Source organism: Hyperolius riggenbachi, chromosome 4, assembly GCF_040937935.1.
Source record: "Hyperolius riggenbachi isolate aHypRig1 chromosome 4, aHypRig1.pri, whole genome shotgun sequence".
NCBI classification, from domain to species: Eukaryota; Metazoa; Chordata; class Amphibia; order Anura; family Hyperoliidae; genus Hyperolius; species Hyperolius riggenbachi.
Window position 1 is genome coordinate 424188878 of NC_090649.1, and position 121925 is coordinate 424310802.

At 43.5% G+C, this 121925-nt stretch overlaps 1 protein-coding gene across 1 annotated transcript; it reads left to right on the forward strand.

Annotated features, from left to right (window-relative positions):
- The first annotated feature begins 15438 nt into the window (after window positions 1–15438).
- On the forward strand, window positions 15439–111954 carry LOC137504840 (kinesin-like protein KIF16B). Its single transcript, XM_068233431.1, has 14 exons — window positions 15439–15951; window positions 45158–45227; window positions 57038–57151; window positions 64740–64856; window positions 69900–69997; window positions 71162–71271; window positions 77572–77714; window positions 80385–80553; window positions 80790–80921; window positions 84592–84767; window positions 98529–98594; window positions 103007–103066; window positions 110657–110764; window positions 111799–111954. The coding sequence occupies exons 1-14, from the start codon at window positions 15905–15907 to the stop codon at window positions 111952–111954; spliced, it is 1566 nt and encodes a 521-aa protein (XP_068089532.1). The 5' UTR covers window positions 15439–15904.
- The last annotated feature ends 9971 nt before the right edge of the window (window positions 111955–121925 follow it).

The window sequence follows — 121925 nt, forward strand, 5'->3', positions numbered from 1 at the left end:
GGTATTGTATAAATCTTCATTCCAAGATATACTGTAAATGATTTATAATAATAATAATAATAATAATAACCTGATGAATTTCAGCCAGGGCACATGGGAAAGCAGAACTGCCTTATTTCTGGTTATACAGTTTAATGACCAAGCTAATAGAGTTAATTTGATCTTCTGCGCAAACAGCTCTTAATTCGCTTTTCATTATGTATAAACAAGGCGAGTATGATAGATGTAACATATTTGCAGAGGAACTGGTTAGTTAAATCTCCTTTTGTATAGATAGGACCCTATGGGCTCATTTACACCCAAGCAGGAATCGTGCAATTCCAGCTAATCGCTAAAGCGCTAGCATTATTTAAAAACGCTAGTGCTATTTAAGTCTATGGCAGTGTTCACACTCGAGTGATTCTCGCTAATTGCGGGCGTTCCGTGATTATCGCTAATCGCAAATGCGTTACATGCAGCATTTTTCCAGCGATTTTGGAACGATCGCCATTAGCATATATAGAAATGCTAATCACGATCGCTCCAAAAACGCAAATTTGTACAGTGATTTTTCCGCGTTAAGTCGTGGAAAAAAAATCATCCACGGAAAACGCTAAAGCAAATCTCTAGTGGTTAGCGATTTTAGGTGTGAGCGAGGCCTAAGGGTGCTGCACTGCTGACACAAACAATGCAGGCTGGGTGTGGGACGTGCTGACACGGATTTACATAAAAGTGGCATCATAAAAAGTAAGGGCTGGAGCACACCTAAAAGCGCTAGCGTAGTCACAAACACTCAGCGTTTTTAGAAGTGATTTTTCGAAGCGATTCTAGGCATGTGCTTAGCGATTTTTGGAGCGTTTTGGTGTAGCATTTTTTTATTTTTTTACGGTACAGCTGCAAGCGTACAGCTTTTGTAAAAAAAAAAAAAATGCTTTAACCACTTTACCCCCGCGCGTACGTATTTCTCCGCCCCTTTTTCCATCCTTTAAAAACCAGGGACGGAGAAACACGTACTTTCCGCGTTCCCGACGCTGTCCGCGCTCCCGCTCGTAAACACGCCGCCCGCCGCTAGTAAAACCGCCGCCGCCCGCTCGCCCGGAGATCAATGAACGGGAAAATCCATTCCCGTTCGTTGATCTAAGCCCCACAATGACCCGCTGCTCTCCTATGGGCAGCGCGATCATTGTGAGAAGAAACTCACGTGTCCAGCCTCCTTATTCTTCCTCCAAGCTTCCGGAAGGAGGCTTGGAGGTCGCAATAAAGCAAAAAGTTACTGTGGCCATCTTGTGGCCAAATAGTAAACTACACCCTACACATTTTTCACATACAAATAAATGACTTTTACACAAAAAATTAACTCATTACCTCCCACACTCCCCATTTTTTTTTTTTTTGTAATTAAAAAAAAATTCAAAAATTTACAATTAAAAAAAATACATAATTAGTTACCTTAGGGACTGAACTTTTTAAATATTTAAGTCAAGAGGGTATAACACTGTTACTTTATAAACTATGGGCTTGTAATTAGGGATGGACGCAAAACTGAAAAAAATGCACCTTTATTTCCAAATGAAATATTGGCGCCAAACATTGTGATAGGGACATAATTTAAACGGTTTTATAACCAGGACAAAAGGGCACATAAATTTCATGGGTTTTAATTACAGTAGCATGCATTATTTAAAAACTATAATGGCCGAAAACTGAAAAATAATTTTTTTTCCCCCACATTTTTCCTATTTTCCCATTAAAACACATTTAGAAAAAAATAATTCTTGGCATAATGTCCCACCTAAAGAAAGCCTAATTGGTGGCGGAAAAAACAAGATATAGTTCATTTCATTGCGATAAGTAATGATAAAGTTATAGACGAATGAATGTAAGGAGCGCTGAAAGGTGAAAATTGCTCTGGTGGTCAGGGGGTAAAACCCCTCAGTGGTGAAGTGGTTAAAGATCGCTCTGTTCTAGCGCTTTTTAGAGCGATTTTCCACTTTCTTATACTTAACATTGTGGTGGAATCACCTCAGGAATGCTGCAGGACCTGCATTTGCATTTGGGAAAAAAATCACATCACTCTGGTGTGATCCTTCCCATTCAGATACATTAGCCAATCACTTTTTTTTTTTAAAGTGCTAGCGTTTTGAAAAGCGCTCAGAAGCGGTCTAGTTGTGCACCAGCCCTAACTGACACTTTTGTTTCCTTCTAGAGCTGATTTCTTGTAGTCTCTCAATCGTCACTCAATAGTATGTGCGAAATAAAGCTAGAAGTGGCGTGCATAAGTAAGGTGCTTGTGCATGACTTTTTTCCTCTTAGTGCTTTGTAGGGATGGTCGGAAATGCCGTTTTCCAAATCCGCAGAAATTCCTATTTTAAAGAGGTCTTTTTTTGTCATTTTTTGTATTTTCTGATTGACTAAATACTTCCAAGTTGATGAACCAATCAGAGAATGCAGAATTATCCCTCAAGTATCAAACTGTTTTTTTTTTTACCTCACTTCAGGTGTACTTAAATAGTACCTAGGCTAAAACTGATGCTTGGTGTGATTTGGGGTGTGATTTGCCTTCTTAAATAAGAAGGAAACTTGCAATAATTCAGCTTTAAAGGGGCACTACAGCGAAAAACTGTAAAATTTAAAATATGTGCAAACATATACAAATAAGAAGTACATTTTTTTCCAGAGTAAAATGAGCCATAATTTACTTTTCTCCTATAATGCTGTCACTTACAGTAGGTAGTAGAAATCTGACAGAAGCGACAGGTTTTGGACTAGTCCATCTCTTTATAGGGGATTCTCAGGGATATATTTATTTTCAAAAGCACTTAGTGAATGGCAGTTGCTCTGTCCAACTGCCAAAAACTGTGTAGCAAGCAGAGAAGCTGGCCAGCATCATTGTTTAAATCCTTTTTAGGGAATATCTTTATAAAGAATAAAAGCCTTGCTGAGAATCCCCTATGAAGAGATGGACTAGCCCAAAACCTGTCACTTCTGACAGATTCCTACTGCCTACTGTAAGTGACAGCATTATAGGAGAAAAGTAATTTATGGCTCATTTTACTCTGGAAAAAATGTACTTCTTATTTATATGTTTGCACATATTTTAAATTTAACAGTTTTTTGCTGTAGTGCCCATTTAAGTGAACATTTGTGTTTATACACAATGCACTACTACTGAATATGCAAATTATCTCTTTATGCCCCTGTAGCCAGGCTAACATCCAGAACTGCTGGTGTATAATAAGCCAATAGCATTACATTTTACACAGCCACATCAACCCCACATGTAGACAGCCTGTTTTGGACTTTTGGTCCTCCTCAGTACATAGCAGGGTGTGATATGGCTCTGCGGGATAGGGCTTGTACCAGTACAACAAACTAACCAAGCAGCTCTGGGTGACCCAAACCACTAGGAATGTATAGGGGGCCAAAAGAGACCGAAAAGCCCTCCTACTAAAAATGGGAATGCTTGGTGTGATTTGCCTTCTTAAAACAGAAGGAAACTTAATAACTTAATAATTCAGCTTTGTCATGACAGGCTCCGTCTTAATGATGGAGTATGAAAGGGCAGGGAGGGGGCCACGGTGACACAGGCGGAGGCTTCTGAAGTGCTTTGTCAGTCTTTCGGAAACATGACTGCAACTGTACAGCCAAGGAGGAGGGTGGAGGGCCACCTGTGACCCGGATACAGTTGAGTATTTAACCCCCAGATCCCCCCCCCCATCTTCCTCATTAACTACTTCAGCCTACAGGCTATTTTACCTTAACGCCAAAAGCCATTTTTACCGGTCAGCACTCCCCCCATTCATTTGGCCATAACTTTATCACTGTGTGAGAGAACGCGGAAAAGCCGCCGCGTGTGCTGATAGCAAGGCGGCTGATTCCGCGTCCTATGCGGTGGTTTGCACGAGGAAGCGTGCGTCTGGTAACATGGCAGAACGCGGAAAAGCCACCGCATGTATTGACAGCAAGGCGGCTGGTTCCGCGTCCAGCGCGGCGGTTTGCACACAGCAGCGTGTGTCTGGTGTGGCTGAGTCTGTTAGTTCACACAGGCTTAGGAATACGCGCGCGTGCGCTGAGAGTGAGAGGCAGAACTTTTATGATGGGCAAGGGGGGATCAGCTGACCCCAGAGCTGGTAACTATTGGTTGATCACTTAGGGGTGGCGCCAGAAAGCACTACTCCATATATAGTTACTGCTGCCCAGTCACACTACGAACACTACGTGAGAGCACTCAGACCTTAGTCAGATCCAACAGTGTGTTTGAACCAGGAGGACCTGGGAATTCACACTGAGCCAGTTAACTTGTATTATTGCTCTGTTATATGTTAGACTAGTTCCAGGGTGTAGAGACCACGGACCTCACACCCAGAATAGGGAACTTGTGTTATCATTCTGTTATTACATCAGACTAGTTCCAGGGTGTAGAGACCACGGACCTCACACCCAGACTAGGGAACTTGTGTTATCATTCTGTTATACATCAGACTAGTTCCAGGGTGTAGAGACCACGGACCTCACACCCAGACTAGGGAACTTGTGTTATCATTCTGTTATACATCAGACTAGTTCCAGGGTGTAGAGACCACGGACCTCACACCCAGACTAGGGAACTTGTGTTATCATTCTGTTATACTTCAGACTAGTTCCAGGGTGTAGAGACCACGGACCTCACACCCAGACTAGGGAACTTGTGTTATCATTCTGTTATACATCAGACTAGTTCCAGGGAGTAGAGACCATGGACCTCACACCCAGATTAGGGAACTTGTTATACATCAGACAAGTTCCGGGGTGTAGAGACCACGGACCTCACACCCAGATTAGGGAACTTGTTATACATCAGACTAGTTCCGGGGTGTAGAGACCACGGACCTCACACCCAGATTAGGGAACTTGTTATACATCAGACTAGTTCCAGGGTGTAGAGACCACAGACCTCACACCCAGATTAGGGAACTTGTTATACATCAGTCTAGTTCCGGGGTGTAGAGACAACAGACCTCACACCCAGACTAGGCATTGTTTGATATCTGTTATGACTTATTGCTTTCCTGACTACTCCTCTGATCTCTGATTCGGTACCTCGCATATCTGATATTCCGTTGCCAAACCCTGCTTGCCTTGGATACCGTATCAGCTTTCTTTTTTTGTACTTTGTCTGTCCGTGTGTTGCCGACCTGGCTTGCCCGACCTCGAGAGCTATCTCTCCCCTTAAGAGATAGTCTCCGGATCAGATAGTGACATCCACCTTCTGGTGTCACTCACCCTCTGGTCCTTCCTACCTCTAGCCTGACTCCACCCTTTGGAGAGTCTCAGGCTGCTGGAAGGTTCCTGTACTCTCTAAAGCAGTATTGCCTATACTGCCTAAGATCACCTGCTCATCAGGTGTGTTTCTCAAAGTATTACTTTTACACCAAACACTCTTATATACATAGGTGTTCAGAGGTTAGTAATATATCTGTATTATCGGTTATTCTGCAGATCATCAATAATCAGGTATATATCTGTATTCTTGGTGTTACTGCAGATCACCAATAATCAGATTCTCTCTGCGTGCTGACACCGATCGTTACACACTGCTTCTCACACTGCTTCTCTTGTTTTTTTTTTTTACACAAATTAAGCTTTTTGTAAGCGATACTGGTTTTCAGTAATTACTTTATTTTCTATGCATTTTATAGGCAAATGCAAGAAAAAAATAAAAAATTATACTATTTCTCCAATTCCATCCCCTATAGTTTTAACCATTTAAGGACAATGCTAATTGAAATCTATGCCCTATTTTGATGCTGCTGTGGCTGCCAGGGTGTAGATTTCAACTCACTGACACAACGCATTCTCGCCACTCTCGTCACTCCCGCCAATCTCGCTGCTGTCTCCCCGCAGCAGCTCACTCACTCTGCCGTCTCTATCAGGGCCGGATTTGGACTTCCCAGTGCCCTAGGCCCGGTACCACCAACCGCCCCCCCCCCCCCCCCCCACACACACACACACTCAGGGTGCATACACACATCAGACCATAGTCTTTGGAAAATGAAGGATCACAGACCAATTTTACCCCCTTCCATGTAGTATGAGGGCCATACCTACAAAGTCTATTCTATTGAGCTGAACTCCCCATCAGATAGAAATCTTTGCAAGATGCTGCACACAAAGATGCTGTGCACATGCAACAGATCAGTATCTGCAAAAGATCTGTTCCTGCAAAAGATCCGTTTCTGCAAAATGCATTCATAGTCTATGATATCTGCAGATCCTCATACACACCTTGTTTAACAAACATTCATCTGCAGATCAGATCCACCAGGATGGATCTTCAGATCTGCAGATGATTGTCTGATCTGCAGATAATTGTCTGTTAAACAAGGTGTGTATGAGGATCTGCAGATATCATAGACTTAGGGCTGGTGCACACCGAGCGGCTTTTTGGGCGTTTTCAGATCCGCTTGCGGCTGCGGATCTGCTTGGTCAATGTATCTCAATGGGGTGGTGCACACCAGAGCGGGGGGCGTTTTGCAGAAACGAAAAATGCCTGGGTGAGGCATTTTTTGGATTGCGGGTGCGTTTATGCCTCAATGTTAAGTATAGGAAAAACGCAAACCGCTCTGAAAAACGGCACTTCAGAGCGGTTTTGCAGGCGTTTTTGTTACAGAAGCTGTTCAGTAACAGCTTTACTGTAACAATATATGAAATCTACTATACTGAAAACCGCAGCAGCAATCCGCAAAACGCTAGCAAAACGCCTCATAAAAATAAAAAAAAGCGTTTAAAAATCTGCTAGCATTTTGCGGATCTGCTAGCGGGTTTTGGTGTGCACCAGCCCTATGAATGCATTTTGCAGGAACGGATCTTTTGCAGGAACAGATCTTTTGCAGATATTGATCTTTTGAACGTGTTCAGCATCTTGCAAAGATTTTTATCTGATGGGGAGTTCAGCTCCATAGAATAGACTGTGTAGGTATGGCTCTCATACTCCATGGAAGGGGGTAAAATTGGTCTGTGATCTTTCATTTTCCAAAAGCTGAGTACACACGTACGATAACAATCGTTCAAAAACGAACGATAACGACAATTGGACCGATAATCGTGCGCTCCAAATTTTCCAACGGTCGTTTTTTGGGACGATAACGACCGTTATCGTTCAATCCGACCGATCCAACCCGGCGGATTTTTTCGAAAGATAATCGTTCAATCGTTGCAGTGTGTACAAAGATCGTCCGATAACGCATGTTCTTATTGCCTGTCATAACGTCACTTCCGTTTCCGCACGCATTTTTTAATCGTTCGTCGTTCAGTACTTTATACTTATATCGTTCACGTGTGTACACAATCGTTCATTACGAACGATCTTTTCCGTCTAATTTGAATATCGTGTAAACGTCACGAATCGTTCGTAACGAACGATCTTTATCGTACGTCTATATGAACCCAAAGACTGTGGTCTGATGTGTGTATGAGCCTTTAGGAAAATGAAAGATCACAGACCAATTTTACCCCCTTCCATGTAGTATGAGAGCCATACCTACACAGTCTATTCTATGGAGCTGAACTCCCCATCAGACAGAAATCTTTGCAAGATGCTGCACACAAAGATGCTGTGCACATTCAAAAGATCAGTATCTGCAAAAGATCTGTTCCTGCAAAATGCATTCATAGTCTATGATATCTGCAGATCATCATACACACCTTGTTTAACAGACATTCATCTGCAGATCCGATCCACCAGGATGGATTTTCAGATCTGCAGATGATTGTCTGATCTGCAGATAAATGTCAGTTAAACAAGGTGTGTATGATGATCTACAGATCTCATAGACTATGAATGCAATTTGCAGGAACGGATCTGTGGCAGGAACAGATCTTTTGCAGATACTGATCTTTTGTGTCTGTACAGCATCTGTGTGTGCAGAATCTTGCAAAGATTTTTTCTGATGGGGAGTTCAGCTCCATAGAAAAGACTGTGAAGGTATGGCTCTCATACTACATGAAGGGTGGTAAGATTGGACTGTGATCTTTCTTTTTCCAAAGACTATAGTCTGATGTGTGTATGAGCCTTAACGATCACTTGTTTGCAGGATACCTATGAATGTTTTCTCTCTGAAAAATGATGAATGATTGTTTTTCCTGTTAGAGCAGTGAGTCCCTAATGCCTGGTACGCACCAGATAGATGGGTTGAATCGATTTTCCGATCACTTATACAAAGTCGATTAGAAAAATGATCAGAAATCAGATTACACCTGTCAGAAATAATTAATTTGAACCCATCTATCTGATGGCAAATTGCATGGTGTGTACCAGGCATGAAGTAGCAGAGCGGCATTCATCTCCCTCTCTGCTCTTCTGTAATCACAGATCTGTTGCATTTATTTTATAGTATTTATTGTACTGATTCTTTCACAGGTGTTTTTTTACTGTTTGCCAACACGGTACAAATATATATTTTTTTAATTTTTAGTGTATGTTATTACTTTTGGTATACAAAGCAGAATGTAACAATAGAAAAGTATACAACAGTACATTTGCAATTATAATTATAGAGAAGTTGTCTATCTCATACTAGACTACTGCTGCCTTTAAAATGAGCCAGCAAGGGGTTAAGATTTAGCTTAGAAGGGGCTGCCATAAATCTCTCTAAGGAAAAAAAACCCTTCTCTTTCTGTTTAAGATTTACAATCCAGGGGGAGAGAGGAGAAGGAATGGCTCAAGTCATTAACAGAGTCTGACCAGCAATACATTGTTTAGCCCAGCTTGAGTTGTAAAGTGGAAATAATTCTGTTAAAATGTTTACTTTTACTGGATCAGAAATTGTCTACATTGTGATCCATGTTTCTCTCACCCCTGGCAATAAACTGAAGCTTGTATGTTCAGTAGATAGCACTGTCTCATCGCACACCACGAAGTAAGGAAAATACATGGAGCTCTGGAATTCTGACTGTGTGCAGCAAAGCCAGGGCGCTTCGGAGCAGGAGAAATGATTTATTTTGACATGCAGCCTCTTATCTCTCTCAGGTCCTGCCGCCCTTTTATCCTTCTGATTTTTTTCCGCCCTAGACCGTGACCTTTGTGGCCTTTGCAGAAATCCGGCCCTGGTCTCTATATCTGCAGAGCCCTGTGAGCCGGTCAGAAGGCTATTTCATTGGCTCCTGACCCTGTCTATGAATGTAAGCAACTTCCATTGGCTTACATTGATCACACAGTCAGGAGCCAATGAAAGCGGCTCCTGACCGTCTCATAGGAACTCTGCCAGCATAGACACAGCAGAGTGGGTGGCCTGTGGTTCCCAAAGTGCGGCGTGGAGCGCGGTTGCAGTGGGTATGTGCGGCAATTGGTAGGTATTCCACCATTTCTGGTACCAGCGGTCTCTGGTCTTTAAGGAGGCAGGGGCTGCTGGTACTTAAGTGGTTAAATAAGCAATGTTACTATAAATAAAACCCACCCATTTTATTTGCACCTTAGTCCCGGCCATCACTACATTTCAATTATGTCCCTAGTACATTGTATGGCGGCAATATAACATTTGGAATTAAAGGTGTATTTTTTCTGTTTTGGGTTTTTTTTTTTGTATCCTGTCAATTGCAAGCCCTTATATACTAAAATAACAGTGATATACCCTCATGACACACATAGAAAAAAATAAAGAGTCCCTAAGGCAACTATTAATGGAATTTTTACTGTTTTTTTATTTATTTATTTTATGTGTTTGCTTGGTTACTCTGGTGAGAAGGGGGGGCTTTGGAAGTGATTCATTTTATTATTTCTTTTATTCAATGTATGGTGTGTCTGCAGTTTAACTTTTCACCACTAAATGATGCCAGAAACACAATCCTGATTTACCAGGAAGTGTTTAAATTTTTTTTCTTTACTTTGGTTTCTATGAATGGACATGGCCCCTGATTGGGGTAATGTCCATTCTTTACAAGCAATGCGATTGGTTCGGGAAGCCTCACTTACCTTTCCCAACCGCTGAAACGGAAATACCGTGCGCACCCCCTGCTCAAACACTGAATGCGTACATTCGTCCAGTTAGACTTAAGCGGTTCCTATCTGAATGACTATAGTCGTCCCGATAGGCTGAAGTGGTTAAGACAGAGCATTTTAAGTTTAGGTACTCTTAGGTATTAAATGGACCATCCAGCTGAAAAGCCACTCACACCAAAAAGATGAGCTAAATGTGAATTTGCCTTCTTAAAATCGATGAAGGACCAAGTGTGCTGTCCAGTGGGCTGTGCTGAAATTACACAGGTGGCTGTAACTTCAGCCTGATGTTCCCAGTACTGGATCTTTGATTTTTTGTTGTGAAGCTGCACTTTAATTCTATTACAACAAACACAGCATGAATTAAACTGACTTTGCGTGCAACTCATAAAGGTCAGGGGTAATAGGACAACACTGACATTTAGCAATTAAAACATCATACCTATCCCAGCCACCATAATCAGCGGAGAAGCCTTGTTAATCAAGGCTGCAACTTCAATCTTAAAATGACAGGTTAGTATAAATTACATCAGTGCCTGGAATGTGTGGCTAGGCACCCAGCATTATTACTCTAAGCAATAGGAACAATCCCTAGATGATGTATAGGAGTACATAATAGCAGTCCTCAATAATTACGAAATGTCCCCTTATGCTTTCTGGCCTAAATCCCTGCCATTCATTATTTTGAACACAGTTCACACAGTTCAATTCACAGTTTTATTGAAGTATTGTAAACTGAAACCTGAAACCCAGAAGAGATGGAATAAGAAGGAAAAGGAAGGAAATAAGTAGACAGAAGACTGATTCCACCCCACCCAGGCCCCCTCCAAGTACCCCAACCCAAGAGCATCATAAATGGAGTGATCCTCTGTATTATCATTGGACAATTTTACTTGGTTTTAATCCTCAATATCATCAATCCGTTCCTTCCATACTATCAAATTTTTGGACAGTTTGTGTTCTTACACCTTGGCTGCAGTACCTTCTTACTATGGCGCTCCTTTGGTTTCACCAAACATGTTGAAGTGAGAATAATACTTAACTCTATGAGGTCCTGCAAGTTTTCTTTTTTCTTTTGTGGGGAGGAGGGAAGAAACGTTATAGGGGATAATATTTAGGAGTTATGCTTTGTTTGATGGGGAAATATTGTTTAGCACTGTGGAGTTTACTACTGTTCATGTCCGGGAATAGGGTTAAGGAAGAGTATGTAATATAGGTTTTACCGTAGATGTGTCTAGGCATCAGGGTGATTATGCTGGGTTTTGGTAGGTGGGAATACTTATTGACACCAGGGAGAACTTAGCTAGGGTAGGGTCTCATGAAACAGTAATTGTTAGCAAAATCTGATAATTCAGCTGCAGGTAAACACAATGACAGCTTGTGCCAAAAAGACGCAGAACACTCCCAGTGATGGGAGCACGACTGGGGAGCGCGCTCAGAAAGACTGCACCTGCGCCGACTGGCCCCCGACTGAAGGACTTTCAGGGTAAAATTGCAGACAATCCAGGAGGTGGAGGAGAATGGAGGGATCGATTTGCGTGGAGAGAGCCGGAGGAAGCCCCAGGTATGTGTATATATATTTTTATTTTTTTATATCTCAGGTACAATTTAAGAACACTTGTGAAGGAGTTATTATTGAGAAAGTGATTTTAGGTCAGTGGAAGGGGCAGTTAGGGTGTACTGAAGTATAAGGTCAGAAATAAGTAAGCAGGTCAGAAGCAGTAGATTTAAAGTGAACCTCCAGACTAAAAATGGACTCAGCAGCACTGAAAAGGCTTGGTGTTTCTTTAACAGTTTCACAGCATCAGAACTTTGTTTCTCTTATACAAGCCTCATTTTTAGCTGCACAGAAGAAAACTGCACGGGCTTTTTTCCCCTGATGCTGTGCAAAGCATGATGGGATTTCTGATGTTGTTGTTCTCGTTCCGCTGTTTGGGTGCAATTTTTTTTTTTTTTTTACATTTTGAATTTGACATTTGAAGCCTAGGGTGTGCAGCTGGGAGGGGTGATCAGGACACAGGACGGTTGGAACTGTGTCTCCTGCTCCCTGTCACCTCCTTTCAACCAAAAAGATGGCTACCCCCATGACAAAGATGGCAGCCCCCATGAATCACAAACATTTGCCTGTTCTTTTAAAACAGGGTGGGTAAGAGATTATATTACCTATCTATTTTAATTAACATAACTAATGTAACTTGTTGACAGTATGTTTGTTTAGGCTGAAGTTTAAGCTGGGTACACACTTCAGTTTACCGTCATGCGGTGATCAGGACAAGATCCCTCAGGCTTTTGGCTAGCGACGTGTTCTGTCACTATGGAGGGGGACGAATGATTTACGATAAACAATGGAGATGGCAAAGCGAGGGAAAGAACAATAGCATCAGTCTGTACAAGATGATCTTGCGTGTCGGATCTCTCACCAACATATTGGGACGTACACACACTACATTCTCACCCAAGGGAGTCTTTAGTGGCCATTACTTAAAGTGAACGGATAGATGAAAACCAAAAAGACATATACTTACCTAGGTAGAGGGAAGCCTCTGGATGGTCCAGAGGCTTCCTGTGTCCTCCTAGTCTCCACCACTGCCACGCTTGGAACCTCTGAGTCTGAACATATCCAACAAGAGCGTGTCAGATATGTTCTCGTGGCCACACTCCCGTTTGTGCTCGAGAATGGCCATACTGTGCCTGTGAGTTTATGGCCCTGCCTGCACAGTAAACCACAGTGGGCTTGATTCACTAACCGGCACTAAGTGTTAGCACCGGAGTGAAAAGCCTCTTAGTGCCCCTTAATTAGCTCTGCGTGCACTAACATCCGCACAGAGCTACTTCGTGCACAGCCCCGCTCAGTAGGTAATAGTGCGCGGTGCAACGGCCTGCTGCCCCTTAAATGTCGCACCAGGTGCGATGAAAACGGCGCATCGAGTGCCCCTGAAACGGCGCATTGATGCGTTGCTGCAGCGGGCACCCGATGCGCCTTTTTCGTTGCACCCGGGGCAGTGGGTGCGACGTTATTGTTGAACCGCGCACTAATGCCGGCCGCACTGAGTGGGACTGAGAGTGATGCGTGGGCGCAAACTACTTAGTGCCGTGGTTTGCGCCCAGTAAGTGATAGGGCTCACTAACCGGCTTAGCGCCGCTTAGTGAATCAAGCCCAGTAAGTTGTGCACGCGTGCAGTATGGTTGTACCTGTGCACAAAGGGGATTGTGGCCACAAATTAAAAGAGGGTCCTGGGGAGCAGTGGTGGTCTTGAGGAGGATGTGGGAAGCCTCTAGAGGGTCCAGAGGCTTCCCTCTTCATAGGTAGGTATGTAATTTTTTGTTTTAATCCGCCTTAGGTTTGCTTTAAAGTACACCTGAGACAAAAGGGAGAAAAGTATTTTTACCTACTTGGGGCTTCCTCCCTGTAGTTCGTCAGCTCCCTCAGTGTCCTTCCAGTCCAATCCACTTTGCTCCTCCTGTGAAGTCTTCTGTCTGGCTGGGTTGCGGGCCACTGTGCATGCGTTGTTCCAGGCTGTGCACCTCCAGTGCTCCACTGGCCAGGAGCGTTCTGTGCAAGCACAGTTAAAGTCTAAGCAAAATGGACATGCACAGAACGCTCCCGACCCCAGGAGCACGATCGGGAGATGCGTGCGGCTGGAACTGTGCATGCACAGTGCCCCCTGACTGAGCTGACTCACAGGCTTTACGGGGCTGACAGAGGCACAATGGAGGGACTTGGAGGCACAATGGAGGGAGTCGACGGACTACGGAGGACTGGACGGGTAGTTGTGAGCAGGCATGCGCGGCAAGGAGCGCTCTGCGCATGTGCATGATGGCACGATGACGTCATTTTTAGTCGTGCGCATTCGCAGAGAGCTCCTGGCTGCGCGCCCACACACAACTGCCCGACTCCGGGGACCTGGACTCAGCCGAATGGAGAAATTTCCGTATGAATTAGAGGGATGGAGGAGAACGGGGGAGCAGTGAGCATCTGGACTGCACCTCGTACGTGCCTGCTCCCCCCGTTTTTAGTTTAATATTTGGCTCTGGTATCCTTTAACACGGGTACACACTTTCAATTATGATTGGCCAATCACTGACCAATTTGACCATATCTTTGAGAGCTTACCTACATACAGTGACCAGATTTTTCTGGGTTCAACCTGGGACGGCCGAAAAATGGGCGTGGGGGGATGTGTTTCGCGCGCCGCACCAAAAAATGGGCGTGGCCATGACATTGTATGGCTGGAGCGTAACCGTAACCCCAAAGCAGCAAATATAGCCAACTATGACAATTAAATAATAAATGCAGCAACAGTTACCCCAGACACCAGAAAATAAACGCAATGTGGGAAGAATTTCACCAGAAAGTAAGCGCAATGTGCGCAACATTTCACCAGAAAAAAATGCAATGTAGGCAACATTTCAGCAGAAAGTAAACCCAATTTGGCCAACATTTCACCTGCAAAAAAAGAATTTACTCACCTGACAGAAGTCTCCTCTCCTGGCCGGCCTCTGGCACGCAGCTCCCCCGGAGTTCTTGCTCCTGCAATCTCCCTCCCTGAATGGAATAGCAGGGCTACGGGAAGATGGCGCCTGAAGCCCTGTACTGGAGACACAAATAGTCTCCATTACAGGGCTTCGGACGCCATCTTCCCGTAGCCCTGCTCTGCCTGCCGGAAGACTATGCAGGCTGGAGCGGGGCTGCGGGCTATGAACTGTCATGGCGTCTATTAGATGCCGCGACCAGTTAATGCAGTCGGACAGTGGCCCGAGTCCCGAAGCCAGGATGTCCCGCGGCTAAAAGCGGGACGTTTCCCGGGTCATAGCGCAGCCTGGGACAGGGGACCCCGAATCCGGGACGTGTCCCGGCTAAAGCGGGACGTCTGGTCACCGTATACCTACACAATCTGTTCATAGTATCTGTTGAACCTCATACTACATGGAGGTGGTAAAATTGGTCAGGGATTGACTAATCAAACTTGAAAGTGTGTACCAGGCTTTACTTCTTGGCCATGTGGAAATGGCGTGTGTAAATACCTCCTGTTCTAACTAAGTAAAATTTGACTTTCTCAATTCAGTTGTCACCCAGAACTCCTGAGAAATGATCTTTCAATCCAGAATGACTGATCACACATTTTGCTTGTAGAAATCACTAATATCTGAGAAACAAGCGCTACTCTTAAAGCAATAATAAGACATTTTAATACGCTGACACAACTTCTACACTTATGTGTATCTTGCTGGAACATTGTAGCAAGCTCCTTATTTCCCATCTCTTCCTGAAGAGTGAAGACCTGCGCTCACAAACCCACATGACAATTACTATTCAACTGTCTGTTGTCAAATGGAGCGAGGTGATTGCTGGAACTTGTAGTCATTCTTTCTCGTTTCTCTGCCACAGATCGTCGAGCTAGTGACTTCAACTCCCAGCATGCCTTGCCCGGCTAGCTGGAGAAAGCTGTGTCACATGACGAAGCAGAGCTTGTGGATGGGGAGACGTCACACTAGGAGAGAGCAGGAGGTGGAGCAGCCGGTGTAATTAGTCTCTGCACTCTTCCTTTAGTGAATTACGTATCAGTTAGGTAGATCATGAGGTAGCAAGCCCCATCTGACAGCTGGGAAGCTTAAATTAGACTGTGACTCCAGAAAACTCCACCTGTTTCCTTGTTATTGCTTGCTTGTGTCTACAGCCTGGAATCCCACCAGGACTATCCTCCAGTACAGCATGCTGAACTTGTGACAGTGCCACATATCCTGTTGTCCCCCATGACTCTAGCCCTCTGTGCCCACACAGTGATGGGTACATTTATGGTTTATTAGTGTCACACTCAGAAGTACCCCCTCTGCTTCTTGTCTATTAGATCCCTGGTTACTAGTGTCAAGTAGCTCCCCTTTCCTGGTAATCTGACATTTTGCGAAGATTTAGGCGCTCGCTGTGAGCCCACCCGATCACAGGCATGAGACATGGCGTCTGTCAAGGTGGCAGTGCGAGTCCGACCGATGAACCGCAGGTAAGGCGCGATCTGCTGTGTTGTAGCATAAGCGGTGATCGTAAATTGCTTTTAAGATATGTCTTTTATTGTATACCTTTTTTAAACGCATTTAAATATTTAGAAATAGTAATGCATTGATTTGTTGCATGTTGGCATAGCAGTATATTGTTATTATTATGCATTTATAAAGCGCTGCCATATTTTTCGCAGTACTTTACAGAGTACAAACAAGTCATTTCGCTATCTGATCTTTGGAGGAGCTCACAAGCTAATCCCTGCGCTACTATAGTTGAAGTGAGCCAGCGAGAAAGTCCATAGGGAAAGTTTGGTAATGTGATTGGTTGGACAGCACTCTCTTGAACTGCTAGATTTCAGATAGGTTGTAATAATAATATTCCTACGCTATTAGGCCAATTCGAATGCTTTAAGTTGTAGATGTTGCTGCGATTTTTAATGCAAGTCAATGAGAGCGTGTTTTCTTTAAAAACAAATCAAAAAGTGCTCTGCAGTGTCTCTGCCTTTATTTGCTGCAATTAGAGATGCTAGCGAACAGCTTGCCAGCGAATCTCTATGGGCATTCTGGTTGTGTACTATTTCCGGTTCGCAATGTCCTGGAGTAGTACGCCTGCCCGTATCTGCTTGCATCCTTTAGTACGCATGCCCTGGCCCGGCGGTGAGCTTCCCTGATGGCAATGACGTGCACCGCCGGGCCAGGGCATGCGTACTAAAAGACGCATGCAGACACGGGCAGGCGTGCTACTCCGGGACATTGCAAACTGGAAGTAGTACAGGGGTTCGCGGCGAGCTGTTAGCCTACATCTCTAGCTGCAATGAGCCAGTTCAGATTATTGCACTGTGTCCGTGATGGATCGGTTTTATCATAATAATGGGAGCCAAGCTGAGTCCTACTGGATATCGCGCACGGTATGCCATCTTACCAATGACCAGCGACAAGGAACAGAGCTTTGCTTCCCACATGTTGCCACAAAACACCAATTTTGCACAATAGCTGTAAAGTTTTTAATATGAAGAATCAAAACAATGCTTTTATTGATTTGTTATGGTACAAAGAGTAGATGAAATCTGCAGTGATTGATCGAGTGAACTGGTGCTTCATGTGTTTTCTGAACGTAGAACACCAGCCAGCACTGTTTTTACATTTTAGCTTTAAAGTGCGGGACGTTTAAACCTTTGACAGGTTTTTATTGTGGTCTATATCTCCATAGGGAATATTTTCATTGCTTCCTGTTGCTGTGACAGTTGGCACCAGGAGGAAAAGTGACAAGAATTCCAACAGTCTACAGTTGTCATCACAATAGGGGATGGGGGTTAGTTCGATCATGGGGACACCTGTTCCGGTGACAGCTGATCTTTTCCTTGTGTCTGTGGCTGAGAACGCTTTGAAAAACTATTGCACTGGGCACTGAAACAGGAAGAATATTTGGCACTTTTCACTTCTTTTAAAAAGTTTAGTTGTTTAAATGTTATGAGCTGTAGTCTTATTACCTCTATAGTAAGCTGTTTGGGTCTGACCACATAATACAAGGAGGTGAGAGATTAGGATCAAGAAAATCTACATCTAATGATTGCGTTGCAGTGGGAATGCGATGCCCCTGCCCCACTGTAACGCAAAAAATCACTAACATATGACCCTGTAGCAGAGTGCGATGACAGGGTAATATGCATAGCACAATCCAGCACCCTTGCTGGACAGGAAGTACGTCACTAGAATTCCCCGGGATCCCCAATGTATTCCCGTTTTTCTGTACATGTGCGCCGCTAACCTTTTTAAAAGGTATGCATCGCCCATTGACTTGCATTACTTCTGCTGCGTTAATGCTGAAGCCCGCCGGTGACAAGCTGCTGACTTTGTGGCAGCTCGGAAACCTCACGGTGTTAGTTTGTGCACACATACACAATTGGCCCTCAATTTGTCTGCCTGCCAGATTCAAACACTATCCTGGGACCCCCAATACAGTACAGACATGTCGCTAGGCAACAGCTGAGCAACATGTTCTGCATCTGTGACGAACGGAGGATGAACGATGGTACCAGAAACGATACAGCGGCTTTTGCAGGCAGGAAAGGAGGAGAACAATGGATTTGGCTGCTGATTGCTGCTTAAAGAGACACTGAAGCAAAAAAAAAAAATATGATTTAGTGAATTGGTTGTGTACTATGAATAATTACTAGAAGATTAGCAGCAAAGAAAATATTCTCATATTTTTATTTTCAGGTATATAGTGTTTTTTCTAACATTGCATCATTCTATAATATGTGCAGATTAGACAACACTCAGCATTCAAAATGATTCTTTCAGAGCAGTCTGTGAACTAATGTTCTCTCCTCTGGCAGAGAAAAAGTAAATAGTCCAGGAACAGTTGAGATAATAAAAGTCAGATAACAGCCTTCTCCACAACTTTGAAAGTCGTAGAGCTTAATGGCTTTTTTGCATAGAGATAACAACTGGAGTTTCTTAACTCTTCCTGTACTGGAAACAATTAGACTGATGTATCTGATCTTAATGTTTTATTTCTTAGCTGTACTACACATACAAATCATAATATCATCATTTTTTTTTTCGCTTCAGTGTCTCTTTAAAGGCATACCAGGTCATTCGGTGCTCCGAAGTCCCCCGTCGCTGATCGTGGCTCCTCTCCAGTTGGGGCTACGCGCCTCCTGTGTTACAAGAGCGGTCGCATATGCGCAGTAGCACAGAGCTGATGGCACACGAGCGGCTCCTGCTTACTGCACATGCGTGGGTGGGCTTGCACGGCTACTGCTCGGCCACACTGCAGGAAGAGGAGCTGCGCGGCCCCCATATTATTGACAATGCCTTGTCGCTAATCTTCCGGGGGGCTGCGCTCAGCTACTGGGGACATCAGAGCACCGAGGGAAGCCTCAATAGGATCCCGAGGCTTCCCTCTTTTTAGGGAAGTATCTCATTTTGTACCCGAGCTTCGTCTTGGGTACACGTTGAATGCAGTGCACTGCTATTGACTGTTGATCTGCCACCTCTCCCCCTGTGCCTTGCAGCAATATTTTCAGGTTGGTAATTTTGATTTGATTTCTGGCAAAAATATATTAAAATTATGAACAATGAGGCCTGCTAAGCTATAGATTTCTTGCAAATTCTGTCAGACTGATCAAATGTGCTATGAATCGATGAGAAAAATCTCTGTATGGTACCTGCTGAACACTTTAAATGTTTCCTAACAAGGTACGATAAGAGCCAAAACGGTGGCAGAGTTTCTAAACCTTTCCCACACGATTTAAGCAGGATGCCACTGTGTCCGCACACAGGCCAGGTGAAGTAAATTGAGGCAATTATGCCATCCTAGCCCAAAAATGGATGACAGGCCTCTGTGGGAGGTTTAGGGATAGGGGAGGTTACATTCCAGAGGCCGGTTACATGTGCACAGGAATGTGACTTGGAATAATGTGTACCGGAGTGAAACACAAATAACAGCTGGGCTTGTAAACACACAGGAAACCCATAAGGAACAACAGACAGCGGGTGACATGAGCATAGCCCATACACACCACATGACTTCATTTCTGTAGTCTCCTATAAACTGTGCCACATGAGCCTTTTCAAGGTCGGCAGAGTTAATGATTGGACGATTATTATTAATTTAGAAAACAGTTACAGATTCTGTGGCATTGTTTACAGTAAGATACAAAACATGGGGTACATACGCGGAGTGCCCAAAAAATTAGAGACAACCTCTGATAACGAGTTGGTCCGCCTTTGGCTCTGATCACAGCCGGTGTTTTTCTTGGCATTAACTTAACAAGATGCAGATACTGTTGCTGCGGAATGTTGGCCCATGCTGAGATTATGGAAGCAATAAGTTGGGTGAGATTGGTGGTGGTGTTTCCCAGCTTTTAACTGATCTTCCGACTTCATCACACAAATACTCAATGAGATTGAGGTCAGGGGACTGAGCTGGCCATAGAAGCAGGTTGATGTTCCTCAAAACAATTTTAGACAGATCGAGCATGGTGGCAAGGACCCACAACAGGCATCTTTTCCTATTGTTCTGTGATACCAAAGGCACTCTTAATGGTCTCCTGCTACTAAAGTCCATCCTTTGCAACATCCGTTTTGTGTGTTGGGATTTGCTTTGTGATGGACATGCATTGAATTCAGCTATAATTTGTCGTGTTGTTGCTCTTCTGCGTCTGCAGACTGTGCTACTTGCCTTTCATCTCTCTCGTTCACCAGCCTTTTTTGACCAGAATAGTCCTGATCGCTTGAAGTTTTCTTTCTCATCTGACACTCTCTAAACACCCAAGATACTGTTGGGCGAGAAAATCCGAAGAGTCGTCGTTTCTGAGACGCTAGCACCAGCTCTTCTTGCACTGGCAATCATCCCTTGTTGAAAGTCACTTAAATCTTTTGTCTTACCCATTTTGACATTAACTTCCATGATAACTACGTCACCCATACAAGCAACTCTGCATTATGTCACTCTACGTCACTGTTGGACTGGTTTACTTTCAAATAAGGGGGGTCTATTTGTTTGACCACCCAGTGACATTATACAGATAATGGTACACACGCGCGCACACACAAAAATATTGCAAAGACACAAGATACAAAAGCATGAGAGAGCCTAGTTTTTAATTAAACATTAATTGTTTTTTTTAAGCCAAAATGAGTCTGCAAAATGATTGTTGTTTTTAATAGTTTTTTTTTAAAGCCAAAATGATTCTTCTATAGTTGTTGGGTGTCTGTATTGAAGCACTGGAGGAAGGCATCAGGGAAGTTTGGGCGCTTCCATAGGTGCTGAAGCGGTGATCTACTCTGTTATACAATTCAAACCACAGTGGTCCTTTCTATTCTTATTCATTTTCCTTTTATATGAAAAAAATAAGAAATACATACATTTAAGGGCCCGTTTCCACTAGAGCGAATCCGCATGCGTTGTCTGCATGCGGATTCGCATAACCAATACAAGTGGATGAGACTGTTTCCACTTGTCAGTTTTTTGGTGCGTTTTTCTGTGCAGGATTGTTCTGCACGGTAGGGCCTGCAGATTTCGCCTGCGTGTGGAATGCAGGCGATTCGCAGGCAATGTATTTAATAGGGGAAATCGCACATGCGTTTTTTGCCGCGATTTCGCACTAAAACTAATGTACATTGAGCCAGGCAGTGACATGGTTAAAATCGCTGATAGCCTGCCTATGCGAAATCGCATGCGAAATCGCAGCAAAAATCGCATGCGGAATCGCATCCGCATGCGATTTTGTCAGCGGTGGAATCCCAGCGATTCGCACCGCACTAGTGGAAACGGGCCCTAAAGGATAGAAATAAAGTTATATAGATTCTAATAAACACATTTTCAGTAGAAAAATCCATATATTTACATAGATCTATACATGAGTCCTGAAAGAGGGGCAAATGAGGAAGAAAGAGTGACAGAGAGATTGGGTGGTTCCCAAAGAGGGACTGTCCCTCTGAAAGGTGGACAAATGGAACGCTGGAGATGCGAAAGAGATTGATGGCTAGACTATGCGGGTGATAAGTATGAAGTGCGCGTGTTTTATTTTAACTTTATTTTTTCATTTCAGGTTTTCTTTAATGATTTCTGTCACTGTTGAATCTTTGGATTGTTAATAGCCATGGGCCACTCTAAGGGCTAGAACCCACAAGGGCGTTTTTGTGAGCATTTAGGGAGCGCTTGAAAACGCTAGCGTTTTCCCCAAACTCTCAGCTAATGTTAATGGATGGGGCAACTTCCACAGGAGCGTTTGCGATTTGAAACATCGCAAGTGCAGGACATGTAGCATTTTGTCAGCGTTTGCGCTTCAATGTAAAGTATATAATCGCTGGCGTAATCGCTCATCAAAACCTGCATGGAGCGATCTTGCTAGCGTTTTGAAGTTAATGCACACTGTAACAAACTTAAAATTAATTGAAAGGACCAATCAGACTTTAAAACGCTAATCGCTACACAACCGCTGGCAAGTTGATACACTTTTAAAAACGCTCCCTAAAACGCTCATGAAATCACTAACAAATTGCTCATATAAAACGCTAGTGCTTGCAATTAGCGATTGCATTTTGCAGTGGGTTCCAGGCCTAAGACCTTGTTCACATCATAAATCGCCAGTGCTTTTTCAAGCGCTGAGCAATTGTTTTCAATTTTTAAAATCGCCTTTCCCTGCGCTGTATAATGCGATTTTTTTTTTTTTTTATTTTTTTTTTATTTTTTTTTAAGCGCTTTTGCAGAGGAAGTGAACTCTTGTACCTGGGAATGAATAAATACAATGTATTTATTTGTGAAAGCGCTTGGGAAATCGCTATACGAAGCGCTTTGCAATTTCTCTATAACCTCCATTATAGGAAAATCGCCTAGAAAATGGTGCAGGCAGCGCTTCGGTGAGCGGATCAGAATCGAACCGCTCATGTGAACACTCTCATAGGGAATCATTGCACAAGTGCTTTTAGGGTGATTTCTGAAATCGCAAGCACTTTAAAAAAACACGAAAACTCCCTTGGTGTTAACAAGCCCTAAGTGAGCAAAGACTGATGCCTTCAAAGCAGGGGACGGCTATAGAAATATTGCTAAATTCTTTGGTTGAAATTTCTGCTGCTCAACACTGTCATGGCAGTTAAAGGGAATCCAAGATGAGAGGAAATCGATGTACCCACGTTGCCATTTTCCTGGCAAATTTTTGGAGCGCAAAGTGGTTGTTTCCGTGATATCGCAACGTGGGTACAGGTGCATGATGACGTCTCGTACCGTCGCACGGCAATCGTCACAATCCGGCCCAGATTTGCCTTGCAGGAGCCTATAAGCACAGATGTCCTGGCACCCTAGACTTCACCCTCCATGAACCTACAAACCCTCCCAAACTGCAACCACAAGTGTGGTGGCTGTCCCAGCTGTCACTTCTCCCTTAGTTCCCTTACCCATCATAGGTAGCTACAGGTGTCCCTTAGTATTAAATAGCCAGAAGTAACTTCAATATTAAATAGCTACAGGTGTCCTCAAGTATTAGGTAGCTAGAGGTACTCTCAGTATTAAGTAGCTAGTGATGCCCCTGACTGAAGGGAGATCTCGTCAGCAGTGATGCTCACCGGATGCTATCATGAGTGAATACTCATGATTCAAATAAGGTTTAATTGGTGCAGGTGTGCGGCGGGGATACAAGGGGTTATTTACCCATAATTCCGCCGTCCGCCCTGCGTTCTAAAGAGCTTGCACGCTTCCTATTGGTCGCGTCGCAAGTCTCACACTGACGCACTTCTTCCTTCCGTCTTGGAGGAAATGCGCCAGTGTGAGACTTGCGACGCGACCAATAGGAAGTGTGCAAGCTCTTTGGAACGCAACGAGGATGGCGGAATTATGAGTGAATAACCCCTTGAACCCTTATTAATTAAAAATTAATTAAACCTTATTTGAATCACGACTAATTACTCGTGATAGCATCCGGTGAGCATCACTGCTCGTCAGTGGAATGCCGAGAGCTGGGTGAGTAACCTCTCATTTACACTCCGCTCCAGACTCTGCATAGGGGAGGGGAGTGAGCCGCCTTTCCATCATCAGGTGCCTGCAGGCACATGCCTACAGTGTCTTATGGTAAATCCAGCACTGGTCACGATGACTCCCACACAAAGTACCGTGATTGCATGAAGTCTCGCCATGCCCGGTGTGTAACATCGCGTGACGTAGTGCATACCGGCAGAAAGAGGCGTCACTGAATGTCTGCCGTCGAGGGAACTTTGCTGAACCCGTCGGGTGGCGAGTATGAAGCTTTATACTTTTAGCCATAGATCCTGAACAAGCACGCAGTAGATAAGGTACTCTGACTCAGGTTTTGCTGGATTCGCCATATATTTATTCCAGGGTTTTTACTCAGACACTACTTATGCCAGAAGATCAACAGGGCATCCAGGCAACTGGCATTGTTTACAGGGAAACAAATATGGCAGTCTCCATATCCCTCTCACCTCTGGTTCCCTTTAAAGAAAGCCCGAGGTGGGCTCATGAAATTAAATAAAAAAACTAGGCTACTCAGCTAGGCTACCTGATCCAAGGGGCTGAGCGTATCAGGTAGCCTCCAAAACCGCTGCTCCTGTGGGCGTCAATGGCCCACTTTCACTTTTGTGACCTCTGGGTCATGACGCTGCAAAGAGAGACCGTGTGTGTGTCTCATTCACAACGTGCAGGGAGGTGGGGAGCGGCAGGGGGTCCCGCCAGGGAGAGAGAGAGCTGCCCAATGGCAGCTCTAAAAACCCTGCAGGAATGCCACGGACGGGCGTTTTGAACAGGGAATCCCCCACATGTTTACCAGATATTGTTGCTAATCTCGGGGGGGGGGGGGGGGCTATAGGGGGGAGGGGGGGGGGGTTGGCAGGGACACAGAGGCAAGTCATGAGGCAGAGAACATGCCTCTGTCTCTCATCTGCCCCCCCCCCCAAAAAAAAAAAACAACCACCTCAGGTTCTCTTTAAAGAGAAACTCTGACCCCCTTTTACATGAGAAATCTATTCCTTTTCACAAACAGACCATCAGGGGGCGCTGTATGACTGATATTGTGGTGAAACCCCTCCCACAAGAAAAGTACATACTCTTGGCAGTTTCCTGTCTGTGAACCCTGTTGCATTGTGGGAAATAGCTGTTTACAGCAGCCAAAAAAGCATGCAGCAGCTACATCACCTGCCAACAGTAAAAATGTCAGAATGTAAATCAGGGATTTAAAAGATATTACAATGGGCAAACACTGACTAAATCATTTACACATAATTATTGTAAAAATGAGGCACTTTTTCTATTACATTATTTTCACTGGAGTTCCTCTTTAAAGAAAGATCTGAAAGACCAAGAAACCATTTAGTTTGAACTGCTGGCCAGAAAGGCAAAAGTAAACCCTCATATAATTAGAGGACCTGCAGGAAACCCCTTGGCTGACATAGGACTGGTTGTATAGGATTGATGGAATAATTAACACTATTTCAGAATAACCTCAGTCATAAATGGGAAAGAATTTAGATAATTATGATGTGCTGGTATTTGCCAGCTGAAATAGGATATCTCAGCAGATTTGACTCAAACCTGGCTCCCATCAATAAAAAGCAGCTCTCCTACTCTTATTTTGAAAGTCGTAAACATTACATTCTCATAAAAGTGGAATAGTTTCTCACCATGACATACATACAAGTGTGTTGCTGCTGTTCTACCGCCTGTGGTAAATTTCATTAATACTGCTCAGTTTTCGGGTGAGCATGAAGCACATTGTTCGGTGCACTTTAGGACTTCCTTTTTCCAGCACTCAGGGAGGGTGCTGCTGCAGTGTGTTGTCTAGTGTTGCATTATGTTTTTGAACTTATTGAATGAGAAGAGGCAGATAACTGTTTTAAATGCATTGCAACACAAAACATTATTAAAATACAACCGAGGTGACATGACGAGATATACATGGGTATGTATAGTGCCGAGCATACAAATAATTACCGGTAGTCTGTGTTCCTTTTTTTCTTTCTCTGCCTGAAAGAGTTAAACATCAGGGGCTTGATTCAGTAAACGGTGCTAACCCAGTTAGCATGCCTAAAGACTTTGGGCGTGATAACTAGGGTGCTAACTGGGTCAGCACCGTTTACTAAATTTACATCGCGCGCAAAGTCCCACACTGAAAACTTTGCATGCCCACAGCGCGGTGTGCGCGAAATGTCGCATCGCGGTGCGACGAAAACGGTGCGTTGATGCGCCTATAAGGTCCCATTGCATGCGACTTTAACGTCACATGGTGCGACATTAAGGTCGCACCCAATGCGACCTTATAGGCACATCGGGTGCGCTGTTTTCGCGGTGCGCGCCCAAAGTTTTGCGTGCGGGACTGTGCGCGCGATGTGAATTTAGTAAAGGGTGCTAACCCAGTTAGCACCCTAGTTATCAAACCTAAAGTCTTTAGATGTGAATTTATCATGCCTAAACTAACTTTAGGCATGATATAGGGCTTTTCACAGGCGTGCTAACACTTAGCACGGTTTACTGAATCGAGCCCCAGGTATGCAAGTCAGTTTCTGTCCGGGTTGGACTGGGTCAGACTATAGCATAACCCTCATTGATAAGTAATTACAGCCATAAAACACTTTTCTGTCAGTAAATGGCTTCTGAGAGCAGGAAAGAGATAACAAGGATCAATAATTCACAGATTTGAGCTCTAGCATACTTTAATGAATGTGTCATTGAGCAGAGACAATGAAACCGTAAAAACTAGATTTAAATATGAAATAAAACTGTGGGATATCTAAAAATTTCATTTTTAGGAGAAGGAGGATAGATACAATTGTTTTTCTCATCGATTCATTTTCACTTCGGTTGTCCTTAAAGAGGTAACTTAAGGCTAAAAAAACGAGTTTTACTCACCTGGGGGTTCTACCAGCACCCTGCAGCCATCACAGCCCACGCAGTTTCGCTCGAATCCTCCTGTCCCCCGCCGGCAGCTACTTTCACTTTCGCCGACAGGCCTGGCAACGCGAGTGATTCTTAGCGTTCCTGGCCGCAATAGCGCCCTCTATATTGCTATTGCGGCCTGGAACGCGAAGAATCACTTGCGTTGCCTGGCCTGTTGCCAAAAACGGAAGTAGCTGCTAGCGGGGAACAGGAGGATCTGAGCAAAACTGTCTGGGCACGGGACAGCTGCAGGCTGGTAGAAGCCCCAGGTGAGTAAAACTTTTTTTATTTTTTAGTCATAAGTGTCCTTTTCACTCCCCAATAACTGTATCACTACTTATCACAATAAAATTATCTATATGCGATAGAGGATGTGATTCTGCCTAGTGTGTTCCTACCCTCGGTCCCTGCTGTCACAAGTGTGAACCAATCCTTCTACTTCTAGCCATAGACCCTGAACAAGCATGCAGATCAGGTGTTTCAGACTGAAGTCTGACTGGATTAGCTGCATGCTTGTTTCAGTCAACTGGTATAAATATGGCAGCCACAATGCGCGTCTCACTTCAGCTGTACTTGGAGAGGTACATTATAGAAATACAGCGTTATAAGTCCTTTATGCCTTCATTAGCACTGTAGAAACAAAAATCAGGTACAAAGTGAAAATATCTGTGTATGTGAAATGTAAAACTGTGAAACTTGGCTTGCCAGGACTTGGAACAAAGGAATAATCTTAACTGGTTCCCCGCCGCCGTACAGTATATCTACGCTCCTTTGGACTTCACTTCCCCGCCCGGAGCGTAGATATACGCACCCCCCGCCGCTACCGCCGCTACCGCCGATGTCCGCTCTCCCGCTCGCACTCCCGCGATCGTGCACGCCGCTGCCCGCTCGCCCGGAGATCAATGAACGGGAAAATACATTCCCGTTCGTTGATCTCTGCCCCCGCAATGATCTGCTGCTTTCGCTAAGCAGCTCGATCATTGTAAAAAAAAAAAAAAAATACCAGCCTCTTTGTACTTCCTCCAAGCTTCCGGAAGGAAGCTTGGAGGTCGCATTAAACTGTTGCCATCTTGTGGCCAAATAGTAAACTACACCCTAAACTATTTTTCACACACACATACATTACTTATACAAAAAAAATTAACTCATTACCTCCCACACTCCCCATTTTTTTTTTTTTGTAATTAAAAAAAAAATAAAAAATGTACAATTAAAAAAAATACATAAATAGTTACCTTAGGGACTGAACTTTTTAAATATTTATATCAGGAGGGTACAACACTGTTACTTTATAAACTATGGGCTTGTAATTAGGGATGGACGCAAAACTGAAAAAAATGCACCTTTATTTCCAAATAAAATATTGGCGCCAAACATTGTGATAGGGACATAATTTAAATGGTTTTATAACCGGGACAAAAGGGCAAATACATTTCATGGGTTTTAATTACAGTAGCATGCATTATTTAAAAACTATAATGGCCGAAAACTGAAAAATAATGTTTTTTTTCCCATATGTTTTCCTATTTTCCCATTAAAACAGATTTAGAATAAAATTATTCTTGGCATAATGTCCCACCTAAAGAAAGCCTAATTGGTGGCGAAAAAAACAAGATATAGTTAATTTCATTGCGATAAGTAATGATAAAGTTATAGGCGAATGAATGTAAGGAGCGCTGAAAGGAGAAAATTGCTCGGATGCTGAAGGGGTAAAACCCCTCAGTTGGGAAGTGGTTAAAAATGTGACGTGTTCTCAGCTGCAAGCGGCTGTGTTCATGTGATCTACAACAATAGCTCTTTGTTCCCATTTCATTGTACATTTCAGATATGCTTTTAAACGTAATTTCACAGGCTGTAAAGCTGCTGCTTGTGAGCCTGGAACTAGAAATACACCTGTTCTGTCACAGGAGAGCTGTCAGTTGTTTTTATGCATGTTAAAAAACACATTCAAGTGTGAACTAGCCCATTGATTAACACTGGTTCTTAGCTTTCCTATGCAGAAAATGCACAGAATACCAGACTAGTGTGAATCCAGCCTAAGGCCTTGTTCACCTTGTATGCGTTGCCGCGAGCATGTTGGCAATGCGTATAGTGGCTGGCACGCTAGAACATCAGTAGTGCATAGACTGCACTGTCTGATCACACTTCATGTGCTGCGCAGCAATGTGTTGTGCTATTGCACTGCTGCACATATTTTTTGGCAAAAGTAGGAGGGATCAGTGAATGGGATCAAAAGCGCAACGCACGGAAAGGCAGATGGCAGTGCGATCCGGCGCGTTGGGTTCCAGTCGCACAGCCATCTGCGTTTGGCAGTGTGAACGAGGCCTTAGGCCTGGGACCCACTAGCAGCCTTTTCTAAGGCCCAGTTCACATTAGCGTTCTGAGCCAAAAGGATCCGGTGGGCTGATCCGGTCTCCGCTTCACCAGATCCGGATGACTCAGTCCGTGGCCCTGTTCACATAGTGAAAACTGATCTGATCAATGATTGATCGGATCAGTTTTCACTCAGCAAATACATACCTAATTTTCAGTAGTAGCCGGCGGTAGAGGCTTCCTCTTCTTCCCCTGTGACTACACAGCGCTTCATGTGACTAGTCACATGACGCGTCATGTAGTCACATGACGTGGAAGAAGACGGAAGCCTCTACCGCCGGCTACTACTGAAAATTAGGTATGTATAAACCCTCCCTAGCCCACCCGCCCGGCTGCTGCACCCTCCCTCACCCTCCCGTCGGTAGATTTGCGTCGGCACATGCCCCCATCCCCACGTTCCGTTTCCCATTGCCCCAATACTGCAGTATTTTTTGTCTGGATCTGTTCCGCTGGGCAGAACGGTCCGGAAAATTAGGGTCTGCAGCATTTTTTAGGCCCGGGGACCAGAATGTACAGAATGTATCCATAACAACGGACGCATGTGAATGTATCCATAGGTTAACATTGGATCCATTCACATCCGTTCCGTTCGTACAATATACGTTCCGGTTCCAATCTGCAAAAAAAACGCTAATGTGAACCTGGCCTAAGAGCTTCTGATTTGTAAGGCTATCGGGAATTTAAAAAAAAAAAATCACATCCCTCAAGTGGAAGCACACCCATAGCATTACATTAGCAAGAGCTTTTTAAATCACAAGCGCTTACAAAAGGCTTAAAGTGGTATTGTCACCATAAAAATCTAATTTCAACAGCAACTGGTCTGAGTGTATTAAGTGATAAAGATGCTAATCCTGAATTCAAAACGTTTTCTGCTGTTATGGTTTGGAGTTATCACATACCTTAGGAGCACTCGCCCTTTCATTGCCATTGCCAAACAGTTTCATGCTGGGGGTCTTTTTATCTATAATATATTCCTCCTCTTCCCTTTATTTCCAACTCCTTCTAATTACATAAAACTGTACATTTCCTAGTATAGACCTCAGTGGGAGTGTCTGAAAACTCTGGGAGGAGGGCGGGTAACGAATGCACAATTAGCAAGTGGACAAAAAAGAGTGATGGAGGAAATGTCTGGATTAGCTTCATTCAAAGGTAACCAAGATGGAAACTGTCTAGAATAGGAATATCTGCTTTTCTTTTATAAAATTTCACAGGAATCATAACATGGACAGTGCAATACATCTGTTATGTAAGTAGAACTAGTATTTATCTACTTATACAGTATATGTGTTTTTTATTTCTAGGTTAGCATGGGTGTCACTTGTTCTTTAAGGGGCCCACACACCATACAATTAAATGCACACACCATACAATTAAATGATCCAATTTTACACCAATTTGATCAGTTGTCCTGAAAAATCAAAACATATTTTTATTGAGAAATCCAATCGAATTTCTTGTTTTGTTTTTATCTTTTAGATATGTTGGAAAATTCAGACTAATTGTATCAAGAATTGTATGGTGTGTGGGATGGATTGTGAAATTGTATTCAACCAGAATAAATTGTGTGTAACTATTCAGTAAATTTTTCTTTCGATTTTTCTAACAAACCAATTTTTTCACAGTTAGCGACCTTTTATCCCGAAATTGCGGCAATCTTGAAAATACATGTGGGGTACCTTGAACATTCTGATTGAAACTTCCCATCAATTGGAAAATTGGATCGGATACTTGAATCCAATCAAAATAAATTTAAAAAAAGAATTGTAAGGGGTATGGCCACCTTTAACAACAGTGCTGCACACAAACAACTTACTGAGTGGTGCTCATAGTTTGGCACTGCCGCTGCCATCAATGAAGTATGGATCAGCACAGCCCCATGTAGTATAAGTTAAAGCATACCTGACCCTAAGCAAAGCTCCCTAAGATAATGGGTATGATCATGCTTGATCCACATACCTTACTGCATTGGTCTCAATTCACTAAGATCATGCTGCAGATAAGGCAAGAGAAAACTTACCACCACACATCGATCTTGCCTTATTAAGGTGTAGAGACAAGTTTTCACAGTGAGAGAGTTATCTTATCACTTCAGTCCTTAAGTTACCTCCTCTGTAGTTATTTTCACATGCAGTTAATTAACAGTCTGTCTTTAACGTTAGAATTCTGTAGTTATTTTAAGGATTATAATGTGAACTTTAGGGATCTATCCTTAAATTAAAGCGGATCCGAGATGAAAAACTAACTATAACAAGTAACTTGTCCATATATCTTATGTACAGTTTAGATGGTTTAAACAGCAAATCTGTCTGCATACAGCTTTAATAGAATATGATTATTTCTTCCTGTGATACAATGACAGCAGCCATGTTGTTTGTAAATATCAGCACAAAACCTAATCCCCCCTCCTCCTCTGAAATCTCTGGTTAGTAATACCTCCCCCTCCTCCTGCCCAGACTGAACTCCCATGAGCCCTTGCTACTGCCAAGGCTCTCTGAAAACTGTGGGCGGGGCTTCTTTAGTTTATTGGGAATTAGAGTATTAAAACAAAAGTGTTTGGCTTGAGGAATGCCCTATAAACAAAAGGAAAGGGACACAATTTTGCAATGAGTAAAAGTTCATCTCGGATCCACTTTAAAGACAGAAGAGTTAAAGAGAAACGGTGATCAAGAATTGAACTTCATCTCAATCAGTAGCTGATACCCTCTTTCCCATGAGAAATCTATTCTTTTTCACAAACTGATCATCAGGGGGCTTTGTATGGCTGATATTGTGGTGAAACCCCTCCCACAAGAAACTCTAAGGACCATGGTCCTGGCAGTTTCCTGTGTGTGAACCTTGTTGCATTGTGGGAAATAGCTGTTTACAGCTGTTTCCAACTGCCAAAACAGCAAGCAGCAGCTACATCACCTGCCAGCAGTAAAAATGTCACCATGTGATAAATGTCAGAATGTAAATCAGGGATTTAAAATATTTTACAATGGGCTAACACTGACTAAATCATTTATACATAATTATTGTAAAAATGAAGCACTTTTTTATTACATTATTTTCGCTGGAGGTCCTCTTTAAGTTTAGTACATGCCTTATCACCATGGTGATAACTCTAGAAATGTTATTAAAGACAGGAGATAAGCTTAGTGAATTGAGGCCATTGTCCTTTCCTCTGCTCAATTCCCCCCCCACCCCCGGTTCCTGTAATCACGCCATGAAAATTGTGACTTTTGACTAAAGTCAAATTTTCAGACAGGAAGAGGGAGGTGTCGATGATACATTCTGTCACCCTCCCATTCCTGTTCTCAGACCAAGTGGAAATGTAACCTTTTCGTATGTTCAGAACACAAGGGGCTTGATTCACAAAGCGGTGCTAACTGTTAGCACGCCTGTGAAAACCCCCTTAGCACGTCTAAACAAGCTTTTCGCGCGCAAAACTTTATGCGCGTAAAACTTTACGCGCGTACTGCACAGAGCACAGGGCGCACCGCGCGAAGTGCCCATTAAAGCCTATGGGACTTAGCGCGCGTAAAATTTTGCGCGCGTAAAACTTTGCGCGCGCAAAGTTAGCGCGCGATCTGATTGAGAAATCCGATGCTAACCAACTTAGCACCCTGGTTAGCGCGTCTAAAGACTTTAGACGTGCTAAGTAGGTTAGCACCGCTTTGTGAATCAAGCCCTAGGTGCGATGTACTGCTGTGTCTTCCTACACTCAAATTAGCAAGGTGAACGTTGGCTCTGGTTTACGCTAAAACCTCAAAATGCTGTTATGTCTCCGCCACTGGGGAGTGTAGCTCCAATACATATGGGGAAGATCGTCAACTGCACACCAACAGCACTGGCCTGTGCAGGGAAGGCATGGTGGACTTGCATATACCTTCACCACAACCACTTTAAACAATGTTGGATGAATAACCTTATAGAAGCGGTAATGACAACCTCATAAAGCTATGCCCATTGCCCACTGAACCAGATTGACCTACTGACCAACTTGTTTTATACCACTGTTTTGAGGAAGTGTTTCACTGCTGATATATGTAACAGTAGAGCAAGCATTATGCAAGGTGCTGTCCTAGGGTTAGTTCACACTGGGCGATTCTTCAGCGATTTGCTGATCAATGGCAATCAGCAACATGCTGCTGCTAAAGCAAGTCAATGGTAGTGTTCACACCGTAGCGATGGCCAGTGATTAGCGATTTGCTAATAATGCATGCAGCGTTTTTGGAGTGATTGCATTTTAATGTTATAGAATCGCAAAACGCAATCACTCCTAAATCGCTTCCCTGTACAGTGAAAAAAAAAAAAAGTGTGAACTAGCCCTTAGTGTTGATACACTTGCAGTATATGAATGCCTGTAAACACAATATAAGGCCACAATATAAGGCCTAATCGCTCATTTTTGAGCAATTAGCGATTTTTGTAAGAATCCGAATTGTTTATTTCACCAAGCATGATTGGGTCCTGCCTGTAATTGGGGTTTGCCACAATACATACAATACATACATAGCTCAAGTGGAGGATTGAAACAGGAGATTTACACGTGCAATAAAAATTAAATAACATAGGTTTACGCATGCAATTAAAAAGTGCTAAAAACCCAGATACAAAAAAAATCACAGTATGCATAAAAGTACAAGCTGTGGCATGTAAGAGTCTGCTCAGTTAGTCGAGAGGGCACGTAGACTGGTTGGCGGAAGCTTCGGGTAGTAGCAGTATGTGAAGAGAGTTCAGGAGGTTGACAGGCGAGGGAAAAATTTTTTCCTGTGTCTAGTGGTTGGGGTGGGAATGACCCATAGCCTCTGGCCCAATGGAAACTGGCTGAAAAAGCATTTTCCTGGGTAAGAGGGGTCACTGGCAATCCTCAGTGCTCTAGAGTGCAGCTTGGAGCTGTGTGGGAGGGCGAGTGGGGGGGCTTCCAATGATCCTTTCCGCCGACCTGATGACCCTTTGCAGTTTGTGTCTGTCACCAGCAGTGGCACCAGCATACCAGACCAAGATGGAAGAGCAGAGGATCGATTCAATGGTGGCAGAGTAGAAACTTATCAGGATCTCTTGGGACATGCCAAACTTCCTCATTTGCCAGAGGACAAAAAGCCTCTGCTGGGCTTTCCGATGGTATTGAAGGCCGAGTTGAAATCCAGGAGTAGTATTCTGGCATACGTGTCCAGGTGGTCATACATGTGCTCCAGGCTGATATTAATGTCATCGTTAGTGGACCTATGTGCCCTGTAGGCTAATTGGAAGGAGTCTAGCAGGGTCAAGGTGGAGATATTAAGGATTGATAGGAACACCCACTCCAGGGTCTTCATGATGACCGATGTCAAGGCTACGGGTCTAAAGTTGTAAAGGTCGGAGACCCCCTGTTTTTTAGGGACAGGTATGATGGTAGACTTCTTGAAACCTGCCGGGACTTTTCCTTCCTCCAGAAACTTGGAGAAGATGGCAGAGAGGATGGGGGGGAAGTTGCCGTGCGCAAGTTTTAAGACAGGCTGGAGACATGCCATCACGGCCTGAGGCTTTCCTGGCATTAAACGTGAACAGGAGATGCCGTCATTGGCCTCGCTCACCTCCACAGAGGGTGTGCCAATGTTCTCGGGACTGAAGGAGGGTGGGTGGAGGCAGGTGTCATTCTGGTGCTGCCTGCCTCTCAAATCTGCAGTAGAATTTGCTGAGTTCTACGGTTAGTTCTGGACTTAGTGAAGCATGTTGGGGGGCTTGTAGTTGGTGGCAGCCTTAAGTCCTTTCCATACAGCCTGTGAGTCATTCGATCATAGGTTTTTCTTCATCCTCTTAGTGAACTCCCTTTTGGCAGCTCTCAGTTCCCGATTGAGGTAGTTTCTCGTCCTCCTTGTTGCCTGACTTTTGTGCCACTTCCTTGTGCTTCCGAAGTTGCCGTAGTTTGTTGGATAACCACGGTTTGTTGTTTGAGTAAATCTTAAAGGATTTGGTCGGCGCACAAGAGTCCTCACAGAAACTGATGTACGAGATTACATTCTCTGCCCACTTGTCCAGGTTTTGTGCTTCAAGGGAATTCCAGTCAGTGCAGTCAAAGCAGGCTTTAAGTTGGATCTTAGTTTCGCTTGACCACACTTTGGCAGACTTCAGTACTGGCTTTGCTGTTTCCAGGCGCCTCCTGTAGGTGGGGATGAGATGAATGAGACAGTGGTCGGAGGAGCCAAGTGCTGCCCATGGGACAGCATTGTATGCATTCTTCAGTGCTGTCTGTGTAGCAGTGGTCAAGGTGTTTGGGCCCCTGGTGGGGCAGGCCACATGCTGGTGATAGTATCAGGGCCGGGCCGAGGCATAGGCTGGAGAGGCTCCAGCCTCAGGGCGCAGTGTAGGAGGGGGCGCAGAATTCACTCAGCTGTCATTCCTAATTGTGTTTGAAGCAGAAAGAAATAAGAAAAGGGGATACATAGCAGTGACTGCAAGCCAGATAACTAGATATTAAGGTGTTGGAGAGGTTGTGGTCCCTGTGGCGCCTCTTAGTCTAATAGCAATCAGTGTGTGATGGCTGGGGTGGCAGGGATGGAGGGGCGCACTTTGGTGTCTCAGCCTTGGGTGCTGGAGGACCTTGTCCCGGCTCTGGATAGTATGACATCTCTTAGCGGAGGTTGGCCTTGTTGAAGTTGCCCATAACCATAAACAGTGAGTCAGGGAGGGATGTCTCACACTACGAGATGATATAGTTGAGATCAAGTTGTTATTGCCCTTTGCAGGACGCTATTGCAGACGGGAATGCGTAGAAGGTTGCGCGTGGGCAGCCCTGTCGGCAAAGTGAAAGTAGCTGGCGGTGGGGGACAGGAGGATCAGATCGTGACTGTGAGGGCACCGGACCGCTGCAGGGGGCTGGTAGAAGCCTCAGGTGAGTAAAACTGAGTTTTGTTTTTAGGCTTAAGTGTCTCTTTAAAGACTGGGTTCTACTTCTTCTCCTCCAAGGTTGATATACTTTCAATGACTGTATTTTAACATTTAATACAGAGTTCATGGTATCTGTTTTTAACATTGTGTCTCAAGCAACCAGAAAACCCCTATCCAGCCTCAGCCGATCCCGTCAGTGCTGGATAACTGAGACTATACAATACATGTTTGATTAAGAGGATTAGAACTTGGTTCTGGGATTTAAAGTGAACCTGAGGTGAGAGGGATTATGGAGGCTGCCATATTTATTATCCTTTTTAACAATACCAGCTGCCTAGCAGTCTTCTTCTGGCATCAGTAGTCTCTGAGCCACAATCCTGAAACATGCATGATGCTAATCCAGTCATACTTCAGTCAGAGCGCCTAATCTGCATGCTTCATCAGGGTCTATTGCTAAAAGAATGAAGCTATGAACTCACCTTGTGATGCAGGAAGATGGATCCAGCGATGTCTCCCTGACGACGAGCGTTCCCTGATCCATATACCCGCCAGCGGGTATGCACGACAGCATGTGGCGGCACACAACGGGCGTGATCGCGGTACTTTGCATCAGGGCTGTGGAGTTGGAGCAATTTTGAGTATCTGGAGTCGGAGTTGGTGGTTTCATAATCTGAGGAGTTGGAGTTGGATGATTTTTGTACCGACACCACAGCCCTGCATTGTGTGGGAGTCGTTAGGGATAGTTCCAAGCCACCGTGGCAGTCGTTTATCACTGTGCCACGCTAAACGATGTTCGCCTGATCATGTGGCTGTAGCCATGTTACAAGATTGTGGAAACGACCGCTCATCACTCAAAAAATGGTGAAAATCGTTGGAGAAATTGCGAGGCGAGTACAGTGACAGAGGATCAGGGGGACAGCCAGGCAACTTGCATTGTTTGAAAGTAAATACATATATCTCTCTCACTTCAGGTTCCCTTTAGGCTGGTTTCACAGTAGGATGTTGTGTTTTAGGGGACGTTATGGTCGCATAACGTGCCCCTCACGCAACGCCTGGTACTCTCTAGTGTGGACATCAGAGTGAGCCGCGTTGCGCAGCTCACTCTGGCGTCCGTGATGCATACTCTTGGACGCATGCGTCATCACGTGGTCCCGCCCGGCCAATCGCCGCACAGAGCAGCCGCTCCAGGAAGTAAACACTGCACGTCACTGAGTGCAGTGAATATTAATTAGCGCTGTGTTCCCGGCCGCTCTCCCCTCCTCCCCAACATGACTGAGCATGTGCAAGCAGTCTAACGCGGCTCTGCCGCTTATAAAGTACTGCATGCAGTACGTTGTTTAATGGCGCAGCGTTACTAAGTAACGCAACGTGGGCACTGTGAACAGCCCATTGATTTTTCATTGCTGTGCGGTGGGGTGCGTTACAGGCTGCTCTAACGTGCGCCTGTAACGTCCCACTGTGAAACCAGCCTTAATGTCAAGTGGATATTTACCCCACGCAATGTATAGAGTCTTGAAGTATGCTGTCAGAAACTGGGCTAAAAGTGCAGTGTTCTTCTAATTGCGAAAACAGAAATTGGCTAAGTTGTGCTGTGATTGTTTTATTACTGTATCCACTTGACACTAGGTACATCTTCCCTCCTGTGCTTTTGATATATATTTTTTTGCATATTAGCAGATTGGTGTGTGATTATCAGCAGTTTTTCAGAGGGATCAAGCAGTTAATACAAACACAGTGACAGCTGCTGTTCTGCACAGCGGCGCTTCGGAGCGTCAGATCCTCCCATCCTGACAACTCCTAGTAAACAAACAGCGCTGAGGGAAAACCGCGCTCACAGAAACATATGTTAACTATAAAGCACAAGTAGCTGGCTCTTTATTAGAAGCCGCATTAATACTGCATGACATGAGGGAACACAAGAAAGAGGAAAATGCACAGGATGCAAAATATTCTACCTCATAATTGAAAGGCACAGGTTGTTTTATGTTTCTGCTTAGTGACCGGATTTGTACTGCGACGTTCGCCTTCTCCCTCATGGCGGCTTCTTGGTTTAGCTGTTACCGTTATCAGTTTCTGGGTTTGTTACATTCTAAATGAAGCTGTGGTGATGTTTTGCATATTTTGCCGTTATTCAGTTCTTTCAAAGCAGTACTCCAGGATCTGAAGTACAGCTAGCCATACACTACACAATGTGGCCAAAAGATAGATCTTCCCAGATCATAATCTAATCCGAGAGGGATTTATCTGATCGAATCTTTCTATGTACTGCACATACATTTTTAATAGATTTTAGCATCTATTTAAGGACTACAGTAGAGGGGTAGGTGGAAAAAGAGTTGAATTTACCTGGGGCTTCTAATGGTCCCCCTGTTATATCTTCGGCCGCTGTTGATTCTTCCACCGCAGGAAGAGATGTTGCCCAGTAGTGGGGTCTAAGCGTCCACGGGTCTTCACCGACAAACCCCGAAGGGAAGGCTGGACTTAGCTGCCTAGTGTGCACCAGGTCACTACTGGGATAATCTCAGCTGGTGGTTGAAAGAACAGCGACACCTCAGTGTAGAGTATCCAGTAAGCGTAATCCGGGTCCGGGCAAAGGTCAGGGCAGGCAGCAGACAGACGTAGTCGAGAGGCAGGCGTGAGGTCGAGGCAGGCAGCAGGCAGGCGTTTAGTCGGAATACAGGCGTAAGGTCGAGGCAGGCGGCAGGCAGACGTAATCCAGTTGCAGGCAGGGTCAAGGCAGGCGGCAGACAGACGTGGTCAAGTATCAGGCAAAGGGTCAAACCAGGGGCAGAAGATCAAGAGTAGTCAGGCAATCCAGGTCACAACGGCAGATCAAACAAGTAAAAGGCTGGCCGGAGCTCAAGGGCTAGACAGGCGAACCACACACTAGCTGCCAGAACGAACAGCACCGACTGCTGGGAGAGCAGGCCTTTTATAGGGGCAGGGCTGCACTTTGGCGCGTAATCCTGGCCGCTGCGCATGCGTACGAACGTCCGCCAAAACCCCGCGCATGCGTACGCGAGGTCTGACGCCATTCCGTACAAACGTACGCACGCCCCCGGCAGCTGTCGCTAAACCGCGGCCGGCAACGCGCGCACAGAGACCAGAGGACGCCAGTGCAACGCGGAAGTAACACGCGGAGGACGCCGAGGACGGAGCAGAGCCACGTGAGTATGACACCCCCGCAGACGTCCTATGCCCGCGCAGCCACTCACCGATGCTCTGGTCCCCGCCTCCGGTTCACTTCTGGAAATTCCGACTTTATAAACAATGTGGCCGCGCCCTCTCTCCAGGCCCAGTACAGTCTGTACCTCTCCTGGTTACGTCAGCGGTAGCAAAGACACCGCCGCGCAGGCGCAGTGGTTTTCCGACTTTAAAGGCGGAAATTCCAGAAGTGAACCAAAGGCAGGGACCGGAGCATCGGTGAGAGGCTGCGTGGGCACAGGACGTCTGCGGGGGACCATTAGAAGCCCCAGGTAAGTTCAACTCTTTTTTTTTCCCCCAACCCCCCACAGTAGCCTTTTAAAATGTGTTCAACCACAGCATTGTTCTGTATGCATTTCATGGCCTAAAGCCATTTCCTCAGGTAAATAAGACTTTTCCTAAGCTGTGTCTAGCTCAGACTACCTCTGAGCCAGATACAGCTTTGGACAAGGCTCATATTCCTGGGGAAGTGGCTTCAGGACACGAAATGCATTTTTGTGCTGATCAATAAAACTGTCTAAACTCTTTAAAGGTTTCCATTATTGAATGTAAGCTTATAGCTACTTCCTTTTAAGCAGGTTTTAGTTGTTTTTTTAAATATATTTTTATTGGGTGCCTCCAGTTACTGGCTACATGTATTTCCACCAGACATGTTAGATTTATATTTTCTAAAATCTCAAAGATGTATTTTTTTCTTTTGGCGAAGCAACGACACCTGTACTTTGTAGGCCCGCGTCGGTCCTCAACATTACTCCGGTTCCCCGCCATGGCTCAGTTTCAATTTTGCTGACTGAGCCTCTCGCTGGCCACTGCGCCTGCGCAGCCCCGGCTGTGCACAACCTCGTTTGCGCTCCCGTCGCCAGGAGCGCCCTGCGCAGTAGAGATTTTTGTCAAATCTGACAAGATTAGCTACATGCTTTTTTTTTTTTTGGTGGGATTAAGGCACTACTGCAGCCAAATAGATCAGCAGGATAGCCAGGAAACTGGTATTGCATAATAGGAAATAAATATGGCAGCCTAAATATTTTTCTCGCTTCAGGTTTCCTTTAATACCGGAATACTACTCCAGATTGGGCTTCCATTTTCCCTGTGTTATACTTTTTTGTTACCGTATATCACGTGTTGCACTACAAAGCATAGAACTACGAAGCATTTGTATGTGTATCCCCGTTTGTATGGGTTTTCTGCGGACACTCTCCTGTTTCCTCCTACATCCCAAACACATGCCAATCGGTTGAAAGATTCCTCCACACTGGCCTTAGAAGTGATATAAGACAATGACCATAGTATGAGTTAGATTGTGATCTCCTCTGAGGGCCTCTACACAATGAAAATCAGCAAGAGAAATCGCAAATGTGATGCAATTGCTTTTTTAAATCAAAACTCTACTTTCGATTTTTGTGTTTGCGATTTTGCTGAGGTCATCTTTTCCTGTTTTCTTTGTTTACCTAAAAAATGCAATGAAAATCACATGCATTGCAATTTTCTTGCGCTTCTCTAATGCAAACACTCAAAAAGGGCTGCAGGCACTGGGATTGCGATTTTCCCAAATCGCATCACACCACTGTGTACAGCACCAGCACCCCGTGATTTCCATTGTTTTCATGAAGGATTTGCGATTGAAAAAATCGCCTGCAATTCTAAAATACAGCCAGTGAATACAGGCCCAGTGACATAATTACATAATCTGTATAGCGCTGCAGAATGTGTCATAACTACAGTATATAACTAAAGCTTCCCAAATACACCTGGCTTCACTACTGCCATGTCTATATTGCTATGCTATTGCATTGCTATGTAGTCGCTCTGGTAAGAGTTACTGGTGGTGTTATATAATCCTCTCAAACTGATCTTATCTAAACATGAGTTAATGGTAAGTAATCTGCAATAGTGTATCAGTGAACTCTGCTCATGTGTGCCAAGTAGACCGAGCTTTTTCACCCAGTGTGAGACTAGATGATAGCCAGAGAAATGCTGCTGCGTATTGTGTGCTCCAATAAGGATCTTCTCAATACTTCCCACCATATATAAACAAATACATATTTCCGCAGTCTGAGTCTGAGAACTAGAGAAACTCATTGTACAACTGTTGAAAAGACGATAGAATGGCAGGGTACTACCTGGAACATATTTTTATTGTGAATGCTGCTGGTGTGACTAAACCCAAAAAAATGTTCACAGTACAGTAGTAAAGAAAAAAAAAGGCTAATTTGAGTATAGTAATTCCATAACCACTTAAAGGGGAACTTCAACCTAAACAAACATACTGTCATTAAGTTACATTAGTTATGTTAATTAGAATAGATTGGTAATATAATCTCTTACTCGCCCTGTTTTAAAAGAACAGGCAAATGTTTGTGATTCATGGGGGCTGCCATCTTTGTCATGGGGGCAGCCATCTTTTTGGTTGAAAGGAGGTGACAAGGAGCAGGAGACACAGTTCCAACTGTCCTGTGTCCTGATAACCCCTCCCAGCTGCACACACTAGGCTTCAAATGTCAAATTCAAAATGTAAAAAAAATATTGCACCAAAACAGCAGAACGAGAACAACATCAGAAATCCCATCATGCTTTGCACAGCATAAGGGGAAAACTGCCCAGGCAGTTTTCTTCTGTGCAGCTAAAAATGAGGCTTGTATAAGAGAAACAAAGATCTGATGCTGTGAAACTGTTAAAGAAACACCAGCCCTTTTCAGTGCTGCTGAGTCGATTTTTAGTCTGGAGGTTCACTGTAAGAACCAGAGACTTTGTTAAAAAAAAACAAAACAAAACTGGGCTCCCTGACATCACGCCGCATGGACCCGGGTTTATGGACAAGTCTCTCGCCGTTTGTTCCGCTCTCCCGTCGCTGCAGCCCACTTGATCTGCACTCGGTATGACTGCAGATCTCTGTGGGCAGGTCAGAAGCCAATTGTCATTGGCTCCTGACCCTGTGATCACTGTGAGCCAATCACAGTGATCACAGTCACAGGGTCAGGAGCCAATGAAATCGGCTCCTGACCAGCTCACGGAGCTCTGCAGTCATACCCACAGCAGGGCAAGTGGGCTGCAGCGACGGGAGAGAAGCATGATTGGCGGTAGCATGTGGCGGGGTAATTGAAATCTGTGCCCTGACAGGGATAACCTGTCCCAAACAGGGCGTAGATTTCAACTACCGTGGTCTGGAAGAGGTTAAAAAGTGAATTATAAGCACAGAAACCTGGTACTGAAGATCAATAACTGATGTAAATCACACCTGTACTAACACTAGATTTTGTGTTATTACAAACTGTTGTCTCTGCTGACCCACATCTGTATGTACATTTAAATATCCGCTGTATATTGCAGCCTTAACTTCCTACATTTTTAAAAGAAAAGGATCTTCCATTCCCTGGAAGTAAAAAGGAACCCAATCTTGTGATGTATGGTATTTTTCATTTTAAAATCTAGAATAATTTAGCAATGGGATGGCTTGCCAGAAAGGCATTACTTTTACACAGTTTCATCATCAGTCTTGTAACTGGTTTACTTTTAATATACTTTTTTAAATTACGGTATGTTATGGGCAGAGGCGGACATGGGTCCGTGCAGGCTGTGCAGCTGAACTGGGGCCCAGTGTCCTCTAGGACCCATGCAGTTGCACCACAGTTTGGGCCCAATTATCCTCTAGGCTCTTTTCCATGTATTTCTCTCTGTAGCCTAGAGGAACCGTGATAGTAGCATATGGCCCAGTTATAGAAAAGTATAAAACGCGTGCTACATTAATACGGTGCCTACAGAATGTAACCTAGGTTCATGTACATGTATATTATTTACATCATTTGTACCCAACCATGATCTGGTATGACCATGGGAACTCACGTGGGGCCCCCTTCATTTATTCTGCACATGGCCGACTGTTTGCTTTGTCCGCCACTGACTCTGGGCCTGTTCAGTTTTTCTGAACATTTTGAGCCCTTTTCCAATAGCTGCGTTCCGCTTAAAGTGGGCTGAAACTCTGACATAACATTCAATAAAAATGTGTTTTCCTACTTTTTATTACTCACACAGTTATATTTGCTTTTGTGCACACGTAATATTGTCTGTTTACAAATTCCAAAGTGTAGTTTATCTTGCCCTTGATACATTTGTGTTTTAACAAGTAAAAAAGATACTGTTATCTCCAGTTTGGAATGCGGATTTGAAGCTGAATAGCAGGAGAAAGTGCTTTGTTTACCCATTTCAGTGATGTTCTGCTAGAATTTTTTTCTGGGATAGTAGCTTTCAAGCTGTAAGGAATCTTTTAGAACAAAATAGAAATGCTGACTTTCAGACCACTTTAAATTGCCATGTAAATCGCAGTGCACTTTTCCATTAGCGCGTTTCAATTTTTTGGCAATCCATAATCGTAGGGCTGCACGATAATTGGTGTGATCGCGTTTCACTCCCGACGGTTCACGTCACAATCGCAGGAAGTGGAAACAGAAGCTTTTGCAAGTTCAATTACAATTGCTTGCAAGTGGGAAAGGGCCCTTTCTGCACAGGAAAACTGAAAACCAATGTTAATCAAGGGGCTAGTTCACACCAGAATGCGTTTTTTCACATGCAAAAAAACAATTGACAGCAGTGCAGCTCTGTCAGACATCTCATGGAGAAACCTGATAGACAAGTGTGGATCCAGCCTAAGCCGGGGTTTTCTGTAGACTGTGGAGTTTGTCCCTTACTTTGGCATAGATTTTCTTCCCCCCGACTCCCCCCTAAGGACTCATTGTGACAGTATGTGTGCCTGGTTTGTGATTGGGTTTCCCCTCATGGATGTGTGTGCCAGTTCCAGGGGAAGGTCATCAGCAGCACACTGCCATGTGACTGAGTAAACACACTGGCATTGCACAACGTTATTCTGGCACCACATAAAGCATGATCGCGATATTACTGGGTGTAGTGTAGTAAAGTGTTTTAGAATATCAGTTTCAAAACATATGAAGCAAGTTCTAACCTTGTAAATATCATTTTGAGCACAAAGTAGGGGTGGCAAATGTAGAGCACATTTATTTACAAAGAATGCAGGAAATCCTGTCAGTAGAATCATTAAGAATCATTTTTCAACCCTCCTATAATCTTTAATCTACTGTCTTAGTGAAAGCTTGAGCAGGACTTTTTGGGGGGGCTTTCATTGCTGTAAGGCTTTTGATTGTTGTGTCCATGTTTGGACATTTTTCCCTCCGTCTCTGCCTTAGGTACAGATACTGGTGCTGTACTGTATGTGGTACCCAGTATACAACAACCAACCAATCATGGCAAGTGATGTACCTTACCGGCGATTATACAAAGCCTGCTTGGATTGGTCAGCTAACCCTGTCTTCAAGACTATCAGAGCGGTAGCGCAAACATGCCTCTTTCACCCATCTGGCCCGCCCTTGTTATACCTCCTTCTTACCTCTTTCTCTGCCTCTCAGATCTCGCACATCTCTGCAGTCCTCAGGAGCCAGATCTGAGCGGCAGAGAAGGAGGTATGGTAATAGGATGCAGGGGCTTGCCAGGTGGGTGAATGACGGGGATGCGGTGGTTTAGCACTATCTATAGTGCTTTACAGTAATAAAAGCTTTAATAATGATTTAAGACTCGCTTCAGAGTCTCTTTAAAGGGGAACTGAAGTAAGGGGTATACGGAGGCTGCCATATTTATTTCCTTTTAATCAATACCAGTTGCTTGGCAGCCCTGCTGGTCTATTTCTCTGCAGTAGTATCTGAATAACACCAGAAACAAGCATGCAGCTAATCTTGTCAGATCTGACAATAATGTTATAAACACCTGATCTGCTGCATGCTTGTTCAGGGTCTATGGCTAAAGGTATTAGAGGCAGAGGATCAGCAGGATAGCCAGGCAACTGGTATTGCCTAAACGGAAATTAATATGGCAGCCTCCATAGCTCTCTTGCTACAGTTGTCCTTTAAGTTACTGTCTATGACCTGGGTGTGTCAGAGGGTCAGGTTAGCGACATTTTGTTAGGATAGGTTTTATCTTTCATTTTATTTTTCACCCACATACACTAGAATGAATTACTTGGATGGAAAACTGTGAAATGACTTCTTAATTAAAAATAATATATTTTAGATGGAATACTCATGCTTATGACAAACACTGAGGATCTTTTTGTATTCTTTTTATATACCTATTCTTGGCTGTAAAGATGAAATTTCTCTTCAACTAGGACTGTAATGAATCCACAGCCCAGATTGGAATCACTGCTAATAACGAAGACGGCTTTTCGGCGCGGTTATGCCTCCTTTGTGTGTAGACTGTAATATAGAAATATTAAACATACTTTACGTAATGTTCATGTGAATGCGCTCTGAGATTATATCCACAAACATATTGAGAACAAACTACGCCATCGGCCTTAACACATTCTTTTATTCCTTCTGCAGGGAGAAGGATCTGCAGGCTAAATTTATTATTGAAATGCAAGGCAAGAAAACAACAATCACCAATCTAAAGGCAAGTGCGATCCAATGTTTACTTTTGATGAATGCCGGGGTTTTTAGTGGCACCCCAGGGTGTCATCCAGACAGAAGTTAATACTGTAATATGCCCGTATGACTTTTTTATTATAATTATGTTAGAGTAAGGTGGAATTAATGAGCGTGTGTAACGGCCTACAGAATAATGTTACGCTGCAATTCAGCTTTTCCATGCGCCGCAGAAAAAGCATACTGAGAATATATATACGGGATATTGTATAGGCTGCTGATGAGGTCTTAAGTTCAGACGAGAAGGAAAAGTCTAATGCTGCCAGAAGACACAAAGGCAGCATAAATCCTTCTCTGGGCCTGAAGGCGAGTAATATGGAGGCTTTCGTTTTTATTCCCTTTAAAAAAGTGCTGATCTTTCGACTGTAGTAGTTTGAGTAAGGTTTGGACAAACATTTTTGAATTAATATTTTTTGGGGGGCATTAGATGTTCCTACACAGTCTCTTAGAATGCTTAAAGGACATACATACTTCAACCAGCCCCTGCATGTGTCCCTTGCCGCAGTTCCGGTCCTCACCTGTCTCCTGCTGTCAGCCTGTTAAAATAGGCGACCCCAGGACAGGTCGACTCTTCTGCTCACACGCAGGCATGTAGCTGCGCTGATCGCGTGCACGCCTGCATCACCTCGAGTGTACTGCGCCTGTGCAGTACTATTGCTCAGACGCAGAATGCTTGAGGTGATGACTTGACCCGTCCTGGGGTCCCTGATGTTCACAGGCTGACAGCGGGAAACGAGAGAGGACCGAAGCTGCGGTGATGGACATGTGACTTGTAGGGGCTGGAAGAAGCACCGTGCAAGTAAACAGTTTAAATTACTCACCTCATATGTCCTTTAATCACAGCATTCATTGAAGCAGGAAGTGAAAATTTAACCACTTAAGGCCGAAGGGTTGTTTGTTTGCATCTGAGCAACTTTCACCTCCCATTCATTCGCCAATAACTTTATCACTACTCCTCACAATTAATTGGTCTATATCTTGTTTTTTCCGCCACCAATTAAGCTTTCTTTGGGTGATACATTTTGCTAAGAATTATTTTATTCTAAATCCATTTTAACAGGAATATTAAGAAAGAAATGGAAAAAAAAAATCCCTATTTCTCAGTTTTTGGCGATTATAGTTTGAAATTAATACATGGTACCGTAATTAAAACCCATGTATTTTATTTGCTCATTTGTCCTGCTTATTACACCATTTAAATGATGTCCCTATCACAATGTATGGCGCAGATATTTTATTTGGAAATAAAGGCGCATTTTTTCAATTTGCATCCATCACTATTTACAAGCCCATAATTTAAAAAAAATTATATTAATATACTTCTTTGACATTCATATTTAAAAAGTTCAGACCCTTAGGTAACTTTTTATGTGTTATTTTATTTTATTTTTTTAATTGTAATTTTTTTGTATTAAAAATTGTATGCGGGTAATTTTTGGTGTGGGAGGTAAACGGCTAATTTTAAATGTAAAAAAAAATGTATTTATTTATTTAAAAATGGATGTGGGTGTAGTTTTACTATTTGGCCACAAGATGGCCTCAGTGAAAAAGTCCTGGAAGCGTGATCGTTCCAGGAAGAAGAATAAAGAGGGGAACTTTTTGTAACTCAGAAAAACCGCAGCGTCTGATGAGACGCTGTCGGCTTTTCTGTGGGGGGTGGAGGGGGGGGGGGGGGCTTTGATCAGTGAAAGGGATCTCTAATCCTTTTCATTGATCTCTGGGCTAACGGCCATTGGCGGGAGCGCGCGGCCCGTGGGAGTGCGCGCAGCCCAACTGGACGAGAATGTTCGTGGTTAATTTGGTTTACAATGGATGATCACTGTTCCTGGCCGGAACAGTGATCGTTCATTCATTAGACACATGCAGAGTGATTCATTAAGCTGCGCTGCTAAAGCAGCGCATCTTAAATTGAGCAGCGAAAGTAAAAAATTCCCAGTTCACGGTACGCACGTTAGTACTGCGTAGCGTGCGCTCCTAAAGGTTCGCGCATTCCCTTTGAATTGTGGCTGCTCCTTCTAGCGTGAGATGTGAACAAACATTTTTATTGCCCCAAAATGCTGCCTGTCAAGCTGCGCATACAATGTAGGGCCTTTCTGTAAGTCCTTCTGAACCACCTTCGGCGCCAATAGCAGCGCAGTACTAGCATATTGGCGGTTTTGGATTGGGCAGTGGTCCTGTCACTTACATGCTTACAGGACCAATGCCCAATCCAGAACTGGCAGCATTTTAGGCCATGCTTAAAGGGGAACTGAAGTGAGAGTGATATGGAGGCTGCCATGTTTATTTCCTTTTAAGTAATACTAGTTGCCTGGCAGCCCTGCTGATCCTCTGCCTCTAATACTATTAGCCATAGCCCTTGAACAAGCATGCAGCAGATCAGGTGTTTCAGACTGTAAAGTCAGATCTGACAAGACTAGCTGCATGCTTGTTTCTAGTGTTATTCAGATACTACTGCAGAGAAATAGACCAGCAGGGCTGCCAGGCAACTGGTATTGATTAAGGGGAAATAAATATAGCAGCCTCCGTATACCTCTTACTTCAGTTCCCCTTTAATGAATCAACATGTTTGATTGGCTTTGGGAACACGTTCCCATTCACAAATCTGTGCACTATCATGAGGCGTCGGGATGCATGTGTGCGCCCCTTGTAAGCACACAGAGACAAGTATCTACAGCTCTGGGAGCTAAGGTGAACCTGAAAAGTAGATTATAAAATAAAACTGTGGGATGTCTAAAAATTCAGTTTTAAGAGGAGGAGGATAGATACAATTGTTAATCTCATCAATTTATTTTCACCTCCTGTTTCCTATAAGTGTGTGTTAAATTGGTGTTGGCGGGTCATCAGAAGTGCTGCGTTCAACTGCAGCGTTATGCCTGGTACACATCATGCAATTTCCCGTTGAATATTTCCAACAAGTGCAATCTGATTTCCGATGGTTTTTCTGATCGATTTTACAATCAATTCTCTTCAAAATTGATCAGAAAAACAATCAGAAATCAGACTTGTCAGAAAGGATTGATTATATGCATCTATCTGAAGGGAAATTGCATGTTAATAATAACAATAATAATCCAAACATTTGTATAGCGCTTTTCTCCTGTCGGACTCAAAGTGCTCAAGAGCTGCAGCCACTGGGGCGCGCTCAAGTGGCCACCCTGCAGTGTTAGGGAGTCTTGCCTTGAACTCCTTACTGAATAGGTGCTGACCCTAGCCAGGATTTGAACGCTGGCCATGTCAAAGGAGGTGCTCTTAACCAGTACACTATCCTGTTGTGTGCCAGGCATTGGTGGTTTGGTATCCGTTTTGCATGGTCTTATCTTAATAAGAAAATGACCATAGAATGCATGTGACACAGCCCAAGTACACTGTGTGAACGCCACCATTAAAGCACAGTACCTGTAATTTTTGCCAATATTTCCCCATTGACAGGAATGGTGGGAAAATGCTGATGTTTACCGCCTGTGTGAATGTAGCCTGAGGCTGCAAGTACAGCAGCTCCACAACTCCTGCCAGCTGAACTGTATTCATTGCTAGAGCAAGATAATTACCATCTAATTTTATCTAAACCAGCCTAACTGGTTCCCCTTATCACCAGGGAAGAAATGTATTTATTCTTGTTCTATCCTCACTATTGGCCTTTGTGTTTCCTTCTCATCTTATACAAGAAGTGCCTTGCTGTGTGCAGTGTTCTTCTAGCAGCTGCAACTTTAGATGTTTTCCTGCTAATAAACTGAGCAGAATAGATTTTCATGTTCTGTTCTACAGGACAAGTCTCTTAAGTCTTCCTCCTACTGGCTTTTCTCATTTACAGCATCTTTCTGCCATTTGAAGGAAAAAAAATAACTCTTAAAGGGGCACTATTGCTAAATGTATCTATTTTAGACCCTTTAGCATACATATGTGTTGTTGGAGGATTGTTTTATCACATTATGCACTCTTTTGCAAATGTTTTTTTTTCCTGTCAATAAACATTTAGAGACGTGCATTGACGTCAGTTCTTTTACCTTTCCGACGCCAATGCAGCCTATACCATTCTGAAAGAGGGAGGCATCTTGTCCTGTATAGTGAGTGGCCATTATTTTCCACCCCTCTGGCCATCTCATGTATTTTTGCCCAGCTTGTAACTGCTCTATCGAGCAGTTACTTAGCTTACAGCAGCCGCCATAAAGAGATAGATGCAGCCTCCTCCGTGCTGCGTACTATGTTGTGAGTGGCTGTGTGTACGCTGCCAGGCCGCCAAGGACCCCCTTTTCCTATGCAGGCAATGAAACGGACACTTATTGTTGTCCGTTTCCATGGTAACCTGACCGGCTTTTTTCTCTGCGCAGGCTTGCGGTGGCGGCATCAAAGAGCTCACACAAGCCCTGTAGCTGTGTTGCTCTTGTTTGCAAATTGATGTGTATTCATTTATTTCATTTCTGCAAACAAGAGCAACACACAGCTACAGGGCTTGTGTGAGCTCTTTGATGCCACTCACAACATAGTACGCAGCACGGAGGAGGCTGCATCCATCTCTTTACGGCGGCTGCTGTAAGCTAAGTAACTGCAAAAATACATGAGATGGCCAGAGGGGTGGAAAATAACGGCCACTCACTATACAGGACAAGATGCCTCCCTCTTTCAGAATGGTATAGGCTGCATTGGCGTCGGAAAGGTAAAACAACTGACGTCAATGCATGTCTCTAAATGTTTATCGACAGGAAAATTTTTTTTTGCAAAAGAGTGCATAATGTGATAAAACAATCCTCCAACAACACATATGTATGCTAAAGGGTCTAAAATAGATACATTTAGCAATAGTGCCCCTTTAATAGACAACTGAAGCAAGAGAAATATGGAGGCTACCATATTTATTTCCTTTCAGTTGCCTGGCAGCCCTGCTGATCTTTCATGTGAATCACACACCTGAAAAAAAAGCATGGGGCAGTCAAACTTAAAGGGCACCTGGAGACTGCCATATTTATTTACGTTTATGTAATATTAGTTGACTGGCAGCCCTGCCAATGTTTCTGGTCAGTAGTGTCTGAATCACACACCTGAAACAAGCATGTGGCTAATTTTGTCAGATTTTTTTTTTTTCGTCAAACTACTGCTGTGCATGCTTGTTCAAGTATGATGCAGAGGAAGAGGATTAAGAGGACTGCCAGGCTACTGGTATTGTTTAAAATTAAAGGAATATGTCAGCCTCCATATCCCCTCTCACTTCAGGTTCCTCTTTAAGTTGACCTGCAGTCTTGCACAGGACAGAAGGAAAGCATAAGGGCTCTTTCACATCAGAGCTTGCGTTGGAGAACGCTCAAAGCATACGTTTTGTTGTATGCCTTTTACTGCGTTTTGATATGCGTTGCACTGCAGTGAGTGTGCGTTTTTAATCCGTTTTCAATGCGTTACTGCACATAGAAAAACGCAGGTAATTTTTTTTTCTTTTACTTTCTACATTGTTCCTCTGTTGCATTCTGGGACTGATTACCTGCGTTAACGGATTAAAAACGCGCATAGTGTGCGTTTTACATTGACTAACATTGTAACGCATAAAGCTAGCGTTGGCCGAAAAACTGCGCCTGGGTGCAGTGTAACGCAATGCACAAAATGGCTGCGTTATATGTGAAAGCTAAAATGAAAGTCTATGGACTTTCATTTCACCTTGGGGTACGCAAACTTTATCCTTTGCGTTGAAACGCAGAAAATCTGCCCTAATGTGAAAGAGCCCTAAAGAAATGCACCCTGTATGTGTTTAGATAGTTTGTATTTCTCCCCCCTCTGCGACTAAGCACAAATTGTAATTTGATCCCTCAGTAGCGTCGCTTGGCTTTCACGGCATGAAGTAGACACACTGCAGATATATTGCAGGATTTGTATCGGCTGTAACAAAGAAAGGGTTTTCTTTAAAGAAACCCAGAGGCGTCGGCTATTAAATATTTTGTACCCTGGGCTTCCTCCAGCCCCATAAGCATGGATGCGTCCCTCGCTGTCCTCCAACAGTCCTCCGTTAAAGGGGCACTATGGCGAAAAATTGTAAAATTTTAAATATGTGCAAAAATATACAAGTAAGAAGTACGTTATTTTCCAGAGTAAAATGAGCCATGAATTACTTTTCTCCTATGTTGCTGTCACTTACAGTAGAAAGTAGAAATCTGACAGAAGCGGTTTTGGACTAGTCCATCTCTTCATAGGGGATTCTCAGGGATTTATTTATTTTCAAAAGCAACTTAGTGAATGGCAGTTGCTCCGTCCAACTACCAAAAAACTGTGTAGTGAGCAGGGAAGCTGGCCAGCATCATTGTTGAAATCCTTTTTAGGGAATATCTTTATAAAGAATAAAAGCCTTCCTGAGAATCCCCTATGAAGAGATGGACTAGTCCAAAACCTGTCGCTTCTGTCAGATTTCTACTACCTACTGTAAGTGACAGCAACATATTTTAAATTTTACAATTTTTCACCATAGTGCCCCTTTAAGCAGCAATCAGCTCCGGTATTCGGCTCAGTCAGGTCCTGTCTGACTCAGTGACATCAGCCGGGGCAGAAGTTCTGCGCTTGCGCAGAAGGCCTCCTGCTGACGTCACTAAGCTGAATACCGGAGCTGATTGCCGCTTAACAGAGGCACACGAGAGGATGGTGAGGGACACATCCATGCTTATGGGGCTGGAGGAAGCCCTGGGTAAACGTGGCTGACGTCACTGAGTCAGACAGGACCTGACTGAGCCGAATAAAAAAAGTGTATATGTAAATTGATTTTTGTATATTTGATTTGTATATAATTATAAATTATAATTAAATATAATTTATATAATAAAAAAAATATATATATATATATATATATAATCAGCCGCATGCCTCATGAGGCAAGACCTGTCCAAATGCTAACACTATTAATTCATGTACCAGGGAGTCTACCATTCCACTCCTGGATCCAACAAGGATCCCACAATACAATACAATTGGAAGGCAGGGGACCAGATCTGTACCTGGATTTTAGCAATAATTACTGTTTATAGTAGCATAGCCAAAAGATAGCACAACGTTTCGGCCTAGTCGTGGCCTTTCTCAAGTGCACTTGGAAGGCTAACACTAGGCCAAAACTTTGTGCTATCTTTTGGCTATGCTACTATAAATCAACGGCTACAATTGCTAAAATACAGGTACCGGTCACCTTCTATCTGATTTCTAAAAGTATTAGAGGCAGAGGATCTGCAGGACAACCAGGTAAATGCATTTTTTAAAAGAAAACAAATATCAGCCTCCTTAGCCCTCTCTCTTCAGGTTCCCTTTAAGTCATTGCATTTTTCATTTAAATACTGATCACGATGTAGGGAGCTGAACTGACAAAAAAGACCCAGAATCAATAGATTTGTACAGGGAGTCCCCTGGGAATTGCTGCTTATAGACTGTACGCAAGGAATGCCCTATACCACTTGTGTCTCTTCATGGTGCATTCAGGAGAGCGGCCACAGGGGAATAACACATCTCTTATGTTGTCTGGCTTTGAGAATGAACATCTATATGAATCAGAATGTCCTCCATAGAGATCCATGAAATGTGTGCTACGCTAGCTGCTTGACAACACACCTCAGAACAAATCTACCATAGCAACAGGGAGATGTAGTACTAATATAAATCTGGAACACACCTGTGTTACAGCTCACCGGATAAATGCTCTGTGGCAGAATGCCACGGCCTCTTGTAGCGTGTAACCTGAGTGTTGAGAGAGCCAGGAGGAGATTGTTCTACTCTATTAAAGAGAGCAGTGATCGCTATACAATTCCATAGTCTTCAGTCAAAGGCCATAACACCTCCGATCATAGCCTATGCACTTAGGGTTCTTATTTATATAACAGCGATGATTTAATAAAAGGTTGCCTTTTTAGTAACCAAATTTTCATATTTATAAAATCAGGCAAGCCGTGGATCTTATCCCTTTCCAATCCTACTTTGGACTACATTGCCCCCCCCCCCCCCCCCTCATAGCAGCAATGTCAGTCTGAATGTCTGACATAGGAAAAAATGGCTGCCACTAGATGGAGCTGTTGCCAATAAAATCCGGTGGAGCACCATATTCTTCTGCCCGTTCGTCAGAAGATTGGACACCGCTTAGGTGCCCATAGAAAATATCGGTAAAAGGTGTGAAATTTGGGGACCTGCTATCACACTTGGACTGATTATTTCCTGCGGGTGTCCTGATATTTCAATGTTTTTTGCAGAATTGACGTGGGGGCAGTTAAGGTAAGACGTCTGTGGGGAGGGTTTTAAGGTTAAATGGGGAGGTGGGGGAATTGGTTAACCCATTCAGGTTCCGTCGTTTTCACGTGAGAAATGTTCACCTCCCATTCATTAGCCTATAACTTTATCACTACTTATCACAATGCACTGATCTATATCTTGTTTTTTCCGCCACCAATTAGGCTTTCTTTGGGGGGTACATTTTGCTAAGAGCCACTTTACTGTAAATGCATTTTAACAGGAAGAATAAGAAAAAAATAGAAAAATTCATTATTTCTCAGTTTTTAGCCATTATAGTTCTAAAATAATACATGCCTCCATAATTAAAACTCACGTATTGTATTTGCCCATATGTCCCGGTTATTACACCGTTAAAATTATGTCCCTATCACAATGTATGGCGACAATATTTTATTTGGAAATAAAGGTGCATTTTTTCCATTTTGCATCTATCACTATTTACAAGTTTAAAATAAAAAAAATATAGAAATATTTCATCTTTACATTGACATTTAAAAAGTTTAGACCCTTAGGTAAATATTTACATGTTTTTTTTTTTTTTATTGTAATGGTTTTTTTTTTTATAGTAAACATTTTATTTGGGTAGTTTTGGGAGGGTGGGAGGTAAACAGTAGATTTATAATGTAAATGTGTGTTAATTTTTTTTATTTTTTTTTTACAGGTGTAGTATTACTTTTTGGCCACAAGATGGCGGCCATGAGTTTGTTTACATGACGTCACTCTAAGCGTAACACACGCTTAGAGTGAGTCATCGGAGAGGGAATGGCCAGAAAAGGCGCAGCTTCCGAGAGAAGCTGTCGCTTTTTCAGCGGGGGAGAGGAATCAATGATCGGGCACCATAGCCCGATACATTGATTCCGTGGCTACCGAATCCGCGGCCGGGAGTGCGCGCGCGCAATCGGACGCGGGAGCGCGCGGTAGCACGCATGGTTCCTGGACGTAGAAACTACGTCCAGGAACCAAAATAGGTTAAGGTTAGGCATGCAGGGGGGGGGGGGAAAGTTTTTTAGGGTTGGGCATCAGTAGGGGGTTAGTTAAGGTTAGGCATAGGTACAGGGAGAGTTCTCTGTGAGAATAGGCTTAGGTTTTGTTGTAGTAAAATATATCGATATTGTACCATCACAATTGCAAATTTAAACATGTAGTCTATTGGTAAATATACCGATATTCTACTTGCCGAAATTGGGCACCCAAATTTCCCGGGGCCTCTTAGATCAGCAAACCGTCGGACTATGTACTCTAATCACGTTTGGCCCCACCTGCTGCTGCTGCGCCACATTTCTGCTGAATGTAGTTAGTTGTGCTGCTGCCATATTGTATCGGCACCGCGTTCCCCTATGTGGATCAAAGTGGTGGACAAAAGCAAAGTGTCGGACAAAGTCCGACACTTTGATCTTCAGTAGCAACACCAACCGCCGTGTAATAACTAAGTCACGCAGGACGCTCTTGCAAGGGTGCGGTTCTACAGCGAGCACACTGTCCCCACCCCATTACTTGTGCCAGGCCATGACCACCCCTCGCCCACCCCCAATAATACAGAGCCTCCGGATTCCTGCATCACGGTTCTTTTTCCCCATCACCCCCACCCCCCTGGAAAAAAATGGCGCTGGGTTGATGTGGGTGATCAGGGAAAAAGGATTGGAATGGGTTAAAGGAAACCTGTAAGATATATTTAAAAAATGCATATTTACCCATGTATAGAAAAGCCTCTGGATGGTCCAATGGCTTTCCAATCCATCTTTAAGTCCACCACTGGTATGCAGAGTCCCTCTGCACATAACAGCCAGGAGCTCATCAGATATGTTCTCGTGGCCGCACTTCCCTACATTTACAAGCATGGCCGTGCTATGCATGTGTGAGTATGGCTGAGCCTGCGCAATAAGCGTAAGTCGCTCAAGTACGACTACGCTCGCATGCAGAGGAGGGCATGGCCACGAAGTCGAAGAAGGTCTTGGCTAGTGACGGTCGGGTCAAGGAGGACGCAAAAAGCCTCTGGACTTTCTCTCTTTTAGTATGTATTTCTTTAGACCTTCCCTCCTTTAGTTACAGATTTGCTTTAAGTGGCAAATGGCAGTTCAAACAAACACCATGGGGCAGTTAAGTGACTAGATTATATGAAGTATTCTGTACATTCCTGTGGAAGATGCCCATGCTTTATAAATAATAATGTATAAAAAATAATGGATGGTCTGTAGATCTGAGGGTGTGTCCTGGACACCCACAACTACCGTATGTTTTGTAACATGAAGGTCCAGGACATGTTTCTTCACCATATAAAGTAACATATTAAAGTTTATTATTTTTTATTTTGTATCTTGTATTCTATTAGGTGGGGAGGGATGGAAAATATCTTAATACAATTGTCTAGCGATCTGGTTTGAAATTTGCATTTTTGTAGGTTGTGGAATTTTTTGCAAATTATTTTCATATCTTATGTATTTTTTTTTAATTTGTGATGATACATGAGATACATAAATATATATATATATATATATATATATATATATATATATATAATTATATTATATTATATTATATAAGATTTCCATCAGATTAAATGAAGCTGCAATTAACCTCCATGGTGGTCAGGCTCAGGGTGGAAAAAAGCAGCCAGGAGCAGTAATCCCGAGCCTGAGTCTGGGTAGCCACCGAGAGGTATGGCAGACGTCGGCAGCCATTCTTCTTTTGGTTCTCGGGCTCTCGATCCCTTGGGTGAGATCACCATTTGCCACATGACGACAAACGGCAATCTCACTATAGAAGCACCACCCGGAGGACAGAGATGAGAATTGTAGCTCTGGATTCAGGGGATGTGAGTAATTTGTAGGCGAGCAATGTAATAACCACGCAGAAAATTAGGGCGCAGCCGGCGCCACCATAGACCATATTAGGAATTACGGCTATAGCGGCGCTCAGTAACATCAGCTCCGTCATAGGACGGAGCGAAAGTTACTTATAAAACACTGTAATTTCGAATTACATCATTCCCCACTATCCACTTGGACCTAGAGGTGGAATAGTAGTTAACGCCGCCGGGAACTTGTGCTGCAGCAGGATAAGCCATGTACTGGCTGTATCCTGCGCCCAAGTCTCCTGGTGGCCAGATCACAGGGGCCACCTACAGATTTATCTAGCGGTATGATTTTTTTCCTGCTTTTAGGGTCTAAAAGCTCGTGAAAAGAATTGCACCTCAATTGGACACTAAAATCCATAAATTCTCATACCGCCAGAGAGGTTAAAGAAGCCAGAACAATCTTGTTTATTTCTTCCTGTATTGTTGCGTATTTAACCTGCTCATTCCATCATTCTTAGTCCCATTATAGTAATGATACCACCAAGCTGCTTTTCTTGTCTGGGTTATATATTTAGTGTAACGTGTATTTTCTTTACAAGTTCTCTAAAAGAATAAATAATACATGAAGTAGTTACAAGACCTAACAAACCTTGGGAGATCTAGAATCCTAAGTAGGTACAGAGTGATGGATACTTTGGCTTATGATGCCCCCTAATAAAATGGATGTTCATTTTGTCTTTACACAGTTGCCGGATGGGATAACGGGGGACACCGGGAGAGAACGGAACAAAACCTTCACTTACGACTTCTCCTACTTCTCCGCAGACTCTAAAAATGCAAACTACGTATCTCAAGAATGGGTACGCTTCTCAGCACACCGGCCTATAATTGGTCAATTTCCATGTCTTCATAAATTGTCTGCCTCTCCTTCACCGGCTTCAGCTTCATGAAGTTCTGATGTGGACTGGGACTGCAGACCTCATAAAAGTGTCATTGTGTTTGGAGGAGGAGGCCACTGCTTTATGTTCTAAGCAATCTTCCAGTGTTTTGTAGTTGCTCGGAGAATACAGTTATTGTTTGCCCTATACTGGGGTTATACAGGAATTCTGGCATGCCCGTCACCTTAACATTAAAGGAAATGTCTGAGAAGAAATGTGGAAAGCCATAAAAAGTATTTATATTGCATTTTCCATTGGGAATCAACTGCGTTATTCATATTTAAGTTATTCCGCGCAGAGGGGAATTTTTATGGTTTATGTGATATTTTTGCTTGCTTTATATACATTTTGTATATGTATGTAAATGCACAGCCAGGTTTCTAACAGCATATGTGAAGCGTTATTGAAAGTGTACTTGTGCCATAGAAATTGAGCCTATGATAAAGCACAGAGTACCTTCAGTGAAAACTTTGTGAAAGTGACCGGCAGAGCAAAGGATTCTGGGTGCTGAAATCGGTGGAAGAGTGGCTAGAGCCTTTGAAATAGTTTGCCTGTATTTTTCTAATTGTTCTAATGTGTGCTTTTCACTGATGGTAACCCCAAATGATGTATTTATCTTTAAAGGACCACTATTGCAAACAATTGTAAAATGTAAAATACATGTGAACACATGCAAGTAAGAAGTAGGTTTCTTCCAGGTAAAATGAGCTATAAATTACTTTTCTCCTATGTTCCTGTTTCTTAGGCTAGGTTTCCATTACCGCAAATCCGGGCCGATTCCTCGCCCACAAATTCGGATGGATTTTAGCAGCCTATAGAAGTCTATGTAAGCCATCCAAATTCGTGGGCGAGGAAAAATCTGAGGCCCTGCAGCATAATTCTGTGTGGGACTGTCTGAATCCCATAGCGCGGCTAGAGGGATTTGTCTGCGAGAGGCAGCAGCTGTGCCGGCATCGCGTCTCGCAAGACGCATGCTGGCACACAAGTAGAAACATAGCCTTACAGTAGCTAGTAGAAATCTGACAGAACTGACAGGTTTTGACTAGTCTATCTCTTCATGGGGGTTTCTCAGCAGGGCCTTTATTCTTTATAAAGACATTCCCTGAAAAGCATTTATACAAATATGCTGGTTAGCTTCACTGCCCGCTGTACACTTTTTTGGCAGTTGGATGGTGCAACTGCCATTCACTGAGTGCTTTTGAAAATAAATAAAACACTGAGAATCACCCATGTGGAGATGGACTAGTCAAAAACCTGGTCGGTTCTGTCAGACTTTTACTACCTGCTGAAAGCGACAGCAACATAGGAAAAAAGTAATTTATGGCACATTTTACTCTGGAAGAAACATTTCTTATTTGTATTTTTTAACATACAGTTAAAATGTTGTGATTTTCACAATAGTTGCCTGTTAAAGGGAAGTTCCAGGGTAATTAAAAATAAAAATCTACTTCTCTTGGGCTTCATCCAGCCCCTTTCAGCCATCCTGTGCCCTCGCCACAGCCCCAGTGGCTCCCACTCTCCTCCGGTGCAGATGCCGAACTCGCCAGGTCGGCATCTTCCTGCGCTCCAGCGTGCGACTCATGGAGTCGCACTGACGTCATCTGGGCTGTACTGCTCAGATGCAGAACTACAGTCCGGATGATGTCAGGGCGACTCTGAGAGCCGCTCGCACAGGCGCAGTGGGGCATCTTGCGCCAGAGGGGTCTATTCCCCAGTCCTCTTATTTCCTAGCCTCACAGAAGTTCCTCCCAGCGGTGCAGAACAGTTCTGATCTGCGCATTGGAAGAAAGCTTGTGGTCAAGTGTTTACCTTCACTGTGCATGCTTGGTTTAGGAACTCACACTTACGCATCTCGGAATCAGGTGATGCCACGTTCAGGGCTGTGGAGTTGGAGTCAAGGAGTTGGGCCAATTTTTGGGTACCTGGAGTCTGAGTTAGTGGTTTCATAAACTGATGAGTCTGAGTTAGAGTTTGAGTCGGATGATTTTTGTACCTACTTTATAGTCCTGACAGGGCTGAGGAGTCAAAGCAATTTTGGGTACCTGGAATCGAGTCTGTGTTTTCATATACTGAGGAGTTGGATGATTTTTGTGCAGAAGTTATACACTCATCCACGGCAAATAGGAATAGCTTACTGCTTCCTGTATCCCACTGCCAATGCTGATGATCACAGAAGGGTCTCATAGTATACCTATGGCTTGATCCTGGACATTGTGAGATATACATTATAAGCATTGCTTCTATACCCAATGAACTGTGCATTTGATCTGTGTTTCCGGTTTTTGGGAGCCCCCCCATCCGAGGCCCTTTGGGGACTGCTGGTGGGCGGTGCATGCAAAATTATGTGTGTTTTTTGATGACTGATAATGTTGTCTGTAGTTTAACTTTTTGTGACCTCTGTTTCTTAAAGAATGATTTATTTAATGCTAAGCTTTTACTCAGAAAAGGCACTAATTTTCTTCCCTTTTGGTTCATTATATTTGTGCAGATTAAGCAAATGTAATACAGCCCTGGTGGCTGACAAAAGGCAGTTACAGCAAAGTCCCCAGTATTCGGCACTGGCAGCAATCGTCTAATGCCCAATACACGTGCTTGCCAGTTGCTTGAGCAACCGACCTAAAACGCACAAACCTCCCCTCCTGTGCAGCATTAAATAGTTAACGAACCTCCAGAACTGTCTTATAGCCTTCTTGTAGCTCTTAGCGGCTCTTCAGCGCCTCTGTGTAGTTAAAGCCCTGCAAAACCACCTGCAAACCCCTCCAAAACACAGTCCTAGGATACCCTCAGGTATGCCAGTTAGTTGAGACTTCCGGATGCTTGAGTTCCGGATAACGGGGACTTTGCTGTATTTGGAACATTCCTTTGCCACTTTTTGGCAAGAAGTACAGTGTACCCAGATTGCACATAGTGACCCAGAACTACAAAGATATTATAAAGGAAACCGTAACCAGGAATTGAGCTTCATCCCAATCAGTAGCTGATACCCCCTTTCCCATGAGAAAACTGTTCCTTTTCACAAACGGATCATCAAGGGGCTCTGTATTGTGGTGAAACCCCTCCCAGTGTGATATCCGGACCATGGTTCTGACATCACACTGTGGGAGCCTTGTTGCATTGTGGGAAATAGCTGTTTACAGCTGTTTCCAACTGCCAAAAAAGCAAGCAGCTTCTCCTTTCACTGACATCACCTGCCAGCAGTAAAAATATCACCATGTAATAAATATCAGAATATAAATCAGGGAGAGGAAAGATTTTACAATGTGCAAACACTGACTAAATCATTTATACAGGGAGTGCAGAATTATTAGGCAAGTTGTATTTTTGAGGAATAATTTTATTATTGAACAACAACCATGTTCTCAATGAACCCAAAAAACTCATTTAATATCAAAGCTGAATATTTTTGAAAGTAGTTTTTAGTTTGTATTCAGTTTTAGCTATTTTAGGGGGATATCTGTGTGTGCAGGTGACTATTACTGTGCATAATTATTAGGCAACTTAACAAAAAACAAATATATACCCATTTCAATTATTTATTTTTCCCAGTGAAACCAATATAACATCTCAATATTCACAAATATACATTTCTGACATTCAAAAACAAAACAAAAACAAATCAGTGACCAATATATCCACCTTTCTTTGCAAGGACACTCAAAAGTCTGCCATCCATGGATTCTGTCAGTGTTTTGATCTGTTCACCATCAACATTGCGTGCAGCAGCAACCACAGCCTCCCAGACACTGTTCAGAGAGGTGTACTGTTTTCCCTCCTTGTAAATCTCACATTTTATGATGGACGACAGGTTCTCAATGGGGTTCAGATCTGGTGAACAAGGAGGCCATGTCATTAGTTTTTCTTCTTTTATACCCTTTCTTGCCAGCCACGCTGTGGAGTACTTGGATGCGTGTAATGGAGCATTGTCCTGCATGAAAATCATATTTTTCTTGAAGGATGCAGACTTCTTCCTGTACCACTGCTTGAAGAAGGTGTCTTCCAGAAACTGGCAATAGGACTGGGAGTTGAGCTTGACTCCATCCTCAACCCGAAAAGGCCCCACAAGCTCATCTTTGATGATACCAGCCCAAACCAGTACTCCACCTCCACCTTGCTGGCGTCTGAGTCGGACTGGAGCTCTCTGCCCTTTACCAATCCAGCCACGGGCCCATCCATCTGGCCCATCAAGACTCACTCTCATTTCATCAGTCCATAAAACCTTAGAAAAATCAGTCTTGAGATACTTCTTGGCCCAGTCTTGACGTTTCAGCTTGTGTGTCTTGTTCAGTGGGGGTCATCTTTCAGCCTTTCTTACCTTGGCCATGTCTCTGAGTATTGCACACCTTGTGCTTTTGGGCACTCCAGTGATGTTGCAGCTCTGAAATATGGCCAAACTGGTGGCAAGTGGCATCTTGGCAGCTGCACGCTTGACTTTTCTCAGTTCATGGGCAGTTATTTTGCGCCTTAATTTTTCCACACGCTTCTTGCGACCCTGTTGACTATTTTGAATGAAACTCTTGATTGTTCGATGATCACGCTTCAGAAGCTTTGCAATTTTAAGAGTGCTGCATCCCTCTGCAAGATATCTCACTATTTTTGACTTTTCTGAGCCTGTCAAGTCCTTCTTTTGACCCATTTTGCCAAAGGAAAGGAAGTTGCCTAATAATTATGCACACTTGATATAGGGTGTTGATGTCATTAGACCACACCCCTTCTCATTACAGAGATGCACATCATCTAATATGCTTAATTGGTAGTAGGCTTTCGAGCCTATACAGCTTGGAGTAAGACAACATGCATAAAGAGGATGATGTGGTCAAAATACTCATTTGCCTAATAATTCTGCACTCCCTGTACATAATTATTGTAAAAATTAAGTACTTTTTATTACATTATTTTCACTGGAGTTCCCCCTTAAGAAAGCTATGCTTAATATAAATGTACCTTCTTATAACGGAAGGTATTTACAATTATATGAGCAAGAAAGAGTTCCCATGATAGATCACTTTTGAATATGCAATTCATCCCTTTACTCCAACATCCAGACACAGATCAATAACCACTGGTTTACAGTGTGCCTGTAGTATAGTTATTTTACAGAGCCACACTAATCTAACGTGTCCAGCTGTTTCGGAATTGTTGCTCCTCATCACTGCATTTACAGCCTGGACCAAGCCCCCCCCCCCCCCCCGCCACCCCGCTGTCCTAAACTCTATCCACTCTTGACTCTACAGGAAGGAGTTTGTGTGACAGTTCCAGAGAGATGGTGATTGAAATTTAGCCACTGACCACCTCTTCCAGAAGACATACCATCTCCACTGAAGATTTAGATTTCCCACCAAGCTCATGGTGAACCAGGAGTGTGTAAGGGGGACTAAGGGCTCGTTCACACTAAGCGTGTTTTTGCCCTTTTTTCAAGCACAGGCGATTTTCAAAATTGGCCACAAAATGCTTGTGCAATGAATCTCTACGAGAAGGTTCATATCAGAGTGCGCAAAGCGGTCCCTGTACCATTTTTGGGTGTTTTTGCTATAATGGAAGGTATAGGAAAAAACGCAAAACTCTCACAAAATCGATTTGTGTAGCGATTGCGTTCACATTTTTAAGAATAAATACATTGTATTTATTATTTTCCGGGTCAAAGAGTTCTCTTCCTGACTTGCGTCAGGGAGTAAATGAAAAAAAAAACGCGCTTAGAAAAGCGCTTTTAACAAAAAACGCAGTGCACAGTAGAGTGCCGGGAGGCACTAAAAAAGCGCACCAAAACATTTGGGTTTTTTTATGTGAACGAGGCCTCAAAGAGATTAAGAATCCTCCTTACTATAATGCTATGCAAAACAGAACCTTGCCTTCTTAAAACAAAAGGTATTTGCAATTATTAAGGTTGGAGTGAGCATATATCTCCCACGATGCATCTCTGCTGAATATGCAAATCATCTCTTTGGTGTCCCTGATAGCTAATCACACCTCTAGAACTGCTGGAATGCAATAAATTTGTCACCTTGTTAATATTACAGAGCCAAACTAATCCAACATGCTTACAGACTGTTTCAGGTTGGTTGATCCTCATCAGTTCATGGCATGGATTTAAATGGTCAATCAAAAAAGAGCTGGCACATCCAAGATGAATCTTTATTAGTTTCATATAAAACATATAGCCAACGTTTCAGAGCAACGTAGGACCCCTTTGTGAAGGCACAATTTGCCTGAGGGCAAACATCTGTCTGCCGCTGTAAACAAGCTCCTGTAGGGTTAATGGGAGACCTCTAAACACTTGCGTCCAGCGATGTGTACCCAGCGGGTGGGAGTAGTTTTGCAGCGGTACACATCATCCCCTTCCTTATGCTCTGAATACCTCCCGAGCCTCTAGTGATGTCTAGCAGCCTTCCTTTTGCACCTGGCAGACATCTAGCGGCTTTCCGGCTTCCTCCATGCATGGAGGCCAGAGTGTCACCTGACCCGGATTGGGTCACGTGACACGCCAACTTGCGTACACGGATAACGGAAGCCACTAGATGATGCAGGAAGGCTCGGTAAGTATTTTAAAGGCTTTTAAAACTCTCTGTTATCCTTTAGGCATGCCGGTTAGTGGAGACTTCCGGTTGGCTGTATTCCAGATAACAGGGACTTTTGTTTAAAAAACAAATAACAAACAAACAAGTTTGTCTAGAGAAGAACATTAAAACAAAACATTTACTGGCTTTTGATAACATTTGTAATTACTACTCAAAATCATATTTTGATGTTTAAAGGGAACCAGAGATGAACGATTCACACAAAATAAACATATCAGTTGATAGCTTGTAAAGAATAAATGCTCTACCCGATAATTTCGCCACTTGAGTGCTTTTTATCCATTATTCCTCCAGGAAATATCCAATATGGCCGCCGGCTCATATTCATTGTGCTTCCAGGTTATATGAGTTGTTCTGGATGTGCTGTATAGGCTATATGAGACTATAGACAAGAAGGGCTGCTGTAGGCTTTCATCTGTGTGCTTTCAACTTTATTATTCTGGTATGCTTTGTGGCTGCCTGTAGGAAGTGTCTCTCATAGTAATAAAAATGTATACAGTAGATAATAATGACAGGCTGCACACACAGAGCACACAGATCACACAGCCACACTTGTCTGTTAGACCGAGATTTTTCCTGCAGCATCAGCCCCTCCCATATCATCACAGCTCTCAGTATGTAAAGCATGAAATTTGAGCCAGGAGGGGGAAGGCTTGGGCTTGAAAAGACTTCACAGAAGAGTGACTCAGCTATAATGATTCCAGGTCAAACCTCGACTGAATAGTCGGTGGATTCTTATCACAGTTGATAACAGATAGATTAGACTGAGAAGAATAAAACTAAAAGCAGGGTAGGTGTTTACTGTCATGTTCCCACTGATAAATGTAATAAAATACATGAGGGTGCTTCGTCTCTGGTTCTCTTTAACTTGACTATGATGCTGCATACAGAATCACTATTATTACAATCTTTTTTTTTTTTTTTTTTTTCCTTTCTAGGTGTTCAGGGATCTTGGCACAGAGGTTCTAAAGTCGGCATTTGAAGGTTATAACGCATGCGTCTTTGCCTATGGACAGACTGGGTCTGGGAAATCTTATACTATGATGGGAAACCCGGTATGATGGTTTTAATTATCTTTATTTGCTGCATGTTTTATTTATTCTTTTATTTTTATCCAGATGTTCAGGAAGCTTGTTACCTGAATGAAAAACCTCCCCCTCCCCCAGGCCCTTTTGCACTAGCATGCGCGATCGCAAGCATAATCACGCTGCGTTTGTGATCACCCAAGCTGCTTTTTCCACTTGCCGCAATTGCGCTGCCGAGAATGAAACGTGATGGTCGCTAGAATCCTGCAGGCCTGAGGATTGCATTTGGGTAAAAAACAAAGTATGCTTGTGGAAAATCTCAGTGGAAAAGGGCTCTTACGCACTAATGGCTAGCCCAGGAATGGGCAAACTTGGCCCTCCAGCTGTTAAGGAACTACAAATCCTACAATGCATTTGCCTTTGAGTCATGACTGTGGCTGTCAGACTCCTGCAATGCATTGTGGGACTTGTAGTTCCTCAACAGCTGGAGGGGCAAGTTTGCCCATGCCTGGGCTAGCCTCTGTGTCAATCAACCACCTCCCTTTTCTTTGTCTGGGATTGGACTACATTGCATTGATGGCTAGGATGGAGCCAAAGAAATTCCATGAAGGTCTACATATAAACTAATTTTAGAAACAAAATATCTTGGCATTGAGCTCTGTATTATTTCCTCAAAGTCTCTTAAGTGTATATAGTGAGCATATAGATTTTTTTTGTATGAGTATTATATTACTGAAATGGTCTGAAATGAATTTCATACTGTTATTATTTAGTATTTATAAAGTGCCGACATAGTCTGCAGCGATGTGCAGAGTATATTGAGTATATTGTCTCGTCGCTTATCTGTTACTCAGAGGGGCTCACAATCTACTCCCTGCCATAGTCTTATGTCTATGTATGTATTGTGTAGTGTACGTATCGTAGTCCAGGGCCAATTTAAGGGGGAAGCCAATTAACTTCTCTGTATGTTTTTGGGATGTGGGAGGAAACCAAAGTGCCTGGAGGAAACCCACACAGACACGGGGTAGAACATACAACCTCTGTGCAGATAGTGCCCTGGCTGAGATTCAAACTGGGGTCCCAGCGCTGCAAGGCGAGAGCGCTAACCACTGCACCACCATCCTGCCACAGTGGTTAGCACTATATAGCAATACTAGAGCGCTGCTATAGCGCTATATACTATAGCCATACAATAGCGCTAATCTGTTAAAGCAGGACTACAGTGAATTTGAATATGGCTTTCAAACCTGCCCAATTAATTATTTTTGTCACAGCTGTCCTCTGATGGCCGTCTTCTGTTCCAAACCTGATCGTAAGAATTTCACAGCTGTCAAATTAATAAGATTTAGTGTAAGTGGCAGGTACACAGAAAAAAAGTACTTAATAGAGCATTTTACTCTGGATAAAAAGGTACACATGAATGTCTTGATATGGTTGTCCTTGAAGAGTAGGAGTGTGGGGTGTCTTGGTACCTTAAAAAATAACGGAGACAACAAAAGCCAAATAGCGCAATATGTGGCTTCAAAGGGATGTAATTGTAAGTGTAATAGAATACTACTCACAAATGTAGATTGCATGAGGGGCCCAGATCTTTACCCAACTCCACTCGGGGTGTCGAACCTGGACTGAATGCGGTTGCACTCTTAAGGAAAAAAACACTCTGCAGCCTACATAATGATGTGAACCATGTAGGTCTAAGACACTACCACTCCAAACCTCATAGGTTGGAGAGTTATTTTCAACACACAAGGGAGAAGAGGCGCCTGAGGATATATAAAACTAGGTTAAAAACAACTAAAACCAAAAAAGGGAAGGTGGCTTACCTCAATAACGACAGTCATATATGTCAATATTTATCAAGCATAACACCTCAATACTCCGACTCATTAACCGACTCATTAACCTTTTGGCACTGTACTTGGCCTGAGGAAGTGGGCTTAGACCCACGAAAAGCATTGCATGCACTTAGTGAATATTATTGACGTATGTGACTGTCATTATTGAGGTAAGCCACTTCCCCTTTTTCAATATTAGTGTTTTTAACCTAGTTTTACATACCCTTGGGTGCTTCTTCTCCTTTTTGTGTTCTTGAAGAAAATTTGACTTTCCAGAATTGCCAAAGTTGCCAGTACTTTCCAACTTTTCATGCCTTTGGATTGACCGTATAAATGTAAATTGAATTAGCTTTATGTTGCCACTGGTTTGCTGTAATGCTATTGCCTTACTATCAGCGATTTCAGCGTTTACTGTATTTCCTAATCATCCTTATTCAAGCCAATTAATGAAAATAATCATTTAAATCTGTTTCTATATAGGGCGCAGTCTGCCATGCGGCTTCCTCTGTAGTCACTCTATTAATATAGAAAGTTCCCCGCCGTAACTTTTGGATCATTAACGGTTACTGTAATTTAACGGCTTGGTGCAGCTTCGCTTGCATGGTAAATGTACCCAGCAGAGGGCTGTAATAAAACGCCACCATCCTTCCAGGAAGCCTCCGCTTATCCCATAGGCTTCCACATTCTGCCTTCCGCTTTCTCAGTCAAGCGTTGGCTGGGGGTAATGAGCATATGGGCTTCTATGTAGTACAATGCACATTTGCCAGAAATGGCACTGAGAATTGTATTAAACTGCTGCGGAATAATTGCTCTCCCGGCTGAGTACTTATGTAAAACAATAAGAAATCCATTCCAATGAAGCGTTACTACTTTTCTCTCTTAAAGCATAACTCTGTCTGCCTGACAATCTAGTGCTAATGGGCAGGTCAGTGGAAGAAAAAATACTTTGTATGCAGAAAATATTCCATATCTTTTTTTTTTTTTTTTCTTTTTTTTTTAAGGTCTACAGAGGCTTATTGGTGATGAAGTAATCTATTTAGTTGTCATTTGAAAGCAGTCTAGGATGATGGATAGATTTCTATCAGTGCCCATATATAGGTTGTTAACTAGGAAACGTCTTTGTAAATGTAACGACTATTGGAAGCGCATAATTTATATTAGTGATCAATAAGTGCTTTAGTTGAGTGAAAATCTGGTTTTAATTCTGCGTGTGTATACATTATATACCATATTTTTTGGCATATAAGACACACTTTTTCTTCTACCAAAATGGAGAGAAAAAGTCATTGTGTCTTATATGCCAAATACAGGGAGCCCGCAACTTGGGAATCCCCGCCCATACGAACCGCCGCAATGTTGCAGGCTGCTGATATTGTACCCCATGTCTTTTCCGCTCCCACCATGTACCCCTCCGCTCCCCGTGTATAGTTAGAAGCAGCATGGCTCACCTCATCCATCTGCTCCAGGGCGATCAGAGACCTCTCCTTTCCCTCACTGCTCCCCTAGTGCCGGCTTTTGCTGATCGTGTCATCAGAAGAAGCCGGTACTTGGGGAGCACTGAGGGAGAGGAGAGGCTTCTGATCACCACTGGAGCCAATGAATGAGGTGAGCCTTGCTGCCGCTGCTTACATCTAATCGGGTAGCAGCGGAGGACAGAATGGGACAGAAGGGAACATATGGAGGGCACATGGGGACGCATGAGGTACAATTTTTCTTCCTGGGTTTTGCCCTCTAAACCTAGTCTGGAGCATCTTATATGCTAAAAACCTGAGATATAGTATTGTTGTTATTATTATTATTATTAATTTATAAAGCGCCAACATATTCTGTGGTTTTGTACAAAGTAAGAAATGAACAAGGGGTACATAATTATACAGACAAATGGTATACACCAATATACAAAATTGATGACAAAATACAGAATCGATACAAAAATACAATTGGTAATGACCGTGACAAAAATAACACAATGAATCAAATCCAAGACACAAAAGGTGAAAGAGCCCTGTCCTTTCGAGCTTACCCTAAATGAATAGGGAGGAAACAAGAGGTGGGGTAGTATACAATAAACATACCTCCTCTAGATTGTAAGCCTTTGGGCAGGGTCCTCCTCCTTTTGTGTCCTACCTGATCATGCACCTCCATTACTGTGAACCCATGCTATGCATCTGAGTGAACCTAACTTGCCTATCTCCATGCTCCCCTCCCAGTGACTGACTAAGCATTACCTTTTACTCATACTGTGCTGTGTGATCTGGTTTTCTTGTATTCCTGTATTGTCATATTGCTGTATGTCACCCCTAAATATTGTCTGTAACCTAAACTAATGTCCAGCGCTGTGTAATATGTAGGCACTTTATAAATACAATAAATAAATAATAAATACCTAGAGGCAGTGTTTTAGGATATCTAGCAGGAGTGCAACTTGGTTTTAGGACAAAGTGGAAGTGACCTAATGTAGAGTGTATGCTTGTTGGAACAAGTGAGCGCAAATCACACACGCACACGCACGCACGCACACACGCACACACGTATCAGAAAGTTTTTAATTTCCACCTTTAAAAAATATTTGACAGAAAGTTTGTTTTGATTTGTAGCTGTTAAAGGGATACTTAAGTCAAAAATAAAAAAATGATTTTTACTCACCTGGGGCATCCCTCAGCCCCCTGAAGCTGTATGGTGCCCTCGCAGCCTGGCTCCGATCCTCCTGTCCCCCACGGGCGGCTACTTCCGGGTTTGGCGACAGCCGCCGACAGGCTGGGAACGCGAGTGATTCTCCGTGTTTCCAGCCGCTATATAATTCTCTATGCTGCTATAGCGTATATGTGATATGCTATAGCAGCATAGAGGGTGATATAGCGGCTGGGAACACGGAGAATCACTCGCGTTCCCAGCCTGTCGGCGGCTATCGCCAAACCCGGAAGTAGCCGCCGGCGGGGACAGGAGGATCGGAGCCAGGCTGCGAGGGCACCATACAGCTTCAGGGGGCTGAGGGATGCCCCAGGTGAGTAAAAATCATTTTTTATTTTTGACTTAAGTATCCCTTTAAGTCTTTTATGCTTAGTCACCATCCTCATTTAGACTTTATTTCCAGTGTTTCTTAACACTCTGTAAACTGTAATAATCTTCGGCTGCGGAGTGCCCTGAATGATATGATAATTGTTAGGTTGTGTTTTTTTAACCTCATATTTATTTTAGAGTTCTTTCTTAATTCCTGTGCGTTTTGCTTGTACTGCAGGGTGACTCTGGGCTGATACCTCGCATTTGTGAAGGACTGTTCAGTAGGATTGCTGAAGCTACGAGGAGGGGTGATGCCTCATTTCGTACAGAAGTCAGGTTAGTCTACTGTAATTTATGGTTTCTTCTGATATACCGTATTTTTCAGACTGTAATACGCACATGACCACAAGACACACCTAGGTTTAGAGGACAAAAAACGGGGAAAAAAATACTAAACCTGGTGCATCTATGGTGCAGGAGCGTCTTGTAGATCTTTTCTCCTTCAATCATTATGTCCCCCTTGTACTTCTTCTGTCCCCCATGTGTCCTCTTCTGTCTCCTATATCGGTCATCCTCTGTCCCCCATGTTTCTGCCTCTATCCCTCTTGTGTCTTCCTCTGTCTCCATTGTGTCTTCCTCTATACCCCTTTGTGTAATCAGTTGTCCTCTATTGTCCCCTTGTGTTTTCCTTCCTTACCCTTTATGTACCACTGTGTCCTCCTTTGTCCCACTTTGTCCCCCCCCCCCCCCCCGTGTCCACCTTCATCCCCCCTGTGTCCACCTTCATCCCCCCACTCCTTATCCTCCATCTCCCCGTGTCCCCCACTGCTTCTCCCCCCTCCCACCTGGATAGTATCAGCCAGCTCTCACCTAATCCATGGAGCCCATGGTGATCAGAGGTCTCTTCTCTTCCTGACTGTTCCCCCTGTGCCGGTCAGGTGTAATGATTGCAATCCGGCACTAAAGAAACAGTGAGGAAGAGGAGTGGTCTCTGATCTCCTCGGACTTCATGGGTTAGGTGTGTGTCCCCGCTGCACTCTGCAAGTCTGGATTGTATTATTCAGACTATAAGACGCAGTGACTTTTTCTCCCCACTTTTGGGAGTGAGAAAAATTGTCTTACAGTCAGAAAAATACGGTACTTGTGTTACAAGATACGGCTGATGAGCTACTATTGTGTAGCTACTGAGTTACTATTATGCTGTGAAAACAAGATGTCCAGCGTTTGATGTAAGGGATAGCTGGACCATGATGGCTTTTTTGCAATAAGCTTTAAAAGAAATACCTGACCGTTAGAGCAAATGTGCTACATAATTTTTTACTCTGATGTGTGAAAGCAGAGTGCAGCTTTAAGCAAATGACAATGTGGAAAAATAAGGCAAACCTTGGGGGTTTGATAGCCTTTGTGGGCCTCATTTTTGGGTTTCCTTCTCTGTACTCTGCTTGATGTTTGGACCTCTCTCCACTGTGAAGTTCTATTGAGTATCTTCTTCCCTTTCAGCTACCTAGAAATTTACAACGAGAGGGTGAGAGATCTGCTGAGAAGAAAGTCATCGAAAACATTTAATTTACGGGTTCGAGAACATCCCAAAGAAGGTCCTTATGTTGAAGGTAGCTAATTATACATGAAATTGTGCAAATTTGACTTGCTCAGTTTTGTAAAAGGGCAAATAAGTGAGAGGGATATGGAGGCTGCCATATACTGTATATTTCCTCTTAACAATACCGGTTGCCTGGGAGCCCTGCTGATCTATTTGGCTGCAGTAGTGTGTGAATCAAACCAGAAACAAACATACAGTTAATCTTGTCAGATTTTACAATAATGGGCTCTATTCACAATCATTTTCCACATGCGGAAATGCACTTGCAGTAAATTCCCGACTGAATTAGGGCCATCTTGACATTCACAAAATTTTATGCATGATCATTTTCCGCATGCGTAAAATTGTACGCATTATTTACCCGCATGCACAAAAAGTGCGGTAAAAGCCCGCAAAAGTCATTAATTCCCGCAAAACAAATCAAAATTCACACACAAAAAGGGTCGCATTATTTCTGACTTAACTATTGATTTTTTTTAATCACCCACTGGTACTGGGTGATATATTTCGCTTCCTATTGACTTAAATGTAGTCTGGAGCGCTGTGATGTATATTTTTTGTACAAGTTTTTTTTATGCCACTTTTTCCGCACGGATTCCGCATGGTTACTATGTGAATAGAGCCCAATATCAGAAACACATGCTCTGCACATGCTTGTTCAGGATCCATGGCTAAAATATTAGAGGCAGAGGAACAGCAGGACAGCCAGGCAACGCAACTGGTATTTCTTAAAGGGATATAAATATGGCAGCTTCCATATACCTCTCACTTCAGTTGTCCTTTAAAGGGAACCTAAACTGAGAGGGATATGAATGTTTCCTTTTAAACAATACAGTACCAGTTGCCTGGCAGTCCTGCTGATCTCTTTGGCTGCAGTAGTGGCTGAATCACACACCTGAAACAAGCATGCAGCTAATCCAGTCTGACTTCCGTCAGAGCACCTGATCTGCATGCTTGTTGAGGGGCTGTGGCTAAAAGTATTAGAGACACATGATCAGCAGGAGAGTCAGGCAACTGGTATTATTTTAAAAGGAAAAATCCATATCTTTCGCAGTTTAGGTTCCCTTTAAAGCCGGTTTTGCACTTGAAGTGTGTGTTTGCGTTTTGCCTCCCCTGCCGCATCGCACCACTATGCACAAAATAACAAACCTTAGACCCTGTGGCAGAAACTCTGACAGGATCATATGCATAGTGCTGCCCCTTGCTGGACAGGAAGTACGACACTGGCATTCCTGGAGAGTGGACATAAGTGTGACAGAAGAATGGTCAAGCCTGTTTAACATTAACAGACAACAAAGTTGAAAACACTATATAAATCTTATGAATAAATCCTATCAATGCGTAATATGGAACAGGTGTTCACCCATTCTTGATCCTCTATCGGCTGGGTGAAAAAAAGGAGTTTACCGATGTCATGCCGCACGGACCTATGTCTCTCTAGCCATCTGCGCCACTCTCCCATCGCTGAAGCCCACTTGCTCTACTGCTGGTATGTCAGCAGAGCTCTGTAAGCCTGCCAGGAGCCGTTTTTATTGGCTCCTGACCCTGTGATCACCAGTCAGGAGCCAGTGAAATCTGCTCCTGACAGGCTCACCGAGTTCTGGGCTGCAGCAGGGGGAGAGCTGCATGGTAATTGAAATCCACGTCCTGGCAGGGATAAACGGGTCCCAAACAGGGGCTTGGATTACAATTAGCCTGGTCCGGAAGTAGTTAAACTCTATAGCAAGAGCACATGAATATGTTTTGTAATAGTTGCAAATATAGTCCAAAATACCTTTGCATTATAAAGCCCAGTTCTATCGAATGGCTTATTGTGGCCCTATAGACAAATACTCTAGTCTCTGGTGTGGAACTCTGCAACTCCTGCAGGGTTACCTTTGGCCTCTGTGCTGCCTCTCTGATGAATGCTCTCCTTGCTTGGTCTTTGAGTTTTGGTGGGTGGCCCTCACTTGGCAGGCTTGTTGTGGTGGTACCATGTTCTTTCCATTGAAATGGTGCTCTGGATTATATTTAAAACTTTGAATATTTTTAACCCAGCCCTGACTTGTACTTCTCAACAACTTTGTTCCTGACTTACCGTATTTGGAGTGCTCCTCATCTTCATGCTGTGTGCCTCTTGCTTAGTGGTGTTGAAGCCCACTCTGAAAAGATGTTTATACTGACAGATAATGTGACAGATTGCACACAGGTGGACTTCATTTCACGAATCATGTGACTCTTGAAGGTAATTGAAGGTACCAGGATATTTTAGGGGCTTCATCGCAAAGGCGGTGAATACATATGCACATGCCAGTTCTCAGTCTATTCTTTGTTAAAAATTAGTTTTTGTATACATTTTTCTCATTTAACTTTACCAACTTAGACTATTTTGTGCAGATCCACCACATAAAATATGATTAAGAAACATTCAAATTACAGATTGTAATGTAACAAAACAGGTACAAAGCCAAGGGGGCTTCTTAGCGAAATTACAGATTCCCTTTACATTTGCATATTACTTCCAAAACTGATAAACCTGGATTTACTGATTATATTGACATACAGTTTTCAGTGAAGTGAACTTCTAATTATGTATTTTTTTTATTATCTGTCTTTATTGCCAAGCTTTGTAACAGGTGTACATAAAGCTCTTGCAGCTCATTGACGGATTTTAATTGCTGCTTGGAGCTGCTTTTTAATACTTTCTTGTGTTGAAATTTCATTTCTGAGAAGTGAGAGGGTTTTTTAATCTTCTGTTTAATTGTTCACTACTTGTAGCTTCTTTAATGATCTGAGCCACCAGAATATAGGCTGTTGTATGACTCAGCTCCACTCGCTTCTCTTGTATCGGAATACAGTGTACTGTTTCCTGCTGTAGGGAGCTTTTAGATTAGACTCATTATGCAGGTTTACTATCAGAGTTGAGCTGATAACTTTCCAGGGAAAACCAAGACCTTTAACACACTACTTTTATATCATGTTAGGCTGTGTACACTAGCTAGAAACTAGTCGAGATGGCTATTATGCCTGGTACACATGAAGCAGTTTCCCATCAGATTGACTGATTGAATAAATAATTTCCTACATGTCTTATCCAGTAGCGTACCTAGGGGAAAGCAGCAGCGGTGAGCCGCTCCATGATGACCATAGCAGGGGGTTACACTAGAGTCCTGTGCAGGCTGCTTGTGTCCGCTGTGCCTGCGCTTACCCAGCTGGAGCAATGCAGAGTATTGCACGAGCGGATCCGTGCATCTCACCTGCACACTGGAGTCCAGTGGTACCTGACCTCCTGTCACCGCTCAGCACTTCCTCTAGTGCTGGCATCTCTTTCTGCACTCGTGATGCCAGCACTAGGGGAAGAGCTGAGCTCAGCATGTGATGCAGGAAGTCATGGCAGGGGGAAAACTGAGCGCTGACAGGTGGACGCATCGGTGGACTCTGGCATGCAAGTGAGTTAACAGAGCACAGCTTCCGCTCATGCAGTACTCTGCATTGTTGACATTACACCAGTGGAAGTACTTTGTGAAGCCCCACCTATGCCTTGCTCACTAACCCCCCACATACGCCTAGCACTAACCCCCTAGCACTAACCCCCTAGCATTAACACGCCTAGCATTACCTACACCTAATGTTAATGTAACCTACACCTAACACTAACCTCCTCTCTACCTACACCTAACACTAACCATACATATACATAAATAGCCATGGCCCTGACATCACACTGTGGGAGGGGTCTCACCACAATATCATCCACATGGACGTCCCTAATTATTGGGCTGAAGTTCAATCCTGGGTTAAACTTCCTCTTTGAGGACCCCCTGAGCGGAGAATATATCGTGTGTACAGGAGCCCCTCACTTCTGGTCATGACTGACTTTTAGCGGAAAATCTATTGTGTGTACGATAGATTTTTTTGGGAAAAAGGCGCCCGTTCCCCACAAGACTTCTATTTAAGGTTACTTGTTACGGACCTGAGGAAGCGGGCTGAGACCCGTGAAACGCATTGTCTACAATCAACCACTTGGTAATAAAGACTTAGATCCGCGTGAGTATTCTTTGGACGTAATACCGTACAATAATTATAACTCAGCCCCACTAGCAAAGAACTTAGGCGCCTCCCCCAAACCGTTTTAACAGTTGTTACCCACACCCCCAAAAGGGGTGTTAGCACTTCCCACTTGTATATCCATTATACCAGTGGAAAAGTTGACGTGAGGAGAGCGACCACCCTGTTCCAGAAGGTTCCGGGATACCGAGCGGGAACGGTTCTTTTCCACATGCCTATATGGTGGTTGCAGGACTGCAACCCATCCTTGTGAGTATAAAATACCCACAATCCCCCACCGTTTAATACCAGATGTTACTGCACTATTGGGATCCCGGTCTCTCCCCTTTTTACAGGCCGAAGGATCTCCACTCCCATTGTGAAGGGACCTCCAGAGACCTGGACCAATTTTATAAGAGGGATATGGGGGCTGTCATTTTTATTTACTTTTAAACAATACCAGTGCCTGGCAGCCTTGCTGATCTATTTGGCTGAAGTAGTGTCTGAATCACACCAGAAACCAGCATGCAGATAATCTTGTCAGAAACACCTGATCTGCTGCATGCTTGTTCAGGGTCTATAGCTAAACGTATTAGAGGCAGAGGATCAGCAGGACAGCCAGGCAACTGGTGTTGCTTAACCACCCTGGCGTTCTGTTTAAATTGCCAGGGTGGCGGCGGTAGGTTTTTTTTTCGTCATTTTTTCCCCCATGCTGCTAACTGAAAGTTGGCAGCGTGAAAGGCCACTAGAGGGCGCACATGGTGCACCCTTCTGATCGCTGTCGGCGATCACAAGTAACAAGACATCCCGCGAAGAGCGGGATTTCTTGTTAGGCTTACACCGTCGCCATGGCGACGATCGGGATGACGTTATGGACGTCAGCCGACGTCCTGACGTCAGACGCCTCTGATCCAGCCCTTTGCGCTGCCTGAAAGTGCTTGGTCCAGGCAGCGCAGGGCTCTGGCGGGGAGGGGGGGCCCTCTTCCGCCACTGCAGGCCGTGGATCGCAGCTGAGTGGCGGCAATCGAAGACCACACGCAGCTAGCAAAGTTTTAGCTGCGTGTGGTGCACTTTATTTGGAGGAAATTGGCCCAGCAGGGCCAGAGATATCAGCCTCGGCGGCTATGGACGAGTTGAGCTCGTCCATACCGCCAGGAAGGTTAAAAGGAAATAAATATGGCAACCTCCACATCCCTCTCACTTCAGTTGTCCTTTAAGATGAATGTAAATGTGTACAGCGCTCTCACTCTGTATCAAGTATGACTAGCTGTATGTGGCAATTGTCCAGTGAAAATGCCCCTAAATAGATAAAACATATACAATCCACGTCTTTGTATCTCTGACATAAAGTCCAGAACAATGCTGCTGGTTGTAATCCCGCTAGTAGTAGTCCAACTGCCTCCTCAGATGTGTCACACAGTCAGAGTTTAATACTTCCAAAAGTTCCACGGATATAAATACCACAGTTTGCCAATTATACTCTCACAAATGTCCAAGGGCTGATAGCAGGAATATCAGCAAGATCGCTCATATGCAGGTATCAGCTTTCCCGACAGGCTTCCCCCTGTATACAACTCAGAAGAACGGAAGACACATAGCGTAATACAGTTTGGACGCAACTGTCATGAACACTTCCTCCACCAGTGAGAGCCCTCAAAATGTATATTATTTGCCTCCGTGTTAGTGCAACCACATGCAGCCCGTGCTGAACAAAAGTGAAAACACTTAAGCGCTCACCAGATATCCAGGCTGACCCTGTGAAGACCAGCTTATTCGCTTGTGGTGTCGCTTTGTAAAAGAACTCTCACTTGGACCGGGTACTTCCTCCTGGATATTGTTGCCCGATCAGCAGCAGCTCCCTCCCCAGCAGATAGGCAGCCTGGTGACACGCGGTTATTACCCTGGCGAGAGAGGTGGGGGTAAATCCAGGAGATGGGGGGAGGGGGCAATTGCTAGTGATTAGGTTGTCCTTTAAGATGTGTGTGCAGCACCGATACATTTATAGTATTTTTCTTTTATTAAACCAACTAGCGGTTCTATTTTAACCACGTTTGAAATCTGGAACCTTTATGGAGACGTTAAGCAAGGTCTGTTATTTCTGTTGCTCTTCACTTGTATTTGTGCTAATACGCCTCGTCCTTGAATATGTGGAGCTCTCTGAAGTATTATGAAAGCATGCCACTCAGGCAATTGTTTGGCTCTGATTAAACTATAAACAGTACAGAACTGTGTGGAGGCTGACTAGCCTGTTTTTTTTCTTCTTTTTTTCCTGTCATATTTGCAGACTTGTCAAAGCACTTAGTTCAGAATTACAGTGACGTGGAGGAGTTAATGGATGCCGGGAACATTAATAGAACCACAGCTGCCACCGGAATGAATGATGTGAGCAGTCGATCGCATGCCATCTTTACCATCAACTTCACTCAGGTAGGCATGATGCAGGACTGCCTCCTTTTCATAAGCAGGCATGTTTGTCTCATTGGATAGGGGACACAGCCGTATTGCACTACTCCATGCTGTAGCCATAGGGAGGAGTCTTCATCCAACTTTTTCTCCTATTTAAAAGGTGCAGGCCTATTTAACCCATTAGTAGCTTCAATAGTTATCTCGTTTGAGATAGTGCACTGCTTTTGACTATAGCCAGCTGAACGTGTTGTGCTGTAAATTCTTGGAATGCTTTGATGTCTCTCTACTAGCAGAGGATGTAGAAACTGAAAGCAGACGTCGTCTGTTATTGTCTCACACTGCCCCTAGTGACAAGGGGCAATAAATACACATTACAGCAGTACTAATCGGTAGCAAGGAAATAAAAAAATAAATAGGCTTTGAGCACTTGCAAGCCTCTAAATAAATTGGCTGCTAAAGGGTTAAAGGGCACCCAAAGTGAGATTCTGTTGAACAATACCAGTTGCCCGGCAGCCCTACTGATCTTTCTGGTCTTAGTAGTGTCTGAATCACACCTGAAACAGGCACGTGGCTAATTTAGCCAGACTTCAGTCAGAACATCTGATCTGCATGCTTGTTCAGAGTCTATGGCTGGAGGTAGAGAGGCCGATGATCAGCAGGACGACCAGGCAATTTGCATTGTTTAAAAGGAAATAAATGTCTTCCTCCATATTCCTTTTACTTCAAGTGTGCTTTAATATAGTGGTGCCAGGATGTAGCGATACTATGCAAAGTACAGGCACGTGAAATCCTGTCACCAAAGGCTGCTTCAAATTGGTAAAGTAGACTTCCACTGAAAAGCATTCGACATAAACTAAACAGGTATAATGCCTACTTACTGTACATATATACATTTTTCAATGAATAAAGAGGGACAGAATGTCTGCCAAGTTTTAAAATAGACTTAAAGAGACTCTGTAACAAAATTTTCAGCCTTAGTTCTTCTATCCTATAAGTTCCTTTGCCTGTTCTAATGTGCTCTGGCTTACTGCAGCCTTTCCTAATTGCATAGTGGCTGTGTTATCTCTGTTATATGATCTAATCTGTTTTCTTCTGTCTGCACAGTCAGGCTAAGGCTGGAATGTGTGGAATGTGCAGGGCTGCTTGTGATTGGATAGAAGCGATACACACCCTCTGCAGGCCCCCTGCAGGCTCTGTATGACTCACACACTCTGCTTATTTGAGCCTATCACAAGCTGGTTAGTTTGTTTGTAAACACTGCCTAAAACTGGCAATTACCGGCCAGGATTGCAGCAGAGAGTGGCAGAAACAGCACAGAGGGGCCCAGGAGAACATAATGAATAGAATGGTATGCTTTTTGCTGTAAAAATTTTAGAGTACAGATTCTCTTTAAACCTACTGACAAAATTTGTTTCAGCACTAAAGGCCTGTACATTAGCGATGGTCAATGAGATGGAAATTCTTCTGAGCTCATTCAGGTTTATGCAAATTTTGTCTGCAAATGTGAAGCAGCTTGAAAATGCACAAAATCCATCAAACCAAAGGCATCAAATCCTGCCTAGGGGGAATTTGATTGGTCCATTTTCGAGCTGCATAAATTTGCATAAGCCTTCATCAATTTTGAACTATTTGCATCTCATTACCATCCCTACTGTACACACCATCCAATATTTACTATCGATCGACAAACTATTGTATCCTATGCTTATTGCAAGTGGATTCTGCTGCTGACCGACTGGAAACTGTAAGCTTTGTTACTGGAACAGAAAATGGAGGCAAGACAGCAATAAATATCGGACCAGGACTCTAACCCTTTCCTACCAACACTAAAAGGAAGAGTATTTTATTGCTCATTACTAATTACCGGTAAGCCCCAGTTCAATTTATATGGCAGCTTACTTTAAAGTTGAGCTTTAGGCAGATTAATACAGGAGACAGATTCCAATACGCCTACTAATTACAAATGTTTTTAAAGTTCTTGGTTCTCCCTTCCATCTTTTTCATTGTTAGGAAAGGAGACTAGGGGACTATGCCATTACCCAATCTCCATTTTGGATTTTAAAGGACACCCGAAGCGAAAATAAAGTAGTGAAATAAACAATTGTATCTATCTTCCTTCTCCTAAAAATGACTTTTTAAGATATTCCACAGTTTTATTTTATGTTTAAATCTACTTTTTAAGTTTTAACTGTTTTATTGTTTTTGCTCAATGACACATTCCTTGAAGTATGCCAGAGCTAAAATCTATGAACTATTGACCTTTTTTTTATCTCTTTCCTGCTCTCAGAAGCCATTTTCTGCTAGGAAAGTGTTTTATAGTTGGAATTTCTTATCAGTGTGTGTCACACTGTAGTCACTTCCTGTCTGAGTCAGGACTGAGTCAGCCACTTACATACCTGATATTCAACTCTTTCAGGCAGAGAAACAAAAAAGGAACACAGCATAGTTATTAGTGTGCTTGGCACTATACATACCCATGTCTATCTCATCATGTCACTCGTCACTTCAGGTATCCTTTAAGACAGAATGTTTAGCTGCAAGATGCTAGTCCCATAACCATTCTTTATTTTATTTTTTTCCTTTTTAGAGTTTTTTTAGCTCTGTGTCTAGAGTTGAAATGCATGTACTTGTGTGACTTTCCTTACTGACGGCTCATACTTTTTGTTTGTTTAATCCCTTGTTTTCCGCCAGGCTAAATTTGATGCTGAAATGCCCTGCGAGACAGTCAGCAAGATTCATTTGGTGGATCTGGCCGGCAGCGAGCGAGCGGATGCCACGGGCGCGACCGGCGTGCGGCTCAAAGAAGGAGGAAACATTAATAAATCTCTAGTAACTCTGGGAAATGTCATTTCTGCCTTAGGTATGCAGCACAACCCTCCTCCTGCTTATTCCTGACGTGGTCTCACATGATTACCATTTCACTGTTATTGTCTCCTCCGCTATTTTGCAGCCGTGACATATATTAAATCTCGCCGTGATCCATTTAAGAGAGTAAAATATGCTGTCAGCTTTATAAGTGTAAAAATGCAGAGAATATCCTGGAGGAAGAGAGTCTATTTTTCACAATTATTTGCTCCTTTTCTTCTTCCTTCGCAGCTGATTTATCTCAGGACGCAGCCAACCATCTTGCGAAGAAAAAGCAAGTGTTCGTGCCTTACCGGGATTCCGTTCTGACTTGGCTGTTAAAAGATAGCCTGGGAGGAAATGCTAAAACTATAATGATTGCCAGTAAGCTTTTAGTACTCCTCTGTTTTTTAATGCACTGCTTTACTTGTTCCGCTGCACTTTATACTATTTGCCGTATTTCTCTTGTTAAAGATGCTGAAAGTCTAAAAGTGTGTGGACAGATTCTGAGATATTGGTACCTCCGTTTCGCTCAATCCCTGCATAAGGGCCAGTTCACACGGATGTTTAAACGGCGTTGAACTATGGCAGTTTTCACAAACAGGCTTGCAGGAAAAAAAATGTATCTGCAAGACCATTTTTTTTCCCGCAAAGGGTTGTGGATAACAAAAAGTTATCCGCTAAGCAGTTTTTTTTCCCGCAAGACGCTCTGCGGAAATTACCCCTCTTGCTGCTAATCAGGTGCAGAATTTTACTTTCATAGCTGCATAACGCAGCTATTCTAAAAGCTGCGATTTGCAGCAAAGAAGGTAAAATTCAGCGCCCTGAGGCGCCTGCTAACAGCCAGCGCCAGTGGCCCAAATTTTCCGAACATGCTGCAAAATGCAGCTTTTATTATAGGCGGTTATGGTGGTGCCGTTTTCACTGAAAGGGCTCATGTGCCCCTTCGCAGTCTTGGTGATAGGCAAATTTACTTACCAGTATGTTTAGGCAATGTGGGAGGACACTAGAGTACCCAGAAGAACCGGTGTAGAATGAGGGAGAATATACAATCTTCATGCAGATAGAGTCATGGTTGAGTGTCAAATCTTGGATTACTATTGACAAAAAATAAAATAATTGTCTCTAGACTCAAGCTGGGTTTAAAGTGGATCCGAGATAAACATTTACTCATTGCATAATTGTGCTCCTTTCATATAGTTTATAGGGCATTCCTCAAGCCAAATACCTTTTTGTTTTGTTTTAACACTCTAATTCCTTATAAACGAAACAAGACTCGCCAACAGCTTCTCCAGTGCCTTGGCACTTTCAGACTTATGTAGCAAGGTCTTATGGGAGCTCAGTCTGGGCAAGAGGAGGAGAAGGTTACTATCCAGAGATTTCAGAGGCAGAAGGAAGGAGGGGAGTTAACTTTTCACAGGCTGAGGGCTGGAGATGCTGACAAACAGAACATGTCTTCCCTCATTGTTTCACAGGAATAAATAATCATAAACTATTGAAGCTGTTTACAGTTAGATTTGCTGTGTAAACGATGTAAACTTTAGATAAGATAAATAGACAAGTTACTTACTTGTTATAGTTAGTTTTTAATCTCGGATGCGCTTTAAAGATAACTGTTCATGAAAGTCATGCATGTGGAGGTCAAGGTGGAATAAATATATTGGCTTAAATTCTAGAATCCACCAACTGATTCTTCAACATTTGTGGAATTGAATATACAGGAACTCTTACTTCAACTATTGCAGCACTTGTATTATTTCTCCATGTGGTTACTACAGCATCCAGATTGTTCTAGAAACACTCATACTAGCTTTTCTTATAGTTAACTGAACAATTATCAGCTCTGGCTGTACCATCTCATGCCTGTAGGCGTATTACAGGTCAGTATAAGAGAACCTCCCTTAATTTCACAAAGGGCTAAGGTCAGTCCGAATAGCCGCTACTTAGCACAACAGAGATTGGGGGTAGAGAATGTCAGCTCTGTGAGCCAACTATGTAAAGCCTTAGCTTGTGGCTATGTAAAGGCTGTGTATTACAGTAGAGTCCCGGTTAACTAACCGTTAGTCTCAACCAACAGGCAGTAAATGGGGGGAGCCATGGGGACGTGCCTCTCTTCTTGTCTTACCAGAGCTCTGCGCTGGCCCTCTTAAAGAGAACCAGAGACAAAGCACCCTCATGTATTTTATTACATTTATCAGTGGGAACATGAAAGTAAACACCTACTTTTAGTTTCATTCTTATCTGCTTAATTAGTCTATTATCAGCTGTGATAAGAATCCCTGACTGGCTCAGTCTAGGTTTGACCTGGAATCATTCTAGCTGAGTCGCTCTTCTGTGGAATCTTTTCAAGCCCAAGCCTGCCACCTCCTGGCACAGATTTCCTGCTTTGCATACTGAGAGCTGTGATGACATGGGAGGGGCTGCTCCTGCTGAGAGAGAAGCTCTGTGGCTGCAATATGATCCCTGTGTGCACTCTCTGCATAGATAATGATGATGACTGCAGTTTCATTCCTATGAGAGAGACTTCCTACAGGCAGCTGCACATCATACCGAAATGAAAGCACACAGATGAAAGGCTGCAGCAGCCTTTCTCATAAAGCCTAGATAGCAGCCTAGTCTCATATAGCCTAGACAGCACATCCAGAACAACTCATAACCCGGAAGCAGAAGGGATATGAGCCGGTGGCCATATTTGATTTTTCCTGGAGCAATAATGGATGAAAAACACTAAAAAAGCACACTAGAGCGGCGAAATTATCAAGTAGAGCATTTATTCTTTACAAGCTATTGACTGATATGTTTATTTTGTGTGAAACGTTCATCTCTGGTTCCCTTTAACTCCTACAGCTGTCTGCTGCATCCTCCGTGCGGCTCCGATTGTGGCACGCGCGGAAACCACTTACCAGAGCTCTGCGCTGGCCCTCTTAACTCCTATAGCTGTCTGCTGCATCCTCCGTGTGGCTCCCATTGTGTCACCTGACCCGGATCGGGTCACATGCACACGTTGGGAGCTGTACAGTGGCTGAAGCCAGCAGCTGTAGAAGTGAAGAGTACCGGCGCCTTGAGCTCTGGTAAGTGGTTTCCACTGCATGGTTTTCTGCATTAACTGGCGGAGGGGGGAGCAACAGGCAATACCAAATGCCTGTATGTATTACCACTGTATTTTATATAGTGCAGATGTAGAGGAGAGCAGAGTGCATAGGGAGAACCTCACCTGGTGAGGCAGATTTGTGGTCCAATGAGCAGGCTGGAATAATGGGAGGAGACGTAAAGCTTCAGCATATGAACAGTACAGATGAAACGCAGTGGATGCGGTGTCGAGACACCCTGGAAAGAAGAGAAAACAAAAATCGGGAGCACAAATGGTGTAGTATGTCAGTAACACTGAAAACAATACAATCATAAAAGGGCTACCTACAAAGGTGGGTTGCTGGGGGCAACCGACCACAGGAAGCAGGTGGAGATAATGAACCCATCTCCACTCGGGGTGTCCCAGACTGGGACTGGTGGTGGTCGCTTCTTCTTTATAAGACGAGAACCGCTTCAAACATGGTCCGTTTTTGAACCCCACCCACAACAGGTGTGTGGGGGGGGGGGGGTGACTAAGCACAATGAGAGTAAAGAAGCGCCCAGGGGTTTATAAAACTGAGTTAAAAACAACAGTAAAAACGATAAATGAGGTGGCTTACCTCAATAAGGACATTCTCATAGGGAAAAAAAGAGAATTTTATTTTTGCACAGGCAACGCGTTTCACTGGTCTAAGCCCACTTCCTCAGGCCAATGAGAGTGCCAGAGTATGTAGAGCTAGCATGCATGGAGCATGCAGATGAAAGGCTATACTTCTCTGCAATCTAGCGGCACATCATCTTTATGCTTTTATCAGAAGATTTCCACCTCTTCAACTAGAACATACTAAAATGTAAGAAAACTAGGCAAGTACGCACACCAAGTAATAGCACAAACCTATTTAACTTTCAGATTGAAAACCACCTTCTTGTTCAGTGAAGCTGAAGGCTTTGAATAATTTGACTTTTCTTTTTTTTTTCTTCACAGCTATTTCACCTGCTGATATCAATTATGGAGAAACCTTAAGTACACTTCGCTATGCAAATAGAGCCAAAAATATTATCAACAAGCCCACCATTAATGAGGATGCTAATGTCAAACTAATCCGCGAGCTTCGAGCTGAAATAGCTCGCCTGAAAGCCTTGCTAGCTCAGGGGAATCAGGTTAGTGCTTTTTATTCTCAACTTATAATTAACTTTCTTTGACTAATGGCATCTATTTCAAGGTCTTAATATGATCATTATCTCTTTCATTAAATGTATTTGGGTTGGAGTAAACATCTGCCACCTCCAGATATGAACAAGTGACAAGGCGGCTTGCACCGCTTACTGTAGATTTCTGGCCTGTCGGTGCCCCTTTTTTTTTTTTTTAGCTGAAGACCAAATTAATGTGTGCATGAAATGCATTGCCCAGAGCCCAGCTCATTAAATGCATACGTAGATTATGCTCATGTGATAACATTTGGGAGAGGAAACCAGAAAGCTGCACTCTTTGTCTGACGATATTATAAATTTAACAAGTGACTTTAGCACGACTCTGAAGTGAATCTATAGTACTAATCTTATTAAAGTGTACCATCGACAGCGATACATACAGATTTGATACTTACCCGGGGCTGTCCACTATGTTCTTAGTGAGGCTCAGCTGTCTGCTAACGTGTGTCCTGGCCTCCTTCTGTGTCCATCACCGCAGCGCCTGTAACAGGTGACTCCACCAAATCCACTTTCTAATGTTTACATTTTATTCCCTTTTAGGCCTCTTGCACACTGCAAGCGATTCAGATTCAGATTCCGCTTTTTAATCGGATTTTACTTCCGATTCAGATTCAGATTCAGATTCAGATTCAGATTTGCAGTTTGCTCCCTGCACACTGCAAAGCGGAATCTGAATCGGATGTAAAAACTGATTAAAAAGCGGAATCTGAATCTGAATCGCTTGCAGTGTGCAAGAGGCCTTACAGTTGTTCAACCCATTTGAGACTAACATGCTCTGGTCTTTTAAGGACCAGCTGGAGGCTTAAAAGGCATTTTATTGACAAGGTGTAAAAAGATCACTTAATTAAATAGGGGCCATAGTGTTCTTAAGAAGTATTTTAATGTGTAATCAACCCTTGCAAATAACGCCCAGTGTGTTTATTAACTCGTTTGGGATGGGAGCCTTTGGTCCCCTTAAAGGGACTCAGAGCTGAATTAAATAAAACTTTTTATACATACCTGGGGCTTCCTCCAGCCCCATACCCACGGATCGCTCCCACGTCGCCGTCTTCAATCTTCCCGCAGCTCTAATACTGGGACACGTCACTTCAGCCAGTCGGGCCAGTCTATGTAGGAGAAGTGCACCCTCTATGTAGGAGAAGTGCATTTCCCTTATGTCAGACTGTCCCCGACTGACGGCAATGTGGGGTCCTGGTACCGAAGCAGCGGGCAGCGAAGGACGGTGGGGTGGGAGCGATCTGTGGGTATGGGGCTTCTGACCGCCTGATCACTGCGAGCCAATCACAGAGATCAGGAAGGGAGGAAATGGAAAAAAAAAAAGCCTCTGTACCTTAACCACTTCCGGATTCCGGGTGGTTTGGCTGATCTGTGCTGCGGGGGCTCTTCAGCCCGCAGCACAGATCAGAAATCAGGCAGGGCGATCAGACCTCCCCCCTTTTTTCCCCACTAGGGGGATGTCCTGCTGGGGGGTTCTGATCGCCGCCGCGCTGCTGTGCCTAGCGGGGGGGCGCTCCTCAAAGCCCCCCTCCGCAGCACTAGTCCTCCCTCTGCCTCCTTCCCTCCCTCTCCCGTCCCCTGTGTGCGGCGCAGGACGGAAAGCCGTCCTGCGCCGGATAGGATAGGCTTTAGCCTATCAGATGCCGGCGATCCCCGGCCAATCAGAGGCCGGGGATCGCCGATCTCCTCTACGGCGCTGCTGCGCAGCAGCGCCGTATATATGTAAACACCGGGGAAGATCTTCCCCGCGTGTTTACATTTACCCTGCGAGCCGCGATCGGCGGCTCGCAGGGTCTTCACGGAGACGCCCTCCGTGAACTGACATGGAACGGCCGCTCATATGAGCGGCCGTTTCCATGGAAACAACTTCAGGATTCAGGGGCGTAGTTAAGCGTACGCAGAATCCTGAAGTGGTTAAAGTGTACCAGAGCTGCATTAAATAAAACTTTTTATACATACCTGGGGCTCCCGGGCCAATGTACATTGCTCTGCTGCCTTTAGAACAGTGGAGGCCTGTGTTGGCGGGAAAGCACTGTTGCGTCCCGTGCATGGGAGCCGACGGTGTTAAAACTACATGCATCAGTTTTGGGTAGCCACAAGTGCGACCTAGTTTAACTATCATTGGTCCCGAGTCAGTTAAATAACATTAGGCCACAAAGCCAAAACCTAAATATTTGAGTGTAGCAAACAACTATTGCTCAAATTCCAAGCCTTCCACCTCACATACATATTACTCCTACAGATGCGTCTCAAAACATTTGACCTAACACTAAACCATTTTAGTCTTCAAAAAGGAGATGTATTTTTGACCTTGCCTTTTCAAAGTGACAAGGACAGCTTCTGTTCAGAGAGAGAGCTTTATAAATGCTTAGGTCTTTTAGGTCTTTGTTAACTTTCTTGACCTAATCTTTGAACAGACGGGCCCTGGCGTTTTTCCATTTATTAAGTATCACTTTCATGGCATATAGAGACAAAAGACAAAAGGTCAACCTATTCTTTTTCTTTAGAAATGAATTAAATGAATTACCCCCAGAGAGAAAGGTTTCAGGATAATATAAAAACTACCTTTCATAGTCAAGGCAGTCCCCCCACGTACACACTTCGAGTGACATTTCATAAATACAAAGCTGTCTCCATGTACAAAATATACTGTACTGTTTTTGTTATAACATAAAGGTTTGTGGTAATATGTGATAGTATTGTGCAGACCAGCCTTTCAACCTTTTCACCCTGGGGGAGAGCCATTCAAGTAATTTTTGATCTCCAGGAACCTCTGCATTAGCGGATGAGTGAGGAATTATTTTGCAGGATGCTTGGTCTTCTATAGTGAGTGTGGTTGTATTATATTGCTCTCCTGTAGCAGAACTCTTCATAACATTACGCCTTATTATAAATACTAAAAAATAATTATTGTTATGGTACTGCTCATTATACTGCCTCCCTATTTGAATGCTTTTTATTGATGTGCTCCTAGGTATTTTTGACCTCCAATTTAGTGTTTCTTTATACAGTACCACCTATTATAGAGTACTCTATTATACTCCACAGTGGTGCTCTGAGAAGGTTTTGAAAAGCAACTCTTTTGTGTCCTTTTTACTCATCCTATGCTTGCCCTGAATGAAGTATTCAGGGCAAGCATACAATGAGTGTAGAGGACACAGAAGAGCCAAATAGGTACTCTTCAAAACTTTCTCAGACCGCCATTGTCAAAGTAGGAGAACATACTAGGGAATCTCCTGTAAAGACCTCAAGGAACCCTGGGGTTCCAAAAAACTCTAGTATAGACTGTTGTAAGTAGTTTAAAACAAATAAAATGAACATTGAAAACAACCAAAAAACATTGTTTATGCTATATGTCCAAATCCAGAGTTCAAAATTAAATCTTTTATCCACGTTTCACCATGTACAACATGCGACTCGACTTAAAGGGGTTCTCTTGCATGTTTTGAAAAACAAAAACTGACACTTACCTGGGGCCTCTAACTGCCCTCTGCAGCTGTCATGTCCCGCGCCATCAGCCTCCGATGCTCCGTTCCCCGCCGCCGGCACCAGTGTAGTTATTTTCTTAACTAGACGAATAGAACTGCGGCTGCATGGCCGTGGCATCAGGAGCTTACTGTTCAGATGCAGTACGAATGTTTCCTGTACTGCGCCTGCACAGTAAGCTCCCAATGATGCACATGGGAGTGAGCACGGCCGAACAGCTCTATTCGTCTAGTTAGGCTGCTGGTACAGTAAAACGCTGCTTCCCGACAAATCGCCGCAAAATCCGCCACTCTCACCGGTCACGCAGTTCTGTCTCCGCCGCAGGCTCCTCTCTCTGCCTTCTCTATGATGGCAGAGCTCTCTGCGCTCAATGGGATTGGCTTACAGTGATGACAGGGCCAGGAGCCAATGAAAACGACTCCTGACCTGCTCACAGAGCTCTGCCGTCATAGAGACAGCAGGACGAGCGAACTGCGGCGGGGACAGAGTGGCGAGATCGGCGGTAACGGTGGGGACGCATGGTCAATACGACGTAGAATCTACGACCAGTCAGGGCCGCAGCACCACCTGCTGGACGTAAATTTGTACTGCGTTGGTCCAGGAAAGGGTACTAAGGTTTCGTCGCCAATAGAATTGGCCTATGGTGGCAGTGTGCACCTGTATATCCACGATTTAACAAGATGTCGTTTACAATACAATTGGCCTATGGTGGCAGTGTGCACTTGTATATCCACGGATTAACAAGATGCCCTCTCTTTCCTCAATCAATATCCCCTGACAGGCTATATCACATGAAGGATGCTGCTATAACTATAAGCATGACTTCATCCAAACAAATCCTAAGTGTTCCATAAAGTTATTACTGGGTTCAGAAGCCTGAACGCATATGAGATTGTTCCATAGATTTCAGTTTAGACAGCCTTTAAGCTGCCATTATTAAACAAAACCTGTAAATCAAAGAACAGCTATAAAGCGTGTAAGTAACAATGCAGCCTCAATTATATACAACAAAGCAGTCTAAGAAGAATAAGGGGACGTGAATGTCTGCCTCTGTATAGTGACACATTACATCAGGCGGGTTATAAGTCCTTCATATAATGTGTCAACAATATGCAGCATTGTGATTATAAATCGCTGTAGAACATTATTTGTGAAGCACTCAATAGCGCAAGACAACCAAGACAATGTACTGCAGTGCTTTAAGAGATGTTAAAGAGGGTTTTATCAGCTTCAGAGATTTATAACAAGGTTAAAAATTTCATAATGGCGCACACAGTCTTGTAGAACGACAGGCCATAAGAGCATCACTTGAAATTTATGGAAGGGGAAGGTGTAAAGCAGACAGCCTCTTCAATTTCTCTTTTGTTCCAAAGGCGTAAACAGTCTGTGAAAAGACAGGTAGGGGTGCTAATTCAGTTTCCATGGAATCGAAATTTCAGTTTAGAAACCGGAAAATAGAAATTGGAATTCTGCAGAAATCTGATTTACCGCAACTCAGTACTTTCAGCCCAATCAAAAAACTTGGAAGCATTGGACCAATCAGAGAATGTAGAATTTTTTTTGCAAAAATTGGATTACTGTGGTAATTTTAGACCAATCCCAAGACTGCTTTTCCTTTTTTCCGATTTTATTTTTGTCATTTTTTTGCATTCTCTGATGTGAAAAATGATAACTAAAGTACTCCGGAAATGGGAAAATCGGAAATTGGCATTGCTGAAAATCAGAATTTCTGTCAAATTGAAAATGGGCATTTCTGACCATCCCTAAACCCATGTACAGTGGTGGCTGCCTGTGATCTGGTGGTAGAACTGTATTGTGTCCCCTGCAGACTTATGCCCTAGAGGCTTAAAGAGAACCAAAGGCAATTTTTTCAAATCTTAAAAGGACACAGAGACATGTTCTGTGCACAATGACATGTCTCTGTGTCCTTCTGCTGCCGCTGCCAGTCCCCCCCACCCCCGGGCTTTGCTGTCCCCCCTGACAATAGCGGCTGGCCTAGCGACAATCTGCTTGTTGCTAGCCTGCTGTTTACCTGGCATGTGTCGGTCAGTATCTCCTCCATTACATGGCTCTCCCTGCCGCTCTCCACCTCCGCCAGCTTCCTCCAATCGGAAGCTATGCCGCGACCTAGGAAGTACCCTGCTTGCCGCTAGCCTTGCGCAATCTGCTTGTCGCTAAGCTGCTAAGCTAAACCGCGACCCAGAAAGTACTCTGCTTGACGCTAGCTTGGGGCTATTTGGGGGGGGTGTGGGGTGCAACTGGCGATGGCATCAGAAGGACACAGACATGTCATTGTGCACGGAACATGCCTCATGCCTCTGTCCTATTTAGATTTTAAAAATCCGCCTCGGGTTCTCTTTAAAAGAGGACTCTGGAGTATTCCAAATAACCATGTCCCCGTCTTAAGATTTGTTTTAATACAGCCTTTCTTCTGTATAAGATGTTTGAAAGACTGCCAAAAACAGAATGTATGCTATTGAAAATGCTGCATTCCACGTAGTGAATGATGGAGCAGAGTGATCTGTACACGGAGATAGGCACTCAGTATAAGAAGTTAGAGCTCTTGCAGAGATAAATTATATGCCACTATGAGGTAATGCAGCTTACTTAGTACAGAGAGGAACACAGAATGAATACAGGAAATCACAATATCATAGAGATCATTAAAACACTTTACATACACAGTGCCATCTTTTGGTTGTTTTTTTTTACTATACTGCAGTTTAAAGATACACTGAAGCGAATTAATTTTGCCCTTTTTACCTTCTAATTCTCTTCAGTGCCCTCAGCACAAGTAAACCGCCGCATCCCCGCTACAAAACGAGGGCTGCAGAGCCCCCAAATCCCAGGGGGGCAATCTGGCCGGCATTTCCACAAAGAGGCAGAGCTTTCAGCTTTAGCTCTGCGTCTCCTGATGTCAATCACAGTGGATTGCCGCCTCTCCCCGACCCTCTCACTCTTCCTTTACAGAGGGGAGCGGGGAGAGGCGTCGATCCGTGCGGCAATTGATGTCAGGAGAGGCAGAGCTACAGCAGAAAGCTCTACCTCTCAGTGCAGCAAAATCCACAACCAAGTTGGTCGTGGATGTTTGCACTGGGATTTGGGGCTCTGCAGCCCTTGTTTTGCGGCAGGGATTAGTTGTGCTGAGACTACTAAAGCGAATAATAAGGTAAAAAGGGCAACATTTATTCACTTCAGTGTCTCTTTAACCCTTTCTGTACAGTGGTAGGGTGAAAGCTACATTCCTGCTCATGGCTGTGCGGCTCTGACAGCTCCATGCACACATCAGGAAACCATTTCATTAACTCCTGACCCTGTGATCACTGTGAGCCAATTATAGTGATCACAGCTCGATTTCAGAAAAAAAAGGCTGTGGCATAGCTCCCAACTGTCTATCTTTTGGAGCCCTGTCCCTCTTTCCTCCTCATTTGTCCCTCTTTCAGGACTTTGTCCCTCTTTCTATGTAAATATATATATTTCTCTACTAAAAAATGTTTGATTGATCTAAACTTTATTCCCATCCTTTATTGATATATTACTAATTTTAAAGAGAATCTGTACTCTAAAATTCTTACAATAAAAAGCATACCATTCTATACCTTATGTTCTCCTGGACTCCTCTGTGCTGTTTCTGCCACTCCCTGCTGCAATCCTGGCTTGTAATTGCCATTTTTATGCAGTGTTTACAAACAAAAAACATGGCTTCTAACCAGAGTATGATACGCTGAGAACAGCTTACTGTGTGACTCATGCAGAGCTCGGAGAGGGTGTGTATAGCTTCTGCCAATGACAAGCAGTGCTGCACATTCCACACATTCCAGCCTAAGGCCCCATACACACAGCAGACCATAGTCTTTTGAAAATGAAAGATCACAGACCAATCTTACCACCCTTCATGTAGTATGAGAGCCATACTCTACACAGTCTTTTCTATGGAGCTGAACTCCACATCAGAAAAAAATCTTTGCAAGATGCTGAACACACAGATCCTGTACAGACACAAAAGATCAGTGTCTGCAAAAGATCTGTTCCTGCCAAACATCCATTCCTGCAAATTGCTATGATAGTCTATGAGATCTGCCGATCATCATACACACATGATTTAACTGACATTCATCTGCAGATCAGATCCACCAGGATGGATTTTCAGATCTGCAGATGATTGCTTGATCTGCAGATGAATGTCAGTTAAATCATGTGTGTATGATAATCTGCAGATCTCATAGACTATCATTGCAATTTGCAGGAATGGATTTTTGGCAGGAACAGATCTTTTGCAGATACTGATCTTTTGTGTCTGTACAGCATCTGTGTGTGCAGCATCTTGCAAAGATTTTTTTCTGATGGGGAGTTCAGCTCCATAGAAAATACTGTGACGGTATGGCTCTCATACTACATGAAGGGTGGTAAGATTGGTCTGTGAACTTTCATTTTCCAAAGACTATAGTCTGATGTGTGTATGAGCCTTAAGCCCGACAGAGATGACAGAGGAAAGATAAGATTTATTACAGAGACAGTGCAACTAGGAAAGGCTGCAGTAAGACAGACCACATTAGAACAGGCATAGGAACTTATAGGATAGAAGAAATAAGGCTCAAAATTTTGTTACAGAGTCTCTTTAAAATATTAATATGAAGGAAAATGAACCAGGATAGAAAGGACCAGTGTGGTTTGAATTATAAAACAACATATTTTTCCTATGAAATCTTTATGGTATGCGTGACTAGGGCTGTGGCAGGGGCGTGATCAGGGGTGTGGCATAAGTTTTTTTTCTCATCTCAAAAAGTTGGGAGGTATGGCTGTGGCCCTCAAGGGGTCAGAGCCGCGTGGTCTGGAAGTGGTTAAGTAATCATGTTGATACTTCCGACAGTGGGCAGGGACTTTCCTCATGTGTTCACATTAAAAATCCGATCCAATGACATTTTATGGAGTTTTTCTTTAAGGGATAATTGGATACTTGTTCTAAATCAACCCTGCTCTGCTCCTGATCAATTATGCAGTTATACTCCATGATGGATTTTCCTCCCTTGAAGGAATCGAAGGACCCCGGCTTTTAATGTTTTATGGGTAGGACCCCATTACCAGCAGTTTGTGCAAGCATCGAAGGGAGTGCTGTGACTGTGGCTAGCTTCGTCCCCTCTCCTACATACATTTGAAATAGGCGCCGGGAGACTTGGGCGCAGGATACAGCATGTATATGGCTGATCCTTCGGCTGCACAAGTCCCGGCCATGTTAATTACTATTTCCCCTCCAGGCCGCCATGGATGGTGGGGAATTAAATAATTCTGCTTCCAGCTATTGCTGGAGGCCGAATTATTGTGTTGTAAAAGACAGCTCCGTCTTCTGATGGCGCCGACATTACTCACTGAGCGCCGCTATAGATGTAATTCCTATTACAGTCTATGGTGGCGCCGGCTGCGCCCAAATCTTGCTGCGCTGAAAAGCTCTGCTCCGCTCCTTCTGCCCTTTGTATTCTTTATATGAGATTATATACATTACTTACCTAATTGCAATCTGATTCCCATATCTTTTATTAGCCATCTGCATGTTGGGTGTGATCTAGGCATAGACAGTGGATGGTAGAGAGTCCTATTCACACTCCTAAGCAGGCAACAGATCACAGATACATATACATGTATACATGTACCAATATCGAGAGACCTGCAACAAAAAGCGCCACCGAACAACTCACCTACTTCTGGATCCCTTCACTGGCTTTTCCTCCTTGTCAGGTCTTCCATTCTGCCGCTGTGTTCCTCGTATCTGCCGGCATCTTCACTGCTATGGCACTGACGGTTTGTTGAAACTGCTGCGCTCTCCAACCTATAATAACACATAAACTCCACATAGGGTAATATTGTATAGTCAATGCAGATGCTCCACACCAATAGTGACTTGTGCTCCCCAGATGAAAAAATTTAGTACTCCTACTCCCCCTTTTCCTAGATGCTCACCAGATATATACCACCCCAGCTTTCAGGTGGATCTTGGGTAATAATTATTAATCGGCTTTCTTGGCTCTGTAGGGGAAATGAAAGGAACTCCACATAGGGTAATACAGTTCAAAAACAGAAGCAGGATAACTTAAAACAGCACTCCCTTCAATTCCCACAGTGTCACCAGGTGAATGTGTCACTCCACACTGCAAGCCACACTCCTCACCAGATGCAGCCCACCTCTCAACTCAGGTGGAAAATGCGTTTAGTTTACTTCCAATGACGCCACGAATGATGCCTCTTTAAGATATTTCTTTTAATCCAGAATAAAAATCTCCATAAAACGATAAAAAACAATAGAAAAACACATAGCGTAATATTGTTATATAAAATAGCCTCTGCGCGTTCAATGCATCTCACTTACGCGTCCAGAGTTTGTATCAGCGTGTCACAATATAAGCATTCCAATGCCCATCCGCAGTCCGGTGTGCTGCTCAGGTACCCGCGCCCTCAGCTGTCCGCGCAGTCCCGCTCCGATACCTTCCCCGGATCAAGGGTTTTTCCGCCGTGCACCAAAGTTTAGACCGGCCGGTCCGCTTCCTGGTGTGCGTACGACGTCAGACGTAGCTCCGCGGAGCTACGTCTGACGTCGTACATACACCAGGAAGCGGACCGGCCGGTCTAAACTTTGGTGCACGGCGGAAAAACCCTTGATCCGGAGATTTTTATTCTGGATTAAAAGAAATATCTTAAAGAGGCATCATTCGTGGCGTCATTGGAAGTAAACTAAACGCATTTTCCACCTGAGTTGAGAGGTGGGCTGCATCTGGTGAGAAGTGTGGCTTGCAGTGTGGAGTGACACATTCACCTGGTGACACTGTGGGAATTGAAGGGAGTGCTGTTTTAAGTTATCCTGCTTCTGTTTTTGAACTGTATTACCCTATGTGGAGTTCCTTTCATTTCCCCTACAGAGCCAAGAAAGCCGATTAATAATTATTACCCAAGATCCACCTGAAAGCTGGGGTGGTATATATCTGGTGAGCATCTAGGAAAAGGGGGAGTGGGAGTACTAAATTTTTTCATCTGGGGAGCACAAGTCACTATTGGTGTGGAGCATCTGCATTGACTATACAATATTACCCTATGTGGAGTTTATGTGTTATTATAGGTTGGAGAGCGCAGCAGTTTCAACAAACCGTTTTATCCAAATTGGACTTCCTGCAGCGATCCCAATACTTGTTGGACAGTAGATATTTGTGCAATATATGGATTGTGGACATTAGACATACGTGCAATATATAGATTGTGGCGCAGTGTTTATTTCAACACTGCTATGGCACTGACCTGGAAGTAACTCGAAAGTACCTCCAGGTCAGCACCATAGCAGTGGAGATGGGAGTTGTGACAGGGCAAAAAAGGCAGCGAAGTGATCCAGGAGTAGGTGAGTTGTGTGGCGTTTTTTTTTTTTTTTTTGCACGTCTCAAAATGTCAGCGGTACAAGGGGGCGTGGTCGGGGAGGATAACTGCCATTTCCTCCCCGTTCATATTCGACATTGTAGTCAGTCGAAGATTTCGGCAGACTGACTAGAACGGGGACCCCTGGGAGCACTGAACTGAAAGAATGGTGCTGTGACATATGTCACAGCACCATTCACTCTAAGGCACCTATTTCAATCAAACCCCCTCTCACTTCAGGGATACTTTAAAGTCGACCCAAATTAAAAATACAAGATTTCAGAAATAAAATCTATTTTCTAACTTATTATAATAAATAGCAGCCTTTTTTCAGCTGCATGACGACAAATATAAAATATTTTACATTTGTTAGAGGAACTCCTCCCTTTCTTTCATATTGCCGGGACAGAATCCGGCAGACTGGTGAAGGAGATAAAAAACAAAAAACAAACACAGGCTGCTACTGATGATGTCATGCGAGGTGATCTCAGGTTGTTTGAGATTTCACATAGACGATGCCCCTGTGAGGGAGGGTAGCTGATAACAAACACACTCATGATCTAACACAGGGGCCTCAAACTCGCGGCCCGCGGGCCATTTGTGGCCCTCGATACAATATTTTGTGGCCCTCGCCGGCAAAAGCTTCCTTATAGTTCGCTTCAGTGCTCCCAAGTAATCCGCCACATCCCCGCCGCTAAACGATGGCTGCGGAGCCCCCAAATCGCCAGGGGGCAATCAGCCGGCATTTCCTGGAAGGGGCAGAGCTTTCAGCTTCAGCTCTGCCCCTCCTGACGTCAATCGCCGCACGGATCGCTGCCTCTCCCCGCCCCTCTCTGTGAAGAAAGAGTGAGAGGGGCGGGCAGAGGCGGCGATGCGCTGCGATTGTGAAATTCCTTATGCGGCCCAGCCTCATCCTGACTTTGCCTCCTGCGGCCCCCCAGGTAAATTGAGTTTGAGACCCCTGATCTAAAACCTCCTACTAAGCTCAGAAGTAATGGCTGCCACCTGTATAACCCTAGTTATGAAAAGAGAAGGGTGAGAAGCATGCACTGAAATGCTCATAGGCTTGACGGAGTGTTTATTTATCTCTGTATGTGTCAGAGTGGCGCAACCAAATATTTTGAATTAAAAAAAATGTTTGGTTTGGATCCGCTTTAAGCAAGTTGTCATCACCATGTCTAGTAGATGCCTAAATGCATTGAGTTGCTGCCATGTGATTGGCTGATTAGCTATTCATGTTAATAGGCAACTGAGATGTACCTAGTAAAGTGGCTAGTGAGCTTGAAGGCTGGTGCACATCTAAAAGCGCTAGTGTAATCGCAAATGCTCAGCGTTTTTAGAAGTGATTTTTCGAAGTGATGCTAGGCATGTGTGTAGCGATTTTCTAGATATGCCTAGCGATTTTTGTAGCGATTTGGTGTAAGAATTTTTTTTTTTTACAGTAGAGCTGCAAGTGTACAGTGTCTGTAAAAAGAAAAAAAAAAAAAAAAAATAGCTTGGAAAATCGCTCTGTTCTAGCGCTTTTTAGAGTGATTTTCCACTTCCCTATACTAAAAGATACACTGAAGCAAAAAAACTAAAACAAATGATATCATGAATTGTATGTGTAGTACGGATAATTACTAGAACATTAGTAGCAAAGAAAATATTCTCATATTTTTATTTTCAGTTATATAGTATTGTTTTTATAACATTGCATCATTCTCTGATATTTGCAGTTTACACACTACTCGACATTCTAAATGATTTTGCAGAGCAGGCTAGTGAACTTTTAAACCTTTCCCTGCAAAGAAAAAGAAGATACAATGACTGACAGTTGAGATAACAAGCTTCAGAAGACTAGTGCTACGTACACACATGCGACAACGATCGTTCGTTAAGAACGACGAACGAACTTTTAATTGATGAAAGAACGACCTAAGTAAAGGTAGTTTTAAAATGTGTGTAACGATCTGATCGTTAGAACGAACGTTACATCACAGAAAGCAACTATTGCGCCTGCGCATAAAAATGAGAAGTTCCATGGAGAAATAGTGAAATGCGCATGTCAAGCCTAGTACGAACGATCGTTTCCAACGATGTACTACTTTTGCAAACGATCGTCGTTGGTTAAAATCCGCCGAGACAGAACTTTCTTTTGTAGCGATTTGGCTCGTTCGTCGTTTGCCTTAATAGTCGGTCGTTCGTTTTTTGTAACGATCGTCGTTGGTAAAGATCGGGGAACGATCGTTACAAACGACTATAGTCGCATGTGTGTACGCACCTTAGCTCTCTGCGAGTCGTGGAGCTCAATGACTCTTTTGCATAGATAACAGCTGGAGTTTCTTAACTCTTCCTGTGCTGGAAACAATATTAGACTAATATCTCTGCTCCTAATGTTTTGTTTCTTAGCTGTACTACAAATACAAATCATTATATCATAATTTTTTTTCGCTTCAGTGTCTCCTTAACATCAAGGTTGAATCGCCTCAGATATGCTGCAGGACCCACCATTACGTTTGGGAAAAAATCGCATCGCTCTGATGTGATCCATCCCATTCAAATACATTAGCCAAGTGCTTTTCAAAATACGTTTTAAAAAGCGCTCAGAAGCGCTCTACGGGCTTGATTCACTAAACCGTGATAACTCATATCACGGCCGTTTTTGCGCGCATTTCTGTCCTAAAATTCATGATTGCGCACGATAATGCGCAAACGTGAAAATGGGCGCAAAAACTGCCGTGATATGAGTTATCACGGTTCAGCGAATCAAGCCCTACGTGTGCACTAGCCCTGACTTGCACGCGTGTAAGTGTTTGTACTACTCTCATGTTGCTCCTTCCTTTCATTTTTCAGATTGCACTTTTGGACTCGCCAACCGCTTTAAGCATGGAAGAAAAACTGCAGCAGAACGAAGCTCGTGTAAGTGTTTTGAAGAACGTCTCCTCCTGCTTTCTTCTCGTTCAGAAATCCATTCATTATTTATACAGTACAGCTTTTGAACTCTAGTATAAGACTCCGGATGTTGAAAATTATTATGTGTGGAAGTGGTATTAAAGGTGAATAGCTGATGCTATGGAAGCTTCAAAGGTCGAGAGCATTACTCTGGAGAAATAAAGTATTAATTTTGGGCAAAGCAGTAAAATGATGGACATTTACAAGTAAACTCTTTCTGTAACAGGACTGCACAATGAGATGCCATCCCACAGCTAGGAATGGTAACAGCCATTAGTAGCATAAAATGGCATATTTATTTATAAGTCTCGGCTAGATATAGCGTGAGATGAGGCTGGTCACATGCTGGCTTCTCATTGTAATGTGTGATTATTGACATCCATTATACAGCAGGCGTCTGCTTGCATCCTGTTAGAATAGAAATACCTGCATTTTTACATCATCATCTGGCAGACAGAGAATGCCGAGTTCTGTCTTCATTATCTTTATGCCTTTAGTACAGCCGCAATAACTTATTTGTAACTTCAACTTCTGCGTTGCGGCTCTAACACATTTTAATCTTAAAATTTCAGTGAATGTTGATTGATCTACAGTATGTGAATGGAAGAGCAGGACGTTCCATAGTGTAACAAGGCTTTATTCCATAGAATGTACAACATACAGTACACTGTGTATAAGCAACATGTAGTTGGGCATTGCCCTCTCAGTGTGACCTCAGGGGAGTCGCCTGTTGGACCGCCGTGGCCTTCAGCAGTCTTGGTCCAGGTGGAAGGGACACAGGTGGTTGCTCTGTCGGGTATCTGTGTGCTGGTAACGTTGCAGCTAGTGATGTTTGCAAGCGAACTGCTCACCGTGAAGCTCTGGGCAAGCCTGGTCCCTGTACTACTTCCGGGTCGCAATGACCCACAGTAGTACGCATGCCCTGGCCTGGACGCGTTCATTAGTACGCATGCCTTTGGCGGTGCACGTCCTAGATTGAGTGCCTGCGGCCGGGCACACACGCTCTGTGTACAGAGCGTGACATCATGAAGCGTGCCCGGCCACAGGCGTGCAATCAAGGACACGCACCGCCGGGCCAGGCATGCATACTAACGAAGGCGTCCAGCTCAGGGCATGCGTACTACTGCGGGTCATTGTCACCTGGAAGTAGTACAGGGACCAGGCTGCTCAGAGCTTCGCGGCGAGCAGTTCGCCACCATCTCTAGTTGCAGCGTGTTTCGGTGTCTCCACGCCTTCATCAGGTCCAGGTTGTTTTTACACGTAGTAATTGTATCTTTTATTGCGCAGTTTATGGAATAAAGCTTGCCTAACAGCCAGGCAATAGGGAGCCACTAGAAGTGCTAACTTATCACCCTGCTTGCTGACACCACTCGTTTAGATAGCGCAAGATTTCACATCATCTACAGTATGTGAATTTTCTTACATATTTAAAGGGAACCTGAAGTGAGAGACATAGGGTAGCTGTCACATTTCTTTCCTTAAAAACTATACCAGGTGCCTGGCAATCCTGCTGATCATTCTGGTGTCAGTAGTGTCTTAATCAAACACCTGAAACAAGCATGCAGCTAATTTTGTTTCAAGCAAGCTTGTTCAGGTTCTATGGAAAAAGTATTAGAGGCAGAGGATCAGCAGGACAGCCAAGTAATGTGCATTGTTTAAAAGGAAACAAATATGTCACCCTCCATATCCCTCTCAGTTCAGGTTCCCTTTAAAGAGTATTCAGTTTGTGTAGTCAGACTTTTTTTTTTTTCATTTGCTTACCGATGCCAGGTTGCTACATTAAAGGGATTCTTAAATTTATTAAAAAAAAAAAATAATTTTTACTCACTTGGGGCTTCTACCAGCCCCCTGCAGCCATCCGGTACCCTCGCAGTCACTCTCGCATCCTCCTGTCCTCCGCCGCCAGCTACTTTTGATTCACCGACAGGCCTGGTGACGCGGTTGTCTATTTGTTCCTGTCCACAATATCGATATTACGGACGGGAACGCGAGATGCGTGGCCAGGCCTGCGCAAGCGCAGTGAGCCTGTTGGCAGGAATCGAAAGTAGCTGGCAGCGGGGGATATGAGGATCCGAGAGTGATTTCACGGGCACAGGACTGCTGCAGGGGGCTGGTAGAAGTTCCAGGTGAGTAAAAATGATTTTTTTGAATAGGCTTAAGAATCCCTTTAAGTAGTGTGTGTGTGTGTGTGTGTGTGTGTGTGTGTGTGTGTGTGTGTGTCATTGCAACAGACACACACACACCAAGGGTTAAATATGCATTTACTTTTTGTGGACAGTGCTGCTGTAAAGGGAGCCAGCAGGTGCCACCAGGGGGAGCCCATTAGCAGAAAAGAGGAGAGGGAAGTTAGTCATGTGCAGAGGGGAAGTAACAGTTGAGTTTTGGCAGTTGAAGAGTAGTGAGGGGGAGGAGCCTTGGAAGAGGTTGAGCCTGAGTTGATGATGCAGCAAGAAATGAATGTAATGTGGAGGTTATATAGAGCAAAGGTACAAAACAAGAGACCAGCCATTGGTGAGACAGTCTGAGCAAGGCAGAGGCACAGACAAGAGAGAACTACTGAAAACTAAAGTAAGGAAGAAAAAGAGAGCTGCAGACATTCAGGAGAGCAAAGAGACCAGACACAGCTACAGGCCAATAAAGAGCAGTAATACTTGAGAGATAAACCAAAAGAGAAACAGTAAGCAATAAGAAAGAAAGACCCAGAAAGTAAAAATTACCTGTGAGGCCTGGTGCACACCAGAGGAGTTTTTCTGAGCGTTTTGAGTTTTTAAATCTGCTGCTAATGTTATCCTATGTGTCTGTGCACACTGGAGCAATGAGGTTTTGTAAAAAACCCCATAGCATTACATTGGGAAAAGCTTTTAGAGGTTTCAAAAGCTCTTCCCAATGTAATGCTATGGGGTTTTTTACAAAACCTTATTGCTCCAGTGTGCACAGACACATAGGATAACATTAGCAGCAGATTTAAAAACTCAAAACGCTCAGAAAATCTCCTCTGGTGTGCACCAGGCCTAACACAGAGAGGTGAGAACAATATAGAGCTGAGAGAGCAAAAAGATTTACCAGGAAACTGAAGAGCTAGCGTTACATAGCAGTGCCTGCAAACCGCATAAAGTATACAGAGCAGTGAGGAAGAAAAGGCAAAGAGAGACGGAAGTATTTAGCTAAAGAGCAAAGACAGCTTTAATAAAAAGGAAGCTGGAGAAGAAATACAATTAAGAGAAAAGACACGCAGCTTTATTGATAAACTTGGTGAGCATATTTCTGAACTGTTTCACAATAATATCCCTTGTCTGATGATAAAGAGTAAGGTCTAAATCCTCCCTGCAGCATTGTCCCTGTTTATATGCAATCAATGACAGAACTGTATTTACCTATACAAATGATTTAAAGAGAACCTGTATAAACAAAGTATGGTTATCGTCTAACATCTGTATACACGGCATTGGAAATTACCTTCACAAAGATTGTCTATCGGCAACAAAAAGAGAAGAGGCAAGAGACATATGTAGATTACAATTACTGGATTTACAAAGTTTGCCATGGAGTCAAAAATAAGTATTCAGAGTAAGCTACAGATTCTGGCCAACAAAGTAGAAGCTCACTGTGTATGTTAGATAAATCCCAGGATAGACTGAGAACTGATTAGAACCACATCAAATGGACAAAGTGCAGTGAGTTTCCATCAACTAGCAGGACCTTCTTTGCAGAAAGTACTTTCCTTCTGTGTCTGTTGGGGTCAATAGATGTTTTCCCAGGAGAGACTGAGGACTGTTAGACACAGAGTTCTACTTAAGTTTATGAATATGTTTTGTCATTGAACTTGTTATCCTTATAATTTAATACAAATATTTCTTAAAAAGAACTTGATTGGTGTCTGGAGGATTTCTTTACAGTTCAAGCATTACAGAGGTGTTACAGTAGTTTTGCCATTATTTCCTGTTTCAGCTTTTTGCAGTTACTGCCCGCTCATTAAAAAGTGAATGGGCGGTATTGCACTTTGTCTGCAACCATTTTGTTTTTTGCCGGTTATTACACTAGCCCTAGGAAATCAGCATATCATATAGTATTTCAATAGCCCTAGTTAACTTTTTAATGCTTTGAAAAGTATTGTTTTTAAGGTTGCAAAAACTTTGTAAAAAAAAAAAAAAAAAGTTGCTGCTGCAATAGATCACAGATGCCCTGACAGCGACTAAGGAAGCATGAGACAGGTGGATGTGAAGACTTTTGTGATCTGTTGTACTCAAAAGTAAATAATATAGACATTTTATTTACTCACTGTACCATTGTGGTGCTTTCCACTTTTTTGGTGTTTCTTTTGATGTAGAATATGTTAAATCTGCCATTTCTGTTAATGAAACTGGATGCACTTCTTCTAGGTTGAAGAGCTGACTAAGGAATGGACCAACAAATGGAATGAGACCCAAAACATATTAAAGGTAAGACTGACATATTTATTTAAATATTGAATATATTGTCCGTCATCATCATCCATATCATCAATTTCAAAAGTGAGATCATATACCCATGCCACCTACTTTTAAAGTGGGATCTTGTCCCAAGCCACTCATTCAAGAGGTGGGAATGTACCATTGTTACTCATTTCATAGATGGAGCTGTGTATCCTTAACATCCAGTCCAAAGGTGGGACTACATACTCATTCCACCTATTTCAGATGTCCGGATGCAACTCTTTGCAGAGATGTAGGAGGTGGTATCTTGTACCTATGCCACCCATTACAGAGTTGGGGTCTGTTACCTATGCCACCTATTACAGAGTCAGGGATTGTATATCATGCTACCCATGCCAGAGGTGGGACTATTGATCCTCGCAGCCTATTCCAAAAGTGGAGTCACATACCCATCCCACCCACTCTACAAGTACTCTATGCCTGTGGCATCTATTCCGGAGGAGGGGCACAGTACTTGTCCAGAGGTTGGGCTATATACCCATACCACTCATTTCAGAATGAATGTTGTGTACCTATATCACAAAGGTGAGACTGGCTTCTGATAGGCCACATCCCTGAAGTAGGTTGTGTATCTAATGCATGTATTCTGGAGGTGGGGCTGCATATCCATACCATATAATGTTGCTCCAAATGTAGCTTGCTGGTTTGCAGTTTTTGTACTGAACATATATGTATCGCTTTCCATGTGCCATGTAGGGTGGCCAAAGAGATGCTAATAATTGCAACACATTTTATGCAAATTTATGCGTGCTGGAAATGGACCAATGCATTTGATTGGTTCATTTTGAGGCTGGAAGCACACATAACATTGTGTGACGTGTGTGTTTTTGTGCATTTTTGGTGCGTTTTGCGTGCTGTTTAATGCGTTTGCGGTTCGCATATATACAAAACGCATATACATTTTCCATGCGTTTTTATATTTCCATGTATGCAGATCACTAGGAAGACAACAGGAAGCGGAAATACAGCAATAAAATTAAAATATTTTTGGGGAAAAACGCATATAAAAACGCATACCATTGCGTTCTCATTGATTTTCATTATGTGCGTTTTTCATGCGTCCGAATATTATGCAACAAAACCAACGTTTTTAAAAACGCAGGTATGCGTTTTTATATGCGTTTTTTCCTGCGGCCCATAGACAGATAAAAAATCGGAATCGCATGTTGTGTGCAAGAGGCCTCAAGCTGAGGCAATTGTCCTCCCTCTCCCTCCTTTTAAAATAAGTATTTAGGTATTCATATATACAGTCAGTGTTGAAGTGTCATAATGTCTGGCATTTTCCCTGCGCTGTGAAATGTACGGTGTTGTTAGACAAGTTGTTTTCACACCAGTATCTGGGAAGCTGTCAGATTGTAAGTGCAGCCACACTTGTCAGATGAGATCCACATCTCTTATGTCTTCAGTGTGTGCTGATAACCTTCATCAGCAGATGGCGAGAAGTGGATCATCAATAGCTGGTAGTGGCACATGATGGCCGGCCATAGGCCTCACCTGTCTGCACGGTAGTGACTTCTAACGGATGACGTATAGGAGTGCCATATTTATGTCTGTTGTTTTTTCTTAATTTTATCAATTGCAATTCTTACATTATTGGCATGTTTTGAAGCATAACATACAGTAAAAGCTGATCAACCTGTAAACATATTCGCTTAGGCAGGATTAAAATTTGTGTGCAGTTCGAGAAATTGTGAAAACACCCGTGCCACAGATGTAACGTATCTCAGTGACATTACATTTGTATTTGTGATTTTGTGCAAATTTGCGTTTGTAAATTTGCTGTGTTTGAAATTCAGACAACAGGTCTGTTTTGTTTTGTTTTTTTCCCCCTGAGATGTGCGATTTGTGTTTCAATACAACTTAGAGAAGAACTCCAGTGAAAATAATGTAGTAAAAAAAGTGCTTCATTTTTTACCATAATTATGTATAAATGATTTAGTCAGTGTTTGCTCATTGTAAAATCATTCCTCTCCCCGATTTACAATCTGACATTTATTACATGGTGACATTTTTACTGTGGGCAGGTTATGTAGCTGCTCCTAGCTGTTTTGGCTGTTATGCTGGGTACACACGATGAGATTTCCCGTTCGATTTGCGGATCGATTCGATTAAATCAAACATGTTCGATTGGATTTTGATCGTTTTTTCCGTCGTTTTTGCATACCTATCATGAAAAAAACGATCGAAATCCAATCGAACATGTTTGATTTAATCGAATCGATCCGCAAATCGAACGGGAAATCTCATCGTGTGTACCCAGCATTAGAGACAGCTGTAAACAGCTAATTCCTGTCTGTGAACATTGTTACATTGTGGCAGTTTGCCCAGAGTACCGCGGTACTCAGAGCTTCTTGTGGGAGGGGTTTCAGCACAAAATCAGTCATACAGCACCCCCTGATAGTCTGTTTGTGAAAAGCATTATTTTTCTCATGTAAAAGGGGGTATCAGCTACTGATTGGGATAAAGTTCAATTCTAGGTTGGAGTTTCTCTTTAATGGGAATGCAGAAAATGTGCATGAAATTCAAGTTTTTCATGAAAAACTGCTAATGCAGGGGGACTTGTCTGTATTGGTAGTTGGCAAGCAAAACTTTAAAGAGCGCCCGAGGTGGGCACATAAAATAAAAAAAAAAACTAGGCTACCTGATCCGGGGGGCTGGGCGGAGCAGGTAGCCGCCATACATGCCGCTCTGAGCCGCTCCGTTGGCCTGCTAGGGCCCACTTTCTTTTTTGTGACCTCTGGGGTCACGACCCTGGAAGGAGAGAGATTCTCTCAGCGTGCAGGGAGGAGGGGGAGCGGTAGGGGGTGCGGCCAAGCAGAGTCAGCTGAGAAAGTCTGCAGGAAAGCCCCCAGTGGGCGTTTTGAGCAGGGAATCGCTCTCAAAAATTGTCGCCAATTTCATGGTGTTATAGTGTGGGGGAGGGGTCAGAGAGCAGCGGTGTGGGGACACAGAGGCATATCATGAGGCAGGGAACATGCCTCTATGTCCTATTGCCCCCCTGCCGCACTACCTCAGGTTCTGTTAGAAACTTATTTCTAACACTGAAAATGCTGTGTCTACATCAGTACTTGTAATTTGCACTTAACAACCTGTGTGCGGGTCCGCATTTTATTAACTTTAGTTTTGGTTTGAGTTGAGCTTTAGGCCGGGTTCACAGTTGAGACTTGCGGTGTGTCATAATGGCCGCATTGTAAGGCGGAATGTTCACAGTACGGCCGCTGTGGTGGGGTCTGACAGAGCTCGGTATCACAGCGCACTGCATGCAGTGGGCTTGTAGCAGAACGCTTGTGCTAACAGTACAGTGAAGCATAGTTTTTTGTTTTACTGTATGTTTCACTGTAAGCGACGCAACGGGTGGGTAACATGCGGCATTGCAATCCTGTTGTGCTGCGTTCCTGCTGTGACGGGAATGCAACTCCCCTTTTACTGTGAGGCTGGTTTCACACATAATAGGTGCCCAGTCCTGTCCTGTCTGCTTTTTTTTACAGTTTTATATAAGTTTCCAATGGCTTGGTTCACACATAAAAGGTGTATATTACTGGTCCTGTCCTGTCCTGTCAAGTCAGTTTTGTATGTACACTTTAGACTGATCATATTTTGCAATTTTTTTTTTTAACGATTCCAAACTTCCATTTCTTTGGTTATTTTTACATAGCGAACTTATCAGTTACTTGTCTATTGAGGGCAGTTTTTAATCATTTTGATTTTAGAATTTGAGTTAAAGGACAACTGAATTGAGGGGTATATGGAGGCTGTCATATTTATATCCTTTTAAGCAATACCAGTTTCCTGGCAGTCCTGCTGATTCTCTGCCCCTAATACATGAAGCCATAGACCCTGAACAAGCATGCAGCCGATCGTGTGTTTCTGACATTATTAGCTGCATGCTTGTTTCTGGTGTAATGCAGACACTGCTGCAGCCAAACAGATCAGCGGTGCTGCCAGGCAACTGGTATAGTTTGGAAGGAAATAAATATGGCAAACTCCATTCTCTTCTCACTTCAGTGTCCTTTAAGTTTCTAATGTGTAGAGTTTACAGGAGACCCATAGCTTCTGTGGCCGAAGCAGGGAATTGGGGGGCTGCATGTGAGTGCCTGCAATAGCCGAAGCCCAAATAAACTGGTGGTATTAAGTGATGTGTTTAGTGATGGGCAGATTGACCAAGAGACAAAACTCTCTCTGAATCTGAATTGAATTTGCTCAGAGAGAGATCTGTCAGCTGGCCATACACCACAGGCAGATCCCCATCAGTTTCAGCATGAAATTTCTCAGGTATGTGTGCATTTATACATTGCCTTTCCTTTGTAGGGGTGCCCATCCGACTTCCAAATCCGCCATTCTTCCCTTAGCCCCTAGATACCCCACCGGCGTAGCTTGTGCGTGACGTCACCGGTGGCGTGTAAGGGGTAATGGAAGAGTGGTGGATTCGGAAGACTGATGGGCACCGCGACACAAGACAGGTAATGTATCCATGCACACAAGAAACAGCACCAGGGGTTTTGTCACGTTTATGGCTTGCCGTTACCACTTCACACGCGATCGACAATGGCCCGAGATCTTGCTCCATGTCCGAACGACATACTCGGCACAAAACTGGTCGCAATGTCGATTGGGCATGCACATGGCGGTACCAATTTTCATTCGATTCAATTATAATAATCGAATCGGATGGTCGATCGGCTGACAAGTCTCCTGATGTATGCCCACCTTTAGGCATAGGATTTACAGTAGGTGCTAGATTAGGAAATAGCTATGGTTAGAGAATTAGTATAGGGCTACAGGATCTTCTCAAAAAATTTGCATATTGTGATAAAGTTCATTATTTTCATAGATTCATAGACTTTCATAGATTTTAGATTCAAATACACACAACTGAAGTAGTTCAAGCCTTTTATTGTTTTAATATTGATGATTTTGGCATATAGCTCATGAAAACCCAAAACTCCTATCTCAAAAAATTAGCATATTTCATCCGACCAATAAAAGAAAACTGTTTTTAAAACAAAAAAAAAAGTCAGCCTTCAAATAATTATGTTCAGTTATGCACTCAATACTTGGTCGGGAATCCTTTTGCAGAAATGACTGCTTCACTACGGCGTGGTATGGAGGCAATCAGCCTGTGGCACTGCTCAGGTGTTATGGAGGCCCAGGATGCTTCGATAGCGGCCTTAGGGCTGGTTCACACGGGCGTCTGCTGAGCTTTTGCTTGGCATTGCTTTCAAACGCCAGCGTTTAAACGCCAGCGTTTAAAAGCTAGCTTTTGAAAGCTTTTGAAAAGCGTTCAAGGCTAGCAGTTCTGGTCTCTGCTATTGTTTCCTCGCGTTTACTGCCTCTGAAAGCAGCATGTTGCTTTTGAGACTAGACACAACGCTGGGATCTACTGCCAGGCTTTCATGAAAGCCTGCAAAAGCCAGCTCTAAACGCTTCCATTCACTTGCATGGGATGGCAGTAGATCCCAAAAAACGCTGCGTCTGAAACGCTGCGTTAAACGCCACAAAAAACGCCCGTCTGAACCAGCCCTTAAGCTCATCCAGAGTGTTGGGTCTTGCGTCTCTCAACGTTCTCTTCACAATATCCCACAGATTCTCTATGGGTTTCAGGTCAGGAGAGTTGGCAGGCCAATTAAGCACAATAATACCATGGTCAGTAAACCATTTACCAGTTGTGAGCAGGTGCCAGGTCATGCTGAAAAAAATGAAATCTTCATCTCCATAAAGCTTTTCAGCAGATGGAAGCGTGAAGTGCTCCAAAATCTCCTGATAGCTAGCTGCATTATCCCTGCCCTTGATAAAACACAGTGGACCAACACCAGCAGCTGACATGGCACCCCAGACCATCACTGACTGTGGGTACTTGACACTGGACTTCAGGCATTTTGGCATTTCCCTTTCCCCAGTCTTCCTCCATACTCTGGCACCTTGATTTCCGAATGACATGTAAAAGTTGCTTTCATCCGAAAAAAAGTACTTTGGACCACTGAGCAACAGTCCAGTGCTGCTTCTCTGTAGCCCAGATCAGGCGCTTCTGCCGCTGTTTCTGGTTCAAAAGTGGGTTCATGCTTCCATCTGCTGAAAAGCTTTATGGAGATGAAGATTTCATTTTTCAGCATGACCTGGCACCTGCTCACAGTGCCCAAACCACTTGTAAATGGTTTACTGACCATGGTATTACTGTGCTCAATTGACCTGCCAACTCTCCTGACCTGAATCCCATAGAGAATCTGTGGGATATTGTGAAGAAAAAGTTGAGACGCAAGACCCAACACTCTGGATGAGCTTAAAGAGACTCCGTAACAAAAATTGCATCCTGTTTTTTATCATCCTACAAGTTCCAAAAGCTATTCTAATGTGTTCTGGCTTACTGCAGCACGTTCTACTATCACCATCTCTGTAATAAATCAACTTATCTCTCTCTTGTCAGACTTGTCAGCCTGTGTCTGGAAGGCTGCCAAGTTCTTCAGTGTTGTGGTTCTGTGATGCATCTCCCCCTCCAGGCCCCTCTCTGCACACTGCCTGTGTATTATTTAGATTAGAGCAGCTTCTCTCTGCTCTATTATCTTTTACAAGCTGGATAAATCCTCCTCTGAGCTGGCTGGGCTTTCACATACTGAGGAATTACATACAGGCAGAGCTGTCTGCACTCTGCAGGAAGAAACAGCCTGACACTTCTGTGGAAGATAGCTGCAGGGGGAAAGAAACACACAAATTATCTCTTGAGATTCAAAAGGAAGGGTGTATACAGCCTGCTTGTGTATGAATGTATTTTCTATGTGTGGACATACTGTACATCAACCTACTTCCTGTTTTGGTGGCCATTTTGTTTGTTTATAAACAAACTTTTTAAAACTGTTTTTAACCACTTTTAATGTGGCGAGGAGCGGTGAAATTGTGACAGAGGGTAATAGGAGATGTCCCCTAGCGCACTGGTATGTTTACTTTTGTGCGATTCTAACAATACAGATTCTCTTTAAGGTTGCTATTGAAGCATCCTGGGCCTCCATAACACCTGAGCAGTGCCACAGGTTGATTGCCTCCATGCCACGCCGCATTGAAGCAATCATTTCTGCAAAATGATTCCCGACCAAGTATTGAGTGCATAACTGAACATAATTATTTGAAGGCTGACTTTTTTTTGTTTGTTTTAAAAACACTTTTCTATTATTGGTCGGATGAAATATGCTAATTTTTTGAGATAGGAATTTTGGGTTTTCATGAGCTGTATGCCAAAATCATCAATATTAAAACAATAAAAGGCTTGAACTACTTCAGTTGTGTGTATTTGAATCTAAAATCTATGAAAGTCTAATGTTTATCAGTACATTACAGAAAATAATGAACTTTATCACAATATGCTAATTTTTTGAGAAGATCCTGTACAGTAGGTGTGAAAGCAGTAGTAGAATATCAGCAGTCTTGCCTATATTCTGCTTGTAGCTTCCCCTGGTGCCCAAATTACCTGAAGCCTTTTTTTAAGTTATGCCCCGTGCCCCCCCAACCCCTAAAATGTATTTCTATTATGGTGTAATGCCTATGTAGTCTTTCTTCACCCTTTTCTAGTGTTTTTCCTTTTATCTTGATGAAGTTGTCACAGATTTCAGCAGTCTGTTTTGGAAGCTTACAGCTGCCGCCCAGCATGTTTTAGTTGAAGGTGCTGTCATGGGAATGGTACAGAAAATATATTTTAAGATGCAGTCTTGTTTAGGTTTATACAAGGTGGTTATTTCAGGATATCATGGCACAGACTGCACACTTTCCAGGAGAAAGCTAAGGTCTACTACTTTACTTTTTTTTTTTTTTTTTACTGTTATTTAAATTAATGACTGTAATCTGCAGTTCATGTCAGTGATCTATTCTATAAATGAATTTCTCAGAATGAGCTTCCCAGTTCTGTCTATAAGGGCCAAGATTCTCTTGTTTCTGGTAAGTGTCTGCCACAGCCACTGCCAAGGCTGTGCTTGGGAAAGGTGGAGAGGTGGCTCTGAACAAGTAGACAAACCTGTAAGAAGTAATTTTTTTTTCATAAAATTATGTAGATTCATTAAAAAGGAACCGTAATGACATGTAGTGGAATGCAGTTAACTATACAGTATTCCCACGTTTACAGTAAGTTTCAGCATCAGAAACACTTCCTGTAGATATATATTGCTATGTATTAGCCTAGGCTGCTTATTTTCTGGAACTGTACGAAAGCGCCGCAGGCTACACACGTGTGTCGCATGTATAAGGGGGGAGACTATCTACCTACCTACTAAAACCTGAGAGGCATCCAGAATACATTGGCATTAATGAAGAATTGTTGTGCATCTCATGAGTTCCTTACTGAATCAAGGGTACCACCTATACCTTGCTCATTTTTATTTGAGTGTGTCGCTATTCAAATTCCTTTTTGAAGCTCATACTGTGGCCTGCGGGACAATGAGGTGAAACAAAAAAGCCCTTCTGGACAAGGTTGAAAAAAAAGAATTGGAGGAAGTCGACAAAGCAGCAAACTCCTGGTTCTGAAGTACAGGCACAAGAGGGATGCTGTGATGATGACCACAATTCTAACAGGCAAGAGTCACAGAAACCGGTGGCCATTGTTGACTACAATAAGCATAAGCATGAGTGCAGCAGATCTTCCTGACCAAATGCTTGCTACATATTTGGTGCTGAGAAAAACCAAGTCGTTGTATAAAAAGGTTGGGATCTACCTTTTGCAGCTGGCAGTGTACAACCTGTACGTCATTTTCAAAAAGGCTGGCAACAGCGGCATGTTTCTGAGCTGCCAGAAGCAAATTACAACGTCCTTCATCCTGGAAACTGGTGGAACGCCTCAAAACACTGGCCAATCTGTTTGTGAGGATATTGAGATTTGAGAGAACCTTTTCACCTACTCCAAGAAAAGCATATATATGCAGAAAAAAAGTGACAAATGGTGTGACTTGTGGTGCTTCTTTGCTGTTCAAAAACATTTAGGACTCTGCAAAGAAAGAATGATGCTAGAAAATAAAATAGAAAAAAACTGCCATGTTAAAATCCAAACGTGCATGCCAGGCATAATACCTGCAGAGCAGAGATCAGCAGCACCACGTAGATGTACTTAAAGGAATACTATCGATTGAAACGACTTTTTTTTTTAATACTCTATATTAGTGTACACATTACCACTAGTGCTAGGGGCACTTTATTTATCCACCCAGGTCTCTCTCTCGCTATCCCTGCTTAAAAATTCATTTCTCACACAGCTCATAGTAGTTTGGGTCACCCTGAGCTGCTTGGTTACTCTGTCATACAGCTCACAAATATATTTCACTGTGTCACTCACAGCATGCAGCAGACATGAGGAGAAATAGGCTGATCTGAGGTGGTAATAGGTAACTAAATGAGCTGTAGTATTGCTGGAATATAACAAGCTATAACACTAGTCTGTGTTTACACTCAGACTGGCTGCCTGCTTGAGGTGATTCACTCCAGGCTGCATCCACTTTACAAGCTGCTGAGAGGGGCAGACCACTGTTTACAATTAGGATTATTAGTATCTTTATCAGTAAAGAGAAGCAAAGATAATAAACACACATTGCTAGAATCTTTAACCCCTTACCACCATATCAACAAGATTCTTTCAGCAAGGTGATAATTAAACAATAAACTGAGGAGTTGATAGCAACTCTCCTTTGCAGAGACATGGTCTAGTCCTCTGGGAGCTCAGTATTAGATACATTTTGTATCCAACACTGACGCCAAAACTGACGGAGGATTTTACAGCTGAGAGGAACAGCTGTGTCAGGAATCAAATTGCTCCTAGTACTTGCCCTAATGTGTGCTACAACATACAGCATTTAAAAATAAATGCATACATCGATAGTATTCCTTTAAAGCTCTTAATTGCATAAAAGAGATAAAGCCCAGGGACAGCGACAGACTCTGTTTCGGAGGTATACTCCTTCCTCAAGCAGCTTGAGAAAGGATCATACCTCCGAAACAGCGTCTATCGCGGTACCTGGGCTTTATATCTTTCATGCAATAAAGCGCTTTAAATACATCTACATGGTGCTGTTGATCTCTGCTCTTCCTGTTTGGGGTGCTGTTGGACTGCAGCACTATATCAGCCTAGCACACGTCTATCCTCACTGGAGTGCCTATCAACTTTGCCTAATAGTCATAATACCTGCTACATGCTCAATTATCAATGAATTAAGACATGTGACATCATTGAAAAGCTGAAGAATACTTTTACAGTGTTTTATAGCACTGACATCTGTCAGAAACAATTAATGTTTATCAGCAAACTGCATCCCACATGTGAAAAAACTGTAATTTTCAAAATAATGGTCCCATTTGGGAACATTCCAGCAAAACAACAAAAAAATTTGAAGGACACAAAATACACATTCTGGTAAAGCCCTGGTTGTCTACTTTTTTTTTTTTTTAAATCATGTCCCTTGTGGTGCTTCTTTGCTGTTCAAGCTGCAAAGGAAGAGTGACGCTAGAAAATAAAATTGTCTGCCTAAAAACAAGGCCATGCCCTGGTTAATGGTCTGCTATTTGCCCAGAAAGTAATGGAATGAGGCATATGAAGCATCTTTTTAAAGAGTAACTGTTGGCCCAAAAAAATCAAATTTAAATCTCTATTGCAATGTGTTAAAGAGAGTCTGAAGCGAGAATAGATCTCGCTTCAGACCTCATAGCTAGCAGGGGCATGCGTGCCCCTGCTAAAACGCCGCTATAGCGCGGCTTAACGGGGGTCCCTGTCCCCCCAAACCCCCTCCGAGCAGCGGGGGTGCGCTTCCTGGTTGGGGCAGGGCTAACCGCCGCAGCCCTGCCCCATGCGCGTCTGTCAGACGCGTACCTCCGCCTCTCCCCCGCCCCTCTCAGTCTTCCTTCACTGAGAGGGGCGGGGGAGAGGCGGCGATGCGCGTCTGATAGACGCGACTGGAGGCAGGGCTGCAGCCGTTAGCCCTGCCTCCAGGAAGATCAGCTCCAGCGACCTTTTTCCGACCCAGGTTTGCGGGGGGTGGGTTGGGGGTGAAGGGACCCCCGTTAAGCCGCGGGATAGCGGCGTTTTAGCAGGGGCACACGTGCCCCTGCTATATATAAGACCTGAAGCGAGATTTAGTCTCGCTTCAGTGTCTCTTTAAATAGTTTGTAAGGGAGCCAAAAAGGCAACGCTGAAGTTAAAAAGCAATCTAATTTTTTTACTGTATGACTATCATTCAGCCTTTTCCCCAAGCTCCTAAGGGGGACGCAAGGCCGCATACCAGATACTGCAGAGCATGCAGAGCATGCCCATGTCTGCCCGACCCCCCCCCCCAGGACCAGGTGCCGATGTCTGCCCGACCCCCTCTCCCCCCCCCAGGACCAGGTGCCGATTTCTGTCCGCTCCGCCTCCCCCCCCAAGAGCCGATGTCTGTCCGACCCCCCAGGACCAGGTGCCGATATCTTCTCACCCCAAAAAGCTGACACGGAGAGAGAGCGGGAGCGGAGTACATCTACACACTTCCAGCGCCGCCACTGCAGCTCAGCCGACGAGTCACATGTGAGAGAATCACGAGCAGGAGAGAGATGCACGGCGACAAGGCAAACTTGCGGTGGTGGCGCTGGAAGTGTGTAGATGTACTCCGCTCCCGCTCTCTCTCCGCGTCAGCTTTTTGGGGTGAGAAGATATCAGCACCTGGTCCTGGGGGGTCGGACAGACATCGGCTCTTGGGGGGGGGGGGGGCGGAGCGGACAGACATCAGCACCTGGACCTGGGGGGGGAGAGGGGGTCGGGCAGACATCGGCACCTGGTCCTGGGGGGGGGTGGGGGGTCGGGCAGACATGGGCATGCTCTGAATGCTCTGCAGTATCTGGTATGCGGCCTTGCGTCCTCCTTAGGAGCTTGGGGAAAAGGCTGAATGATAGTCATACAGTAAAAAAATTAGATTGCTTTTTAACTTCAGCATTGCCTTTTTGGCTCCCTTACAAACTATTTAACACATTGCAATAGAGATTTAAATTTGATTTTTTGGGCTAACAGTTACTCTTTAACCAGAAAGAGCTAAAGACTGTATTTGGGGGTCTTTAATAGAAAAAGCACTTGTCATGAAAATTTGGAAGGGGAAAAAGTGTATTTTTTGCATTTATGTCCAATTTTCCCTTAAAAAATGCCAATAAAGTAAAATCATTTTTGAAAAAAAATGACACTCACAGAAACCTAGATTGTCCTGAAAAAAATACTAAATATGTAAAAGGACTTAAGTTTTTACTGCTTACATAGCCACAGTCATTATTCTTGATAATAATTCAAAAGAGAGCATTCCCTCTCCATTGGAACGTTCTCCCACAGCTTGTCTGTCATGCTTCAAGCCTGAAAACCTTGACATGTACTCTCAAAATGCACCTTTTTAGACAGGCCTATAATTTGCTATAGGTAACATTGGAGGCTCACTGCCTTATCCGCTAACCTCGTGTCTCCTTTCCTAATGTCTCCAACCCACTACCCACTAGATTGTAAACTGCCAAGGGCAGGGGCCTCCTCCTTGTCTTCCTCCGTGTGTTTCCTGTTCTGCTGTACTTTATTTTATGAACTTGCAACAGTATTGATGATGTCTCAAACCACACATCAATAATGTATGGATTTGTACGGTTTTGCTGGATTTCTCAATTGTACAGAGTTTTGAACGCCTCATGCATGTATCTATGTTCCCCACTACAGCAGAGTCTCTGGTATCCGGCACCAGCGGGGATCGCCTTATGCCTGATACATGTGCTTTGCCAGTTGCTTGAGCTACCGGCCTAAAAAGCTCAAACCTCTACTCCTACTCACCAAACCTCCAGCAACGTCTTGCAGCCTTCCTGTTGCTCTTATCGGCTTTCCAGCTTCCCCCGTGCACAAAATCCAGAAGCTACTAGGAGCAAGAGAAAGACTCTTGGATAAGGAAGATAAAAGGCCGAGAGCCCAATATAGTGTAGTATTTAATGCAATTATATGGATAGTGTATAAAAGCAACAAGGGTTATACTCACAAAAGTGGGTTACCACACAGGCAACCACTGATGGTGCAGGTGGGGAGAATTATGACCTGACCCCACTCAGGTTAAGAAGTCGCTCTCTGTAGATAGGAAAAATATGGGGATATACCCCTCCACCAGGGGTGGACTAGACTGGATGCAAGTTTTTGTAACAGAGGCGCCAAATAGAGTAAAAACATCTAAAAATCCATTTAAAAGGGGGAAGTTTAGGTGGACTTGCCTCCCTCGTAGTCAAACAGACTAAGAACAGTTATTTTCAAATAAATAATATTTATTTAGTGCTCCAAATTGCAACGTGTTTCGCAGGTCACAACCCTGCTTCATCAGGCAAAAAATGGAGAAAACAAAAGGATCTGCTTTACTAGCCAAGCGCCTCTGCGCTGCAAAAGGTCTCTGGAGGCTTGGTGAGTATTTAAAAGGCCGCAAACACCTCCCAAAACACAGTCCTCGTTATCCCCGTCGGGCATGCTGGTTAGTTGAGACCTCCACTTGCCTGAGTTCCAGATATATAAAATATACAATTTTATAAGCAATATGGAAGATGTTAGCACTATGTAAATAATATTAATAATAATGAATGGACTTGCTTGAGTGATGATGTAAAATAATGCAACCAATCAGAAATGACCCCTTTACAGAAAAGCTACCGGCATCCACACATTACTTAGAAGGCGAGGAAAGCGACATGCAATATGCTGTTGTTGAGAGAACTTCCTGTGTTCCCATTCTGTGAGTAAGGGCAGTCCTCTGTCACATGACTGAATCCATTATCCTCTGTTACCTCATCAGTGGTTGCTTATGATTGTGTATAAATAAATTGGAATAGCCCGCTGTATACTTTCCTATAGGATAGCCGTGTAACATGGCTCAGCATTTAATAAGAACCATATTCTGAGAAAGAACACATAATGCGTTTAGCTTGCTGAGTCCGAGAGGTTGATAATGCAGTTTTTTATGTTGGTTATTCACCTCAATAATTTGATGCTATGTATGGAGATAAGTGCTCAATCCATAACAGGATGCACACACTTTTTTCCCTCACAAATTACTTGTCATTGTTGATGTGTTGTTCAGACATTGTTTGAATTTCTACATACCGTCTCCGGTCTCTTAAACCTAGATTGACCCGGAGAGCCATAATGGTGCAAAGAGAACGGGCTGAGCAAGGCAGCCTTGTCTGCTCTTAGAATGGGATATTATATTGAGCAGCTATTAGCAGCACTGTTTAGAAAGAAGCAATTTCCAAATTGCTTGTGGATGCAAGTGAGAGCACATTTTACACAGAGCTCCTTCAAGCATAAAGAGCGAGAGTTTGTCTTTTCTGCTTTCTCTGTGTCCTGAAGAATGTTGACAAGAGAAGACAGTATGTATCCATTAGAGTATTGTTATCGTGTCTACGCCGGGCAGGGGATGACGTAATTCCTGGCATTCTCCGACCACTGGTCACGTTATTATGACATTCATTAAGAGGCGGTAAATAATGAAGAGGCAGAATACGTGACAGTTCTTTTCCGGGTCACAATAAATGTTGTAATTTGATGCTTGTCAGGCTAATAATTACTTGGATGTCTAAATACAAAAGAAATGAGTGGATAGTTTTGTATTTGAGCTTAAAGTGGATCCGAGATGAAAAACTAACTATAACAAGTAACTTGTCTATATATTCTATCTAAATTTTAGATAGTTTACACAGCATATCTAGCTGCAAACCGCATCATAAGTTTGATTATTTATTCCTGTGATACAATGAGGGCAGCCATGTTCTGTTTGTCACATTGTCACAGGCTGCGGGCTGGAGATGCCATCAGCTTGCCTGTGTGTAAATTCCGTCCCCTCTCCTCCTTCCCTCTGCCTCTGAAATCAACGGCTAGTAACCTCCTCTTCCTCCTCCTGCCCAGACTGAGCTCCCATAAGCCGCTGCTACAGTGCCAAGGCACAAAAGGAGCTGTGGGCGAGGCTTGTTTAGTTTATAGGGAATTAGAGTATTAAAACAAAACAAAAAAAGTATTTGGCTTGAGGAATGCCCTATAAACTATATGAAAGGAAGACAATTATGCAATGAGTAAAAGTTTATCTCGGATCCACTTTAAGGGAATAGAAACCCAACTGTATGTACAAATGTATGGTAAACACCCATGCAAGTACTTAGTAACAGAACTTGTTTTTAACTGTAAGTATGCAAGCTTCTTAACAGCATATACATACAATTAAAACCTGTCTCCCAGCTTTTTCTTTAGAGATGAACATTAAGTATGAGGCTATGTTCACAGTGGGATGTTAGGGAGGCATTGCAATGCGGAACAACACACTGCAATAAGTCTATCGGCGTTCACAGTGCGACGTTGGCGTTGTGGTGTAATGTGTTTCGTTATGGTAACTTACTGCTGCAGTGAGTTACTGCTAAACACACACATTAACCAGTACAGGGAAGCATACTCTTCATTGTCTGTATGCTTCCCTGTACCTCACTGTATGTGATGTAACGCAGCCGTAATGTCTGGGATTTTTTTCTTTTTTGTTCCGTTGTGTTCCTGTGAAAAAAAAGAAATACAAAGCAATGTCCCAATGTGAACCTAGCCTAAAATATTTGTTTAAAACTATAGAGTGGTTTAACTGTAGATAATACAGCAGATTTATCGCCCTCATAAGTACATGCAACATATTTTTACATTGCATGTTTGTGAAGACCGAACTTTGTGAAATGCTACATTGCTATATTCGAGTAAAATGAAAGTTTCAGCTTCCATTATAATATTTATTTTCTGTTCCATAACTAATTTAATATATCCAGCATAAAAAATACTTTATTTTCAATATTTCATCCTCTGAATATGTTCAAGTCCCCAGCTTAATGAATAACCCATTGGAAGGTAATTTAGCAAATTTGCCCAATTTTGCATACAAGAATTATAGGTTTCATTATATCCCATAGTGGCACGGTGCTAATGAGTGTGGCGAGATGCAAATTTGTGCTTAGAAACACACTTAATGAGGAGATGGCATAGAATTGGCCCTTCTTCCTTGTCATGAAAGGCTCAGATCTCATTTGACTACCAATTAGTCTGTCTGTCGTCTCTAGCAGACTCAGATAAGAGTGAATCGTTCAGATGATGTTGGCATAGAAGGAAGTTTAGCTTATAAATGTTTCTTAAAGTGTACCAGCCCCATATACACAGATCGCTCCCACTCCGCCGTCCTCCGCTGCCCGCAGCTCAGGTACCGCGTCCTGTAACTTCCTCCAATCGCGGCCAGTCTGCACAAGAGAAGTGCTCCCTCTTTGTATCTCTCCGGCGGCCGATATTACTATGGTGCGGGGGGGTCTTAGGGTTAAGCACCACTGGGGGGGGGGGGGGGTCTTGGTGTGTATGGGACTTTAGTCAGATCGTTCAAATCAGTATTGATTGCAAATAAGCATATCTTGTGCAGTACACAACCCTTTTTTGTTTATACTAAATGCGTTTCCTTAGTGTACTTGTATTTAAGTATGCTTAAAGGGACTCCGAGCACCTCTCGTGGGTATGCCTTTAAGACTCCGAACAGTACTGCAAAGTACTTAAAGATGCATACCTTTCTGTAGCTTGTGCTCTCCATTTTTATCGCCGTTCTACACCAAATAGTTTTCATTCGATTTAAAATTTAAAAATCGTGGCTGCCATCTTGGCTTTTAACTTCCGGGTCACTCCTGTCTTCTCTGTTAGAGAAGTGCATCACTGAATGAAGCAGGAAGAGGAAGTGACACGCATGGCCATTGCAAAAGGCTCCTCCAGAGGGGTCATAGCACGACTTTGTTGGAAGTCATCTGGCTTAAAGAGAATCTGTATTGTTAAAATCGCACAAAAATAAGCATACCAGTGCGTTAGGGGACATCTCCTATTACCCTCTGACACAATTTCGCCGCTCCTCGCCGCATTAAAAGTGGTTAAAAACAGTTTTAAAAAGTTTGTTTATAAACAAACAAAATGGCCACCAAAACAGGAAGTAGGTTGATGTACAGTATGTCCACACATAGAAAATACATCCATACACAAGCAGGCTGTATACAGCCTTCCTTTTGAATCTCAAGAGATCATTTGTGTGTTTCTTTCCCCCTGTTCTCATGCACTGAAGTTTCAGGCTGCTTGTTTCTTCCTGCAAACAGCTTTGCCCTTGTCTGTAATTCTTCAGTATGTGAAAGCCCAGCCAGCTCAGAGGAGGATTTATCCAGCTTGTAAAAGATAAGAGAGAAGCTGCTCTAATCCTAAATAACACACAGGCAGTGTGCATGGAGGGGCCTGGAAGGGGGAGTTCATAGCAGAACCACAACACTGAAGAACTTGGCAGCCTTCCAGACACAGGCCGACAAGTCTGACAGGGGAAAGATACATTGATTTATTACAGAGACAGTGATAGTATAAAGTGCTGCAGTAAGCCAGAACACAGAATAGCTTTTTGAACTTGTAGGATGATAAAAAACAGGATGCAATTTTTGTTACGGAGTCTCTTTAAAAGCATGCCCATGAGAGGTGCTCGGAGTCCCTTTAAATATGATGCCCTGATCTGTGATGTAGTGCACTTGGAGTTCAACCTGCGTATGAGACTCTCTCACTCCAGACAAAAATGGGACAGGGAAAAAAAATTGGAGCTGGTACGAATATAAAACAATGGGAATGTTATGTATGTAAGAAAGCATAAATCAGCTGGTATAGGAAATCTTAGCTGGCCGTGGACTGAACTGGAAAGGTAGTTTTAATTATACTACAAAAAGATTTATATATGCATGACATATAGTGTCCTTTTTTAATGGAAATGGAGGTTTGGTTTTTGCGGTTATGTGGAAAATCTGTCACATGGGTTATATACTTTCACAAGTTGGCCCCTGCTGAGCTTCATAACTGTATATTATATACAGATATACAGTCATTACAAAAATCATACAACCTGTTTCAGTACTTGGGTTTAAAGTGTCTGATCAGGCTTCCCACAAGCTCCTTATCGAACACCCTGTTTGGGAGTGACTGATCTGACATATGTAAATTTGCCTTCTTAAAGGATACCCGAGGTGACATGTGACATGATGAGATAGACATGTGTATCTACAGTGCCAAGCACACAAATAACTTTGCTGTGTTCCTTTTTTTCTTTCTCTGCCTGAAGGAGTTAAACATCAGGTATGTAAGTGGCAGCTTCTGTCTGGGTCAGGACCGGGTCGGACTATAGCATAACCCTCACTGATAAGTAATTACAGCCATAAAACACTTTTCTGTCAGTAAATGGCTTCTAAGAGCAGGGAAGAGATAAAAAGGGTCAACAATTCATAGATTTGAGCTCTAGCATATTGCAATGAAGGTGTCATTGAGCAGAGACAATGAAACCGTAAAAACTTAAAAACTAGATTTAAATATTAACCCTTCTGGTTTGTCAAAATCCGCCAGGGGGCAGCAAATACGTTTTTAAAATTTTTTTTTTTTTTTCATGTAGCGAGACGAGGTCTCTCTACATGATAGCCGCTGCTCAGCGGCATCCCCCCAGCCCCTCTGATAGCCGCCGGCGATCGGAGATCAGGAGATCCCGTTCAAAGAGGGGGATAAGGGGACTCCGATCCACCCCACGGCGCTGCCTGGCACTGATTGGCCAGGCAGCGCACGGGGTCTGAGGGGGGGGCTGCGGCGACGCGTATAGCGGCGGATCGGCGGGTAGCGGCGGCGATCGGGCACTGCACGCAGCTAGCAAGGTGCAGCAAAAAAAAATTATGCAAATCGGCCCAGCGGGGCCTGAGCGGTGCCTCCCGGCGGCATAGCCCGTGCTCAGCATGGGCTTACCGCCAGGGAGGTTAAATAAAACAGTAGGATATCGAAAAA

Coding starts and splice junctions, on each gene's coding strand:
- LOC137504840 (XM_068233431.1), top strand. CDS start 15,905: ATGGCGTCTGTCAAGGTGGCAGTGCGAGTCCGACCGATGAACCGCAG. Junction 57,152..64,739: donor ACTACGTATCTCAAGAATGG/GTACGCTTCTCA, acceptor TTTCCTTTCTAG/GTGTTCAGGGATCTTGGCAC. Junction 103,067..110,656: donor AGACCCAAAACATATTAAAG/GTAAGACTGACA, acceptor ACCCTTTTCTAG/TGTTTTTCCTTTTATCTTGA.